We start from the raw sequence: 144179 nt of genomic DNA on the forward strand, positions 1-144179 counted from the left end.
TTTTAAAAGAAAGCTTTATTTAGAAGAACAGTGGTCTCCAACCTTAACTGGGGTGGGAGCTACTTCAGAAAAATGAGACGTCTGGAAGAGCCACATTTTATTTTTGAATACTGAAAACTGGCTAATAACCAAATTTTTCATAGAACAACAATGCATGTATTAATACAGTGATAAATATCACTGTATTAATATATGCATTGTTGTTTTTCTATTAAAAATTTGGTTATTAGCCAGTTTTCAGTATTCAAAAATAAAATGTGGAGAGCTGGCAGCGGGGAGCAGGGGGCTGCTGGATGGATTGTGCAGGCAGAACAATGGATTAACAGGCCCCACACCCCCTTTCAAAGTGCTCTGTCACTTCTATTGTGCAGCCGTGGGGGGCAGGAGCGGGCCCCCAGGCCTGTGACAACAAGGCTTTTGTAGTGTTCTCCCCAGAATTTTTTTCCAGCCGGGTGGGGGCCTTCACAATTATGCGCGTGCCGGGAAAAGGGCATCTCCCTTACCATTCCAGCCCGACAGGTCTCAGGCTGCTCCCCCACAGGCTCTCAGTCAAAAGTGCCCATTATGCAGTGCCCCCTGTAGTTATCCCCAGATGCAGTGCCCCCTGTAGTTTTCCCCTTTTTGCATTGCCCACTGTAGTTTTCCTTTGCCCCTATGCAGTGCCCCCAGGCTGAAGTAGTGCCCTGATGCAATGCCCCCAGGCTGGCCCCTTATGCAGTGCCCCCAGGCTTAAATAGTGCCCCCAGACTGGCCCTTTATGTAGTGCCCCCGGACTCGTCCTAGCCCCAGCCCACTTACCTGAACATGCTCGGTGCTCCCACTCCTGCTGCCTCGCTCTGACTGGCTCTAACTAGATCCAGCAGGCGCACAGGGCAGGCTCCTCACGTCGCGGGTGACGTTATGACATCACCCACGCAGTGAATCACTGGGAATGCTTCTTCAGCCTCTGGTCACTTCAGAGGCCAGCGTTCCACAGCAGGGGTTGGAGGCTAGGCTGACCGGGAATGCAGCAGGGGAAAGTGCCGGGCAGTAGGCTGTTTCTACAGAGCGATGCGCCCACAGAAAACAGCCTAGGGAGAACACAGGACTCGAGCCACCGCCCTTACTGCCGTGAGCTACCGGTGGCTTGCGAGAGAAGGGGTTGGCGACCGCTTGTCTAGAAGGTTACTACTGGCACTGGAAAATCATTGGGGCCCTCTCTGACACTATAAACAAAGTCAGCATGCTAGGAATTGTCCGCTAGGGGATGTAGTCAGGATGCCGGCGGTCGGAATACCGACCACCAGAATCCCGACACTGAAAGCCCGGCATGGGACTAAAGATAGGCATCTAAATACAAGCACCTATCATTAGCCCCATGCCGAAATCCCGACGCCTGGCATACCGAACGTAGTAAGTCGGGCTTCGGTAGCTGTTACCTGCGGGGCTTAGGGTTAGGTATAGGCACCCCTGGCAGACTTAAGGTTAGGCACCCCCTCGGGAGGGTTAGGCTAGGGGAAGGGGGGGTTAGGGTTAGGCACCACCAGGGGGAGGTTAGGGTTAGGTTTAGGGTGCGGGAAGGGGGGTTATGGTTAGGCACCACAGGGGAGACTTAGGGTTAGGCACCACCCCCAGAGTCTTAGGGTTAGGCACCCCCAAGGGAGGGTTAGTATTAGTGGGGGTTGAGGGGAGGGTTAACTATACTTATCAGCCGGCATCAGGATTTCCGGCTGTCGGACTTCCAGTGTCGGGATTTGAACCAGCGGCTTTTAAGCCGTCAGTATTTCATACTCAACACGTCTGCTAGATATTACTGACAAAACTGAGAGATCTGCTATTAACTAGCCACCCAACATGTGTGGACTGCTGTATATTAGTCTCCAAATTTGTAAGTCTTCTAGATGCTTTCCGCAAGATTGAAAAATCTGTATAATGGTATAACACAGGCCCCTGCTGGGTCCAAAGGACCCACACCACACCTTGCCCGTCTTTCTGTTGCCCATGTTAAAAGAGGTGTGTGCTACTGTGTAGACTTCAGTCTTCTTGTTCTCCAGGGAGGCCCCTTGCCCTGTCCCAAGATGGACAGCAGTACTGTACATGTGCAGGGACCATCTTACTTTACTGTGTAGAGCAGGGGTTCCCAGCCACGGTCCTCAAGGCACACTAACAGTCCAGGTTTTAAGGATAACCATACTTAAGCACAGGTGACTTAATTAGTACCTCAGTTATTTTGATTTAACCATCTGTGCTCAACCATGGATATCACTAAAACCAGGACTGTTAGTGTGCCTTGAGGACCGAGGTTGGGAATCACTGTTGTAGAGTGACATGGTGAAAGACAGAAGTCTTCTACTTAACACCTATAAAAAACCCGTTTACTCCTACATATGAAGTTGTTCCAGCATCTCTGCAGTGCTTCCTCTATCATACACTCACCGGCTGGTGAGCTGTATAGAACCCTGCTCCTCTCAAGCTCTGATCCATGAGCAGTATGCATGTTACAGTGAGTACGGATGTACCTATTAACATTAAATAAACCACTAGTTTAGTAACTGGGCTGTTCATAGTTTGAGTAATCTGCTGGTGTGTGCCTACATAACTCTGCAGTATTAACACCTGCACACACATCACTTCCAACAGCCCGCATATTATACTGTCAATTTTGCGCTGGTACCATATTTCCGAAGATCATGCCAGATTATTGCACATGTGCATAGTCTTTATGATGTTCTGTGCATGTGTTGCTGACATTTTTATTAGGGGGGGCCACGGACTTCTGCACAATAGCCCCCTCCAGTCTTTATGCGCCTCTGAAGACTTCTGTATAACAACCATCACATTGGGAGGGCTTCAATATACTAACAATGGACTGTGAGGGTTGATATACACTAAGGGCCTGATTCAGTGATGTATCTTCATCCGACAATAAACATACATCTCCAATTGTTATGGGTCTGCGCCTGTGCAGGACCCGTTCTGCGCACGTGCAGAACGGGTCCTGCCCGGAGCAGGGGCGTGCCTGGTCACCGATCCCAAAAACTGGTAGGCGTTTCGACCCTGTTTTCCCGGAAGGACGAGGCCAGGGTCTGCGTTGATGGACACAGATTCCTGGCCTCTTACATGGTCAGGCAGCTGATGCCAGCCCTGGGTGTCTGACACCTCTTTCTGCATTTGCATCTGAGATGGATGGATTTGCCCAGCCGCATGTGTACAGCAGTGCAAATCCGTCTAAGTCTGCTTTATGTATTAACCATTAGATTAGATGCATGCATTATATACTAGCAACCAGAATGATCTTTATGTGAATTAGCCACTATGCAAGGACCTTGCTTATCAGATTATAGGGTTCCCCAGAGCTCTTAATTTGGAGCTACTTAAAAAATATATTCAGTAGAAAATTGGAAACTTGTACAAATTACCACTTTTAAAAAAAGACTAGTAATTAATATATTCTCAGGGGTTTATTTACTAAAATTAGCATTTTTGGAAGTGGAGATGTTGCCCATAGCAACCTATCAAATTCAACTTAACATTTAACTAGCACCTTCTAGTAAATAATAGCTAGATTCTGATTGGTTGCTATGAGCAACATCTCCACTTCTAAAACTCTCACTTTAGTAAATATACCCCTTAGTCTCAACTATACTATTTTTATCATAAGCCAAAAATACTTTGCATATGGAACAGGGCCACAGCCAAGGCCTATTATGGGTGTAACTTGTAAAATGAAGTGTATTGTAAAGTATATTGAGTGCACTATTGATAAACATTTAAATCACTATGTATCAAGCCTAGTACGCAGTGGAGGCAGCCATTATCAAGGCACTGTGGATTTGATTCAGTGTTGTAGACAAACTCGATGGTTTGCATACAACACAGATTGTGAGAGACCTGCGCAGTTGCAGAATCTGTACTGCGCAAGAGTGGTTCCCCCAAGCTGTAGCCTGACTGATAGGCTGCAACTGTTTAGGAGTTGGACGGGGGCAGGTTGTCACCCTCTTTTCCAGGAGTGCCAAGGCCAGGGTCTGCGTCTTCCGAGGGGTGATCTGAGTAACCCAGTGTCAGACTGGGGCATAAAGGGCCCACCGGGGGTATGCAGTGCTAGGGGCCTGTGCTTAAGGGGTGTGGTCAGCAACCAGAGGGGGTGTGGTCAGCCACTACAGCTGCTTAGCTAACCATTAGGCAAATCTTGGTGTAGTTTCTTTAGAAGTGTATCAAGCACCCATGTTTATCCATGGTCCTGCTCCACCAGGTAACTGACCCTTTAATAGAGTAACAATGTATAATTTGAGTGCATAGTCTTGAACTCGACACCTAGTGGAGGGGGTGGGCCCCCCAGACACTGGGGCCCACCAGGGAATTCCCCTATACCCCTGTGGGCCAGTCCAACCCTGGAGTAACCTCAGGGTTACTCAGATTGCTGATGGTCTTGCAGATGATCCGATGCTGCATCTTAGGATGCAGCACTTGGATCTGCATTCCGGTCAGAAGGCGTCTATTTATACCAGGCGCCTACTGCGGCATTAGTATATTAGATGCTTCCCTGCGGCTGTGCAACACCGTATAACTCTAAATTAGGCCCGTGTACCTTGTGACTCAGCGATGTCTATAGATCCTAGTGAACTGACTGGTTCAGTCATCATCCTATTGGTCATCCTATTGGTGATAATTAGATTTTTTACGCAAACTGAAAAAGTTTTAAACTATTAACTGGAAACTTGAATGTAATTTATTTTTTTCACTGAATCATATGTTACAGATTAGAAAAAAAAAAAAAAAAAAAAGAGATCTCCAAGAATACAGCACAAATTTGGATCATCGAACGTCAGGACTGGTTGCGTACGGTTCGTAGGTATGTTTTTTGCTTGTTGTCAGTAGTGATTGGAGGTGCGTTACTGGTTTCCAGAGAGACTTTTCTCTTTTCTGTGTTGACTTGGGATGCCTGCGAACTGGAAGATTCTTTGGAGACTCTCTTAAACGTGCTTTGTAAAATTACAGGGATAGAGGTAATGGTCTGTATAGACCGGTTTGTAACATTTTTGGCATCCTCTATGTATTTTTTATACATGAAATATGCCTTCTCCAGGTCATCTCTCTCTTTCTGAGTCTCCTGCAGAAGCTGGGAGATCTGGGTGTTCTTGTTTGACAGATCCTGAAGCTTGCCTTCCATGCCCTTAAGCTGAGCCTGCAGTTCTGCTTTCTGCTTCTGTGTCTGCACAATGACTGGTACCATCTCTCGGAGCTGCACAGAGAGAATTTGGTTTTCCTCCTTTAGTTGAGAACATTGGTCCTCCTGCTCGAGCAACTCCTTGATGATATCCTTGCTCATCTTGCCTCTGAATTTGGGGTTCCCCTCCAGACCCAAGTCTATCCGGAGTTTCTTCACTGTTCTATGCAGCCCTTTGTTTTCATTGGTCACCTCTCTCAGCTTGGCTTTCAGGTCCTGGATCTGGCTGCGCGAAGAGACTTCAAGACATTTCAGTTTGTCCCTGGATGACTCCTCCCGACGGAGAGCATCTTCCCTTTCCTTCTGGCACCTCTGTACAAAGCGACTTACTTCATAAGAGGACATATAGGACCTTCCCGGAGGATATCGGGGAGTATCGAGGAGTCTCACCTCAGATGGGGTTCTACAAGAGAAATTATATCGTCATTGACCAGAGGGACTATGGAAAGTAACATACAATTTCAAAGCAGATATATACAAGTCGTTTAGCCATTTTGTCCAACCATATATCCTATGGGGGGAAGCACAGTGTGGCATATAGGTACTGACATATCCAGACATATCGAGCAGCCAATTGGTAAGTGTGTATATTTTTTCTAGAGCGGCCGCTCGGTCAATTGCGACTCTTTGCAAAGTCGCAGCATCAATAATATATATGAATGCTAGTTTCAGCCTTTCCCTTGTTTACAAGCGTACGCCAGACTGTGCAAGCCCTGGGACGCCCGCTTTCAATGTGCTTGGACGATGCAATTCCGCTGGTGGTTCTGAACACCCCATCATCGCCATACCATTGCGTGCACTATCGACCCTTGCACCAGCCTATGGCGGGCACATTGTTTTCTGCTGAAATTCATATGAACATGGCCTTTGTGGCTGGGGCTCTGCGTCTGAGAATGCAGCCAAGACAATGAAATAATACGCCGCTGAGACAGCCTTTTTTTGCACTCATTTCTAGCCACTTCCCAGCCATGCCCATGATTTTGTCTCACCATTCCTAATGCCAGCATCTCCATGCACAATACCGCATTTCTGCCTACACTCAGGGGAACGCATGCGCATGATCAGTAGCAATAACTTGCTCACATGCGCAAATAGCGACTTTTCGTCCTTTTATGAATCAGGCCCACTGTGTCAGAGTATAGCTACCACCCCTCAAACTCCAGAAAATAATGAAAATCTAATAAAAAATAATAATATTAATAATATATAACTGAGAAGCGGATGTCTAAAAACACAATAAACATTTATTAAACATTACATACATATAACATTAATTAATAATTACTCTGTAGGAGCATAATTGATGAGTCATAAAATATTTCTATGGAGATCCTTAATGGGAAATGGATGAAATATTAGTGGTATCCAGGTAGAAAGTCAATGTAAAGTAGGACATAGGTTCAAAAACAGCAGATAATTACCAATTGAAAATCCTTGGGGATAGCAGTCCAATTAGCAGATCACTGCAGAAGCAATATCGGTGGTACAGAAGACTGGAAATATTTTATGTCTCATCAATTATGCTCTTACAGAGTAGTTATTAATTAATGTTATATGTATGTAATGTTTAATAAATGTTTATTGTGTTTTTAGACATCCGCTTCTCAGTTATATATTATTAATATTATTATTTTTTATTAGATTTTCATAATTTAAAGGTAATATCAGCCATCTAACGCCAATCTTTTTACACTTTTGGTTATCTGTATAGAGGCTGACTACCTCTGACTGGCTGCTCACTGACAGTGCACCTAAACACCTCTCTATACATCCAGAAAATAATATTTAGTTTACCAGCAATATTCCCAGTCTTTACAAATAGATCACTGATGACAAATTAATTGAATTATCTATAAATGTATTTTTCAGTTCTGTCTTCAAAAGCCTTCATGATATAACCCATGATACTTGATAAATAGGCAGATAAATGAAACCCTAGTCAACTTTTTGCCCTTTGATGAATAGTTCCCATAGCCTGAAATTGGAAGATAATAGGTAACCTAATGTACGTACTTCGGGATAGATGTACTAAGTCATGGAGTGTAATAAAGTACCAACCAATCAACTCCTAACTGCCATTGTTGATCTGCAGATATGCGATACATAATATTAGGAAACACCTCTTTTGGGGTTTCAGGACAATGGCACACTGACACTTGGGGATCAATGTAGAGTGAACTCCATAGTGGGTGTTATACCTAATAAAAAAAAAGTGGGCTCCAAACATGATAATTCACAACCAATTACGACTGAAATGTGCTCATATAGCAGACCGCTTTCCTTATGTATAACAAATACATTTGTTCAGTGGCATTGATGAAATGCTAAAACCTCTCAGACAGCAGAAACACTGTCTTACATAAGCAATAAAAGGAAAACAATTCATTTCAGAAATACACTCATGAAAGCTCACAGAACACCATTCTGTGCCTGGCGGACGCAGGGAGCACCAATCAGTGTCAGCGGGGCAATCGCAAGCGTCAGTCACTAGCTAATCACTAGATTCCACAGCCAGCATCATCAACCGGTGACTGGGATTTGCACCAGCCCCTGACCACCCGCAAATGATCCATCTGTTCCAGGGATATTCCTGCAGTTTTCCAGGTCTGCATGCAAACCCCTTACTGTACATTTCCTACAACAGAACGTCCCAATCCCGCCCCAATCCGCCCATTCGGTCATTAGCGGCAGAAAGTAAAAAATTTACATGGGTATACATGGGTTCGCACACCGTTCTGAGCATGTGCAGAGCAAATTTGCGCTTCGTCAACTGTTGGAGTACTCACTCTGCATAAGCACCTTTGTGTTCTCCAAAACAATGGAGCACAACTGGCCTGTGGTGCAGTATACTCCAGTATCTGGTTTTGCTTTTTTTTTTTTTCAGGTTTTTTTTATTCTATTTCTCTTAATTTCAATCTCAGGAAAAAAGCAAGAAAAGTAAAAAAAGAAAAAAAAAAATAAGAAAATTTTTTTTTTTTTAAAAAGCAGTAATCAGTTGCCCATAGCTATGACTAAAGCTGACATTACCAAACAACATAGAATATTATGAATTTTTTTGTGGAATAACGAAAAAAATCTAGATTTGCAATAGATTAAATGTCTCTCACACTCAGAGGGTGGATTGGGCATCTCCTAAACAATTTTTTTTGTGCTATATATCAGACTGTCTCTAAAGCTGTGTACACACTTAGCGATATTTTGAACAATTTGCCCAATTCTTCTGACGGATCGGAACAAATCGTTCAAATCGTGCAGTGTGTACCCACTATGCCGGGCGGTACGCACTCCCGTGGGGTTGTTATTTAGTCACATTGTCAGGTCAGCCCTACATGCAGCTCAACCTGATGATGCGGCTGACGACCCCATGCAGAGGAATGAGTCAGGGGCCAACGTATCGTGCAGTAGGGAACCGGATCATCTAATGTGTACCAATCGCCCAATATGCCGGCCCATTGGTGGGGTGGGGGATCACCCATCAAATTGCTGGGTACACACATCGTTTAGCGTGTACCCAGCTTTAGACCTCTCTGTTTACACGTCTAATGTTATTGATAAAGCACTTTTGACCCTCTTCCCCCTAGTGCCCTCCTGCAAACTCCCAAAACCCTACTACCACCTTCTGCTCTTATAAACCCGATGTTTAAAGACACTTAACTGGCGTGGATTTCTATTAACCGCAAGTTGAAGCGTAATTGGTTATGTACTCCCTATATTCCTATCTGTGGCAATCCATCCTCTCCACCAGCTTTGGACAATAGAATATTTTCTGTGTTGGGTTCAAAAGGTCTTTTGACAATAAAATATGTTTTCAATCCAGGTAGCTCTTTTAGAACTTTAATTTTATTTATTTTTTTTAAGTAAATTTTATTGGGTAGATCACAGTAAAAGTAAGTAACACAGACCAAGACAACTGAAGAACCCAATAATGAGAAAGGAATCATAAGCAAAACAAATATCGGGTCAATACAAAAAAAAGACATTTTAGCAATCAATTTTGTATTATAATTCTAATAATAAGGAAAACTCCAATATGTACGACCAAGGGTGAGATATTATAGTCTCTCATAGAATTTTTAATGATCTTGAAAATACCTATATTACAAACAAATGTTTATATATTTATCTACAGTTTCGTCATTATATTCAATCCCTTCCTCCTGCTATGTCACTGCCTCAGGATGTTATTAGTGTCTCTTATTACCGCTACTGTACAAAAATCTTCTTATGGTGCATACACACAGTACAATATCTATGAACGATAACGATATCGTTCAACGATAAATTGTTAATATCGTTCATTTTTATCCAGTGAACGACCAACCAACAATGCGCGCTCCCGCATGGACGATAACGATATCTATGGTTGGCCATACATGCAGGCCAACTTGGACGATTTCATCAAGATTTTCCTGTTCAGAGATGTGGGAAGATGACTTCACTAAAAGATATCTATCTATCATAGATATCTTTCATTGTGTACAGCCAATATAGTTTGTCCTGCACTACAGAAAGTTCAAGGGAAATCGTTCACTGAGCGGATCGCACCATGTGTATGCAGCTTTGCTGTTGATATTTAAAAAATTTCAAATAACAGCTGCACTAGTTGGTCTAAAGCAGGGGTGAGGAACCTTTTTTATGCCAAGGGCCATTTTGATATATATTAACATTATTTGTGGGCTCAATGCAGGCCACGCCCCTCCGTGTGACGTCACATGGGCAGTGTCACAATCCCCGGTGATTACAGCAATGCCTGGAGCATTGGAGGCTCCAGGCGGCACTGTTGCATAGACTCTGGCTGCAGGGTACCATTCTAGGCACCCTGCAAGCCAGTTGAGGCTAGAAAAAAAATGCTCTGAGGGCCGAACCAAATGATTCTGCAGACCTTATACGGCCCCCGGGCCTGAGGTTCCCCAGCCTTGGTCTAAAGACATCCCATCAATCCCTCCTATTGATGAACATCTAGTTCATTTTGATTTTGATTCAAATTAAAGCAGAGGGAAGACTCTCCTTGTAAACTAATACCCCTTTTACACCAGGGTTGCATAAAATTGGATTTAAAAAAAAAAAAAAAAAATGGATTTATTTGATTTAAATCAGAGTTTTTTGGATTTAAATAGTATTTTTTCTTAAATATTTTTTTAAGTAAACGTTTTAAATTTGTAAACATTTATTTAAAAAAAATGTTTAATAGAAAGACCTATTTAAAATCAAATAAATCAATTTTTTTATATATATATATTTTTTTTAAATCCAATTTTATGCAACCCTGTTTTACACCTAATATCCCAGGTCTGACCCAGGATTTGTAACATGGTTCCAAACTGGGTCAGACCCGGGACAGAACCCTTTCACACTATGGCGCCGACCCGGGTTATTCCTGGGTGAGCACCGATCACACTGCAGTGTGCAGTAGAACTCTTCTGCCGGCGCTTGGAGATGACATCACCTCCAAGCGCCGGAAAATCCGTATCTCCCCATGCTGTAAACGTCTGACCCGGATTACCCGTTTACACTGCAGGTCGTTCCCGTGTTAAACCCTGCAAGCTACCTGGGATGGAATGCCGGGTCACTTGACCAGGAAATCCAACCCTGGCCCTTTTACACAGAGCAGCAACCAGGGTTACCCCAGTGTAAAAGGGGTATTAGTCTATTTAACTAATTTTGTTAAGAGAATATATTTGATCACTAGTGTTTATATGTAATTTTGTTTAATTCATACTTGCCGACATTCTGGCTACCCCCGGGTATAAGCAACCGCCTGCTTTTCTGGGTCGCCAGGAGTGCCTTCCCATTTTCGGGAGCCTACTAGCCGTTTCTGAGAGAGTAGGCAAGTATGGTGGTTAATTCCTTATCCCCCAACCCCGATTATATGTTAACTAGGTATATTTCATACTTTCACATACTGCAAAATGCTAATGATTGAATCCATTTTTAATTACATGATTATTAAATGTTTGGAACATTATTGGCAAAAAATGGATCAATAAGAACACTGATAATATTTAATACCAATTCTTTGAACTAAAATGTATACTATTTTAATTACATGTTAATTTACATCTATTTTAAATATCAATCATTCTTTGTTCTGTATTACGATAAACCTTTAGTAAACAGAATTTAGAAAAAAATAAGTCAAATGATTTGTAATAGAGTGGTCTATCTGCCTATTGTAGCCAGTAAAAGGAAGGTACATATTGCTATAGCTTCATCTGTAACAATAAGTCCCCTATAAACACTATAAGTCACAATGAAGGTAGAAAACCGCCTATATGGGAAAATCTGTGTTTAAGCTGGGAATATACAAGAAGCATTTAATTTAGTTGTCGAACTGTTGCTTAGAAACTAAGCAAAACAACTAAGTAAAGCGTCATAGCATCATATCTGTGCTATAGAAGAAAATGCATATATCATTATTAAAACAATTTTTATATAGCGCTAGCATCTTCTATTGCACTTTGTCTCCAGCCATTAAAAGACTGTAAATGAATGTGCAAATTGTATACAGTCATTAAAATCAGACTGTCACTGAAATATAAGCTTACATTAAACTTGTATATAGTCCTTATTGTATCCAAGACCATGGGGTCTATTTACTAAGCCTTGGATGGAGATAAAAAGTGAATGGAGATAAAGGACCAGCCAATCAGCTCCTAACTGCCATGTAACAGGCTGCGTTTGAAAAATGACAGGAGATGGTTGGTTGGTGCTTTATCTCTGTTCACTTTAGACCCCCCATGTTTGTTATCAGTAACGTCCATCGCAAGATACCAGAGCTTAAAGGGCACACACAATGATCCCCATTATAAGTCATGGTCACCTCTTACCTGCCGGACGCTGAATTCATATCATAGGAGCCCGCAGAAATAGTGCATTCAGTCTGCAGGTATTGGAGCGTGATGGCTGAATAATTACACCTGGAGCACTCTGGTAGTGAAACCTCATCCAGGCTGATAGCATCATTTACAGCTGCTGTGTAGAGTTACTGTCATTAACTAAGGAGAATCCTGCCTAGATACAGCAGACTTTATAGACATCATACTAATTTATACATGGCTACCTCCCGAGGAGACACTACAGCAGCCTGCACTCACCAGACTCTAGTTTCTTACATTCACATCCCAACATAGAGATGTCGGTGATTAATCATCCTGTGTTTACTGCTGTCATGCGGTACAGACCTATGCACTGTGTAACAGACACTAGCAGTATTCAGTTTACTAAATGTGTGATACCATACCAGTCATGTCACCGGGTATTTTATTTATTTATTAACAGTTATTTATATAGTGCATACTCTCTTTACATAGAGCATTGTGTTCTGAACACCTAATGGGGGTAACCAGGCCTTCTATATACATGTTTAAGCCTCACTAGCCGGGAATCCATTACTCCTAAGGGATCTTCTCACTCATTTCATTTGCATTAAATCTCAGACCTGTGGATTGTTGGTAATGGAGGGAGCTCCTGCGCTACGATCTGTCCTGAGGCATCAGATCCTTTACCAAGAGGGCCACTGACTGTGTTACCGCGTATGCGCAGCACAATCTTGCCTTTGTGTTTGAAGTGTAGTACTCAGCTCCGGGGGGATCCGGTGTTATGCTGCATACCACTACATGTACATGGCGGTACAGTCCGCTGTATGTTCCGCTTCACCTGCGCTACCTGTTATTGTTACGGTGTACCGCTGTACATCTGTACACTACAAAAAACCTGAAACCCTGGTTAAGTCTCACTGAGTGACCCACTTCATATGCTGATACACCACTGGTGTCTAGCAATATCCAACTTATGTATACCACTAACAGTACATCATTCCATTTACCACAATGAACTTTTATGTATTTGCTGTACTTGAATTGTATTTAATTACCTGGAGGTAATCGAAGGCAATTTACAAAGTCACAGCAAGGACGATGAGCCCCAGCAGTCTCCTCTCCATTATTAGATCAATGTATACTACATATACAAGGCGACTGGATGTCTTTACAAGCTGATCATGCTATATTGATACCTTTCAAAGATTGTTGTCATTATCATTATCTATGGCATTGAATTGAATTACCCCCCTGCATGTTTGCTAACCAAAATCCTCCTGATGAATTAACAGTGAATAATATCTGTTTGCTGTAGGTCGCCACTTATTTATTTACTATTTTTAAACTGTTATTTCTTTCTTGTGCATTTTATTATATAAGGTACTAGCTGGAGTACCCGGCGTTTTAAGAATGTTTGTTTACACATCATCCTCCAACAAACCTCTCCTTAGGCAGGCCTCACGAAAAGTGTTACAAACTTCCCCAGCCACAGTCCTATGGTCTTTGAAGGAAGTAGGACCTGTAACGGTGTAAAGCAAACTTCGGTGATAGAAGCATTCAAAATTTGTCGGATGTACAGTGTAAACATGGCCAAGAGCTTCTGTTGCTCTGATACCAGGATGACTGTGTACTTCCTGGTTGCTGGATCACACTATGAAATGCACAGCAACTGCTTCCAGTTCCTTGTGCAGCTGTTTCCGGCATTCAGGGTCTCCACGGTGAATAAGATTCATCCAATCGGTTTTACCCTTCAAGGGCTGACAAAGGAATGAACCGGAAGTAGCCTCTGTGCGTTCCATAGTGCGGTCCAGCAACCAAGGAGGTAGACAAAAAAGTTTGGTCGCCACTGTTGCATGAGCAAGTATGGATAAAAATTTGTGCTGCAGAGCTGCGTTTTTGCATCCCAGCATAGTTGCCATCTTTATGGGCCTGACTGTAAATCAGATGGATCTCTCCTCATGGATGCAGATATCAATTTTTACCATATTCAGACTCATAATAAGCCTGGCTTAATATCAATAGTGGTTCCTCAGTGCAGGTTTGCTGTGTCGGCAGTGCAGGGGTGTTCTCAATGCAGGATGCCAGCTATGTCGGCGGTGCCAGCAGTGTCCTCAGTGCAGGTTTGCTGACTGTGTTGGCAGTGCCAGGGTGTTCTCAATGCAGGGTGCCAGCGATGTCCTCAGTGCATGTGTGCCAACAATGTCGGCAGTGCAGGGGTGCTGGTGGTGTCCTCAGTGTAGGAGTGCCAGCAGTGTGGGGGTCGCTAAGGGTGTCCTGAGTATGTGGGACAGCATTGCAGGGGTGCCGGCAGTATCGGCAGTGGGGGATGCTGCCAGTGGAGGTCCCGGTGGTGTCGGTAGCGGGGGGTGCCGGCGGTGTCAGGCATCAAGGGATGGCGGGCGCCATCTTCTTTTGCTTCCTGTGTGCATATTAAATGGGCTTAACACTGATTGGCTGAGAGCCGTGACAGATAGCTCTCTCAGCAAATCAGCGTTAAGCCCGCTCAATATAAAACCTTGCGACCCGACAGCGGCATTGCAAGGTTTTGCCTTGGGTGAGTGATCCAGGGCAGGCAGGGAGATCAGAGCTTGGCTCGGATCCCCGAAAATTCGGGTGGGTTCGGGTCTCTGAGAACCGAACCCGCTCATCCCTAATAAATTCATACAGCATTTAAAAGGTACTGTAAACTCCATGCGAGAGCAATAGTAAATGATGTTCAGAGACAGATTATATGCTACAGAATAAAGGCCCTGATTCAGACCCGCTCGCAAGTGGGCGTACGCACGTTCGCCGTACGTAAAAAAATATTTAAATTCAAGCACTCGCTCGTTTTTTCCTACGCAGCTAAAAATCCGCCCCAAACTCAGGCGACCCCTCCTCTAACTAACGAGCGTGCCAAATAGCGAGCGTACATCCCCGAAATGGCTTGAAGGGAACGCACGCACAAGTACAAACCGGAAGTGGGACTGTCAGATTCCGATTACCTGCTCGTTTTTTCGGCCTACCTCCCTCAATCGTATCATGCCAATCAATGTATCAATTAGCTTAATTTATTTATTTTTTTCAACACAATGCAATAAACTTTAATCTTGTCCGTGTTTGTATTTGCTCGCAGAATACGTACGGCTGAAACCTTCGCTTTTATTGTTCAAAAGACATGTTAGCCCCAATTAAACAATTGTTCTATTTGTTTGTCTCCCCACAATTTTTCTGTGGTTCATTTCTTTATTTAAATTAGCTTACGCATGTCACTGCATCAAGCCTATCATAACTCTCAAGAGATTTCTGGCCCTGTCGAACACATGACTCATACACTAACCAATAGAATTGGTCCTGTTAATTTCCCAAATACATTAGCCAATCAAATTTTTTTAGGGTGCTTTATTAAAAATATTTTGTCAAAAAAACACCATTGCCATCATGAGATCCGCCGCATTCACCAGGCGCGAACTGCTGGTGCTGACGGAGGTGATGGACAGGAGGATCACCAGTCAGCCTCCACCCATCTCCAATAGGCGCAAGCGTTCCGCATATGCGGAGGTACGTCGACGCTTGCGCTCCTTCGGCTCACACCGACATATTGGCCAGCTGGAGCGCAGGTGGTCGGACCTGCACCGGCGGACGCCCTGCTTGCTGGCATGCTTTCGCATGCAGATTGCGGAAAGTAAGTGTTCTGGACTGTGGTTTTCAAGTTTATCTTGTGGGCCCAAACTGCGTGTGCATGTTTTCATGTCTGTCCTATTGAGTCATTGTAGTCACATCTGCATGTGCATGTTTTCATGTCTGTCCTATTGAGTCATTGTAGTCACATCTGCATGTGCATGTTTTCATGTCTGTCCTATTGAGTCATTGTAGTCACATCTGCATGTGCATGTTTTCATGTCTGTCCTATTGAGTCATTGTAGTCACATCTGCATGTGCATGTTTTCATGTCTGTCCTATTGAGTCATTGTAGTCATATCTGCATGTGCATGTTTTCATGTCTGTCATATTGAGTCATTGTAGTCATATCTGCATGTGCATGTTTTCATGTCTGTCCTATTGAGTCATTGTAGTCATATCTGCATGTGCATGTTTTCATGTCTGTCCTATTGAGTCATTGTAGTCATATCTGCATGTGCATGTTTTCATGTCTGTCCTATTGAGTCATTGTAGTCATATCTGCATGTGCATGTTTTCATGTCTGTCCTATTGAGTCATTGTAGTCATATCTGCATGTGCATGTTTTCATGTCTGTCCTATTGAGTCATTGTAGTCACATCTGCATGTGCATGTTTTCATGTCTGTCCTATTGAGTCATTGTAGTCACATCTGCATGTGCATGTTTTCATGTCTGTCCTATTGAGTCATTGTAGTCACATCTGCATGTGCATGTTTTCATGTCTGTCCTATTGAGTCATTGTAGTCACATCTGCATGTGCATGTTTTCATGTCTGTCCTATTGAGTCATTGTAGTCATATCTGCATGTGCATGTTTTCATGTCTGTCCTATTGAGTCATTGTAGTCATATCTGCATGTGCATGTTTTCATGCCTGTCCTATTGAGTCATTGTAGTCATATCTGCATGTGCATGTTTTCATGCCTGTCCTATTGAGTCATTGTAGTCATATCTGCATGTGCATGTTTTCATGTCTGTCCTATTGAGTCATTGTAGTCATATCTGCATGTGCATGTTTTCATGTCTGTCCTTTTTTTTTTTTGGTTTCCTGTTGAAACTAACAACAATTTTTTGGTCATTTTTTAGGGGCACAGCAAACACTACGGCGGCATCGCCACACAAGACGCCGGTCCCGGCCCCTCTCTCCAACCCCCAATTCCTCTATTCCCCCCTCCTCCCCAGACCCTGTGGCCGATATTTCTGGCCTACTTCCCCTCCAGCCCAATTCCCCCTCTCCTCCATCCGTCCCTCCTCCAAATACCCCCTCCCAGGATCAAGAAAACACCTTGCCCCTCGGGTTGGGGAATGTAGCCACCTCCGAGGTGGTCCAGGGAGTGGCTTCTGGCTCTCTCGTTTTGGAGAACGGTATGTTTTTAAAGTTTATTTTGGACACCACAAACTGTTTGTATGTAATCATGTGTCGTCCCCATTTTTTTTTTACTTTTTTTCGCCTTAGGGTATTTTTGGGGGTTGTCTTTACCTGTTCCTGCTGATGTCACCATACACATATCACACCTGTGTGCCTTTTTTTAGGGCCCTTGTATTTTTGGCATACGACATTTTGGGGTTCTGGGTTTTATCCGTGTAATTTTTTTTTGGCCCACAAGCTTGTAAGTTTGTGTTTGCTTGTTTTTTGTTTTTTTACAATGTTGCTTCATTATCGATTTATTAATCCCCAAACTTTTGTCACCCACAGAGGAACAGAGGCGTCGGGAAGAGATTGTGAATTGTGTGGGCCGTATGCGGGAGCAGGTCACCGGGCTAATGCAGGGCCTTGACCATCTGTTGGTCCTCCTTAGGAATTAGTTTTTTTTTTTATTTTTTTAAAAATTGTTTTTTAATAAATCTGTTTAAAATCAAGCTCTGTCTCATGCGTTTGGAGTAAATCCAAGATTCTTTACACTGACATAAGTAGACTCTTCAAGCAAGGTCTGCCCCAGAAACTCACTACAGATTGTGTGTTGTATTTTGAATGCAAACAGGCACAAGAAACACCTCCCAGTACCAATGTCATTTTCCTTTTTTGTGGTGGTCAACATGATAGTTTACACCATTTTTCAGGTTCCTATTTGGTGGCCAAACTGCTTAGGACAATCTTACGAAGGCAACTGATTGTACACGATTCCTTGTTGTGTTGGTTAGTACCCCGAAAACATATTACATTTTAGCTCCACTTGCTTCATTACTGGGTTACCCCTTAGGTAAAATTAACGTTTGGGAGTTTGTTTACACTTGCTTCTAACGTGCCCAAAAAGGAAACAAATTACACTCTCCAAATATTTATTCACAACATAAATCAAAATACAAAGTGGTCACTCACAAACAAAACACACAGTGATAATCAGAAAAACTCCACATACCAAAAAAACTAAACAAACACACAACAAATCAAGAACTGGTTGACGAAGGTCCATGCCCACATGATTTCAAAAATATGGCGTTGCAATATTGGTTTCAGAATATATTCCCGAAGTTTCCACAGAAAGGTTTTGGAAGGGTAGCAGGAAGTAATCATCGTGGGAGTGCCAAAGATTATGCAAACAAACAGAAGATGGTGCAAGAATTAATATAAAAAAAGATGAACGTTAAAAAAACGGAACACATTGGGTATACACACTGTTGTTTGATCAATAATTACCTAAAATATCGGGCCACCACATCATCGCGTATGGCCCCCCCACATACTGACCTCCGACCAACCTCGGGGGGGCCATCCTCAGGTAAGGCATCCTCTGGCTGCATTGGAACACCACTCCTTATGGCGATGTTGTGAAATATCCCACACAGGACCACAATTTTCGAAACCATATCCGGCAAATACATGAGCTCGCCACCAGAGCGGTGGAGGCATCTGAATCGGCCTTTTAAAAGGCCGATACAGCGCTCCACCACTTGCCTGGTGGCTGTAAGTGCGGTATTAAACTCACTTTGTGGACCTGGTGTGGGAGCCAAGTAAGGAGTGAGCAGCCAGGGCATGCAAGGGTATCCACTGTCTCCTGTGAAAAAGAATAGACAACATCAGGATCACGGTGTATCAAGCTTAACATTGTTATGTACTAAAGGTCTCCACTTACCCAGAAGCCACGCATCACCAGCTTGTAGGTTGGTTAATTTGTGCCATATCCCTGATTGCCGGATGACGAAGGAGTCATGTGCACTTCCTGGTAATTTTGCATTCAGGGACAGGATCTGGAGGGAGGCATCACATACCACCATTACATTCAGGGAGTGATAGTGTTTCCTGTTTCGAAATATGGCCTCCAGCCGTGCTGGAGGCTGAAGTGGTATGTGAGTACCATCCACAACCCCTATGATGTGTGGGAAGCCAGCTATTTGGTAAAAATTGGCCTTGGCCACACTAAGGGCACCCATATCCAAAGGCATTTGAATAAAATGATGGAGGTGCTTGAAAAGTGCCTCCATCACTGCCCTCAGGATCCGGGAAAAGGAGGATTGTGAGATGCCCGCCACTATTCCCACCGTTGTTTGAAACGATCCTGAGGCACAGAAATGTAACCGCCATAAATTGCGTAAGTGGTGGTATTGCTGTAGGACTGTCAATTTGCCGCTCAAGATCACTCTCTATTAATGAGAGAGTGTCTATGATGATTTTGGGAGGAAGACGGTAGCGTCTTAAAACCTCATCATCGGGCATTCCAAAAAGGGCGACACGTGTTCGAAATATCTGGGGCCTTGCACGCCTACGATGCCTACGCCTGGGACGAGATTGAGGTTGGTCGGCTTCCGGGAGCATGGCCAGAACAATCCGCCCTAGAGCAACCTGAAATGGCAAGATTGGAATGTAAGGCTTTGGACCCACCCCAAAAGAAAATTCAAAACAACTTAGCTTGATGATACCATCCATTGCTGCTTACATGCCGGGGTATTGTCATGATACGTCCAAACTGAAATTAATCACAAAAAAAATTTGACAAATTTCACTCTGTGCATTTTTGTTTCTAAATTTTGTGCTAGACCAAACTTAAAATATGCGAAACACACATTTGGCAAAAGAGCAAAACGACATTGCACACAGTACATCAAAATGGGTGGAAATGTTTGCACAAAAAGCGAAAGGGCAACCTCAAAAATATTAAAATGATTAATAAGCATTTTAAAAAGCGCAAATTAGTTCGCAAATACAAGTCACAATAGTAAGTAGTAAAAATGCGCTAATTAGTTCGCAAATACAAGTCACAATAGTAAGTAGTAAAAATGCGCTTATTAGTTTGCAAATACAAGTCACAATAGTAAGTAGTAAAAATGCGCTAATTAGTTCGCAAATACAAGTCACAATAGTAAGTAGTAAAAATGCGCTAATTAGTTCACAAATACAAGATAAAAAATGGATTTACCAAGAGCAAATATATAAGAGTCCAAATCAAAAGGTCTTTGGGTCCGAAATTAATCAAAAGCTAAAATAGATGAAATTAGGGATCAAAAATTAAAAAAAAAGAAGAAACACAATGAAACAACAATTGATCAAAAGTTAGACTTCACAAAACTTACCAAATCAAGAAACGAGGTAAAAAAAATAAAAACCAAAAAAGAGAACGGAAATTAAAAACGCAAATCTACCAAACAAAATAATCTCCAACCGCCAACTCCTTTATACGCAAACAATAAACTCCAGCCAAGGTAAACCTCCAACAATCCAAAAACGCCACCTCGACTCGAGACACACCAAGCCATAAATAGTGGTTCATTTCCCGCACAAATTAAGGAGGGATCATAGGAACACACAATCAATGATGCGGCCGCAAAATAAGGACGCATGTATAATTAAATACGTCACGAAAACACATTAAAATTCTGGTGTATTTCTTGTTTGGACCTCAGACATGGCGACAGACCAGGGAAACAATGCCCAAGAGTCAGGCGGTAAGTCTTTCATGCATTTTGTATCAATGATTAATTTGAAACATAAGAATGGGCAAGTTGTGATTTTGTGAAATCTGAATATTTACACAAATAGGTGAGGAGGATGACATGGAAGAGGCTGCTGGGCCCAGTATTCCGGCCAAAGCTGCCAAAAAAAAAGGCAGCCACATTTCACAAGAAAGGAGATGGAGGTTTTGATACAGAAGTGTGTGGATATCCTGCCACAGGCAGACAGGAATATGAGTCTAAGCCAGAAGGGGAGAATGTGGGAAGAGGTAGCCGTTGCTGTCAATAGGGTGGGTGATTATGTCCGTCTAGCCGGGATGTCAAACGGCGGTAAGTAAACACTTGCCCCCCCTAAAACAAACACCATTTTAAACAAAATGATAATGGCTTCCATTTTTTCCCACAGATGGGGCGACTTCAAATATCGCCTAAAGCAAAAACTCGCGGACAGGGCTAGGCATGCAAGGGGGACAGGTGGGGGTCCCACCTCTGTGTCATTGGAGTTGACGGATTTAGAAGAGCTGGCACAGGGGTGTGTGCAGCCTGTGGAGGTGTTTGGCATGTCCAACATGGATACGGACATGCCAGACTTTGCGGCTCCTCATGCTGTCCCAGGTAAATCTTTTGATGTCATCAACTCTGAAATGTTATTGTGCCAATATGTAGATTCTAATGTGAACCTTTTCTCCTAACAGAGACACAGGCGGATGAGTCTGCTCCAGAGGGGAGCCTTGGCCGGCGAATTTCTGCTGGCTCGGCAGGGGAGGAACCAGTACATCCGGCTGAGGACCCTGCAGAAGCCAGTCCAGGGCAATCCCCCTCGCAGGCAGTGTCCCTCCTCACAGAACTCAATTTCAAATCGGATTTCCATACGGAGATTCTGCAGAGGATGGACGCCAGTCTGGTACGGGTGGCTGAGGCCCTGGAGCAAAATGCTGCGGCCAACGTGACCATTGGTCAGGCCCTGGCAGAAAATACCAGGGCCAACATCCGCATCGCCAATGCCCTGGAGCAGCTCGTTCGCCAGCACATGGTGGAGCCGACCTCCCTTCCTGCCGGAACATCAGGATCCTCCACCTCTGGCACAACATCAGCCAATCCTCCAAATGTGCCTAGCCCTGTGCCTAGTCCAGAGGCCACAACATCTGCCTCTGGACAGGCCAGCCCGATGACATCCCGGACCCGGTCTGGCGCCCTCCCTCCCCCATCCAAACGGGTGAAAAAACGGTGACAGCAATGGTGACTTTTCCCACAATCCTTCTGTGCTTGGCTCATATTCCTTTCTGGTCAAAACTTCCCTCTCCTTTCTTGTGAAATGTTTTTAAATTTTGGATGTATGTTTATGTGAACAGTTATGTTGGGCCAATTTGTTTGATTTTGGGACATATCTTTGGCAAAAAAAGATGTCCCCAATATTTTAATTTTTTATTTTTTTGTTTGAGCAATAAATTGAAACAAAAAATCTGACATTGTATTGTGAAATTATTGTACAAATGGGTTACATTTAATCCTGGACCAAAAGGCAAAAAACAAGAAAAATTTAAAAAAAAAAAATGGGCTCTTTAACGAACGTTTAAAAAATCATATAACGAGGCAAATTCAAGAGGCAAAAATAAAATGGTGCGAAAATGAAAACATGATGACATTATTGTTACAATAGGCCCTAACCACCAAATTGAGGGCAAAATAAACCCCCACAAATGTACGCAAATTGATTGTGTCATCCTGACATTAGCAGCTCTGAGTTCCACCTGCGTACGGTTTTGTGCTATCCCAAAAAACTGATTTCAAAACACATACCAAGCCGGTTTTCAATCCAACACTAATTGCTTTTCAGCCCTCCCGCGATTAATCGCAACAACATCGTGGAGTCCCGGGACGGAGGAGAAGGCCATCGCCAATGTGGTCAAGTAATCCAGACCCTAAGCTGTGCGAGCATTTTGAAGGGAAAGAGGATCATCCAGTGACGTATGAGTCGGTCCGAACACATTTTACGCTCGCATTTGCTAATGTATGTACGCCCCAAAAACGCCTCGCCACGCCTGCGTTTTTCCATCTCCACCCCCGTCAACACCCATAAACGCCCTGTTCTGTCAATCACATTTGACATGTCACTTCCTGTACGCTATTTGACGAACGAGAGCAAAAAAACTCGCAATCTGCCGTACGCACATGCGCAGTGTTACACCGACGCATGCGCGGTTATTCAACATCGGAACGCAACGAGCGTACTGCTGTTTGCGAGTGGCTCTGAATGAGGGCCAAAATTCCATAATTCCTTAGCATGTAGCAAAATGCATGTTATAAAATCAAATTATGAAATGAAACAAAAATTTTATTTTAATATTTTTATTATTGACCTTGCAGATGGCCCAAGAAGAATGGTGTCCAAATCTGCATCTAACAATAAACCAAACAGGACAATGCTTTTATTCTTCTTTGGTGTTTTAGGTGTAGAACCATGAGAGACTTTGGCTTGTAAACTGTGGGCTAAATCCTTTTCTAATTCCGTACCTGACCTGTAGAGGGCGAATGCTATGCAATGCAAAAAAAAATTTAAAATTATTTAAAAATGAAGAGTAATTTCGATTTCAAATTTTTTTAGTTGCCTCCGCCGTGTTTTAATACGCTCGTATTTAAAATTTCACGATCTTGGCTTGTAAACTGTGGATTTGTATAAAAAGACAGAATGACAGAAGGACAAATTTTCGATTTATATAGTAGATTACCACTTTTATCGCTGATTATTTAAGAATACAGTATAAATAAAGTAGATTTATGATTTATCTGTCAGAGCTCCCAGTTTTCTTCTTTAAGATAATTTTCTAACTGTAATATTTCTAGACTTATGTGATATAGAACTCAGAGCACCATGATTTTTAATGTTCATTCCAGAATAAGGGGCCTATGTATCAAGCCGTTTATTACATAAAATGATGCAGTTTCAGCATAATTTTATGTACTGCTGAAGATTTCACAGAAATCTCAGACAAACTGCTAATTAGCACTGCAGAGCGTAGTCCCCATTTTATCACTGGAGTTTAGCACTGGTAGTTTACACCATCTTCAGATAGTGTAAACTACTGTCAGCCTATGGAGGCTCCAGGTGCAGGAGAGAGATCTTTCTATCTCTCTCTCGCAGCCTCCGGCCAGTTGTGGAAGCTGACGCTGTGTGCATGCGCAGTGTCAGATTCTCCAGGGAAGGTTTCACAAGACTTCTCCAAAATGGCGAGGATATCTCGCGGGGACAGCAGTTGCCGCAACGCTGTCCCTGCAAATTCTCCGTAGTACATAGACGGGATATTTTTATTAAAAATGAAAATATCCATGGCGAGTTAGGTACATAATAATCGCGGCTGGTCTGTGATTATTAGTACATAGACCCCTAAATGTCTGACTTTTATGATCTGAGTGGTGAGTGAATTATACAGCTAAACATTTCTTCATGCTGTTTTCCTTAATTCTGGGTCCGACTGCTCCAGATTTAATTTTACACCAAGTTCTGGCTGTGACATAAGGGACCTGGTACATTCTTGTTGATTCAGAGATTTTTTTAAGGGCCTGTCTTCTCCTACTTTGAAGAGTTTCAGGGGTATTCAATTTGGAGCGAAAATTTTCACTGGCGACGTCATTTTCGACGATTGAAATTGAATGCGGGGTTAATTGAAAAGACTTTTCGCAGGTTTGAAAAGTCTTTGAAAAAAATCCGGGGATAACTTTTCACCACTGAATAGGTGCCGAAAAAAAGTGCAGAATTGGGGTTTAGGGGTGCAGGCTTAAAAAAAATAGCCTGCACCCCTGGGAATGACATTTTAAAAATAACTGCGTCAAAAAAAGTTTTTTTTAAAAATAGGGACACCCCAAAAATTAATTTAAAAATTGGGGTGAAAAAAAAAAATGTTTAAAAATAGAGAAATAGGTTCAGGGATATTCTGCAAATATGCGGCAGGTGTTTTCTAGAATAGATTATTAGCGGCAGGTGCATTTTTGCAGAATTTAAAAAAAATTACTTTAGGGACATAAAAATATGCTAGTACCCATTTTCATGTACCCCAAATTTGATGGGACCACTTAAAAAAACGAAAAAAATAACCTAAGTGCTCTTCTGCAACACTTCTTCAATGTGGGAAAAAAAACACCTGCTGCGGCTATTTAAAACCCCGACTTTCATTTGCAGGCTAAAATGGGGGTACCCATAGTGATCCCCCATGTTTTGACAGCTTTAGGGGGGGTCCTACAATTTATTCCAGGTAAATCCCGGTTTTTTTCGCCGGCTCCCGTTTCCGTGGCTTTTTAATTGAATACGGGGATAAAGCGGGCGTGCGCCCGATACTCTATCACAGGAAAAGCTCCTATGAGGAGCGAAAAGTCCATCATGGACTTTTCGCTCCCATATTGAATACCCCTCTTTGTATTGTATGCAACGAAATGGTTCTTAATACATGTCTCACAAATCAAAATTAAATAATGGAGCAACTTCAATTTGCTTGATTAAGTAACATTTTTATTACAGGATTATTTTTGGCTAAACAGACAAACAAGTTCTGCATCTGCTAATGACCTATTACCTTAAGAAACACAATACAATGTAGTGTTGCATGGGAGGGGATGTATCGAATGCACTAAATGACATCTACCTGCAGACATGATCAGCACCCTGACTATCCAATCAGGAGTGTCCAGTCAATGCGTGTCTTGTGTACTAAGCTGCTCATAAAGTCCTAGGTCTGGGGAAGGGCCAGTTGTGCCCTGGACATCCAAACCTCACCAAACTGACCACGGAGATCTGCTCCATATCAAAATAATAGCCCATCCCCCCCAAAAAAAGACGAGAAACCCCTTTAAACAGTTATTAAACCTAAAAAAAAAAAAAAAGACAAAAAAAAAAATATTATTCAATTAAATAGATTTTGACCTATTATTAGATTGAGAAATCACAGCTGTAGCTTACAACGAGGTGGAAAGGGTTAAACACGATATCAGATCCCTTCACTCCTGCCTTATACTACCAGTCACTTTAGGCATCTCGGATTGTCCTACAAAATATTTACATGCAGGAAGTTTAATGAACCTTAGGAAAAGCAGATACCCACCTATTCTACAAGCCTTATCTAAACGCAGCTAGTACTGAGATGTTACTGCTGGTCGCATCTTGTAATTATAGGTTATATATTTTCTACAGGTAGTTGCAATATTTTTTTAATAAAGTTATTTACGTTTTTAAAGGGGTTCTTTTAATCCGCTCTGTATGTACAGCAAATGGAGAGGGGTAGAACAATGGGACCCTGTATCGGAGATGTGGCTTACTAATATTTGTGCCAGATTTCATTCCAAATCTATTGAGCAGGATCTTCAATACAGGGATTTGCTATAGCTACAAGGCAGAAATGATTAACAACGTGTTGTCTACATGATATAGCCTAAAAATATGACCAGGCATTGACTAGTATTGTACTTACTATTTCTACTTCATAGAACGGTCAGGTCACCTTTCAGAATTATATATACTGTCCCAACAACTGAATAGTGCAAATTTCATTAACCCTTAAATAAAGAATAAACCACTTTAACAAACAGTCCCTTCACAATAGACAAGAACAGGACGACTAGCGCTGGTCGCCAGTGTACAATAGAAAGCTGATTTGGATTAGTGGCCTGTAGTGCTGTATGTGGTTTTCTCCAGTCAGCCTAACAAGAGAAGCCATTCTTATATCATTCCAGATAGAGAAAAATAAAACACAACTGGAGGACCCAACACGTGAGTCCAAGCAGTCAGCGTCCCCCTCCACCAAGTCATTATAAACTTGTAACCCTGCTTCCATCGGCATAACGGAGTGAGGAAATTGCGGTGGCATCTGTAAGTAAAAGAGTCATGCATGAAAAATGATAAAAATAAAGGCACAAGATTGTTTAAAGACAACAGAACTCCAGCACCTATCTGCACTGTGGAGACTGTAAAGCTGGGTACACATTGATAGATATATCTGCCTTTCCATTGAACGGACAACACATCTTTAAGTACATTGGCCGGTATGTACACCCGATAGGTCTGTGAATTACATAATTCACAGGCATATCGGAACAGCCCTGCAGCACAGAAGATGGCTAATATATGTGAAAGATATATCAGTCATCTGCTGGTGTGTACGGGCGACTCGCCGATCGTCTGTCCACATGCTGCAAGGACCCGCCAATGAATGACAGCTCAACTGGGCGGGCACATTTAAATGCCCATCCAGCTGTGACGTCAAGCCCGGCACATCGGGCAGACGATTGGTAAGTGTGTACCAATCGTCAGATAGGTCGACGGGTCACCCTAGTGTGCACCCAGCTTATGTTCCACTGAGGCAGGTACCGTTGGCTAAATATTCTCTATAAAGTGCTGTGGAACATGTATGCGCTATATCAATAACTGTGGATAAATAATGAATAAATCTGCAAAGCAAACTGTTTTTCTATCATCATTCAATCTATCTGCAAGTCTATTGGATATGTGGGACTTGAAATTCCTAACTAGGCCTCTTAAATGTTTGGCTGAATGCTTTTGGTAGTGATAGTATGAATCAATCTACATGTGCTATGTCAGAAGAATCATCTCTATATATATTATCTGCCTCTCATCCACTTTTTGTTTTTACCCAAAGTTTTTATTTATGGGAATATCAGATATGGATATAGTATGTATAATACTCTGTTTTTTTTTGTTTTCTGTTTTTTATTAAAATGTATGAATTGGGCCCATTCTATGAGAAGTGCACTTATAAAGTATTTGCTAGATATTAGGCGATAATTATTTGGCAGTGGCGTCACTTACCTGACCGATGCGGTGGTTGGTCCGGGAACGTTCTCGCGCGGGCGAAAGGGGGCGCCCCCCTCATGTTTGACACTCTTGGGGGCATGACCACATGTCACGCCCCCTGTCCTCAGCAATCAATGGGCAGGGGACAGGCTAGGGGCTGCCCAGTAAGTGCTGTGCTGCTCCGCTGAGTAATCCAGGCTCAGCGCAGCAGCAACTGCTGGACAGCCAACAGCCTCTCACTGCAGTGTGGCTGCTCGGTGACACCAAAATAGCAGAGCAGCTCTGCTATTTTGGTGTCACCCCCTCGGATGGTGTCACCCGGTGCGGTCCGCACCCCCCTTGTGACGCCAGTGTTATTTGGTGCTTAGTCCTTGGTGCTGTTTTTCTGCATTTTTGTTTTTATCCTACACAGATTTATAGGTAAGCGTACATTTACAAGTTTTGCTTATACTGTATGCAAAAATATTTCTATACATGTAGCGATATGTGAAGTTTAAATCAAGAGTACACAGAAAAATTTGTCTGATAATCACCTTGGAAACTTGCACCTCAGGAAAGGTGAAGCCTAAAGATACATCTAAGCAGGGCCTGCAGAAGGCGCTTCCCGAGCTCCCCTACACTCATTACATTAGCAAACGTTAGGGAAAATGATTGTGTCCGAATCTTCTGACTGTAAGATTGTGGTGCTGAGCTGTCACATCACTGCCACACTCCCAATGAGTACTCACAAGGAGTAGCAGCTGCACAAGATATAAGGCCGTTGCTGACCATGGGCCTGATTCAGAGATGCACGCCAATGCGATCGCAGCTGCGTTTTTGTATGCAACGCAGCTGTGGAAATGTTGTTTGCAAAGATCACCCGAGCAAAAAGATGCCCACTGCTGCCTTCTTACCTGCGCGCAACGACGCATAGCTGGGTAATAAAATTGACGCACCATACAACCATGGACAGTACAGCCAGACAGGTCACCCGGCAGTCAGGTGCGTCAGGGTGGGCGCCCTGTGCCCTCACCCCCTATGGCGTCAAAGAAAGAGACTTAACAAGTAAGGAACATAAGTCTCCTTTTCTTCATCCCCCACTAGGGGGCACAGGAATGACACTGGGACGTCCCAATGCTATCCCCTATGGGCAGGGACGCTACTGAGCTGCAGTGAGCACATAACACCCGAAGGCAGCAAAAGTATCAAAGGCGTAAAAGCGGATGAAGGTATGAGCAGACGATCACGTGGCAGCTTTACAGAGCTGGTCTGCAGAAGCCCCACAGCATGGTGCCCAGGAATGTCCCCACTGACTGAGTGGAATTGGCTGTCACCACGGCAGGGGTAGGTAGGTTCGCCAAGAAGCCTGGTGAATGGTGAGGTGGAGCCAGCGGGCCAAGGTATGCTTTAGTAGCCAGCCAGCGAGCCCCTCATATAAGACGAACAGAGAATACGACTTGCAAAAATCTCTGGCCAGCCTGACATAAAGCTGGAGAGCCATCACCACATCCAAGGAAGCTTCCGGCTGAGAAGAATCCGAAGTCTTTAAAGCAGGTACCACAATTTCTTGATTTATGTGGAAGTGTGACAACACCTTGGGAAGATAGTCCAGGCGAGTCTGCAGCCCAGCCCCGTCCGAATGGAAGATAAGGAACAGGGACTGACACTATAGTGCACTCAAATCCAACACCCACCAGGCTGACGCGATGGTAAGAAATACCTGTTTTCCATGTGAGCTAGCACAAATCAACCGTTTGTAACGGTTCAAAGGGAGCCGACTGGAGAGCTCGGAGAACCAGCGACAGGTCCCAGGGAGCCACAGGAGACACAAATGGCGGCTGAACGTGAAGAACTCCCTGAAAAAAAGGTTTGCACGTCCGGGAGCAGTGCTGTCTGCCTTTGGAAGAGAACAGACAAGGCCCAAACCTGAACCTTCAAGGATGAGAGCCGTAGGCCCAAATCCAGACCTGCGGGAAAGGATACGGGATAGGCGAAAAGACCTGGGGTTAAAACCCTTAGTCGCACATCAAGAAAAATAGGTACACCAAACCCGCTGATAGAGACGTGCGGAACACCACCTCCTAGCCTGCAGCATGGTCCGAATGACCCTTCTGGAGAATCCCTTCGCTCTTAGAACGGATGTCTCAAGAGCCACACTGTCAAACCGAGACGGGCCAGATCTGGATGGAAGCATGGACCTTGAGACAGAAGATCCGGCTGCAGAGGAAGACGCAGTGGCGTGTCTATGGAAAGGCCCTGCAGATCTGCATACCAAACCTGCTGAGACTAGTCTGGCGCCATCAGGCTCATCATGCCTCCCTCCAGCGTGAACTTGGAGAAACCGAGGAATCACCGAGACAGGAGGGAAAATGTAAATCAGAGGGAAGCTCCAAGGAAATGCCAGGGCATCTACCAAGAGAGCTTCTGGATCCCTGGGGCAGGAGCAGTATCGCGGTAGTTGATGATTGTGATGAGACGCCATCATGTCTATGTCCGGCAGGCACCAAGGGCAGACAAGAAGTTGAAAGATGTTTGGATGCAGCGCCCATTCGCCTGCATGAACATCCTGACTGCTTAGGAAGTCCGCTTCCCAATTCTGGTGAAGACTGCGGACAGTGCTGGAAACTGATGCTCCGCCCAACGAAGAATGCGGCCGCCCTGGTGGTTTATGTAAGCCACCGCGGTTGCTTTGTCAGACTGTACCTTTACCGGACATCCCTGAAGGAGGTGCTGTGTCTGACACAGAGCCCTGTATACGGCACGAGGTTCCAAGATGTTGATGGAGAGCTGGCTCTCTATATACGTCCAATGACCCTGAAAGGTCTGATGACAGGTCACCGCCCCCCACCTACGAAGGCTTGCATCGGTGGAAAGACCCGGTCCGGTATCCAAAAGGGACGGCCCTTGTCTAGATGCGAGCGCTTGATCCAACACAGTAGAGAGAGACACACATCCCGGGGGAAAGCGGAGAAAAAAAAAAAAAGAGTCTGTGCCTTAAGGCCGGGAGTGGAACTGACAGTACTCCATCATGTCAAACATTGAGACCAGAGACCCTAGAATCTGCATGCACGAGTGAATGGACGCTGGCCTATAAAGGAGCGGATTCTTGCTTGTAAGGACAAAATATTGTCCGGAGGAAGACTCTTTGAGCTCTTGAGCCCAAGTGGAGCATTTCCTGGGACGGCAATTGATTATCCATCCGTGTGACTGTAGAAGCTCTACCGTCAGATGGATGTGATCTCTGAGAACTGTCGGAAACTGGGCCAGTAGAAGCAATTCATCCAGGTAGAGTAAGATTCTGATGCCCCTGCGCAATAGAGGTGCTGCCATTACCACCATGACCTTCATAAACACACGAGGGGCTGTGGACAGGCCAAAAGGTAATGCCTGAAACTGATAGTGGCTGGTTTGTGACGCAAATCTGCGGAAGTGCTGGTAATTAACACAAATGGGAATATGCAAATAAACATCCTGGATATCCAACAACGACATAAAGTCCCCCGGCTCCAGGGCTAGAATGATGGAATGCAGGGACTCCACGTGCAACTTGGGAACCCGGAGGAATCCGTTCAGACGCTTTAAATTGAGAATGGAGCAAAATGAGCCTTCCGGCTTCTGTAGCAGAAACGGATTGACGTAATAGTCTAATCCTTTCTGAGATGGGGGAACAGGGATAATGACCCCTGAAGTCAGTAGGGAGTGAATAAGACTCCTCTAGAGCTTCCTGCTTGTGTGGGAAGACAGGTGGAAAAGAATCAGGATAGCCCTGAGACATGACGCCTCTGACCCAAGCGTCTGTCGTGGTCTGCATCCACACTGCCGAAAAGCAAAGAAGTCGGCCTCCCACCTAGAGGTCCACTGGGAGGAGGTCCGACCAATCATGTGGCAGGATTGTCCGCTGGCTGGCAGCCGGACGTCTGGTGGACTAGGGGTTGCTTACCTCGGGGCTTGGAGCTACTGGTGACCAAACCCTGGCTTCTAAGAAATGGCTGACCTCTGGCTTTGCCCTGCGGACGAAAGGAACAAAAGACTTAGATCTGGGAGCAGCAACTGACGGTAAAAAAGCAGACTTAGATGGCGCCAAAGTAGCCACTATCTTGTCCAATTCCGGACCGAACAGAATGTCTCCGGAATAAGCAAGGCCTTCAAGCGCCTTCTTAACCATTTGCCTAGCATGTACGTAAGCTTCTGTCCACACCAGGCAGTTCTTTATCTGTACTGGACGTAAAATTTCGTCCAGACAGATAAACGTGAGGGCTGCTGCAGGAAGAGAATCTTCCCACAGCTACTGCTCCGGTCCCTCTGCTTGCCAGCACCCTCTCCCCCTCTGTCTGCTGTGCTGTCGATCACTGCTGATCGGTCAGCAAAGCAGGACCCCCTACCCAGCGCCTGCAGAAATGAGCAGCCGCTGGGGAAAAGTAAGTAAACTTCCCCCCTCACGTACCTGGTGCCTCAATCCGGTCTCAAATTGAACGTCACGATGTTTCCGATGGTTCTGATGTTCCGATGGTGGTTCTGATGTTCCAGTATTTAAAACACCGATTTAAAAAAAAAAATCTTTAAAAAAAAAGTTATTTATTTTTTTTTTTTTTTGATGAAACCATTTTAACTTATTTAAAATGGTTCACCTAATTCACAAAAAAAACCAAAAAAAAACCCGACAATTTTGAAGCGGTTTTTAGAAAAAAAAAAATTGTCAGTTAAGTGGTTAAATTCGGAGTCAGTCCTCCATGTGCGCAACCAGAGTGCTCTTCTGGCTGCAATAGTGGAAGCCGGCACTTTAGATGTTAAAGTCAATGGCTGCTTCGGAGAGATTGGAAACTGCCTCCCTAACATGCCCCACCAAAGATACCCGGTCACCCATGTGAGTGTCCGAGGTGAGGCCTTCCTCTTAAGCATCCATCCAGCAGCCAATACGTTTAGCCACCCAGGCCAATGCCAGGGCAGGATGAGCCAGAGCACCTGCATTATCATAAATGGACTTCAGAAAATGTTCTAACATCCTATCCATGGGATGCTTGAGAGATGCTGTGTTAGGGATAGGAAGCAGGGACGACCTAAAAAGACGAGTAATATGAGCGTCCACAGGGGGAGAAAACTCCCACTTAGCCCTGTCCGCTTCTGGGAGAGAGTAAAAGGTAGCAATGCGCTTGGACCTTGAAAGAGTCTATTGGGGTGGGACTGTGTCTCCGATAGAAAATCCTCTAGCTGTGCTGAAGACAGAAATTCCATTACTGTCTTCTTCTGTTTTTTTAAAGACAGGGGCTTTGTATCTAGGAGGCTGCCCGGCATCCTCAACAAGGAGAATAGCCTTTACTGCTCCAATAAGAGCCTCTACATCTACTGGAGACAAAGCCTCCTCAAGGACTGAAGACATTTCAACGTCAGAGGTAATAGAAGCACTTGCTTCCCCATCTGAGGATACTTCCGAGTCCGAGGCTTCCCCAGCTAGAGGAGGCGAGCTAGTCCCTGGACTGACTGAGAAAATATCTGCATCCACGGTGGCTCCGTGGAGACAGGAGCACATCTTCTCTCCCTGCTGAGGCAGGCTGAGGAAAATGGTCGCTCAGTGTGGAGAGGGGGGAGAATACTTCCTGGAACTTGCTATCTCTGTGAGAAGAGTGCGCCCCAGGGCTGGGGGAGGGGCTAAAAGGGAGCGCCACCCTCCCCATCTGGCCAGACCCCCAGGGGTAATGCCCGTGGCGGCTATTAAGCAGCCCCCTGCTGCACTATAATTCCCTGGTGGTCTCCACAGCGGCAATAATAAGCAGGGAGCCGCCTTACCTTGTCCCCGGGAAGTGCCGTCTATGGCTCTGGTGTTAGGAGTCCACGTCCGAAGTCACTGACCCAGTCGTCAGTGCTGCAGCCCTGGAACGGCAGTGGGGGCGTCCTATAGGGCACCCTACACTGCCCACTCAGTAAAAAAAAAAAAAAACCCACTAAGTTTACATAAAATTAATAAATAAATAAAACGTAGGGAGACCATCTAACACAGTCCCCCCGGAAAATGGTGCCCAGCTCCTGCCGACACCAAACTCAAACTGAGATCCCTGTGCCCCCTAGTGGAGGAAAAAAAAAATACAAAATTGGACCCAGATTTCTGCAAGTATATCCTGTTTACAATTTGTAATATGCACAAATACTGTATATTGGTGCTGCAAGAATCTTATGTGATTTCACTCACAGGTTTCATAAAAGTCAGATACCTGTGCCAGCAAAATGTATTATTCTATGCTACCTTGTAGTTCACTGAAATACATTGAATGATGATGGAACTATATGCTTCAGGGGATTCATTCTTATTATAAATTAAGCACAACATAATTGTTCTGTAGATCAGCTATTTCTAAGCTCTTCTTTAGTCTGGATGGTCTGAAATCTGCTGTAATCCACACTATAACAGGCTAAATGAACTTGGGTATAAAGTATTTTTTTTAATTTAAATACTTTTCTATAATGAATGTTAACTAGCAGATAGTAATGGTGTGCATCCACTAGCAGATAGTGGAACGACAGTACGATTACAACATTGTAATCGTACAGTCGTTCCTCTTCCCCTGCAGTGCCTACACTGAATGATATGTCGTTCAGTGTAGGCCCCCTCCCTCATCCCTGAACATGGTCAATATGTCATTATCAGCAGATTGACCAGCATGTTCAGGCAATTATTGATGTCGGAAACAACCACGGGCACCGCACATCGCTGGTTGTTTCCGACATTTTCATGCCCAATTTGTGCACGATTAGTGAGCAACTAAATGATAACTATATTGTTATCGTTCAATCGCTCACTTTAATCGGCAAGTGGATACCTGCCTTAAGAATTGCATCTTCATTACATTATAGTTGCTATTATTCAAAACAGGGACATTTCCAGAGAAACTTATTAACAAATATACCTGGAAATTAGGGAGAATGGGTTTACCTTGCGACTAATTGCCAGCCAAATCTACGCGGCGCGGGAAAAAGATATTCAGTAAAATAGCCTTATTCCCGTGCCGAGAAATCGTGACTCACGCGCGGAAACACACTGATTCCGCGTAAACTGCGGAATCAATGGGTTTTTCCCCCCAAGCTCGAGCCCGATTTGGTGCTTTTTACGCGGATTTTACCTCGCACCTCCATGAGCTGCGAGGTATAGTCCAACTGCGGGGGGCGCACGCGAGGAATGCCCACTAAGTGAATAGGTCAGACACGGCAATTAACCAATTCAATATGCCCCTATATGTCAGCGTTTTACCTCCTGTCAGCGGGTATGTAGTGCCTGCTTTGTTGTATTAATAATAGCCTTGGCCTGTGCTACATGCTCCTTTTCTGGTCGATCAAAGAAGTATTCCTAAAAATAAAAAGTTACAAAACATACATATTATAATATGGTACTTGTTTTTATACTGTAAAGCCAGATTTACAATTTCTGTTCCGTTGTATATAATTATGTGCATGAAGACCATTTTAAATAAAAATAGAAAGTACTGATTTTTATGACACTATTCATATGTTCACATTTGACAACATATTGCATAATATGGATACACGGCACAGTGACAATACACTGCACAGTATGGGTACATTGCACAGTGACCATACTGCATTATGGGTACACGACACAGTGACAATACACTGCATAGTATGGGTACACAGCACAGTGACAACACACTGTATAATATGGGTACACGGCACAGTGACAATACAAGGCACAATAATATGGGTACACGGCACAGTGACAATACACTGCACAGTAAGGGTACACGGCATAGTGACAATACACTGCATTATATGGGTACACGGCACAGTGACAATACACTGTATAATATGGGTACATGGCACAGTAACAATATACTGTATAATATGGGTACATGCACAGTGACAATATACTGTATAATATGGGTACATGCACAGTGACAATATACTGTATAATATGGGTACACGCACAGTGACAACACACTGTATAATATGGGTACATGGCACAGTGACAATACACTGCATACTATGGGTACACGGCACAGTGACAATATACATTATACTGCATAATATGGGTTCACGGCACAGTGACAATATACTGTATAATATGGGTACACTGCACAGTGACAATATACTGTATAATACGGGTACATGGCACAGTGACAACACACTGTATAATATGGGTACACGGCACAGTGAAAACACACTGTATAATATGGGTACACTGCACAGTGACAATATACTGTATAATATGGGTACACTGCACAGTGACAATATACTGTATAATATGGGTACACTGCACAGTGACAATATACTGTATAATATGGGTACACTGCACAGTGACAATACACTGCATAGTATGGGTACACGGCACAGTGACAATACACTGCATAGTATGGGTACATGGCACAGTGACAACACACTGTATAATATGGGTACACGGCACAGTGACAATATACTGTATAATATGGATACACGGCACAGTGACAATACACGGCATAATATGGATACACGGCACAGTGACAATACACGGCATAATATGGATACACGGCACAGTGACAATACACTGTATAATATGGGTACACGGCACAGTGACAATATACTGTATAATATGGGTACACGCACAGTGACAATACACGGCATAATATGGATACACGGCACAGTGACAATACACTGTATAATATGGGTACACGGCACAGTGACAATATACTGCATACTATGGGTTGATGGCTTATTTGCTATCACTTTGTTGAAACCACCTTGAATTGCAAATTAAGCAGTTGAATAGACTATATCTGATCTCGATCAAATTGCATAAAACGTGTCCCCAACACTAAATCCTATTGGTGCATCTGTTTTCCCACAGGTAACTTATTTCATGTTCTTTGGGATTGCCCCTCATTAAGAGAGTATGGAGAGACGTCAGTAACCTGATTTCTAAGATCTCCTCTACCCCCATTCAGCTAATCCCGACTGTGGCCCTTATACACCTGTATGTCCAGGACTTCCCTAATCATAAACGGTAAGTTTTGGGACGTATCCTAAATGCTACAAAACCCTCTATTGCGCATTTTTGAAAAACAGCTTATCCAACCCCCATCCAGAAAGTGTTTTTTAATGGAGATGACCAATACTCCTTACTCTTTCTGTGTATCCTCTCCCATGGTAAAGTAGTTCCTCTGGCATGGGTATGTGACAGTGTGATGGAGGCAAACTCAGCACCCCGAGTCCACTGATCTTACTCCTGTGTGTAGCCCTGCTGAGGTGCCACCCTCCCCCTTAGGGGATCAACCCTCTAAGCACTGTTGTCTTATGTTCTGAACCAGATTTTGGTTGTTCTCTCTAATATACAGAGACCTGTTTCTATATGTAATTGTTCACCTAATGTTCTCTCCTCTCTTTTCCTTTTCTTTTTCAAACCCTCCCTTGCTATTATTGAACATTTTAATAAATAAAACACTATCGGTAGATCATGGCCCCTGGACCGGCAAGTCATGCTTGGCTGCTGCCCATCGCTGCCCCCAAACGTCTGCATACTGTCTCTTTCCTGTTGTCTGCAGCTGTACTGCGTGCGAGGACGCAGGACCCGATCTGCACATGCACAGTGCACCCACCATTGGAGATTTACACAAACCATCGGATTTGCATACATCTCTAAATCAGGCCCTTGTTTTTTAAGGCGACCAAATACTAAATAAAAGCCCTTACCTTTCAAATATTACAAGAATTTGCAAACACATTAGGACTAATCTCAGTAACACAGGCAAATGCAGGGGGGTGTTTCCAGCTGCCTGGAAATCCCCCTCCCCAACCCACACCATGACCACAATAGAAATAGTAATATAATAGAATTTTACTAGTACTGCATGTTCTTCTCAGTATCACCAATGAAATAATTAGCACCACCTGTGGATCTTTTCACATGTGTCAGCCAGTAATAAATACACATATGCACCAACTAGGAGATCTGGAAAACATGCACTGTTAGGGGTGCACTGCTAGAGACCATCTACATGCTTAATTATTAATACTGTATAATAACAGACTATCCAGTACATAACGAGACCAATATGTACATATATGTCCAGGGCAGTGCTATGTTCTTCTGCTACTCCTCCAAATACCGGACTTGCTCCAATGCTCTGGAATGGAGCCCACATCTGAAATAAAAATATTCAGCTCAGGCAGGATGGCCCTACTGCTGCATTTAATGGCTTAGTATGATCGCTGGTCCTGTATATGCTGGAATTATGACACACAATACACTTTGTATGACGCAAAGCTGGATAAGTGCTAATTGTGCCCTCTTCATGGACTGGCCACACTCACTCAGGCATTTGGAAACCCCCAACAAGAAATCCTGCGTTTGCCACTGCAGTAATGTAAAATCTATTGACCTACCCCACAACCAACTGCTAGCAGTACATGTAAAAGCATGATGGTCACTAGGGTGGAGATGGCGACTTTCCGGTTATCTTCACGCACAGCCGGCCAAAATGTCAGCATGAGGACTGCCCCCGACACGCAAATTGCTACGGACATGAGGACCCAGCGGAGGATCTCTGAATGGAAAATCCACAAAACCTGCACAGAGGGAGCAGAGCAGATTAGAGAAAAATATCCAAAAACACAGCATAAAGGGCACAAAATAAACAAAACTATATTCCAGGAAATACAGTGACAAGTTAAGGTCAATGGAAAAGAGCAAAAGTAAGGCAAATATTATGGATGAGGTCCCTTCTTTAGGGTACAGGCCCCTATATTACTTACAAAAAGTATGGTGGTTGCTCATATCAGCTTAATGACATGGCACAGGTGCTTGTAAAGGGTGGGGTTTACACTGAACACAGAGGGCAAATTCCTTTTTTTCCCTATATTACTTATGCTGGTCATACACGCTGCAATTATCGGGACGATCCGCCCGATATCGGCGGATTGCCGCGATAATTGTAGCGTGTGTGCGGGCGACCGAGGGTTAAATATTGCTCGGTCGGGCATGCTGGATTATCCAGCATGCCTGTCCGATGCGATAGTTACCCGGGAAACTGTCGGCCGCATCGGGCAGTGTATGCCCAGCGCAGCCGACAGACAGACATTTCCTGTGTTCCTTCCTACGGAAGGAACAGGGAAATGTCTCCTCCCCCCATGGGCGGAGCGCAGATGTCGGGCTATACACTGAGATTTCTCTCACAGTGTATGCCGGCGACATCTGCGGCTGGCAGGCAGCCAGATGAAATGTCTGTCGGTCTGACAGACATTTTATCTGGCAGTGTATGCCCAGCATTAGTCATAAGCTCCAGATTTCTGCTCATGAGATCCCCATAGACTTGTGGAGTTATTTCACACATAGTGGGGGCAGCCAGAATGTAATAATAATCATATGTATGCAGTCTTTCAATTCAGGATGGGTACGGGATGCCGGGTGTCAGGAATCCTGTCGGTCAGAATCCCGATGCCGGCATCCCGATAGGTTTAGAATGCGATAGGTTTAGAATGCCGACACTTGTCGGTCAGTATTCTAACCCTCCCCTCCTAGTGTCTAAACCTAACCTCTCTGCACCCTAAACCTAACCTCTAACGCTAGCCCTCCCCCCAACCCTGCTACTTACCTTGGGGATTCTGGCGGTTGGGATGCCGGGATTCTCACAAGTGTCGGGATACCTGCACCAGCATTCTGAGCGCCAGAATCCCCGCGGTCAGGATATTGCTTGCATCCCTTTTAATTCACCAGGAACTAGTAACATCACTTTGCGGTTCACGGCTCAGCAATGGCACTAAGACGCACCACGAGACCGCACTGATTCATTTGATATCTGTATGCAACGAAGTCTAAATCTGCCATTTTTCCAAGTTCCGTTGTGCTTCATATACAGACTAAAGTGCACACAGATATACAAGTGTCACATATCACATTAATCAGCGCAGTCTGCTGGTGCATCCTAGCCGCATCACGCCTAAGACACATTTTCAGTCGAAAAAAAATGCACGCCGCAAATAGAGTCGCAAGGCAGGTGTCACGCGCCGCATGGCGTATTGAGGCTAGGTGTATGAGGACATATCTGTACAAATGGAACTTTTCGGTACAGTCATTTGCGCAGGTGCTTAGAATGGTACATATCGATTTCCAACTTTGTAAGTGTAGCTTTAAGTGTCTTTTAGTGGCATATTTATGGTCCAAAGCCAAGAGAACCTTTGTGATATTACAATACACTGTATTGCGTTTTTTATTTTCTTGTGTGGTGATGAATAACATTTTGTTTTCGCATTATATTATGCTCGAGCTGGTGATATTTCTATTACTCTATTTGATTTTGAATCTATACAGTGGCAGAAAACAAAGCAAGATATTATGTGTGCGCTGGCAACACTTTGCAGTTGGTGTTTGTGCAGGAAGTATAATAAGAATTAAATAATAGTCTCTCTGTAAGGTGAAGGTTACTGCATACGTTACTTGCTCGGCTTCTACCTGGAGCACCTTCTCCTGCATAATTAAGTGCGTGTATAGAAGAGAAGAGAGAGAACCATTTAACACTTTCAGGTGCAACACTTAAAGGTCCTGGATGACTCACGGAAGTGGGGATGTAGATGAAGAGGGAGTAGCCATAAACACACACAATCTCCAGGAAAGAATAGGACACCATACTCATTACTTTGCTGTGTCTCCATGACAAGAAGCCCCACAGAGCCAGCGGTACTAGCCAGGTATAGGCATAGATAGCAGTGGCTGCAATGGACACTACAAGAAATAAAGAGGTGACTGGTGAAAGACGTGAAACGCGTAAGCTGTGTGCCTGACATTAGCCTAAGACCTAGCTTCAACCTGATGTCAAACATTACACCAATCACAAGCTTTAATCCAATACTAGACATTATAACTAGACCAAGAAGCCCAAGCACATCAGCAGCTAAAAGTATCCTAAACAAAAAAAATAAATAAATAACTCCAGAATAAACCCATGCAAGCACGGAGAGACTATACAAACTCCACACCGTTACTAGATACCTCAGTGCAGTGAGTCAGTAATGCTAACCATTACACCAACCGGGCTGCACAGATTATGTACATTTTATGCAACTATATTGATTAACTGATTAATAAACAATGAAGACAATTAGTAATATGGAGGACTTGTTTTATGTGCAGAGTGGGGAAATTATACATGTAATGATTTATCCCTTATGTAGTTTGCATGACTGTTACGTGCCTCTCAGAATTCCCGAAAAAGTAGAAAGAATGAGGTACCCCAAAGCCCCCCCACATCATGGCACTAAAGATTGTCTCTGCAAGTTTACTAAAAAAAAATAATAATAATTGTTTAATTCATAATGGTGCTAAACTAATATTATACGGTTACATCTCATTGCGTTCTGGTGTTGTACCAAAGATGATTTGACCAATGCAGTTTTACAGTTTTTAACAATGATATATATATTTTTTTTTATAATCCTGTTCCCAACCCCTCATTACCCTCCCCCCTCTCTGCTGACCCCCCCCCATATGCTTATTGTTATTTACTATATTGAAAAAATGGCTCATGTATATTGTTCACTATATGTATGTTTTTCTCTGTTACTCCTCTGTGAGCTTTCTAAATAAAGAATAAAAAAAAATTAAAAAAAATGTAGATACATCAAAAAAAAAACAAAAGTTAAAAAAAAAAAGAATGCAAACAAACATATGGTACATACAAAATAACAACAACAACAACTAGGATGACAATAGAGCACCACAGAAAATATAAAAATATAATCATATACAAGTAAATGAAAACCACATCCTATTTATACTAGTTAATATCTGCAAAATTAGTAACTTTGATTCTCACATTTTTTTTCCAAAAGGAGCAGCACAAAAAAAAAAAAAAAAAAAAAAAAAAATACTTGTTCTATGGTACCAAGCGCACAAGGATTTCTGCTGAATCTCCCTGAGTAAGTTGTAAATAAATCACTGTATAAAACAAAATTACATTAATTCTGTATCTGGTATCACTAGCACCAAAGATATACTTAATGTTGACACTGGTTAAACCAGTAGTTACACTACTTTTGTGTTACTATATAGACTTAAAAATGCGGATAATAAAATTAATATTGCACTTAACTTTGTACTGGAGAGTCAGTATAAGACATAATTCTGGGTGTTACTGCTATGCTGTCAGTTATTGATGCATCACTCACCTTTTCTAAACTCCGGCATATAGTGATATTGTGGCTCACCCATATGTAGGAGAAAGTTAGACAGATTCCCACTGATGGTGATGGTGAAAATCAATGTGGCACAAATCCAAATAGGACCTTGCAAAAAAAACAAAAACGCAATATACAATCATAGTATAGTATTACTGGTAAAAGATCCGTAGGTCAGTTGTACATAGCAATAAAAAAAAAAAAAAATTTAATAAAACTTACTACATGAAATTCAGGCAAGCTAACTTTTGTAGGAACAGCAATATTCTAAAAACTGCATTACGACAGAGTTAACCAGTTAAGAAAGAAAAAAAAGACATTAGATACATGATACTTCCCAAGCATGTGGTGTCCATGTGACTCGTAAGGGGCACATCCACTAGCACAGGGCTGGCCAACCTGTGGCTCTCCAGCTGTTGTGAAACTACAAGTCCCAGCATGCCTTGCCACAGTTTTACCATTAGGGAATGCTAAAATTCTGTCAAGGCATGCTGGGACTTGTAGTTTCACAACAGACCAAAAAAAGACTGCACGATTACGACAATGTAATCTTGCAGTCGTTTCACAGTCTGTGCTGTGCCTACACGGAACGTTCAGTCGTTCAGTGCAGGCACATCAATCATCCCCCAACATGCTCAACCTGCCGTTATCGTCAGGTTGACCAGCATGTTCAGGCGTTGATTGATGTCGGAAACGTCCAGCGGGAGCGTGCATCACTGGTCGTTTCCGACATTAATGTGCCCGATTCATGAGCGACTGAATGATAACGATATCGTTATCGTTCAATCGCACATTGAAATCGGCAAGTGGATGTGCGCCCTTAGAATTGCACATACCACCAATCATCACTACAAGGCAGGAGTAATAGGAGTGACCCTATAGCAGGACACCAAGTATTATATGGATGGGCTCTACATTAATAGCCTGGCAGATCAGAGGCACAGTGAAATGAAGGGAACACCTCATTGAACAAGTTCTGCAGTCATACAATCAAATGTCTCACAAGATTTGTCCAACAAATGAATATCACTCAGCACTTTAAATAAACGACTCCCGAGGGGTTTAAGGTTCAAGTCTCCTGCAGGGACTGTCCTTGGTGGGTGCGTCACTTAAGAGGGTACGTCTTGCAACTGGACTTCTCCTATAACAGCTTATAACTTTGTGAGGGGTGTAGGCATTGCAGTTTACATTCAATTGTCACAGTGCGCTGATAGCATATAAATTAAAAACAAAACATAGGGGATAAATCGCCTACAATGTAAAGCAATGTATTGCAGTAGCTATAGACTGGCACTCACCATAAAGATCTGGATTGCTTCTCACATACAACCTTACAAAGTTTCTTCCTGGTATTGGTAAAACAGAGCCCTTGATCCTATCCAGAACCTGTTATAATGCATCAGATAAGGTTTGTGGATTTAGCACGTGTTCCAAGAAACACCCTACAACAACTAAGGGGGCGATTCAATTCAACACGAATTCAATTGCACCGGGAGCGAGCTCCCAGAGCTATTCAATTCGGTGCGCTGTGTGGCCGGAGAATGCCGGTTATCGCGCCTAAACAAGGGCGTTAAGGCGCGTTAACCGGCATTCTCTGACCAAAGTGTCGGGTGCGCGGCTGTCATCTAGCTTTCAGTTGCTGTTAGACTAACCCCAGAGCCCAGGGAAAATTGGCTGCTCGGAGCAGCCCCATAGGGAGCGAGCAGAACCTAAAAAGCTCTGCGTCCTTCCTAGGTATTAATGCATTTGTTACCAGGTGCTGGGCATTCCTACTCACCTGGTATGTGTCAACATCAAAGAAGGTCTGATAATACTCAAATGTCCAGAAGGGGGCAGTCTTCTTCTGTCCCGCAAGCAGCTACAAAACAGAATACATACATAAAGTACATAAAACAGTTGCCTTACAAATAGAAGCTACTAATAACATGTCCAGATATAAATTCAGATTAATTGGCAAAAACTTGAGAGATGTTTTACTCCGCATTACATTTGCCAAGTAGCTGGGTGTCTGCTAAACTATTCTATCATACATTTCAGGCTGAGCGTGGCTGAAGGCGATGGCCAACAATGGAACTGAGAGGAGATCTGCGGTGTGTAGGAAGAAATCTCCCTCCATGATGACAAATTGATCTCAGATATATTCAGTTCTTTTTAAAGCTCTCATTGGGGGAAAGGCATTATATAAGCAATAATTATTAACATCATTATTTAAATGTTCAGGGTTAAATGTAATAGTTGCGAGTTGTAGGTAGCCGTGAGATTTAGCCAATTCAGCCACTAGATTTAAAGCAGCAACAATTTAAAAGTCAGAACCAAGGGGCATATTTACTATAGTGCATATTTTTAGAAGTGGAGATGTTGCCCATAGCAACCAATCAGATTCTACTTATCATTTATCTAGTACAGACGTTCCCAAACGCAATCCTCAAGGCTCCCCAACAGTTCTGGTTTTAGAGATATCCTTAGCTGAGCACAGGTGACTTAATTATTACCTCAGTAAATTTGATTTAACCACCTCTGCTCAACCATGGATATCTCTAAAACCTGAACTGTTGGGGAGCCTTCAGGACCACGTTTGGGAACCTCTGATCTAGTACCTTCTAGAAGATATAGCTAGCATCTTCCTAGTTGCTATTGGCAACACCTTCACTCCTATAAACCCGCACTTTAGTAAATATACCCCCAAGTTTTGCCTTTAAAATTATTGCAGCTTTAAATCCAGAGGTTAAATTCGCCAACATTTCCCATTTGCCTCGAACTGGCAAGCTATTGCATTTACCCCTCAGTGGATTTTTAGGCTAATGGTGTGTTTCACTGACGGAGTGATATCTGGAAGTAAATCAAAATCTAAAATGTCTACTCAACTACTATATTACTGTATTAGATCAACATTTTGACTTTACCTCGCGACTTCATCATGAATGCTAACATATAGCAAAGTCAATCTCAGGTACATAGTGATATTCCTGGTAGATATTTATAAATATTTTGTGTAATATATTAAAATGAAATAAGATTATAGTTATAGGGTAATTGCATAAAAAAAAACAAAAAAAAACACTTAAATATCTGCAGCAAGAAAAACTTGGTTAACGATTTGGTATAACATTTACATAAATATTCCAGATTCCTGTAACTTTACATTTCAGGGGGGGAGATGTAGTATAGCGGCACGTTATGTGCTGCTAGATCGCTTCCTGCTTTGCCTCTTTACCGTGCAAAGCAGTAAGCGCTAATGATGAGATGTATGAACATCTCATTGGCCGAAGCGGGGGAGTGTTAACTCCCCCCTCCGGGGATCCCTGCCTGAGTACACAGAGTATCAGCCTAGTGCTGATGCGCTGTGTCTCAGTGCCGGCCGGCTCCAAGTATCGCGGTATCCCACGTGCAGCCCTGGAGCCGGCAGCCCCAGCAGCAGGGACAGCGCTGTCCCTGCTGTGGGGATAGGGCATCGCCAGCCGTAGCTGTCGATAGCGACGGCTGCACCGGGCGGAACGGTCAGGCGAACTGACTGTTCATACATTACCCAGGCTATCGGCGCTGCTATCTTGTAGACAGCAGCGCCGATAATGACAGGGGCGCACCTGTCATTTACCACCAAACCCCCCGATCATACATCGGGAAGAAGCGGTATCAGCGCACATAACGTGCGCGGATACCGCTTGGACGCTTCATACATCTCCCCCAATGTCTCTTCTACAAAGAAACACTTCATGTAATCACTGAGCGCATACTCATTACTGTGGTAAGGGGAGTTTACCAGCTCATCCAACAATACCTGCATAAGACCTGTTCTACAGCTCAAATCACTTTTGCAGCCTTTGACAGACACCATAATGACATCTCCCTGGCAGCAGCATAGTTCTGCAGTACAATCTAAAAGCAACGTTGTATAACAAAAACATCTATACATTTATCACACATTGTAGGGATGCTATACTTTCTTTAGGAAATATTTTTTTTACTTTCAAACATTTAAACACTTACAGGACAATATCAAATACAGCATTGGTGATGAATCAAATACAGCAGATAAAAGATTTTAAACTACCCTATCTAGAAATCAGAGAACATCAGAAACCCATCCATGGTACCAAGCAAAATTATGACACGGAGTGTTCATTCTAGCACCCTGCAGCTATCACAACCAGTGCATTTCCTCTTTCCTGCCTAGGGTGTAGCTCTGGTGCTTCTAGCACACTCTGGTCTGTATATCAGCAGTTTGATGCATCAGCTGCCTGTGCTAGAAGCACCAGAGCAGAGAGAGACACCCCCAGGCAGGAAAGAGAAACTGCACGGGTTGTGACAGGTGCAGGGTACTAGAATGAACACTAATACGTGGGACAGACTTTCATAGAAATATGAAAGCATGCAATGAACAACTGCTGGATCATTATCATATTATGCAGAGTCATGCGCAAAAGGGTAGGGAAGGTGACCTACCCAAACCCCTGGCAAGGAGCTCAAATCAAGACCACACTAGCAGTAGTACGTAGTAAGATTTTACTAGAGCTGTGGTCACAACATGCAGTATATGTAACATGATGCAGCACATGCCTTCTCGTACCAGGTCTGCTGTGTGTATGGATCGGAGAGCTCAATCAGCAACTGGTTATATGATGTACATTTTTTATGGGATGTTTAACCTTTTCCTGATCGTTTACGTGTTTTACATGAGATAAATGTTTGGTACAGAAAGTTAACTCTCTCACCTACAGTCTATGTCAGGGGTTCCCAACCACAGTCCTCAAGGCACACTAACAGTCCAGGTTTTAAGGATAGCCATACTTGAGCACAGGCAACTTAATTAGTACCTTAGTTATTTTGATTTAACCATCTGTGCTTAAGCATGGATATCACTAAAACCAGGACTGTTAGTGTGCCTTGAGGACCGCGGTTGGGAATCACTGGTCTATGTTTTAGACCATCTATAGTGTTAATTATTAATACTGGATTACATACACTATCCCGTGTATAAGTAGTTTATACATGTATGTCCTGGGCTATTGCTAGGTTCTTTTGGTGCTCTCCAAGACTCCCACACCTAGCTCCAATAAGTACGGTCCTTGGAGTATGGAATTGCACCCACAACTGGTCCTATTGCAGGATCTAACGGCTTACAGTGATCGCAGTGTCTGCACTTTGTATGAAGCAGATTATAGCTGGTTAAGTGCTAATTATGCCCCTTTCAGGACTTGGCCACACTCACTCTAAAATCAAGCATTTGGAAACTCCCCTGAGAGCAGTTATAACATTCATGTAAAAGGAGCTTTGTTGTTTATAATGTATCATTTTTAAGGAGTTATTTCTATGTAAACATAGCAGTTATTTTTTTTAAGTCTATCTACATATTAAAAAGGGCATACTACCCTAATGTATGTAAATTTTATATCAAAATATTCCAAATGGTACATTTTACATAATATGAGATATGGTAAGAACTTACCTTTGTTATCTCTATTTCTACGAAGTCCATAGGGTTCCACAGGATACCTTGGGGTATAGGTGTGAGGACAGTCATCGGGCACCATAGAGTTAAGCTTTCAGCCTCCCAGGATGCACTAGGGTCCCCCTCCTATACCCCGCCCCCGAGCCAAGGCACCTCAGTTAGTTACCAAGCCATAGGCCGGAGGAGGAGAAGGAAGAGAGAGAACAAAGATCTGGACACATACAAGAATCACATTCTCACCAGAGGGAGACGGAAAAACCGGTGACCAGAGCAAAGCCCATCTGCAGCACAGGTGCGACAGGGCAGGAGTCCTGTGGAACCCTATGGACTTCGTAGAAATAGAGATAACAAAGGTAAGTTCTTACCATATCTCATATTTTCTACTTCAGGGTCCATAGGGTATCCACAGGATACCTTGGGGATGTCCCAAAGCAGTATCCTTTAAGGGTGGGGACGCTCCTGTGCTGAAAGGAGAATCCGCCGTCCGAAGGAAGCATCCTGAGAGGCGAAGGTGTCAAACCTGTAATACCTCACGAAGGTATGGACAGAGGACCACGTAGCAGCCTTGCAGATCTGGACTGCAGAGGCACCACGTCGAGCTGCCCACGAAGGACCCACAGACCTAGTGGAATGAGCCTTCACAGAAGGAGGAACCGGCAGGCCTTCATGAAGATAAGCTTCAGAAATAGCCATACGGATCCAGGCTGCCAAAGTTTGCTTTGAAGCAGGCCAACCCTTTTTACGGAAGCCATAGAGGACAAACAAGGCGTCCGACTTCCTAAAGGAAGAAGTGCGGTCAACATAAGTCCTTAAGGCCCGCACAACATCCAAAGTGGCCTCACCCACTGAAAGACCAGGTGAGTTAAAGGCCGGAACAACTATTTCCTCGTTAACATGAAACTGGGAAACAACTTTGGGAAGAAATTCAGGCCGAGTGCGGAGCACTGCCCTGTTCCCATGAAAAATCAAGAAAGGGGGTCTACAAGAGAGAGCCCCTAAATCAGAAACACGTCTGGCCAAAGCTATGGCCAGAAGGAAAACAGTCTTAGCTGTTAGCCATTTAAGATCCACTAAGCCCAGTGGTTCAAACGGCGGTCCCTGGAGAGCCCTCAGGACCACAGCCAAATCCCAAGGTGCCACAGGTGGAACAAAGGGCGGCTGAATGCGGAGAACACCTTGCATAAAGGTGCGCACATCCGGAATTGTAGCAATCCTACGGTGAAACCAGACAGACAGGGCCGAAACCTGTACCTTCAAAGAAGCAAGGTGAAGCCCATGATCTAGTCCCGCTTGTAGGAAGGCGAGTATCCGAGACAGACGAAAATTCCCGCGGTGCATAACCTCTCGGTCGACACCACTGGAAGAACGTATGCCACACACGATGGTATATCCTTGCGGAAGACGGCTTCCGAGCTCGTAACATGGTACGCACCACAGAGCTGGAAAACCCCCTGGACCTCAGCATGGCTGTCTCAACAGCCACGCCGTCAAAGACAGCCGCGTCAGGTCCGGGTGAAGACAGGGACCCTGCGACAGAAGGTCCGGTCGTAGCGGCAACCGCAGAGGACTGTCCAGGGACAGACCTTGGAGGTCTGAGAACCAGTGCCGTCTGGGCCACGCGGGAGCTATCAACAGGAGCGTCCCTCCTTCCTGTTTGAATTTCCGGATTACCCGTGGAAGAAGGGAAATCGGAGGAAACAGGTATGCGAACCAGAACGTCCACCGGAAGGACAGAGCATCCACCAGAGACGCCCCTTCGTCTCTTGTGCGAGACCCGTACACCGGCAACTTGTTGCTGTGCCTGGACGCCATGAGGTCGATCTCTGGAAGACCCCATCTGTCCACCAGCAGTTGAAAAACGTCCGGGTGCAGGGACCATTCCCCTGGATGAACGTCCTGGCGACTTAGAAAGTCCGCCTCCCAATTTAGCACTCCCAGGATGAAGACCGCTGATATGGCCGGAAGATTGCGCTCCGCCCATACCAGGATCCGAGAGACCTCCACGAGAGCCGCCCGACTTCGGGTTCCTCCTTGCCTGTTTATGTAGGCCACGGTGGTAGCATTGTCCGACTGGACCTGTACCGGACGACCCTGGAGAACCCGATGTGCCTGCCGGAGAGCATTGAAGACCGCACGGAGTTCCAAGATATTGATTGGAAGCTCCGCTTCTGTCGGCGTCCACCTGCCCTGGAACAAGTGTGGACCCGAAACTGCTCCCCAGCCCCGAAGACTGGCGTCCGTTGTCAACAGGACCCAATTTGGAACCCAGAACGGACGTCCCTTGCTGAGATGGGTCGTCTGTAACCACCAGGCAAGGGACAGGCGAACCTCCGGGGTGAGCACAATCGTCTGGGACTTCAGAGACTGAGGCAGCCCATTCCACTTGGACAGGATCAGGTGCTGCAGAGGTCTGGAGTGAAACTGGGCATATTCCACCATGTCGAATACCGACACCATGGAGCCCAGTAACCTCATCGCCGAGTGTAGAGACACCCGGCGGCTGTGGAGACAACTGCGCACCCTCGACTGTAAAGCAGAGATCTTTTCCCCCGTCACGAAGATCCTTTGCTGTCCTGAGTCCAATAAGGCTCCGAGGTGCAGAATCCGCCGAGACGGGATTAGAGTGGACTTCTGCCAGTTGATTAACCAGCCGTGCCGTTGCAGTAGTGCAATGGTCAGGTCCAAGTGGCGTAGAAGGAGCTCGGGAGATCCTGCCACTAATAAAAGGTCGTCCAGGTACGGCAACATACGGACTCCCTGCAGCCGCAGAGAAGCCGCCATGACCGCCATCACCTTGGTGAACACACGTGGTGCTGTCGCCAGGCCAAAAGGTAACGCCCGAAACTGGAAGTGGTCGCTGCAGATTGCAAACCTGAGGAACTGTTGATGGCGCGAAAGAATAGGGACATGCAGGTAAGCGTCCTGTATGTCCAATGACACCATGTAGTCCCCAGGTTCCAGCGCCAGAATGATGGACCGTAGGGTCTCCATCCGAAAATTCGGCACCCGCAAAGACTTGTTGAGAGCTTTGAGGTTTAGAATCGGACGATACGACCCATTGGGTTTCTGCACCAAAAAAAGATTTGAATAGAAACCCTGGCCCCTCTGGGAGAATGGAACAGGCACTATAACTCCAGCCTGGAGCATAGTGTGCAAGACCTTCCGCAGCTCCGTGGCCTTGTTCCGGTCTGATGGTAGACCCGTGGTGAAGAATCGAGCCGGGGGTCTGTGCCGGAAAGAGGGCGTACCCTTGGGAGACCACCTCGAGAACCCAAGTGTCTGTCGTGGTAACCGACCAACACCGGGCGAACTGCAGCAGGCGGCCTCCCACCCTGGGATCCCCCAAAGGGAGGCCCGGACCGTCAGGCCACAGGCTTGTCATCTGGCTTAGGGGCCGGACGTCTGGTACTCCATGCCTGCTTCCGGGGCTTGGCCAATTTCTTAGGACCAGCCTGTCGAGGAAAAGACTGTGGTTTGGGCCTGCCCTGGGCCCTATAAGACCGAAAGGACGATGGTCCTGAACCAGAAGGAGCAGCGGCCGACGGGAGACATGCCGATTTGGCTGCCGCCAGCGTGGCCACAATCTTGTCCAGATCCGGACCGAAGAGAACTTCTCCGGTAAATTGCAACGCCTCCAAACCCTTTTTGGAATCAGTGTCCGCCTTCCAGGATCGCAACCACAAGGTGCGACGAGCAGCCACCGCTGCTGAAGAAATCCGAGACACCAGGGTACTAATGTCTAAGGCCGCCTCGTTGATATAAGTGGCCAAATCACGGAGATTACCAATCAACAGTCGGAATCAAAAGACGCCTCTAATGAATCTGCCCAGCGCTCCATCGCTCTGGCAACCCAGCAAATGGCCATAGCCGGCCATTCCGCAAGGGAATAAGCGGACTTCAGGCAGATCTCCACCTTGCGGTCCGTAGCATCCTTAAGGGAGGACATAGATGGCTTCGGCAATGTGGCACTACGGACAAGACGGGTCACGTGAGAATCCACCTGTGGAGGGGATTCCCACTTTGCAAAATAATTATCCGCGAACGGATAAGCCATCGCCAGGCGCCTTTGCGGCTGGTAACGTTTGCCAGGCTGTTTCCACGCCTCCTCTAAATGGTCCACTAACTGACCTGAAAGAGGAAAGACTGTGGCATCGCCCTTCACATCTTTAAAAAAGGCATACTTGGATTTAGCCGTTGGGGGAACTTCGTCCTCAATCACCAAGGCTGTGCGGACTGCACGAATAAGTCCAGGAATATATACTTTGGACTTAGCGTCAGCGTCCTTAGTATGGAGAGGTTCCTGATCGTAAGGATCCAGAATCTCCCCATCATCAGACGTCCCTTCGTCATCCTCATAAGGAACCGACAGAGACGCCACCGGCCGTTTATGTGGCCGCATCACAGACTCCCCCTGCAACACATCCGACAAGTGCTGTACAGAACTCATCAGGGAGTTAACCCACGCCGGCTCCTGAGAAACCGGGAGCGGGGAAATAGGGAGACTGTGGGGTACCACCAATTGTCGTGGGAAACCCTGCATGGGTGACGACACCACTGACTGCTGGGACAAACCCATCTGTGTAAACGCGGGCTGCGGAGCTAACTGGCCCACTAAGGTCGTAAGCGCCTGAGCGAAACAAGCCCAGGGCGGCTCCTGTACCGGTGCTGTAACCGTAATAGGCCGCGCCATTGACAAACACTGCCGGCAGAGGCCCTCCGCGCTACCCTCCCCCTCCGCTAACGGTACTTTACACGTAGTACACTGTAGCCGGAGAGGAAAATCACTTTCAGACATGATGGCACCAAGTATGTGACCCCTCTCACCAATTATATATTAAATAGGTGAGAGACCACCCTGCAGCACCGCACCGCAAGGGCTTAGCAGAAAGGACAGGGACAGTAATAAAGCTGACAGTCAGAAGAAAAGTTACAGGCAGCAGCGCTAGCACAGTCACATACAATGCAAAGAAAAATCAATTCCTGCACTAACAGCGCTGATCACTCAACTACGCAGACACAGGGCCTGGTAGGACACAGCGCTGCATACACAGACCTGCCACAGCGGAGGAGAGGTATGCGGGGGGACCCAGACCATGATGCTTCCGTCCAGTGCTTCCAGCAGCGTTCACCATGCGTTCTGGAAAGATGGCCGCCGAGGAGCAGAGAGGAGGCTGGCCTGGGGGAGGAGCGCTGCTACAGGACCAGTCGGCAGTGTGCAGAGAGGGCTGTGTGCAGCGGGGGAGGCGCCGGCTGTGAGACAGGGAAGGCGCGCTCCCCTGGCATGCATTTAACCCCCGGGACGCCGCAGCGCTACCGCTCGGCTGTGGTCCGCTGTCCCAGGGGGTAGTGGAAGCGCAGGTTCTTACCTGGCTCCACGCTGCAGCCAGTCCCCAGGGAGCCCCCTGCCTGGGGACTCTGGACCATGTAACAGCGGGGACCCACCACGGGACACCGCTGCTTACCTTGCTGTCCCCCTTGAATCCGGCCATGGTCCGGAACATCTGGGGTCACCGCTAGCTGTGACCCCAGATGCTCACCAGCATCCCCGGATCGGTACCGGCGTTCTGGTACCGGCGGGGGTGTAGGGAAGACAGCATGGACGTCAGGACTGACTGTCCATGCTGTTCATCCAGATGTGCAGCCACAGCTGCATGAAGAAAAGCTTCAGGGGCTCTTCTAGCCCCCACTCCAACAGGTGCACCTGACTCCGGCCGGGCACCAAACGAAACTGAGGTGCCTTGGCTCGGGGGCGGGGTATAGGAGGGGGACCCTAGTGCATCCTGGGAGGCTGAAAGCTAACTCTATGGTGCCCGATGACTGACGTCACACCTATGCCCCAAGATATCCTGTGGATACCCTATGGACCCTGAAGTAGAAAAATAGTTAAGAGGCCACAAGTGCACGACAGGTAATCGGATCCATAACAAGCATCCTAAATACATATACCGAAATAAAGCGGCACATATTCCTTAGCCTGTGAAACATAACTGCATAGTGCCCTTTAACAATCTTTAAGGGGTATATTTACTTAAGTGAGAGTTTTTAGAAGGGGAGATGTTTCCCATAGCAACCAATCAGATTCTACTTAACATTAACTAGCACCTTCTAGAAGATAATAGCTAGACTCTGATTGGTTGCTATGGGCAACATCTCCACTTCTAAAAACTCTCACTTTAGTAAATATACCCCTAAGACTCTGCTTTTCAGGATGTTTTCTGTTACTCACCCCTGTTTTATCAGAATCTTCATTTCCTAACAAGTCATCCTCTTCTTCTGATCTGTGCGCTCGCTGGCCGCCACCGGCATCTTCACTGTCATCAATACTCACAGTAGTGGCATCAGGGTTGGCAGCTAATAGATCAGCGGCATCATCAAATTCTGAGGAAAACACCGGCACAGTAACATTTAGACAAAAACAGCTTGTTCAAATACTTCAACTTTTTCTTGTGCAAGTGTTGGCATGCAGTCAGATTGCCGACATTGATAATATCAACAGTTATGCCGTCAACATGATTTAAACATCCACGTGGTTAAAATGTCCACTACTGGAACATGTCAACATGGACATAATGTTGACATTTAAAATGTCAATATTAGCATTAGGGTTAAGTTTAAGCTCACCTGAAAACCATATAGTCAACATGTCGACATTTCACACGTTGACAAAATAATCATGTCAACATTTTTCAAATTAATGCCTCCTAACAAGAGCTCCAAAATATTTCCATTTAATAACTAAGTAGAACAATTTTGTATCAGGAAACGTGTGTGTGTCGTGATCATTCTTTATTCATTGGAAAAACTATCATGGATTCCTGGACAATTCCAACTTACCTTGAAATTTAAGGTCATCTCTGGTCGCCATTTACTCACTTTGTTTTTGTCACTTTGGTCCTGAAAAATAATGACAAATACAGGACAAGCACAGCTGTTATTCTAATATGTGCCAAAGGTACTGGCGTTCTAGAGCACAGGCATATTTGCCCATCTGATTATATGCCATCTTGTATACACTTAGGGCTTGTTTCAAAGATGAACACAAAGCAGATACTTACGCAGATTGAGCAATTGTTGTCCATTGCGCATGCATGTAACCCACACTGCACACGTGCAGCGATTGAATTGCGGTTACGCTCACAGAGGAATAACTCGCAAAGTGAATGACAGGTAGTCAGCATTTGGGGGAGGTAACAGGGGGTGGCTAGAGAAATGCAGGCATGTTGGGAACGTTTAAACACCGTTTTCTGGGCGTCCATAAATTAGCCATTGCGTTCATGCTCGCAGTAGCAGAGCCCACTGTGTGTCTGGGGACCCGCTATGCCTGTGACAGCTTAGACTCACTCAGAAGGCTGATGGCCGTCTGATCTGCGTTCGATGTTTCCGGTTTTGTGCGTGAGTGGTGGATGTGAGATGCTTTCATTGGGCGTCTCTAAGCACTGGCCGGTGAGTCGTTTGCATATTTTCACAATTGCGATCTGTTGCGAGAGATCGCAGCTCCAATGACACTTCCGTCCATCTCTGAATCAGGCCCTTACATCACTATATATCGCATCACACCGATGCGATATATAGTGATGTTTAGTAGCCATTTATGTGCAATTACCTGTCCGGCCTCTCCGCAATCCCTGGAGGCGGTGAGAATACAGACATATTCTTACTGCGCATGCGCCGTCGTCCGAGAGCAGCAGGTCAGGTCAGACTAGACCTGCTGCAAAGGACGCTGGGCAAAAGGGGGCGGAGCCAGCAGCGGGTGCCAGGCAGAGAGCAGGGAAGGATGCTACTCTCTGGTAAGACACCCTCCTCCACGGTAACCCCCTCTATGAATCGCAGAAAGCCCCATTTTCAGCTTGTTACTGCTTTATGAATAGACCTGTATGTCTCTTGTTACAAGGATCTGTATTTTTTTCTTTATTAAAACCATAGCTGAGATTAATTAGCAAAAGTTGCTAATTACCGTAGAAATAAACCAGATCATTATTATAATAAAGTGATAATTAAAGCAAATGTCTAATATGTTGCTATAGGTTATTACAACTTAATTTGCCAGCTACCTGTGCACCAGTTTCAATAAATGTCCACTAAATACTTTGTTTTATTACACCAATATGCATAACCAAGGTCATCTCTATACTCCAATTCACTTCACACACTCTAAAATATCACACAAAGTTTTACACGATCAGAATACAGTCTACAATGTCCCGATACAGCTGCCTTGCAATACTGAGTGATGCCCAATCGATGAAAGGCATATCATGAGAATATCCCAATGGAATACATAGCAAAGTGGAACATATCGCGACCCTACCATGCTGCAATTATATCACACCAGACTATACACCGTTGCCCGCAGGGTGAGTCCCTCCCCAGCTATGTGACTATAGATATGTGTATATATATAACATACACACAAAGCAAAGCCTGCAAGTCACTTACAGCTCCAGATCACGTGACGACAGCGCTGTTGCCGGAAGTCTAACAGCAGCTAGGTCAGGTGACAGCCCTGAGCCAATCGCAGCGCTGCATATAAGAAATCTAATGCCCGGGCTGCGCCGTCTCCCGGATCTGGATCACGTGACGCCGCACGTAGTCCCTTTGGGTAGTCTTTGCCAGTACCACTCACACACTCAGACGTAGCCAGTGGGCGTGGCCACAACAGCAGCAATGCATGTGATGTCTGTCCCGTCTCCAGTTATGGTGGTGGGACTATAAGTACCAGCGTGCCGAGAACGGTGTATAAGATAACTTTATTAGCTGCCTACACAATAAGGGTGTAAAATGTAAATAATGACATGTCCCACGCTGGTCCTATATAAACATATGGGCTGGTTTCCTGGAGCCTGCACAGTGTGCCCACATCACGACTGCATTCTTTCCACCAGCTAAAGGCAGCAGGCTGAACTGCATCCAGAGTCGTAGCAAGACTTTTTGGTGCCTTGTGCCAGAGAGAGCGTTGGCGCCCCCAATTTTTAAATAGGGACATAAGATTCTGCACCTGAAAAAGGGCCATGGCCTCATGGGGAATGGCCAGGGAAGAGATAGGGGTGACCAGGAGATGCTGGGGATAAAAGAAGAAGCTACAAGTGAGAATTATAATAAACAGGAAAATTGACAGGCCCAAACAGCGCCCCCTGCATTGCGGTGCCCTGTGTCATGGCACAGGTCGCACCACCCTAATTACGGCCTTGTCTGTAATAATTCGCTGAGCAGCATAGTGCAGAGTCCGCAGGTGATCTAAACCAGAACTGCAACATTCCACCTGACCATTTAGATACTTTTATAGGACATTACATATTTTCATCTGCTGACCAGCGACCACTACATACTGCAAAATTGGGCAAATTACCCAGTTGAAATGCAGATATTTCAGTGTGTGGCCAACTTTTCACCTGCTACTTTCTGAGTTTGATACTAATAACAAATCTATCCTCTGCATTCACTCGGATTAGTTTAGGCCTACTACTGCAGATTTGACTCGGATATTTTAGAGTGGCAATAATATTAAGTGCAAAGTGCTTGCACCCGGAGAGACCCGCTATGCCTGCGACAGCTTAGACTTAAGGTGCATACACACGGGACGATCTGTACCATCAACGACATGAAAGATATCTTTCAAAGATCTCTTTAAGTGAGTCTTCCTGCCACATCTCTGAACAGGCAAAGTTGACGATATCATCCAGATTGGCCTGCATGCACGGACGATCATAGATATCGTTATCATTCATGGGGGAACGCGCATCGCTGGTCGTTCACTGAATAAAAATGAACGATATATCGTTGAACGAAATCATTATCGTTCATATCGTAACAATATATCTGCCCATGTGTACGCACATTTACGCTGAAGGCTGATGGCCGTCTGATCTGCATTCGATGTTTCCGGTTTTGTGCGTGAGCAGCAGATGTGAGATGCTTTCACTGGACGGCAATTGACTCAGCATATTTTCGTAATTGCGATCTGAGATCGCATCTGCAATGGCGTTTGCGTGCAGATCTGAATTAGAACATTTGTTAGATGTATTAAGTAGGAGAATTTTTAACTCTTAATTTATTTGGAAAATATGTTTTATTCCCACATACTTTATCGAAGAATTAACCATTAACCACTTAACTGATGATTTTTTTCCGGCAAAATCGGTCAGAAATTGCCGGGTCGCAGGAGAGTCCAGTGAGTAAAAGGAGATCCATTCTGCACATGTGTAGAACTGATTTCCTCTTCAAAAACACAGCAGGGCGGAGCGTTAGCACCTTGTCAGCAGAAGCACAGTTGGCTGCGTTCACATCCCACACGACCACGTCACTTAAGTGTTTCAAACGCCTCATATACTAACATAGACTGAATGAATGGGGGATCATCATTCCCAATATAGTATAATCCTTTTGTTTGATGGACTCTATAAACTCTTCATGGATTAATGTCCAACTCTAAAGAAAGCTTCATATATTTTTAAACTTCCCCACAATGCTATCGAGTTTGTATTTATTGAGGCAATATCTTGCATATAACCATTGGTATCTTCTGTATGGATAGACATCCAACACTTCATGTCTCCTTGGTTAATTCTGGGTGCGTATCCATTTGACGACTATTCTTATGCATCTTATGTGTATCTTTATGTATTCTAGTGTATTTTTTTTATGTGTTTATTAAGTATTATATATATTTATTTTAGATTAAATATTACTGTATACTAAAACAATTCATATAGTCATTTTAATTTATTTTATTTTGACTCCTGAGCGCCATCTTTATTTGTATTCTTTTGACGCCCCATTACTGTAGCCCCTGATTCTTGACTTGCCTTGCTGTATAAGACACAAAAAAATGCCTTGATTTCCATTATCTGCCGAACTTACCAGTGCTGCTAAACTATGGATAACTAGAGTTGCCTTTCATAACAGAGATTATAAATAAAATAACATGGCTTTCTAGAGGAACTGAGAGATTATTGGAGAGTCAATAACTTGTAAAAGTGATGGACTTTTTGACTGCATCATAAATAACTGATAGTGAGTAGTAGAAACAGACTTTCAACACACAACTTCAACATTCCGACAACCATATCAGGTCCGAATCCGGCTATCGCTTTACCTTCACTCTTGGCCAGGATAAACTCATATCGGAGCCACTGTCAAGGCTAAAGGATTTTGATAAAATTAATTTTATTGATTAATTTCTAATTGCCACAATATGCAGCAATGACAGATAAATAGGCCTCTTGGCATTATATAGATTATGCAAATAGCTCAATGTATGAATCCCACTAATGACTAGTCTGAAAGTGTGAGGATGGGGGAAGTAGATATGTCAATTAATGGAGGTGAATGAATAGAAGGCCTTGCTATACATTATTTCCACCCTCAATGGAAAGAAGAACACTGTGTTAATACTTCAGAAGATCGATCTACAGGCCATTAACCTTCAAATCTTAAAACATTTCCTGAAAACCTAAGTAGTCCTTCGACCGGGTAGGTGATTTAGAAATCCACATGAAAAGCTGTTTCAGACTTAAATGGAGTCGATTGTAAACCTAAATGTTTACCTCTACACCATGTAAAGCTTACGTGACTGGAGGGAGTGGAAGAAGCCATTTTGTAGTAGAGTGCAGCTTGTTTATTCACTAGGGTGAACACAGTGAAGGAAGCCATTTTACAAGCTTAACCAAAATTAATGAGAATGCAACTTATCAATTAACTAGGAACTAGTGATATCTCAGTGGGATGAAGCGTGTTGTCACTAGTTCCTAGTGGACCATACGCTAAATTTTGGTTCAGTCCCTAAAAATGGCTTCTCCACCAAGTGTAGGGGACAGTGGCGTAAGTTCATCCCAGACGCCCGGAGGCAAGTTATAATTTGGTGCCCCCCAAGTCACACCCTCTGACATTGTAATGTAGCAATTTGCATGCAGACAGGCTATAGATAGACCATCAGCTGTTGCCTTTGTGTGACATGGAGCTCTCCACTAGTGTATGGTGGCTTCTCAGGTGCCGGGAAGAAGTGCCATGTATTGGGCTGCTGTGATGGTATACTCTGGGTACATAGTTACAGCTCTAAGTGGGGTGAATATGTTGTAGACAATGGAGGAGGTGCCCTTTCAGAGCTGGAGGCCAGCGGCAGGTGACTCCATTGTCTCCCATAGTTCTGCCCCTGGTGAGGGGACAAGTACACTTTAACGTGGATAAATATGACACTAGCACATTGTATTTCCCTTATGATCTGCCACATATTCATATAAGCACAAAGTGTGTTTGTAGAAGGAAACACCTAGATGCTTTCGCTGCCAGCAAATAGTTCCCCCAGGGAACTACCCCCATTATGCAGGTGGAGCCTCTAATTAAATAACCTTGCAAGACTTTTGAATTCCACAGTTCCCAGTTGGGTTTACTCAGAATGGAGATGTGTGTCCAGCTAATAAAAAACACCACAAGTTATGTGCAGAAGGCTCTCATCTTCTGCTCCTTCTTTATATATGTTACTGTGGGCAGACTCCTCATGTGCTTCTTTCCACAGACCATGGAGGGTGTGCTGAAATCCCATTTTCAGAATCCAGAAATCCTTGTCCCTAATTTTAAATATGAAGACTGGGGACCCACAATCTTCTCTTTCAAATTCCTGTGGTCTTTTCTGCATATCATGTGGCTTCGCCTGGAAGATGAAGCATTCTTGGGACAAACCGCACCCAACACACCTGTGGTCGACCTAGATGGCGTACTCCATCACATTCGGGACTATTTCCGAGGTACAGTAAGAACATTTATGCACTCGTGACCTATTCTGAGACATAAACGAGTTTAATAAGTGGCAAAACCAGTCTGCAGCAAGAAGTAGATAAAAAAAACGGACTGTGTCTTTGTTTGGTTAATAATTTTGACAACATTTTAGCAGTTCCACCAATTATATGCATGCTATTCATAAATGCTGGGAATTTAAAGGGTAATTTACACCGGGATGTAGTCAGCATTCTGGCATGTGGGATGCAGACGGTCGAAATCCCGGCGCTGAAATCCTGACACGAGAATCCCGACCGTCGGGATCCTGAAGGCAGGTATCCGGGGTTAGGGGAGGGTTTAGGGTTAGGTACTAAGGGAGGCGGGCTAGGTTTAGGGTGCGAGGAGGTTAGACACTAGGGGGGAAGGTTAGGTTTAGGCATCAGGGAGGGAAGGTTAGGGAAGGGGTTAGGGTTAGTGCTATTATACTTACGTATGGGTGTCGGGATTCTGACTATCGGGTTGCCGCTGTCGGTAATCTGACCAGCGGCATCCCAACCGCTTTTAATATCTTTATATATTAATTGCCCTTGGCTAGCAGAACTGTAGATGTGCCACCTCAAGGGTCCATCATTCCATAAGCCTATAGGATGCCCTCCCATATTGATTAAGCCAACTATTTTATGTTATAGGATGGGTAAGATTTCTCAGGTATTGTTGTCACACAATTAGGCAAATATGCCAATCGGCAGATGTCATTTTGCTAATTAGGGGGAAGAGCGGATATAGCAAAACATAACATTTATTTTGTCTTCCAATTTAACAATTTTCTTACAAAATAACAAATGTTTCATATGTCCCCACCAGTTCATTCAATCTCCCTATCTGACACAGAAAGGCTCTTTTAAAAAAAATAAAAAATAAAATGCAAATGCTGTTTTGTGACCTCATACATTTACTGTTTTACAAATGGATAGCAACCTCTTTCCCGGAACAGACTCCTATCAGAGCCTCTGCCACAGAAATACATACCCATAAAACATTTATATTCGCCACTATATGCAGAGATGAACAATGTTTCTTTTATGGCCCCCACTGCCACCAATGATAAATAGACCCGCATATATTTATGAGACACATTTGCACCTTCCGATTGTACATTTGCAGAAAAGTGGATTACTAGGACCACGTCCACTAGTGTCATAAATGCAAAGGTAATAAGTGTAATAAAAACAGTTATGATGTCCCCGCACTATAATGACTATGGGTATATTTACTAAAGTGCATTTTTATAGAAGTGAAGATGTTGCCCATAGCAGCCAATCACATTCTAGCTATTATCTTCTAGAAGGTGCTAGATAAATGATAAGTAGAATCTCATTGGTTGCTATGGGCAACATCACCACTTGTAAAAACCCGCACTTTAGTAAATATACCCCCATAAATAAGAATATATTGAGGAGAAGTACGGAAGTTGAAATTAGTAAAGGGGGTGATAACAACAGACTTTGAAGTAATATTTCACTCTTTGTGCTATGCGCATGTTCTGTAGAAAATCTCTCGCTCCAGAGCTCTCTACAAAAGGGGCGGCTGTCGATGGTGATCGACAGCCCGGGGGGTGGTGGTTTCACAAACGGAGGCGTTCCTTAAGGAGTGATGTCAGTGAGAGGCGCTCCTTCAGCAAGGATGTCCTTCAGTGTCACAGCGTTCCTTCAGTGTTACAGATGTTTCACAAACGGAGGCGTCTCCTTCACTCCTTCAGCAGTGATGTCAGTGGGGAGCTTCCTGCTCGATCAGAGCAGGAAACTCCCTGGGGCTTGCGGTTGCCGAGACCCAACCTGAGGGTCTCCTCACAAGCCCCGATGGTCGCGATGGTCTTGACCATCGCGACCATCACCCTGGTCGGTTACTAAGCTGTGGGTGGTAACTCACAGCTTAGCTAGCGACCAGGAGGCCGCACTTAAAAATCAAAGCGGCCGCAATCATTCAGAACGAGCGGTCGCTTCTTGCGACCACCTCTGAATGAGGGCCAATATGCTCATTGCTCATCAATTTTATAAAGTGTAACACTAACAGGAAATATTATCTATATTTAACCTATTTCCTTGTAAAATTGTGCTTAGTATATTTTTGAAATTGGGCCGATATTAGTAGAAATGTAGTGAGAATCACAGGATGACAATTATATAATATTGTGTAATGTCAGCAGTTCCCAAGAAGTGAAAGTAGAGACAGTAATAAGTATCTGGAGATGGAAGCAGGTCTGGCAGCCCTAAACCATGCTTGCTACTGTCTATATGTACAATGTTGGGAGCATGTAAGGTTTCCAGCCGCAGGCAGCAGACTGGTTAGGTTAGACACACCCTTGCACTGGGAGTATAGAGAAGGGACAAGTACAGTGCTTGCAGCACATTATAAAAAAAATAGCTTTTTAAAGCTTCTAAGTAATTTCCTTAGCAAGGCTGTAGTGTAACCTCAAAAAATGTCCTTGCATAAGCTAGATCTAGATGCATCACTTATGTACATAGCCGTCCAGTCATCACAGATCTATGCCCACCCATGCTTGCTAATAACTGTGCATAAATATTTTTTGGTGCCCCAGATGACCCTCCTGCTCTGAATACAGATAGTCCACATTTAGTAGCCTTTCCAAGTATTACGATGCAAAGGACATTGCCAGGTTAATGGCTTCGGAAGCAGAGCTTGTTTAAACCTGGACACAAATATTATATTGAAATATATGTGAAGCATTGTCTTATCTGCAAACATAATTATTTCCTTGAAACACAGATTTGGCTTTCATGCAATAAGCAATCTTCCTCTGTTGTTCGTCTCAGGTCAGCGTCCCTTGGTCCTCTCGTTTGGAAGCTGTACATGACCTCCGTTTGTCTTCATGCTTAATGAGTTTAATAAGCTTGTCCAGGACTTCAGCTCTGTGGCAGATTTTTTGATCATCTACATTGAGGAGGCGCACGCAGAAGGTATGAAGTGATCAGATCCCAGGTAGGGGGTTTAGTTTTTTAACAATCTTGCTGGAATGTCAAACAAAATGGCGGACACTCATATAGGTCACTTATATAGATCCTTTTATATACAGTAGGTTCTTTCTGTCAGACATGATATAACAGCAGCACGCTGTCTTACTCTAACTTGGCCTTTTTGTCGGAAGTGTAACCCTGGTACCCTGAGTACCTGTAGACAGACCTTCATCTGCCTTGTGTATAGAGCTAGTAGCCATACCCCAATGGATTGCCATGGCCATGAACACTGGCTTTACACCAGCAATATGATAAATGGAAAGATCATGCAGGCCAGGATGTATCAAGTATCGCATGCATACCCGCCCCCTGTTGCATGCATACCAGCCTTTAGTAATGCCGGAATGTATGAATACTTACCTCCTGGGACAGGTCTTCCAATAAGAGCTTTCCCTTGCAATGAGAGAACTTTTGCACGTGTGCGGCTGTCTGTCTGCGTATGTGAAAACCATAGGGGCACGGATAGGGATCCTTCGGATCCCTCTCCAGGGAAGCATAGTGAAATGAAGCTCATAGGCTTCTATAGGCAACACCATCTATAGATGGAAGGGAGTGGTTACCGCGCTCAACCCCTGGATGGTGTATTTGATGCTTGTGTGTCTATAGATCAAACTGGTATGTGGGTTATAATGTAATTTATTAATACAACACGATATGGACTTTTATGTGTCAAAGAATAAAGTCACAGTGTTACACACAAATATACAAGTGAATACATTCTGAATGGTACAGTTGCAGTAGGTCAGAATAAAGTATTAACACAAGAATATAGATGCCTGACCGGCAGTAGATGGCAGAGTGCGGCGTCCCGCAGTGCTGTTATAGTTAGTTGGCATGCGTATAGAAAAATGAAGTCAGTGGTTAGTGGTGAAAAGCAAGGGATATGCACGATCCAATAAGGTGCACAGATCGGATATAGAAAAAAATTGTTAAAAGGTTGAAGAAATGTGGCCAGGAATAGTTACTGTAGATGATGGTAGTGGCTGTTAATGCACAATAATTTGGATAGCTTGGAGAGTGAGGTAGAAACAGAACAGGGGGGAGGACAGAGTGTGAATCAGTCTCGGCAGAAGTGGATCAAGTACCTTTGCAGATAGCCATCCAGTGCCCCATCCGAATAAGGCATACCGGAACTGAGGCTGTCAGCTGGGGTGGTATGCCGGCTTCCCTGCAGTGTGGGCTGCAAACGACGTGCCTGATGCGGCCGGATCGTTGGGCACACTGGGCTGCCTGGATGTCGGCTGGTTCAGTCTGGCCACGGCTTTCCTTCTGTGGGTTAGTCACGGGGGGGGTGACCGTTCCTTCCTCCTAGCTGGTGGTGCTGGGGACCGCTGGCCTGCGTTCCTCCTTCGCTTCCGGAAATCCCGGTCACGTGACGCTGGGAGCTGGGGCTGCTGGATGGTACTAGTCGTATCCTGCTCGTATGATCGGAGATTGTGGGTGTGTCCCAACGCGTTTCGGCTGGGTTGGCCTTCCTCTGGGGGTGTGGAAACCCCCCCGCAACTAACCCACAGAAGGAAAGCCGTGGCCAGACTGAACCAGCCGACATCAAGGCAGCCCAGTGTGCCCAACGACCTGGCCGCATCAGGCACGTCGTTTGCAGCCCACACTGCAGGGAAGCCGGCATACCACCCCAGCTGACAACCATCCAGCGCCCCATCCGAATAAGGCATACCGGAACTGAGGCTATCTGCAAAGGTACTTGATCCACTTCTGCCGAGACTGATTCACACTCTGTCCTCCCCCCTGTTCTGTTTCTACCTCACTCTCCAAGCTATCCAAATTATTGTGCATTAACAGCCACTACCATCATCTACAGTAACTATTCCTGGCCACATTTCTTCAACCTTTTAACAATTTTTTTCTATATCCGATCTGTGCACCTTATTGGATCGTGCATATCCCTTGCTTTTCACCACTAACCACTGACTTCATTATTCTATACGCATGCCAACTAACTATAACAGCACTGCGGGACGCCGCACTCTGCCGTCTACTGCCGGTCAGGCATCTATATTCTTGTGTTAATACTTTATTCTGACCTACTGCAACTGTACCATTCAGAATGTATTCACTTGTATGTTTGTATATTTGTTGGTAATACTGTGACTTTATTGTTTGACACATAAAAGTCCATATCGTATTGTATTAATAAATTACATTATAACCCACATACCAGTTTGATCTGTAGACACACAAGCATCAAATACACCATCCAGGGGTTGAGCGCGGTAACCACTCCCTTCTATTTGCAAACCTAAGAGGACGAGGCACCTCTGTTCTACTCGCAGCACACCCCGCAACAACTAGTGTCAGTTATCCAGTGCGCAAGGGACCCATTACTAGTTTATACATACCATCTATAGATGGCATTGTCTAGCGGGCAGAAGCTGCAGAAAGTTACACATTCCGGAGCTTGTTGCATAAGAGCACATCGCCGCCCTATAGAATTCTATATGGCTTGCATTGCTGGCTATCCACAGTGAATAACTCCAATATCTGCTGTGGGCCACTTTAATACATTAGGAGAACTATATGTATTGTAGTAAACCTCAGTTTTCTAAGGTTTTACTGCATTTTTTTATATTGATACATCCCACCCACAATGTGGTTCCTCTAATAACATGTTGTAATATGCACAAAGGTGATGTAACACATAACATCCAATCAGATTCTGACATTTGTTTAGTACATGTTGAACAATGAGTGTAATAGTCTGCATAAAATGAACTGGGCCATTATTACTGTATGGTGCATAAAATTAAGTAGAACAATATAATGGGGCATTAAATGAACTAGGACAGTACTATGGGGCATGAAATGAACTAGACACTATCACTGTATGGGGCATAAAATTAACTAGGCACTATCACTGTATGGGGCATGAAATGAACTAGGACAATATTATGCAGCATAAAAAGAACAACCACTGTGGAGACAGGTGTCTCTCTAGACACATTGGAGAGGGGCCCCTTCAAAATGTTGCTATGGGGCCCACATAATTATGGCTATGCCCCTGTGGTGATGGTATATATTTATCTAATCTTAAATAATGTATAATATATATATTATAAAATCTTCATTCAACAGTGCTTAACACAGAACTAAGAAATGCAGAGGTCAGCAGGAGCTAAGTTTGGAGCTATCCAATTCCTCTAGAGCAGGGTATCCGAAACTTTGCCCCAGTGGTGGTTCTCAGATGGGGGGAGGATTTGGGGAGGTCAATCAGGTAAATAGCTCCCTGTAACACAGACACCTCCAGATTAGCACTTTCGGCAGCCTCCCTCCCCGGGGCTGAGCTCTCAGTGACAGTGCTGTAACTAGCAGGCCACACCCCCTCCATGTGACATCACACGGAGGGGAAGGGGCCACAGACACTGGGACTTACAGAAATGCCCGGAGCATCCTTAGGATGCTCCGAAGGGCTGAAATGGCAGCGGGTACACATCTGAAGCGTACTAAGGACGCTTCAGGCGGCACTGCTGCGAAGATTCAGCTAGCCAGTTGCAGGGGCTGTGGGTGAGCAGTGGAGCTCTGTGCAGTGGCAGCGCTCACACACCCCTTGTTACGGCCCTGCTCAGTGATGATCAGTGAGTGAGGAGGCAGAGCTGGCTGAGAGCACAGCCCCAGTGAGGATATGAGGCTCTGGGGAGGAGAGGGAGACTGTCCAAAGTGCTAATCTGGAGAAGATAATCTGATTGCCCCTCCCCCCTGTATCTACCACTGCTTGGTCCTCAAGACACCCTAACAGGGTGGAGCGTACACACGGTCAGACTTGTCAGATTTGTCAGATGAACGATTTGAACGATTTTACCAAAGTTTTGAACGATTTGAACGATTGAACGATTTTTGACTGCATTAAAATGAATGGAATCGTCCAAGTCTGACTGCAAACACATCAGATGTCAGAAATCGTTATCTGACCATCGGGAACGCGCATCGTTGATCGTCCATCGTTCAGGCATGTCAGATATGAACGATTTTCCTTCAGATATGAACGACTGAACGATTTTTAAATCGTTATCGTTCATATCTGAAGGAAAAATCTGATCGTGTGTATGCACCATAACAGTTCAGGGGGTAAATGTAATAGCCTATGGACTGCAGAGACTGCCCGATGTTATAAAGTAGGAGTAATTTAAAAGGCAAAATTAACCTGGTTTTGCCTTTTTTTAAAACTGCTACTGATCATCCACAATGAGGGCAACAATACTAGATGTACAGTCAACATGTTCATTTTAACTACTGGAAGTGCCATCTAGTTTATCAGGTCTTGTGTTAACAGTTCAGGGGGTAAATGTAATAGCCTATGGACTGCAGAGACTGCCCGATGTTATAAAGTAGCAGTAATTTAAAAGGCAAAATTAACCTGGTTTTGCCTTTTTTAAAAACTGCTACTGATCATCCACAATGAGGGCAACAATACTAGATGTACAGTCAACATGTTCATTTTAACTACTGGAAGTGCCATCTAGTTTATCAGGTCTTGTGTGTTTCTCCCAGAGGAGACTATGGAGCCTTTCCATATGTTGTATCAGAGCCAACGTTCTACTCCCTGGTATCCTCTAATGACCCTTTGTGCACATACTACGCACTTCGTATCCCTGTCACTCAGCTTGCAGTGGCGTCTGGACTAGCACATAATATATACCTTTTATTTCTTCTAGTAGGAACATTATTTTTTAGAATTGTGGTGATATTCTTGTTAAGAATAAGATATTAGGCTACTGGCAGCTGTTTGTTGCGCCCTTAAAATAGCATCCTCTTTCTTCCATTATATATTGTCTAGAGTTTATTTGTAAGGTTTTAATGAATGGAGAACTAGCGGCTATATAATGTCCTGTAATAATCTGAATAGTCTAATAGTAGTAGTGGTAGTAGTAATAATCTCAATAATTGCCTGAATTCACTTGGTCTATGATAAAGTACATTTCCTTTTGCACTACCTGCTTCTCATTGTACAATGGAAGCAAAACCAGCACAAATTTGGAGGACTCCGGTGAATTGTGAGTTACTGTAGGCAGAACTTTGTAGGATGTAACTGTAACATGTTTGCATAGAATAGAAGTTAATATAAAGATGAGGATAGTCAGAGGCCCCATATGAGTCTCCACACGAATTACAAACACTAATAGCAGCACTCACATTTCCCTGGCTATATGCTTCTTTTATAAAGCTATAGAGAAGTGACATTTGCTGAGTGTCCTCTTTACATTGTATACACTATAATTACCCTGATCCTCCAGAGTAGCGTAGCTATTCCGAGAATTTTGGCTTGCAAATTGGTGCAATCTGGATCAGATTCGGTTGGATGGATGTGCACGTCTCTAGTCATAAGGCAGTCAGGCTCGGTTACAGCAGTTATGTATTCTGTGTGTATTGTACGAATGTCTTTTTTCTTCTTTACTGTTTGTAGATGGATGGGCTTTCAAAAACAATATATCTATAAAGCAGCATCAGAGCATCCAGGACCGGCTTGCGGCCGCCAAACGCCTGCTGGAGGAGCTGCCTTCTTGCCCCGTGGTGTTAGACACTATGCAGAACCTGTGCAGTGCTAAGTATGCGGCCCTGCCTGAGCGGCTTTATATCCTGCAAGAAGGCAAGGTCATTTACAAGGTAACTGTCAGCACATAAATCAGACATAGGGGTCTATGTACTAAGCAGTGATAAGAGACAGAGTGAAAAGTGATAAGTCTGTGATAAGTGCCAGCCAATCAGCTCCCAACTGTCATTTTTCAAACACAGCCTGTGAGATGACAGTTGGGAGCTGATTGGCTGGTACCTTATCACAGACTTATCACTTTTCACTGCTTAGTACATAGACCCCATAATCTGCCAATGATCAGGAACATCCTGATCGTACATACAAGAGTCTAATGCAGATGCAGGGTGGTCTGTACACCTGACAGCATCTCAGCACAGTAGGCCACTTCAGTTGTCTGTACTCTGCAATGGGTTTCCAGTCAGCATGTGCAACATTAAAGGGTCATTCATGTGAAAATATCAACATATACTTATTTTTCACAACAATAATACGATTTAGTAAGTAAACGATTTTCGTTAATTTTTTCATTTTACTAAATGTAGTGAATGATTTTTTTTGAACTACAAAGATTTTTGCATATTCCCTTACTGAAAATCGTTGAGTTGGTCAGTCTGACTGAACTACAAACGTGAACGCGCATGAACGATAATTGTTTATCGTTTTAACTCAGAAAGTGAACGATTTTTTTCAACGATTGAACGATAAACAATATCGTTAACGCTAATCGTTCAAAAAATTGTTGTGTGTGTGTATGCACCTTAAGGGGCATTTCTGTCAAAAAATATTTGCAGGATATCCAGACATTTTCAGGGGCTACCTGCAAATAGTAATCATCATGTATGTATGTATGTATGTATGTATGCATGAGGGAACGGAGATATTGCTGTGGTCCCCCATTATCCATCGCAAAATCATTCTACGGGGGCTGCTAAAACGTTAAATGTACCACCCACCAGAATGTGAAGCTTCAGATGGTGCTAGCCATTGTGACCTATGGTCTACGTTCCACAAAACTTTCCAGGAGAGGGATCCAGAGGATCCCTTCCCGGTACTCTCTGCTCGCACATGCGTGGCCTGATGACCGCTCATGTGCAGTAGTGCGATCGGGCCGTGTCACGACACCGTGCCCAGCTTGCGCTCAGATACGCCAACCTGACATAGCTGGGTGGTTGTGACGTGGGTTTTACTTAAGCTGCCACCACGAAGAGTATTAAAATAGCGCTCTTACGTTCGCCAGACACTTAAACGCACAGTGATTACACAAATATAGCATGGGCCTCTCCAGGCACGTGAATTCATTAGAGCACAGAGATAACGCTGATAAAGTTTTTGTATTTATTGAGGGTTAAATTACAAGAAAAATAGGTAAATAAACAAGACATATATACATTTCCACAGGATGATTTAAAGTAAAAGAAAACGTTTAAAGTATCAGAATCCTAAGGTATCTTACGCTGAGATCTTAGAGAATCTGGACCTTACTCAGAGTCGGTCGAGAGCGCCGATGCGCTCGTAACCGACTCGATGGTTAGTCCTGCGCAGGCTGGACTAACTCTGACGCTCCGGAGCTCACTACCAAAGGGGCGGCTGTCGATGTTGATCGACAGCTGCCCCCGTTTGGTAGGCGAGCCGGGGGGGTGGTTTCCAAAACGGAGGCGTTCCTTTACGAACGCCTACCGTTTTGTGGGCGGCCGCACTGACATCATCAGTGATGTCAGTGGGGAGCTTCCTGCTCCATCAGAGCAGAAAGCTCCCTGGGGCTTACGAGTGCCCAGACCCAACCTTAGGGTCTGGTCGTAAGCCCCGATGGTCACGATGGTGATCACCATCGCGAGCATCAACCTAGTCGGTCATTAAGCTGTGGGTGGTAACCCACAGCTTGACTAACAACCAGGAGGCGGTCGTTCAGGATGCAAGTGGCCGCCCTGATTCAGTGCCACCACTTGCAACTAACGACCGCCTCTGAATGAGGTCCTCTGTGTGGAGGGAGACCACCATAGACCGACATGGGGGGGCACTCCTTAGCTCTCAGCTACTCCCTGGAAGAGTGAACCTGGACAGGTAGGAGAATCTGATTCTTATGGTTCCACATCCCCCCTCTCCCTCAGCAGCCCCCACCCTTCCCAGGCTCATAAGTACATCCTTTGTTCTCCCAGGGTCTGTGTAAATGCAAATTAGCACAACTACAAGACCTGACACTAATATACCTCCCTGGAGCCTTTAGGTATTTTATGATAGGAAGACTGCTAGCATGAGGTGTTACAAATGACCCTTCTAGCAGCCAGTGTGACTGCTTACTGGACTGGCATCACCTGGCCCCCTAGTGTGGGAGCAAACGTTGCATTCAGGAAGCTTTGGCTTCAAAGACCAGGTGTCACTTGACCATCTGCCGTGATTAGTTTATGCAATCCAGTTTACGCAAACAGCCATTTCTGAAATATATACTTTAGGGAATTATGATAATACACACTCTTTATACCGAGCACACAAAATATGTACAGTCATGACAATGGGCTTTGATGAATTGCCGTAACCCATGGCGATGGTCACAGGCCGCGATCGCTCTACTTCTAACACTTCACAGGGGTGGTCACTTATCGGAGACCCTGACCATGCATGTGATGTATGGTGCATTCAGGGGATCCGTCATTTTTTTTAATGTAATATGTTTTATTGAGATGTTGCAATCATCACAAAGGGATCGGTATGAAATACCGCCGGCCCTCTGGTCTTCACTTTGAATCCCAGCAGTGGCAGGCCGACAGAAGCAGAGATCCCGGCAGCAGAAGCCCGACAGCGCTGGAAATAACGATCGTCCGTAGGTAAGTAAAAACTAACCTAACCCCCTAACCCTCCTTAGGGGTGTCTAACTCTACTCTCCCCCCCAAGTGCTTAAACCTAAACCCCCCTGAAAGTGCCTAACCTTAACCCCCCCCTTCCCCGCTGCCTAAACCTAAGTACCCCGGGGGGTGCCTAACCCTAAGTCCCCCCCGGGGGTGCCTAACCCTCCCTCCTTCCCCCTAGCCTAACCCTAACCCTCCCAGGGGGGTGCCTAACCCTAAGCCTCCCCCGGGTGCCCTAAACCTAACCCTCCCCCCCAGCGTCTGTATGCTAGCGGCGCACGGCATCCCTTCGATCGGGATGCCGGGCGCCGGTCTCCTGGCGTCGGGAAAATGACAGGTGTCTAGAAATAGACGCCTGTCATTTAACCCTCGCCGGGATAAAGCAGTCAGGAAGCCGGCTGTCGGGATTAAGACAGCCGGTTTCCCGATTGCATCCCATCACAAATGACAACAGATAATTTTAACAGAAGCAATTCAGCAGCTGTGCTGAAATACGGAGCCACAAATACACAAAAAAAGAGATTAAGGCCCTCATTCAGAGCCGTACGCTCTGAGCAGAGCGCACGCTCTGAATGAGGGCCGGGCTCCATTTTCATGGAGCGTCCTCCTGGACGCTCGTATAGCTGTGGGTCACCACCCACAGGCTATACGAGCGTGCTTTGTGATGGCCGCGATGGTCGAGACCATCGCGACCATCGAAATTGCGAGCCGGAGCCTGCGGTTGAGGTTTTCAACCGCAAGCTCCGGAGTGATTTTGGCTCTATCAGAGCCAAAATCACTCCCACTGACATCACTAGTGATGTCAGTGGGCCGGCTTCTGACGGGAGGCGTTCCCGTGGGAACGCCCCCGTCAGGGAGGCACGCCCCCGGCACGCCCACTAAAGGGGGCGTGCTGTCAATCAACATTGACAGCACGCCCCCTTTGATCGGACACAACGAGCGAAGGACTTTCCTTCGCTCGTCGCGTCTGGCGCATGCGCACGACGGAGCTCCCTCCGTCGTGCGCATGCTCAGTCCATAACATCGACCCACTTGCGAGCGGACAGCCGCTCGCGAGTGGGTCTGAATCAGGCCCTAAGTTACAAAACAAAAATATATCAATAAATATCAGTACGCGAACACACGCATACAACGGCAGAAGGACAACAGTTAAGAGAACAGTTATGTATGAAAAGGTATGCCATTGGTTAATAATTACAAGTTATACCATGAAGTTAAATGAACAGCTAATCTAACGTTGGGTATACACTACACGATGGTGTACCCAGCGACAACACAATACATTGTGCCCTCCGTACTCACTGCGCGATGCAGTGGACGACGGCGCGATGTGTAGTTCCATGCTGCATTTAGCGGCACAGCTTCGTTCGTTGCCTCGTCCCATCTGCTGTGCTGCACATCAGATAGTACGATGCGATGAATGACCCAGGATCGGATGTACACACTATGCGATCAGCATGATATATTGTTCTGATCCACTTAGGAATGATATATATGGTGCAATGGATGGCGTAGTGTTTATCCGCTTAAGGGAAGCTTTTATCTGAGCCAAGGCTTGTATATAAGGAAGCCAAATAGAAAATAACTTGTCAGCTTTACTCTCCTTATAAGCAATAAGAAATTAAGTGGCAGATGTATCAAAGATTGGAGAGAGATAAAGTACCAACCAATCAGCTCCTAAATGTAATTTTTCAAACAGACTGTAAAATGACAGAAGCTGATGGGTTGGTACTTTATCTCTCTCCAGTTTCTCTCTCTACAAGCTTTAATAAATCTCACCCTAAGGATCTGTGGCGATAAGTAATTCTAAATATCAAAAACAATTCCCAGTAATTAATAAATGTGCCCCAAAGAATGTTTGTGTATTGTATACAACAAAAATGTTATTTTAATTTTATTTTAGACAACGGCACATCTAAAACTGTCCATGTAAGGATTGAGTATAGTAACTGCTCTCCATGTGATACACATGGGTAGTATATGTGACAGAGGGCCTGATTCAGACCCGGTCGCAAGTGCTGAGCGCTCGCAACCGGGTCGATGGTGGCCCAGAGCGCACGCACACGACGGAGCCAGCTCCGTCGTGCGCATGCGCAAGACCCGGATAGCGACTGGCATTCCGTCGCTCCGGGTCTCGCAACAAAGGGGGCGAGCTGTCGATGTTGAGTGACAGCTCGCCCCCTTTGATGGGCGGGCCGGGGGAGTGGCCGGCCAAACAGAGGTGTAACCATGTGAACGCCTGCCGTTTGGGGGCGGCCCCACTGACATCACGAGTGATATCAGTGGAGAGATTCCAGCTCTGTTAGAGCCGAAATCTCTCTGGGGCTTGCGGCCACAAGACCCTACCACAAGGGTCATGTCGCAAGCCCGATGGTCTTGACCATTGCGACCATCAACCTTGCTATAGCTGTGGGTGGTCTGAATCAGGGCCTGACTCAATTACTTTGAGCACAGATAGAACACATGGGGCCCAGATGACACAGACAGATATTCATGGGCTGCAGGATCTGTTCCAGGGGCATATCTATAATGGGGGCAGGGTGTGCGGTACCCACAGGTCCAGGGGGGCCACGCACCGCACACCCTGCACCCATTTATTCAATACTTACCTCTCCGGAGTCCTGCATTGGCGGTAGCAGTGCTGTACTAATCATCAAGAAAATGACTAATGCGGCCATTTTCCTGGCATTTTTCGTATGCGCAGTAGGTATATCGCCAGGAAAATGGCTTCCGTGTCATTACCCCGTTGACCTGCGCATGCACAGTAGACTCTGGCACAGACTAGTGCCTAGAGTCTAATGCTGCTCTCAGTGAGCTGCCGGCCGCTGGGTAGAGAGGAGGGGGCCCTGGACGGAGACTGCACATGGGCCCCTTCCTCTCTTAATACGCCCCTGATCGCTTTCCATATTCCCATGAACACAGCCAAATTGCTCTTATCTTCTAACAGCAGATAGCCTGCTAGTTTTAGGGTTGCACGTGCTGCCATATTGTGCCAGATGTCTGATAACACCATATTGTAGCAGATATGGTCAGCATTAATCTCACACTAGTCGCGTGATTAATGCTAACCATATCTGTGTAAGAGAAGAGAAAGGGGCAGATTTACCAAAACCTCAAAAGAGGGCAACTGGAGGTGTTGCTTATAGTGACCAATCAGATTATAGCTATAATTTGTCTAGTACACTATGTACAATGATAGCTAGAATCTGATTGCTACGGCCAACACTTCCACTTGTCTTCTTTACAAGATTTGATAAATCTCCCCCAAAGTCTATAAGTGCTGTTTATAAAGCAAATACTAGCACTGGTGCTGACTGCGTTCATATAACGGTATGCAGTCGGGTAACCGGCTGCCTTAATACCGACAGCCGGCTTCCCGGCTGCTTTATCCCGGCGTGGGATAAATGACCGGCGTCTATATCTAGACGCCTGTCATTTACCCGACGCCAGGAGACCGGCGCTCAGCATCCCGATCGAAGGGATGCTGGGCGCCGCGGGGGGGGAGGGTTAGGTTTAGGGCACCCGGGGGCGACTTAGGGTTAGGCACCCCCCTGGGAGGGTTAGGGTTAGGCTAGGGGAAGGGGGGGTTAGGGTTAGGCACCCCCCCGGGGGATTCAGGTTTAGGCAGCAGGGAAGGGGGGATTAGGGTTAAGCACTTGGGGGGGAGGTTAGGGTTAGGCACCCCTACTAGGGTTAGGGGGTTAGGTTAGTTTATACTTACCTTAGGGACGATCAGGATTTCCAGCGCTGTCGGGCTTCCGCTGCCGGGCTCTGCTGATCTGTCGGGCTGCCGCTGCCGGGAATCGAACTGCCGGCCATGCGGCAGCCGGGATTCCGTACCGATTCCCATATAACATACCAATGTTTTTTGTGTGGTGGTACTGAGGGGTATGCAGTACTGGCACCTTTTTTCTTTCTAATTTTTTATTCATTTAATTAGCTCCAGAAACAGGAAGAGCTCAGTGAAATAATGTCAGAAATGAGTAACGTGGGGTACACACCTAGCCTGCCGACTGTGCGACCGATTTGGTAATCATACACACTTACCAATCGGCCACTCGATAGGTCTGGTCAGACATTACAACTGGGCGCCCAGTTGTGATGTTATTGTCGGCGGGTCCTGCGGCCAGCATAATAGGTCACTCGGGCGGTCTCCTGTACACACTAGTACGTTGTTCACAGACATGTCATGTGTACACACAAACTGATGCACTGAACGATATATCGTTTGCCGGCTATATGAATAATATATCGTACAGTGTGTACCGATCATAAAATAAGCATCTGCATAGTGCACACTTATCCAGAGAGTGGAAGCTACTTAAATCCTCAATCAATAAATAAATCAGGTATCCCACCCTAGCACCAATATAATAAATAGGTACTTATCTTAAATATAACAGTACTGTATTTTTCTTGATCTTTTAGTCCTTACAGATAGGTGTAGGAGAATAAGTCACGATCATGTAAAGAAAAAGGAGACAAAAATCTAGTGCAGATTTTCTTAAAAATGTGCAAATAATATATTCAAAGGCAAATTCCATAGGGTATACCCTAAAGGGTAATTAACTTCTGTGCAACAAGTGCTAATAAAATACATTTATTACACATAACACACACAATAGAAACACAAGCTATATTGTCAAAAAGTAAGGAACAAGGTTCTGCCGTTGATCACAAATCAGGCTTCCTTAAGCATTCAATAGGTACAACATCACAGATAGAGTTGGCCTCCTACCAGAAACAGGTCAAATAGATGCATAATATAGCTGAGATGTTGGTAACCCGGGTATAAGCCTCAGTAATCCATATTCATCAATCTCACACCGGTTCTGGAAAGGTCTGTGGCATCCCTCCGCCGCCAACGCGTTTCAACCAGTTCAAGGTCTTTATCAAGGCGATGAGGGTCTACATGGTTTGGGCTCCCTAAATACCCCTTCCAATTAAAACTTGTTCCTGGGAGGAGCCATCTCCATTACAGTCTAAATCAAACATTTTGATACATAAAATACATTATTTATTCCCCAATCTGGAATAAATCTCCTGTCCAATAACAATCGCATTGATCTTAATTCATAAAAAATAATAAAACAGAGATATTAAAAATATTATAAGGTCTGCGGTAACCCGCGATCCCGGAAGTTCCCCCTTATGTTACTTCCGCTCCCAGATGTAAACAAATACACGTGTAGATCTGCTGGGGCCAATTAATCTCTCCTGCCCAGGTTCTCACATCAGGAAGTCCGGCTGTAAACACACCATCAATACACTCCTCTCCTCCGGAAGTTACATCCCATCTTTTCCTCCGTGGTCGCCAGAAGTCAATACACGTTCCTTGAGGATTGTGGGATTTGTAGTTTTATCTCAGTTTTGGTACTACATTTTAGGTGCACTTCCAGGTACTGGACCATATCCTTCAAAAGGATTATGGGACTTGTAGTTTAACATCCCGTTCTTATTAAAACATATATTTAGAATCAAATGTGCAGAAGACTGTCGAAGATAAAACAATAAAAATTAGAATATGAATAAATAACATGTTAAAATATATAATTAAAAACAATCTCATAAACATATTACTAATCTAAAAACCATCTTAATTCAAAATCTTTATGTATGCCACTAGGCTGTAACGTTTTTAGAGAATATATGAGGCTCATCTCTGTTTTGGCAAGTTCTTTATTGAGATTATTATTTCTCCAATTAGCTCTAACTTGTCTTAGCACCCCAAATTCTTTAATTTCCCTGGCATCCATGTTGTGTACATTTTTAAAATGGGACGTCAGGGCATGGGTGTCTAGGCCCTTTTTAATATTGCGGAGATGCTCTGCTAACCTAACTCTAAAAGGTCTTGTAGTCCTACCTATATAGTATTTGTCACATTTGCAACTTAAAAAATACACAACGTTTTTGGAATTACATGTTGTGAAATCCTCAATTTTCTTATCAATCCCATTAATTGTCACCTCATCACACTTCCTATTCCCCTCTATTAATTTGCACATTGTACACGACCCACATCTGTGGAAACCTTTAGTAAGGGTTCTACCATTCATTTTAGGTGGAGAGAGGGCGCTTTTAGTGATCTTATCCTTAATATTTTTCGCCCTCCTATAAATAAATTTTGGTCTTTACGGAAGGAGAGGTTTCAAAAGTTGATCCGCTTTTAATATGGGCCAGTGTGCTTTTATAATACATTCAATAGATTTATATTGAGAATTGTAATCTGTGATGAAGGCTAAATTAAAATTTCCTTCATCTTTAAATCAACTAGTGACTATAGGTGAGTACTGGCATAGTTTTTCTCAGCACAAAAAAGACACTCTAATATAGTAATAAGGTTGCGTAATCTGCTTAATTCGATACATTTGATTCTTTAATTATAGGGCGAAATCGGTCCCTGGGGCTACAAGCCAGAAGAAGTACGCTCAGTTCTGGAACAAAAGAAATAGTCTGTTTGGGTGTTGCCTCCAAAGTTCTCTTAACAGAAGAAAAACCTTGATCTGATGAACTGATAGGGGTATATTTACTAAAGTGAGAGTTTTTAGAAGTGGAGATGTTGCCCATAGCAACCAATCAGATTCTTCTTCACATTTTGCAAGCACCTTCTAGAAGATAATAGCTAGAATCTGATTGGTTGCTATGGGCAACATTTCCACTTCTACAAACTTGCACTTTATTAAATATACCCCATAATCTCAGAGACTTGTCTGACAGTGAAAGCCTATGGCCAGATACAGCATCCTAATCACCACCATTGGTTCTGGGGACCACATCCTGCATTAGCCAAAGTGAACTGATCTTAATGATTTCTAATCACATATAGATATATCATCCATCACTATATCATAAGATACATTCTCACCAAAACGGACGATGCTAATGAAGATACAGGCATGTTTTCTAATATCTGCCACACATGTACTCTCAGAACAGGACGCTACAATTTATTTGTTTGTGAAGGTTGCAGCTTAAAGCACTGTGGGCCTCAGCCTGATGTTGCAAATAGTTTGAAGTGTTCTGTGTTATTCAAAAATAAATAAAAAAATTTGTTCTTGTTAATTTAAATGTGAAAGTCCATTATTATTATTATTATTATTATTATTATTATTATTATTTTTATTATTATTATATGGTCAGATTAATGACACAGATACTAATAACACTGATATCCATAATTGTGTGAAAAAATGAAATAACTAACAAAAATATATAATCTATAACAAATATAGTAGTTATACATCAATGTTATAATATATCAAATACCGTATATTGTACAGTATTGTAAGATAGAGACTACAGGTGTTGGACCGACAAATAAAAATAAATAAAATCAGGGTAAATGGGAAACACCAAGCATATTGAAATCCAACATCTCCTTTACTTCACTAGTAGTGGTAAATGTCTGTTTTGGGGAAGACCAGTAAGCAGACTATTGCAATAATCAATGTGGGAGGTAATGAATTAGAGTTTTTGCAGTGTCTTGTGTAAGATATGAGAGGTTTAGACTGTAAGCTCTCACCAGAAGGGCCCTTCAACCTCATGGCTCTCACCCTGCACTATCCAGTGTTTTCCAACTCACAGTTATTGATTTGGATCCCTTCTGTCTGCTCTTCCCTGGGGACTGGGCCACAGAGTATTACTGTTACTATCTCATTTTCTTGTATAACTATTTCACTGTACAGTACCTCTGTACCTCTGTACTGTAGGTTTGATACCATTTATAATGTATTGTAATTCACCATGTACAGTGCTATGGATAATAAATACGGGTACAAGATGAGGGCTCAGAGATTTTGCAAAAGGGTGATTGTTGGGGTGGACTTTAAAGGAGCATAAGTGACCAATAAAGCTGGTTTGGATGCATTTATTCCCTTAGAAGACAAAGTCAATGCTTATCTCTATAGTTACCCAATATTGAAGAATTTCCATCCTGACAGGGGATTATCTCCAGGAAGGAAATTCTCTCGTACATGTGCTTGCTTTATGGTTTGATGAGCAGGACACTGATGTTATCCATATGTTACGGCTTTCTCAGTCACCAGAACCAAACCCTATCAAGCATTTATGGGGTATTCTGGAATGACACCTGAGACTGCATCTTCCAAAACTAACCAGGACTCAGTTGAGTGACTGTCTTGTGGAAGAATGGTGCTGCATCCCTTCAGCCCAATTCCAGGCATCAGTAGACTCAATGCCACATACATAATAGACAAACATGATGTTTAGGTCCCAATTTTATTTTGGCATTACCATGTTTTGTCCGCTATCTGTATATAAAAAAAAAAAAAGTTTTCTCAGTTTGGAGAAAGTAATGTTCATAGATTCCTATTCCAACTTACACCCCTATCACTCATGACAGCATTTATTATTAATTTCATAAGGTAACGTCATTACACAAGCTGCAAACCCAGAATTCAGATTAATGCTTGTCTAATATATTGTTATACTAAATTACTATTTATTAAAAAAAAAAAAAATTCATTCACCCCTCCACGGATTTACATGGGTGTTGTTAGTCACCATCTTTAATAAAGTATACATTATTTTGGCTATATATGTTTTAGTGTGCTAGAGTTTATTCTATACATTGATTATCTCTTGATTGTACTTTCTATGGTGATCATAGTGATTTAGCCTGAACTTTGGAGGATGCTGCACTTACAAGGACTGATGGAGAACTTGGCTTCCAGCTTCCACGGATTATGGGTCTGATGCTGCGTACAGTAGTACGCTACGCCGATGTATTTGCAGTCGAGCGATAATCGGAAAAGAAACTAAAATAAATTAGATAAAACAGCACAAGATTATATCATTACACTGTGTTAAAATAAAAACTCTGCGAGCAACCTTTAGACAATAAAAAACAATTAATAGGTACAATGTGCAATCCTAAAATATATTCAACAAACATATATAATTCAATCATAAAAATAATAATATACCTAGAAGACGTGCATTGGGTATACTCTAAAACACCAGAGGTAAGGACCAGTCCCATAATGCTAAATCACTGTGCATTTGCTAAGTGTGGGATCCATATAGTGTATATAGTTACCGGGTTCCACTCAGTCCTTTAGGGTGAAGGTAGTAATGTCCAGCAGGGTTATAATATCCTGCAGCCTGTGCAGTCCCTTGGCTGTAATGCACTCCCAATAAAAGTAGGTTCCATAGTGGCTTGTCTTTAAATTATCCGGTTCTTGGTTGGAATAAAGTATTTTTCCAAAGATGGTGTGCAGTGGATGGTCCAGCAAATATAAGGCAATCATCTGGTGGTGAGCTGACGCGTTTTCCTGTCACAGGCAGCTTTCTCAAAAGCAGTGTAGATTATGATCCACATTAGCATGTATAAATACCCCCTCTCGTTAAGAGATAAAAGGATGCACCTGCACCCATGTTTAATTAAGACGAATACTAGTACACATAGTAAATCACATAAGATCATATAAAAAAAAGGAGGCTAACTCCGATAATCGGAAAACTGCCAGATGTGTCTGAGTCACACAGCACATGCATCAAGGTACATTACCGTAGTCACTTGCAGCAACCTTTTGCTTGCAGTGTAATTGACTGTCAAAGGAACATTTGGGGGGAGGTAACGGAGTGGCGGCAAAGAGCACAAGCATATCGCAACTGTTTTGGGGACGTGTCACACCCTGCATCTGCAATCCTGTATGCAAGAAATATGGCTCCGGTGTCTCAATTCCCACGGCCATTCTGCTGGACCATAGACATTGATAGTTGTCTCAATGTGAAAAACTCCTTAAGGACATCAGTTCTTGAATATGGGATGTAGATGATATACCGAAGACCGGGAAGCCGTCTGTCTAAATCCTGGCATCCAAATCCCGACACAAGACTAAAGACAGGCATTGAAATACTGATGCCCGTCCAGATCCCGACACCGGAATCTCGACAGACTGCTTCCCGAATGAAGGTAAGCCGCCCTTCTTAGCTTTTAGCCAAGGGGAATGAGTGGTTAGGCACCTCCTGAGGGTGGGTTAAGCAGCCCCCATGGGAAGGTTAGGGTTAGGCACCACTAAGGGAGGGTTAAGGTTGGGAGGACGGGGGGAGAGAGGTAGGGTTAGTGTACTTACCTGCCCTTGTATGGATATCTTCGCATCGGGACTCTGGCATTGGCATTTCACCCGGCGGCTACTCAGCGGTCGGAATATCTTACCCAACCCCTTGAATACGGGTGGATGAGCATTAAAAAAGGAGAGTTATTGTAAAACTTACCTTTTGTTAACTCTTTTTCTTCGAAGTCCATAGGGTCCACAGGGAGACATTGAGATGTAGGTGGGACCTGGGGGACAGGACACCAACAGAAAAGCTTTTCAATCCCAGGATGCTTCGGTCCTTCTCCCTGTACCATGGGCCTGATTCAGAGGCGCTCGCAAAAAGCGAGCGCTCGCTCTGAATCAGGGCGGCCGCTTTTTTTTTTTAGCCGGCCTCCTGGTCACCCACAACTTTTGCGACCGGCCAGGTGATGGTCGCGATCATCGCGCTTGTGACAAGACCCTTGTGAAGGGTCTCGTTCCCGCAAGCCCCAGTGAGCTTCCTGCTCTAATAGAGCAGGAAGCACACTACTGACATCACAAGTGATGTCAGTAGGGCCGCCCACAAACGGCAGGTGTTCCTTAAGGAACGCCTCCGTTTGTCCAGCCACCCCCCCTCCCCGCCTACAAAACGGGGTGAGCTGTCGATTGACAGTCGCCCCATTTGTAGCAAGCCCCGGAGCAAGTGAATTTCTCAATTGCTCCAGGGTTCGCGCATATGCAGTGCCCCACCATCGACCCGCTTGCGAGCGGGTCTGAATCAGGACCCCTGCCCACAGCCTGAGGGCACTTCAGTTTTGTTAACAAGCCCAAGGCAGGAGCAGGATAGGAGAGAAGGAAGACTGGTACACTGAGGAATCACACTCTCACACAGGGAAGGATCAAGTAACCAGGAGAAGAAACCCATAGAAGCTAGGAGTGTCAGGGCGAGTGCCCTGTGGACCCTATGGACTTCGAAGAAAGAGAGTTAATAAAGGTAAGTTTTACCATAACTCTCCTTTTCATAGGGCACCACAGGGAGACATTAGGGATGTCCCAAAGCAGTTGTTCAAGGACGGGAATGCTCCTGAGCTGATAGGAGAACCCTACACCCGAAGGAAGCTTCCTGAGAGGCAAGTGTATCAAATGCATAAAACCTAGGAAAGGTGGGGACAGAAGACCAGGTGGCTGCCTTGCATAGCTGTTTAGCTGAGGCGCCACCACAGGCTGCCCACGAGGGACCCACAGAGCAAGTAGACTGAGCAGATACTGGTGCCGGCACAGAAAGGCCAGTCTGCATGTAAGCCTGTGAGATAGTCATGCAAATCCATCTGGCCAGAGTCTGTTAGCTGGCCATCTTTTCTTGTGGAATCCATATAGGACAAAGAGGGAGTACGATTTCCTTATGGAAGTAGTACGGTCCACATAGATCTTCAGAGCACGGTTCATGGTCCACATCCAAAGAGGCCTCACCTGCCGAGAGGTCTGGCGATTTAAAGGCCATAACCATGATTTCCTCATTCAGGTGGAAGCGAGAAACCACCTTGGGAAGGAAGCCTGGGCATGTTCAAAGAGCATCCATTTCCTGATTAAATATTAAAAAGGGGGAGCGACATGAAAGCGCCCCTAAATCCGATACCCTACGGGCAGACACCATGGCCAGAAGAAATAGAGTCTTTGCAGTAAGCCACTTGACATCCATTGATTCCAGGGGTTCCAATGGAGGTTCCTGAAGTGCTTGGAGCACCACTGACAACTCCCATGGAGCCATGGGAGGGACAAATGGAGGTTGTATACATAGAACACCTTGCATGAAGGTGTGAACATCTGGTATAGTAGCAATTCAGCGCTGAAACCAGATAGACAAAGCGAAGACCTGCACTTTCAGAGATGCTAGGCAGAGGCCTAGATCCATCCAGCCTGAAGAAAGGCAAGAATTTGAGAAACTTTAAAAACTTGCGGGTCATAGTTTCTTGGCGCACACCACTGGAAATATGTATGCTAAATTTTGTGGTAAATCCTGGCAGAGCCCAGTTTACGTGCTCTGAGCATGGTCAGGACCACAGAGCTGGAGAAACCCTTAGCCATTAGGAGGGATGTCTCAAGAGCTAAGCTGTTAACAGACCGGCTAGTTCCAGATGTAGACATGGACCCTGAGACAGCAGGCCTACTCATAGAGGAAGTTGAAGAGGAACGGCTATGGAGACCCTTTGAAGATCGGAGTACCAATGACGTCTGGCCAAATCCGGAGCTTCTGTCGGAGCTTTCGAAGCACTTGAGGAAGCAGGTATATTGGAGGGAAGAGATATGCCAAATGGAAGTCCCATTTCACTGACAATGCGTCTATGAAGGGCGCATCAGGGTCCTTTGTTCTGGCTCCATAAATTGGAAGCTTGTTGTTGTGTCTTGAGGCCATGAGATCCACCTCCGGAAGACCCCATTTGTCGACTAGAAGCTGAAAAACTTCTGGATGTAGATACCATTCTCCTGCATGCACGTCGTGACGGCTGAGGAAATCCGCTTCCCAATTGAGAATCCCCGGGATGAACACTGCGTAGATGGCAGGGAGATTGCATTCAGCCCATGTGAGAATGCAGGACACTTCTGTCATTGCAGACTGACTTCAAGTTCCCCCTTGGAGATTGAGGAAGGCCACACCCATGGCGTTGTCGGACTGTACTTGTACTGTCCTGTTTTTCAGAATATTCTGAGCCAGAGTGAGAGCTTTGTAGATGGCTCGAAGTTCAAGGATGTTGATTGGTAACACTGCCCCGACTGGGGACCATCGGCCTTGGAAGGAGTGCTGGCCGGTTACTGCGCCCCACTGGGATCCAAAAGGGTCCAGTCCGGGATCCAAAAGGGATGACCCGTGTTGAAATGGGAAGTCTGTAGCCACCAGGCTATTGACAGGTGAACCTCTTGGGAGAGGCCCATCATCTGAGATTTGAGCAGATGGGGTAGCCTGTTCTACCTGGAGAGTAGCAGGCGTTGGAGGGGCCTGGAGTGAAACTGGGCAATCTCCATGTCGAAGGTGGAAACCATTGATCCCAAGGCCTGTATTGCAGAGTGAATTGACACTCGGCGATTGTGAAGCAGTCTGCGTAGTTTGAACTGGATTGCTAAAATCTTGTCTGCCGTTAGGAAGATTATCTGAACTCGAGAGTCCATGAGGGGCACCAAATGTACCATCCTTTGAGAGGGTGTTAGGGAAGTTTTTTCCAGTTGATCAGCCAACCGTGCATTTGAAGAAAGGCAATGGTTACCTGCAGATGGCGGTGAAGAGTCTCTGGGGAGCTGGCCAACAGCTAGAGATCATCCAATTATGCGAGCAGTCTGATCCCTTGACGATGAAGAGAGGCCGCCATAACTGCTATGACCTTGGTAAAGACCGGGGGGGGGGGCCTTTGAATATCCGAACGGCAGAGCCTGAAATTGGTAATGTCGCTGTAGTATACAAACCGGAGCTATTGTTGAAGGCTCTATAGTTACATGTAGGTAAGCGTCCTGAATGTTTAGAAATACCATAAAATCCCCAGGCTCCATAGCTAGGATAATGGAATGGAGGGTTTCCATATGACACCTGGCACTCCTGAATTTGGTAAAGACTGAATGGCTTTTTGGAGCAGCAGGGCCTGGTTGGGTCCGATGGAGGTCTTGTGCAAAAGAACTGCTGGGGGGGTCGCCTCAGGAATGAGAGGGCGTATCTGTGGGAGACCACTTCCCTTACCCAGGCATCCGACGTGGTTTGATGCCAAACCTGGGCGAAATGAAGAAGTCAGCCTCCCACCCTGGGAGCCCCCAGTGAGAGGCCTGCCCCGTCAGGCTGTAGGCTTGTCCTCAGACTTGGCAGGTGGATATCAGTAGCCCAGGCCTGTTTGGCCCTAGGCTAGAGGCCTTGGCTGATGACTGCTGTCATGGAAAGGACTGACCCTTGGCTTTTCCTTGAGGGTGAAGGACTGAAAGGATGGCATCCTCAGCTTTGTATTATATGCAGAGGGCAGGAACGCCGTCGTGGAAGCTGCCAAGGTAGTCACAATTTTATCCAATTCTGGACCAAATAGGATGTCACCAGAATAAAGGCAGAGACTCCAGAGGCTGTTTTGATTCTGAATCTGCTTTCCAGGAACGTAGCCAAACAATACGGCAGGCCACTACCGAAGTGCCAGATATCCTAGAGGCCAGGAGAGCCGTATCCATAGCTGCTTCACCTAAGTAGGAGGCTGCATCTCTAATGTGAGATATGTAGAACAGCTGTTCCCTTGAAGCATCAGGGGTAAATGTCTCTTCTAGGGCCTCTGCCCAACTCTCAATGGCTTTTGCCACCCTGGCCGTAGCCCTAGCAGGACGAGCAATAGCTCCTGTAATAGAATATATGCATTTATGACAAGCTTCTCTACCTCTATTTGTAGTATCCTTCAAGGAGGTTGCAATATGAATGGGTAATGTGGCATTTTTAACCAGTCGGGTTACATGAGCATCCACTGTTGGGGGAACTTCCTATTTACTACAATTAGTAGCTGGAAGAGGGTAAAAGGAACTAAACTGTTTTGGAATTTGAAACCTTTTACCGGGCATATTCCAAGCTTCACTCATGTGATCAGATAGTTAGTCAGAGTGAGGAAACTTCTTTTTGTCGTTTAAAAAGTGTGTTTTTTCTTAGGAGCGGGTTCATCCTGTTCTGTTTGTAATATAGTTTTTACAGCTCTCACAAGAGCAGGTATATTTATTTTAGAGGGTGGCTCCGCTTCTCCTGAGATGGAGTCAGAGTGAGAGAGGTCTGCGTCTTCTGCCTCCCCAGATGATATCTCAGAATCAGATAACTGTGTGGACTGGGAAGATAACACAGCACGTTTAGTAGGCTTAGTAGGTAACGGCTTTTTATTTTGCAGCATTAGCTGAAAAACCGTAGAGGTATTAGCCAAAGTTTGTGTGGAGGTAGACAGTATGTCTACCCATGGGAGAGGCAAAGGATTTGCAGGGAGTACCTGCTGTGGCCATCTCACAGGGGGAGCTACCACAGGGACTGTTATATGGTCCGCAAGTTTTGCCAGCATCTGTGAAAAGGCAGGCCATAGTGGGTCCTGAGGGAGAGACACGGGGTTGTGGAGCCTGTGTAACAATTTGCACAAAGACCATCCTGAATGAGGTCCTCTGGGGCTAAGCCCGCTGAGCAGGACTTACAAGACACCAGAGTAGGAGCAGCAGCATCAGGCGCTTGTCATTCTTTCCTCTGCCATAGCTACAAGAATAAAATACAGTGCAGTGAACACCCTGCAGTATGTGTAATATGGCACAGTATAGTGTGCAACCGCGCTATATAGTATGTGATAGTCCTCACAATTATATAGGAGATGTGAGGTACAATGAACCCCCTATACCTTAGTATGTCAGGGTATAGTAGAATAATGGGAAAGGTATAAGCTGACAGTATGGAAAGTAAAGCTTAGAGCTATCACAAGTCACATACAAACGCAGAAAAACATGACATGTCTGCAGTGTGCACTAAAATCAATTACACAGACCGCAGTGGCTGGTAGGATATAGTGCTGTATGACCTGGCCCGTGGGCGAGGTATACAGGTAGACTGGACCCAGCGTTCCCAGAGACTTGCTTGCATAAAATGGCTGCCGCGCGTCTCTGAGGGGGCGGAGGGAGAGGGAGGAGCAGCCCAGGGAACACCAGGACCGCAGTGGAACGGCACCCTGGACTGTGGGAGGGGCTGCAGGGAGAGCGCCTTATCTCCTGGCTGACATTAACCACCGGGTCCCCTGGCCTCTACATATGCCCTGCACCAGTGAATTATATGCCCTGGTGGTCTAGTGGAGTCGTGGATGCACCAGTGTCCACATCAGCGCCTCCGGCCTGTCTCCTAAGACCAGAGGAAAGATGCGGGTCCCCGTGAACCTTGGTTCTACCTTACCTGTCCCCTGAATTCCGGGCTGCAGTCTGGGGTCAGGGTAGCCTGCTCGCTAGCCCCCGTTGGAGCCCCACCGGGAGTACCTAGCACAGGATTGGTGTCTCAGCACCGCGGAAGGGTGATGGGGCGCCAGCACAGACCTCCAGAGGACAGTCTGGTGCTGCTTGCCCATCATAGTTAAAGTAGAAAATAAAATAAATCATAAAATAAAAGCTCGGGCTGCTTAATGCAGTCCTCTGTTATAGTGGTGATCCAGCTCCTGCCGGACACCAACGAAGCTGAAGTGCCCTCAGGCTGTGGGTGGGGTATAGGGGGATTGAAAAGCTTTGCTGTTGGTGTCCGGTCCTCCAGGTCCCACCTACACCCCAATGTCTCGCTGTGGAGCCCTATGGACCTTGAAGAAGAAAAATTATTATAATATATTTATAAAGTGCTTACTACTGAGTAAGCTTGGTGATAGATTACTAGACTATTGTCTATTATGGTGGCTGGGTATGGTAAAGTGCCTTCATGGGAACTAAGGACCTGATTCAGATATGGACGCACGCAATGCAGCTGTGAAAATATGCTTATGTCTGCAAGGAATACCCGAGCATAAATACGCCCACTGCTGACTTCTAGCCGGCGTGCGACGCATACCTGCGTAGCTATCAGTAACATCAATGCACATCTGCGGCCATCTTTCCTTTGCCTCGAGGTGAAATAGTCGTCTGCTTCTATACGGCTACTATGTATATTATGAACAAAATCTGTGCATAATAATACTGTCTTATTGTATCCAATATGCCTAGAACCAATATGGAATGAGTAAACGCTGACCACAATAAGAACTGCTCTTATAATATTGACCTACACATTCCAGAATAGAGAGTGACACCATAGCGGGGTGAGATTAGCAGAAGTCTCCCAGTTACCGCGATAGGTAGCAGACACAGCTGCGGCCCGGAGATAGTACCCAGCGTGACCGCGCTAGGAAGATATTGCCTTTGTACAAAGAGATAGTAGAACATTCATGTATTTTTGGGCAAGGCACACTGGCAACGCATGTGTAATAAGAAACCGTATCAATGATTGAACACGGAGCGCTGCATGTAAAATTAGTTGCAGCATACAATAACCTATTATCATAGGAATGCATACCATAGTGTATATAAAATACCTGACATAGACCTATAACATTAGGCATGTCAGGGTATAATTTTCAATAAGTACCAAATATGGGATGTGCAGAGTAATACACCAGGATTTATAAGAATTGTCCTTCCACATAGCGAGAACACTGTGGAAGTGAAAATTATTATTTTTTTTTATAACATCCGGGTTTATTGTATTAAAATTAAATGTGTGAAGTCATTTGGGCACGCCATAAAATATGATATATAAAACACAAATACTTTCAGCTGAAACGTAAACTATAGGAGTAGCAAACTCCATTGATAATACATAACCACACCAGAAACATATTACTGATACATTTGTAATATCGGACAAGAAACAAAATTACTACCTGGTTAAATTTCACTGTTTGAGGATAGAAATGTAGCATTAAGTAGCACAGTTCTCATGGAATATAAGCAACATAGCTTTTCTATAATATGAGATAAAAAGGTTTCTAATAATAAGAGAGTAGCCGGAAGAATCTTTTTCTATTTATTTTAAAACACTGTTCCTTCGTCCGCACACTATATATTTTAATATTTCACCAATTCTCTGAAATTAAACGTTATTTTTAACGATATATCAATAAAAATATAATTTTTTTTATGTACTATTTGGTTCAGATTGGTCTATGACTTATAGCATCAGGTAGCACCTTATTGAAATCTTGCATATAAATGGTGGAATATTAATCTTTATGACAGCAAGCATACAGATATGGAACCAATGGTTATTGGCCGATTTGTATTATAGGTTCTTTGGATACTGGTGCGGGACTGATCTAGTACAATTGCAAAAATATGCTTATGTCTGCAAAGTTTACCCGCGCATAGACGCCCACTGCTGCCTTCTTGCCTGCCTGCGATACATACCTGCGTAAGTCATGGTGGTGCCAACAAATGTACTCATTAAGTATGATAGCTTGTGATATTCTTCTTAGATGAAACTAGTCATAAATATACCTGTACACAGGACTGAGATTTTTTTATATAAAATAAATAGATTAAAGAAATGGATTTACAGTTAATATAGTTCTGGTAGTTGTAGACTTCTTTCCTTCTTGCGTTTTATTTATTTCAGTTGACTCTTCCTTTGAAGACTTAGACATGAGCCCCATACAATGATCCTCGATGGTACAATTTACATCACACCTTCAACGAACACACTGCGCACTGTCACAAAATGATCAAATGCAGACTGGATCACAAAGCGCACATGAACCGCTTGAACTCCAGGGAGCTGGGGGATAATAAATAATAATGGAGAAAAATGGTTTTAAAGATATATAAATACAATATCACATTTTATATGTCCCACATCTTTACATAACAGTATAAAGATAGTATTGGGTGGAATGATTTCAGTTTGTGGTTTATTAAAGCATTGTCTTGTCGTTGAACTTCTTTTTACATGCAGTAAGTCTCTAAAAGTAAATTGGAGGGCAGGGCGGTAACTAGGGTTGTGCGAGCAGTGCCATAGCCCAGTGCGAGTGGTGCCACTGCCCAGGGCCCCAGGGGTGCACTATCGCTGCCCCACGGCCGCTGCATCTGACTAGCAGGGTGTCTAACGCCATCCTGCAGCCAGGATCACACTCAGCCCGTACAGAGGACGCTCTAGGCAGTGCCGCACTTCTCGGTGATGGCGGCCTCATACCCTCGGTGCAATATCATAGAGTTAACGGTGAAGGGGCGGGGATGGCACAGGGCACATTGCCATCCTGTTACAGCACTGTTGGAGAGTAATGTACTACTTATCCTATAAAATACCACTTTCCATACTAACAGAAGGTGGAGCATAGTAACCACCAATTCTATGGAGGAGAGATACTTTTGCAGAACTTTAGGGATCAGCCCATAGGTTATGTCCCAAGGACAAATGCTGCACTATACTAAGTTGCACACTTACAGTTATCTCCTCATTCTGGAACTGTCCTTCCACATGCTCCAGATCTGGGAACAACAGAGATCACATTACATATTGTTTGTAGTCACAATTTTGTGAACTATGTAATAATTAATGCAAACACAAGATTACAAGCAAATTACACAGTATAAGGACAAATCTCCAGAAAATGTGTTCAAGTATATACACAGAAAGTGGATTGGCAGTATTGTTATTATATTTTATTTGTTAGGCGCCACAAGGTATACGCAGCGTGATACAAGAGATATACATAAGGACAAGGCATAAATACAATACCAACAACGAGTACAGAGCATAGGCACAAGCATTAGAGTAAAACCATAACCAGGGAGTGACAGTTACAGGGGAAAGGGTAGAGCAATACGCTGCAACTAGAGTCAAGCAGACAGTGATAAGTCGCAGGGGAGACAACAGTTTTCAATGATCCTGTACTCGTGGAATGGGCGAGCAGACAGTGTGGCTGAAGGTGAGAGTATGGGAGAGGTCCCAATCCGAAGGCTTACATTCTGCAAGGATGGGGTAGTGAGTTGGATGGAGAACTGGGAAGGAGACAAGGGGGGATGGAGACGGGAGTGGGAGATGGAGTGGTAGGCTTTAGTGAAAAGCACTTACCTCTTTCCACGCAATGCTCAAAGCCAACTGGATCTTTGGATGTGCTTGTCTCAATTCGTAAGCTTCTTACTAGAAAGTGGGAAGAATAAGAGACAACAAATTAGATAACAGTTGTGGTGAACTTAATAAGACTAAATGTAGAAGTCTTAACTGTATTATCTGTGTGTATTCAACCATTATATCAAAGAGAAGATGTCACCAACTGGTTGCTTATACAAAGATTGCCAGAACAATCTGAGACTTGTAGTTGCAATACACCTGGAGAACACCAGGTGGCCTAAATCTCTGTAACACAAGGCAGGATGGAACTTGACCAAGTCTGTCATACTGTATCATAGGTGATAATTGTTATTACAATAGAAGTGCAATTCATGGCAAATGATCTATGTAGAGCTCTAAATATATTACTATATAATAGCTGTAAATGCTGGTGCTGCCTTAATTGTTATACAGTGAAAAATTATAATAGTGCAATCAGAAGATGTTGTATAGTTCTAGATCAATGAAGTCGCCACACTGTAGGACTTAATATCACTAACTATACATTTGTGTACAGTCGGACACTGCAGCAGCACATGCAATTGAAAGAGAGTGTGATATTGGGAAGACAGCCGTGTCATTTACTTAAGGAGCTCTCCACGGTGATTTTGCCAATCTTTTGTAAGCTGCTTAAGCTGATGATGAATTCCTGTGGGAACATCCCTGTCGTTGTCCAGAAAGTCTCCGGATTTCTAGAGAGAAATGTAGAATGTCAGGAAGCCTCATCATGACATGTCTAAGTACTATACTGCAAAGCTATTAATAGCATTTTTCTTTATATGAAATCATTATTTATTTATTACAGATGCACATTTACTGGACACCCACCACTATGCTAAGATGCTTTGCTAATAAAACCATTGTTACTGTGTAGAAGGTGATATAACACTTTCCAACATTTAATGCTATTTCTAGGGACACTTTGCCGTCGGGCAGGTGTATCGGTGCACCACGATCTGTGCATTGCATCCTATACAGTCATAGGAAACTGCACCTACTCATAATGAGAATCCATTGCACATGGTCCTAAAACAAATCTGCTACACTCTGTATAGCTATAAGCAGTAACAGTGTGATATTAAAGCAGCAATCCCACAGGTTTATTTTATTTCTTCTCTAAATAGCCAGTAAAGAACCTATTATTAAGCATTCATCCATGCGATAGTCAATGTTCTTAGCTGCCCTACAAACATTACCTCACCTACTTTGAAAATCTCACTGACCGTTGCAAAATATAACAAGGCACTGAGCATAGGGCAAATTGGCGAACGGTTGGGACACTCCACATTGCATTGCTCAGGCAGATGGGGCACTCCACTTCGTTTAACCATTTAACTGATGATTATTTCCAAATACATCAAATATTTTTTAATTTATTTAAATCAATAATATTTTAAAACTTAATATGTAAATATGTTTGTGAATAAAAATATGTTTAAGGGTGTTTAGAGCCCCCCCCCATTTCCATATTACCATAGGTTCCCCGTGATTTACCCCCTCCTTCACACCCTGTGGCAATAGACTCCCTGTGTCAATAGATTTCTCCCACCTCCACCAGTGGCAATAAACCCCTTTGTGACATTAATCTGTTGCCCCCCCCCCCCAGCATACGTAAGTTCCCCCCAGTGCCAGGGTGTGGCCGCCCGCTGGGGATGCAGTCAGGAAGCCGACGGTCGAAATGCCCACCACGGGCTTCCCAACTGTCAAATCCCAGCAGGGGACTAATGATGGTGGGTGTTAGGTTAAGGGCTTCCGGGGGGGAATTAGGGTTAGGCACCCCCCGGGAGGGTTAGGATCAGGCTAGGGGAAGGGGGGGGTTAGGGTTAGGCACCCCCGGGGGGAGTTTAGAGTTAGGCATCCCCCCAGGGAGGCTTAGGTTTAGGGTGCGGGAACGGGGGGGGGGGGGTTAGGTTTAGGCACTTATGAGGGGTTTTAGGGTTAGGTACTAGGGGGGAGGTTAGGCACCCCTAAGGGAGGGTTAGGGGGGCATCGGGTTAGTGATACTTACCTTAATCCCCTGATCCGGGATCTGCTGCCGATCTCCTGGCGTCGTGATATAGGTCCGGCGGTATTTCATACCAATCCACGCCTCTGCCACCCCCTTATGCAGAGTACAGCGGACAGGTTCACAGAGATTGGGGAATAGTCGTCAGAAGGGAACATCTGTTTCCATATTTATTCTTGATTTTTATCTTACTACAGGGCAAATGTCACTTGCACAGCATTCTGGGGCACAAAATCAGCAGTAATGTCGGGAATGTCACAGACAGCTCCATTACTGCCGGGGGAGGGAGCAGCAGCAAGTAATCAGTTGTGCACTTTTGCAGAACAATTTTTCATTGAAAACACAGGGCCACGGGGAGAAAGCCCATCTAGCCACGGTCGCATCCCAGGTGTCAGTTAAGTGGGAAAGAGGCATCAGCTATAATCTTGCCCAAAACGCCAAATTTGTCAGTACTGTCTCTGCTAGTCATACACACACACACACACACACACACACACACACACACGCCTCCAGCTTGTCATGTGAAGGTAGAGGTTAGGGTTGAATTTTAACAGTAGACAGAGCAAACCGGTCTCAGACTGGCAATCAAAAGCCTCTCTGCTCACTATGGGCTTGATTCAGAGTTGTACACTAATGCCGCCACCGCCGCCTCTTTGTACGCAGCTGCTATGCAGAATATGCAAATGCTGCAGCCGCCAGGAGTTGTATTCAGACGCCCAACTGCGGCTTAGCAAGTCCAAGCATCTGCGTACAAAGACGCAGCGTTGTCGGTCACAGATCATTCGATTATTGCAGTCCTGTGAGTCTATGGTCCAGCAGAATGGACGTGGGGAACTGAGATACGGGAGCCATATTTCTCGTGTACGGAATCGCAGTCGCAGGCTCTGACACTCCCCTGAAACAGTCAGGACACGCCTTTGTTCCCTGCGGCCACTCCCTGTTACCTCCCCGACTGTCAATCACACTGCGAGTAAATTGTCGCTGTGAGCTAATACGGTCGTGTCCCTGACGCCTACACTGTGCGACTTAGACGCATGTGCGGCTTCTTACTGACATGCGCTCCTCCGCACCGTGACATGCTGCCTATTAGCATATGATACCTGGAGAACCAGGAGCTGGGCCTCGCAAACAGCGGTTGCTGGTAACTATACCCCACTTCCAGTCTGGGAAAAGGAATGACCGGGGTCTGCCTGCTGCTTACCCGTCAATGATGTGCTCTGCCCGATGCTTCTCATCGCTGGAGGTCGCCAGTGCCACCACCGCCCCCCCAGAGCTCAGGCACAGGTTACCCGCCCGGGTCATGTCACAGGAGGCCCTGTATAGCGAACCGATCTGCTTCCAAGATCTCCAGCGTCCCCGTTATTATTAGCTGTTGCTGGGAAACCAGCAGGAAGTGCACAATAGTAGCCCGGAAGTACGTCAATTTAGTACGCGCCTGTGTGCGTGACAATAAAGGTTCCGAGTAAGAAAAGTTCCGGCAGGCGGACAAGAGGAAGGTCTAACCGGGGAGCGAGGTGAATGTGCAGCTGAGCTGGTGGATAATAACCTTAGTAATGTGGGGAAGGGGCACACAGATATTTACTAGTAAGGGTCAGGGGAGTCATATAAGGGGAGGAACTAATATTACTTTGCAGTGCCAAGCCCTGTGTTACCTATGTACATACAGAGGTGGGAGCAGACAGGAGATATAGTACACTACACATTTATTGTAGGGGATGCTGAGCCAGCTGGCACTATTTATGGGAGACAGGACAGGTTTCTATATGCAGCAAAGTATGCAAAATATACCCCATTATAAATTATAATAAGGATCCAGATGTATTTTCAGTGTTTGGGTACTGACTGACACATTAGATCACTGTGTGTGCAGCAAAAGCCACACAGCAAGCCCATTGTGTAATGCGGTATGTCTGATACATCCTTGCAGAATATACATTTAAAATAGCGTGAAAATCACCAAATATCTGGGCAATAATGCACATACTGCAACACAAACACCATGTTTAACACTGAAGAAGAGTCGTATCAAAACTTGGAGAGAGAGAAAGTGGAGACGTTGCCCATAGCAACCAATCAGCTCCTAGAAATCATTTGTCTAGCCTCTAACGCAGTCTATAACAGGGGTAGGCAACCTGTGGTACTCCAGATGCTGTGGAACCATAAGGTGGCAAAGCATGATGGGAAATGTAGTTCTACAGCAGCTGGAGTGCCACACGTTGTCTACCCCTGCTCTATAAAATTACAGCAGCTGATTGGTTGCTATAGACAACTTAACTTTCTCTTTAAGGTTTGATACATCTCCCACTGAAACACACACATCCATATCTATATGTGTGTCTTTCATTTATTGTAGGGATTACTTTCTTGATACATTTGATTTGGGGCTATGGGAAATACCCTAGCCCCTAGAAGTAAAACTATAGCTGCTCCGGTTTGATGGATTTGTATATGTAATATTGCAAAGTGTGCACGGAACGCAAGCAACCAAAATCATTGTTGCTGTAAAGTGATTTGTGTGCTATAACTTGGGTGTTTATGTTTTATCTCTTTCATTTTAAGAATGTCACAGTCCTCCGAACTAGAGAGTAAAGAGGACGCAGGGCCTGTCTACGTGCGGGAGAAAGGTCAGCTGTTCCTCGCAGGATCGCAGAGCTCACGGAGAAGGTCTTGTCCTGTCCGAACTTTCTCCAGAGGTTTTTCAGTGGAACTGTGTGTGAAACAGGAGGATACATGTAAACCCAAGGAGAAGCCGTTTATTTTTACATACACTGAACAGGGCAGCCTGCGTTATTCTGCCAAGTCCCTGTTCACCTTGGCTCTCAATCTCATTGCTGATAACATTCAGCATGTGGACTCACTACTTGGGTTTCCTGAGCAGATTGCAGAGAAATTGTTCACTGCTGCGGAAGCCAGACAGCAATTCTGTAAACCCAACAGTGGCCTTGTGGCCCTTCGGAAATTCACAGAGGCTTATGGAGATTTGATGCTGTCATCACTGTGTCTGAGGGGCAAGTATGTGTAGCACACAAGCAGTTCAGTGATCATGGAAAGTTAAAGGGATTGTCCTTTTTTGGGGGGTTAGAATCTGTAGTCAATCCAGGTAGCTGCCATATACAATACACATGCAATCTTAGCTGTTTGGATAGCTTGGACATGTTCAGCCAGCCGCATGTAACAGCAGTCCCCTCTTCCTGATATCAGGGGCTGTATACAACTGTCTATGAGGGTTTAGAGGGTGGGGAGTGCTACTGCTGTGTGGGAGAGACATGGTTATATTGCGGGTATTGTCTAAAAAATGTTGATCCTATTCCCACAAATTGTAATTTTCATACTACAGCATTAAATGCAGTATATATTGCAGAATATGTGATTGGACTTTGATAAATAAAATATATTTTAAAAGTCCTCTCCCAAACAGTTGTGAACAGGGGTGTGCCAAATGATTTTGTTACTGAAGATCGCAAATAAAATGGCACCTGTCTTCTGACATAGACCAACATAACAATAATAAGTACAAAAGACACATTATTCTGTATGTACATTTTATTCAATTATTGGGCCAATTTGCCAATAATTGGGTGATCGGCCTGGTTTTATTGTATAGTGTGTATGAACGATTGTTTCTGCGTTTCCCCGATAAAACGGTTTAATAACGTCCAAAACCACATGCCTTTGATTATCCGATCGGTCGTCAAAGACAAGATCTTGGCCTGAATCTCCCGATATCGAGCAGTGTGTGCATTCTCGATAATCTGCACATATTTCCCACTTTTACCTGCGACTACCTCATCCTCCTTGTGAGTGGACATATGCAAAAACAGTGTGGTGTGGCCGAAAGTCGGTAACTTCTAATAAAGAGAACAAACCGCATAATTGTAGTACAGATATTGGGGCTTTCGATTTGCCGAAGAATTGCCCCATTTTCCGGCCCAATCAAAAAATGTGCACAGTGTGTACCTAGCTTTGGGCCTATACTGATGATTTATTCACCTTATAAGTGTAATACAGAGAGAGAGGAGGGGCATTTCTGCCAGTGTTGGCAAATAATGAGATATATGCTGTGTTTTCTGTGCAGGTATTTGTTAGTCTCTGAGAAGCTGGAGGCCATTACATCATTTCACGGTCTGCACAGATTAGACTTGTCCTGCTGTAAACTGGGAGATGAACACGAGTTGCTTGGTCACCTTACCTCGGAGGCTCTGAACAGGTACATTGATGTATGGCGCCCTCTGCCTGTGGCAAGTATAGTAGTCGGGTGTTATGAGTCGCATGCTGCCCCCTTAAGCTGCATTCACACACAACGATTTTGTTACCAACGATTTTATGAACGATTTTCTGTCAGATTTTTTATGGAGCATACACACGGTCAGATTTGTCAGAACTGTCAGATGAACGATTTTACCAGAGATTTGAACGATTTTTGACTGCATTAAAATGAATGGAATCGTCCCAGTCTGACTGCAAACACATCAGATATCGTTATCTGACCATCGGGAACGTGCATCGTTCAAATCTTTCATCTGACAGATATGTCAGATTTTCCTTCAGATATGAACGATTGAACATTTTTTTAATTCGTTATCGTTCAGATCTGAAGAAAAATCTGACCGTGTGTGTGCACCATTACAGTGTAATGAACGATTTTTTTGAACTACAAACGATTTTTGCATATTCCCTTAATGAAAATCATTGAGTTGACAAGTCTGACTGAACTACAAACATGAACGCGCATGAACGATAATCGTTCATCGTTTGACTCAGAACGATTTTTTTAAAACTATTATCGTTAAACAATGTCGTTCAAAAAATCGTTGTGTGTGTGTATGCAGATTTACTCATCATTTTGGGCATTCAGTGGCTGTGGCAGAGTCTCGCTCAAGTACGGATCTTACAATTTTCAGCACTGCCCTTTCTTCTTAGTACTGAACAATGAGCAACTACAGCGCATTCAGAGACGTGCTCAACTCAGTAGCATCTCCATTGCAGCTGAAGAGGCGTAAGCTGCAGCGGTGCAGTCACACACAGGCTAGGTTTAGTGAGGGCGTGCTGAGTTGTGAGTGTCCGTCCAATTGTAGATGGATCTGTTACATCTGTTATAGGGCTGTGGTACAGGAGTGCATGGATAAGATGACGCTGCTTCCTTCTGCATGCGGGCGGGCAGAGAGGAACTCTGACCCCTGCCAGTGTAATTGCAGCTGACCTGTGGGTAACTCTAACTCAACCCTGAGTTTTTATTTTTCCTTCTACTGTTTTGTAACAACTTCCCTTTAAAAATAAATCCCACCTGTGCTATTTCTGGTATTAAAAAAAATATTACCTAATGGCAAAACTTCAAATATCAAAAATAGATTTAGCAGCTCTAATGTAAAACAAAAAACAACAGTGACCATCACCAAACGTGGTACATGTGATTACACCAATATTATACCATTATTAAAATGATAAACCTCATCTGTTCTATATAAGAATATAATAGACATGCTGTAAATCATGAGGACTTAATAAATGATATAATATAAAGCAAAACACTATGGACTATTAAAATAGTATAAAACTATCAAATATTCTGTTTGCATCCAATTAATTAACAAGTTGAAATCCGTGGTTATTTGCAGTATGGGGTAATGACAATTCTCACCACTGCGCAACATTTCGGCTGTATAGATGAATGTCCATCTCTGTTCATGCTCTTCCCAGTTCCAACATCAATATGTATACAGACAGTGAAAAATAGGTATTGGCGGGTCAGTGTGAGCAGTAATAAGTTGCTATAACAAGGATCTCGCAAATTAATCTTGTTTCTCTGTCCACTTTGTGCTAACGCGTTTCATTGCTATAACCTGCTACTTCATCAGAGGTATGATAGGCCTTTATGTACTCCATACACAAATAAAGCATGACATTTCCAAAGGAAAATATGTAGAGTAATTAAAATAATTTAATATTTTCTATACACAGCAATTTTCAATTCATTATATTGAATGATGATTTTATGATAGATTTAATTAATCCTATCTCAGCCTTTCCTTATAGGTGTTAATTTTTTTTTTTTGTTTCCAGTGAATCATGTCTTATATTGTTGAATTACTATATCACATGTTATATTGTTACTTGTTAATGTAATGTGTGCTGCTGTCTCTACAGCCTGAGGGAGCTATACTTGAAGGATAATTGTCTGTCTGATATTGGGATCAGGAAAATGACCGCTCCACTGCGTGTCCTGAACAGAGGACTTGGATGCTTGACCCTGCTAGACCTGTCATGTAAGTCTGTAGTACAGTGGTTTTACAAGATCTTTGGGTGAAATGCAATCAACGTGATGCAGTCATAATCGAGACCGCGGGGATTCCGGTGTTCAGAATGCATACGCCAGAATTCAGACACCGCCGGGATCCCGAAGGTAAGTAGTGGGGTTAGGCACTAAGGGAGGAGGGTTAGGTTTAGGGGGGTAGGGGGGGTTAGGTTTAGGCATCGGGGAGGGTTATGGGTAGGGAGAGGGGGAGGGTTAGTATACCGACCGACAAGTGTCGGTATCCTAACCCTGTCGGGATGCAGGCGCTCTGGATCCTGGCAATCAGAATCCTGGTGCCGGCATCCCGTACCCAACCCCAATGAACATGTGCTGCAGTCTACAAACTGTCCGTGTGCGCTAAAAAATAGGGCCTGTCAAAAGTGTGGAACATACTTTTATTTCCAGGGATTCCTTACTTACCCCTAGTGGCAGTGATAGAATCTTTTTTTTTTTTCTAATATTATGCTTTGGTACTTCTATGTCTACTAGTTTTTTTTTTTATGTATACATATTACACTATGATGTTATGTTTATGTCTCATGCTGGGCATACACGGCCAGATAAAATGCCTGTCAGACCGACAGACATTTTATCTGGCCGGCTGCCAGCCGCAGATGTCGCCAGCATACACTGTGAGATTTTTCTCACAGTGTATTCGGCAGACATCTGCGCTCCGCCCCCGAAGGAGGAGACATTTCCCTGTTCCTTCCATAGGAATGAACACAGGAAATGTTTGTCTGTCGGCCGCGGCTGGGCATACGCTGCCCAATGCGGCCGACAGTTTACCGGGAAATATCGCATTGGACTGGCACGCTGGACAATCCGGCATGCCCGACCGAGCAATATTTAACCCTCGGTCGCCCCCCCACACGCTACAATTATCGGCGGATTGCCCCGATAATTGTAGCGTGTATGGCCAACATCAGTGATGTCTTGCGATGTTGTCAAATCTCTGTAGTCTGTGCTGTTTTTCTTTCTGCTCAATTGTATTACCCTGATGTTTGAGTTTTGTTTTTATTTTATTTTATTATTTATAATAATAGGTGTATTATGTTATGTTTGTTTTTTTGAAAATTAATAAACAACACTAAAAAAATAAATAGGGTCTGTCCACTTTTGTCTAATGCAGATTTTAAGTGTTCTAAAAAGGAATGTTCATCATTCACTAATACAAAACACACCTACATATGAGGACTGTGTGTTAGCAACTGGTTGGTATTGTGACTTATGTAGGGTACTCATCTAAGTGACCCAGCGGCTGACCAGCCCGCAGCAAGCGACCGTTATGGTAAGCATACACACTTACCAATCGGCCACTCAATATGTCTGGCCACACATCATGACTAGAGGGGCATTTAAATTTGCCCGCCCAGTTGTGATGTAAGTGTTGGCAGTTTCTGCAGGCCAGCGTGACGTGTTGGTCGGCGGGGCTTTTACACACCGCCAGATACTCACGATATATCTACAGTATATATCGCAACTGCCGTGCTGCACATCTGATACAACATATCTGTGAACGATGTCATTCACAGATCTATCGTGTGTACACACAAGCAACGCACTTAACCATATGTTGGTTGTCAGCTCCACGAACGGTATATCGCATAGTGTATTCATGTTTTTCATAATACATCAAAGTTAAATGTTCGATAATAGATTAAGGGGGGTATTTATCGAAGACTGGAGAGAGAGAAAAATGTGAGAGATAAAGCACTAACCAATCAGCTACTACCTTACATTTTACAAGCTGTGTTTGAAAAATGACAGTTGGGAGCTGATTGGTTAATACTTTTTCTCTCACAATTTTATCTTTCATCAAGCTTTAGTACATAGATCTCTAAATGAAGAATACATTGATTTAAAGCTGCATGTTGTGCTGCAGACTGCCCTGGACGTATATACTGTATATCAGGGCTACCACACACTCTGCAGTTTTCTTATTGTAACCTAGTATAAAAGAAACCTATTTAAGACAGATTGCTTGCAAACATACACAGTTCAGGAATCAAACAACATGAATACAATACAGTTTTTCAAGCTGGGCTGAAACTTTGCAGGTTGGCTGAGAACCATATAGCTCGGTGCTGAACACACAGACTTTGAAGAGCGTGGCAGTTTATGTTTAACGTTGACTATTTCTCTTCTAGGCAATCAGGGAATAACTGAGCTGGCCGTCACGTTCCTGCTTGTATTTAAACAACTTATATATTTGGACCTTTCTGATACAGGTGTGCAGGTAAAGTATTACTACGCAGCTCTAAAAATATTCCAGTCACCCCCTGTCCCATCCTCTTAGAGCATAGAACTCGTCCTCCTCTCCCCAGCTCTACCTTAATAATGTGTTTTTATATAGCACTTTTCGCTTAAAGGACTCTAAGCGCTTTACATTTAATAAACTATATTACAAAGGAGGTAGCCATCTTGAGCGCATAACAATGGTTACAGCGGGTGAATGCAACATATGAAATTCAACATGCAAGGTACCTTGGCCGGACGAGTCCCAGAACTGCTTGCCTTTAGCAAGCCTGGACTAAATATAGTTAACATACTTCTGTACATGCGTTTTAAAGTGGGACAAATTGCCCAAAAATTTAAAAAAATTTGGCCCAAAGAATTTTGAAAAAAAAAATATATATAATTTATATTCTTTATTTATTAACAGTTACTAATACAGCTACAGCATATTCTGTTGTGCATTACAATTGGGATTTATATGCTGTGAGCAAATTCTGTGTCGGGACAAGTTTTTCTTCTAGCCTCCAAACTTTAAAGCGTCTCCTGAAAACTCACCTCTCAGATACAGTGCCTTGCAAAAGTATTCACCCCACTTTGCATTTTTCATGTTTTGTTGCCTCATAACCTGGAATTAAAATGGATTGTTTGAAGGTGTGCATCATTACATTCACAGAACATGCCTATAACTGTGAAGTTGTGTTTTTTTTTTTTTTTATATTGTGAATTAAACAACATTTAGGACAACATAACAGAAAACTTCAGCGTGCATAACTATTCACCCCCCTAAAGTCAGTACTTTGTTGAGCCACCTTTTGCGGCAATTACAGCTGCAAGTCGCTTTGGATAAGTCTCTATGAGCTTGCCACATCTTGCCCCTGGGATTTTTGCCCATTCCTCAAGGCAAAATTGCTCCAGCTCCTTCATGTTGGATGGTTTCCGCTTGAGAACAGCAATCTTCAAGTCTGACCACAGATTCTCATTTGGATTGAGATCTGGGCTTTGGACTAGGCCATTCCAACACATCTAAATGTTTCACCTTAAACCACTCAAGTGTTGCTTTAGCAGTATGCTTCGGGTCATTGTCCTGCTGGAAGGTGAACCTCCGTCCCACGCTCAAATCACAGGCAAACTGAACCAGGTTTTGCTCAAGAAAATCCCTGTATTTGGCACCATCCATCTTTCCCTTGACTCGAATCAGTTTCCCAGTCCCTGCTGCTGAAAAAACATCCCCACAGTATGATGCTGCTACCACTATGTTTCACTGAGGGGATGGTGTTCTTGGGGTGATGGGATGTGTTGACAGTGTTTTCCTTGGTGGCCGAAAAGTTACATTTTAGTCTCATTTGACCAGAGCACCTTCCTCCATACATTTGGGGGGTCGCCCACATGACTTTTGGCAAACTCAAATCAGTAATGGCTTTTTTCTGGCCACTCTTCCATAAAGCCCAGCTCTATGGAGTGTACGCCTTACTGTGGTCACATGCACAGATACACCAGTCTCTGCTGTGGATCTCTGCAGTTCCTTCAGGGTTACCTTTGGTCTCTATGCTGCCTCTCTGATTAATGCCCTCCTTGCCCGGTCTGTGAGTTTTGGCCCTCTCTTGGCAGGTTTGTTGTGGTACCTTGTTCTTTCCATTTGATGATGGATTTGATGGTGCTTCGGGGGATCATCAAAGATTTTGATATTTTTTTATATATCCCAACCCAGAATTGTACTTCTCAACAACTTTGTCCCTGACTTGTTTGGAGAGCTCCTTGGTCTTCATGGTGTGATGCCTCTTGCTTAGTGGTGGTGCAGCCTCTGGGGCCTGTCAGAAAAGGTGTGTTTATACTGACAGATCATGTGACACTTAGATTTCACACAGGTGGACTTCATTTCACTAATTATGTGACTTCTGAAAGTAATTGGTTGCACCAGAACTTTTGAGGGGCTTCATAGCAAAGGGGGTGATTACATACGCACATGCCAATTTTCAGAATTTTATTTATAAAGATTATTTTTTATATATATTTTTCTCATTTCACTTCACCAAATTAGACTATTTTGTGCAGATCCATCACATAAAATTCAGATGAAAATAAAATTACAGGTTATTATGTAACAAAAAAGGTAAAAAGCCCATGGGGGGTGAATACTTTTGCAAGGCACTGTAGCTTATCAAATTTCACAACCACCCAAATAACCTCCATAAGCTATTCTACTCTATTATCTACCCTCTATACAATTCACACAAAACTTACATTTGTACTCTTTCTACAGTCACACAAACCATTAACCCCAGTTCAACATTGCTATGTGTGGCTGGATCCTATAACCCACCACTTTTAGCTTTATAATGTGGCTAGATCAATTGGCAATATCATCTTGTATCAAACTTCCATTTACCTACAGATTGTAAGATTGCAAGCAGGGCCCTCCTACTTCTTTGTCTGTCTGTTATATGCCAAATCTTGTTTTATTACTGTGTTGTTCAAAATTGTACAGTGAAACAGATGATGCTGACACTATATGCAGACGATGCTGGCGCTATATGCAGACGATGCTGGCGCTATATGCAGACGATGCTGGCGCTATATGCAGACGATGCTGGTGCTATATGCAGACGATGCTGGCACTATATGCAGATGATGATGGCACTATACAAATAAATTGGAATAAATAAGCTAAACATGTTTTTCTAATGTAATGCCTCGCATGAATAAAGAACTCAATGGGGCTGATTCTGATTTGGGAGTAAACCAAAAAAGCAAGTCACTTTGTGTCTGTAACAAATCATGTTGCAATGCAAGGGGTGCAAAACATTTTTTTTGCAGCCCCAATGACATTAGTTTGGAAAAGACCAACCCACAGAAATCTGTCATAGAGTACATAGATTGATCTGCAGAATTAAGTGACATGTTTCTTAACGAAAGAATAATTCTTTCCTGCAGACAGACAAATAAGAAGCTGATGATTTCCTTTGTGGCTGGAATGTTTTTAGGGCCACTGAACGTATGAAGTACACATTGCACCAGTATGAAGAGCATCTTGTAACCTTTAAAAATACGATAAATCTAAAAGCACTTAAATATGTTTCCGTAATCTCATTTGTTAGAGGTTCTGCCTAATTTATATGTCTGTATTTTGTTTTTTGTTTTTTTATAGGATCACTTTGCGACATGTCAGAGAATACAGACAAGGACAGGTTTACATCCTGCTAAGAATCCATTAACCCAGTTTGATCACGTGGACTGCAGGACTCAGGGCTGGGCTGAGCAGGTATCTGTGTGTGAACCCGTATTGTCCTCTTGTAGAGGCCTTGCCAAATGTAGTCATTACTGCTTGCTTGTTCCTTTATTAGCATAGCTCCTGATTTGTACTTACTCAAATAAACAGAGTCAGAATTAAATTACAATAAAAAGTCAAAGCTAGTCAGCCTTTCATACAGGCTGGCAGTGCAGCGGGCGTGACATGTTTATACAGGTGCCAGAGATTAGATCTAGATAGCAAGTTTGGCATTAAAGTACACCTGCCACCTACACACAATGGGCCTCATTCAGACCCACTCGCAAGCGGCTGTCCGCTCGCAAGTGGGTCGATGGTGTGCACTGCGCATGCGCACGATGGAGGCAGCTCCGTCATGCGCATGCGCCAGACGCGACGAGCGAAAGACTTTCCTTCGCTCGTTGTGTCTGATCAAAGGGGGCGTGCTGTCGATGTTGATTGACAGCACGTCCCCTTTGGTGGGCGTGCCGGGGGCATGCCTCCCAGACGGGGGCGTTCCCAAGGGAACGCCTACCGTCAGAAGCCGGCCCCACTGACATCACTAGTGATGTCAGTGGGAGTGATTTTGGCTCTGATAGAGCCAAAATCACTCCAGGGCTTGTGGTCGAAAACCCCGACCACAGGCTTCTGGTCACACTGGCGATGGTCGCGATGGTCAAGACCATCGCGACCATCATCCTGCACGCTCATATGTGCTGTGGGTGGTGACCCACAGCTATATGAGCGTCCAGGAGGACGCTCCATTTTTATGGAGGACGGCCCTCATTCAGAGCGAGCGCTCTGCTCAGAGCGTCCGGCTCTGAATGAGGGCCAATGATTCATCTCACAGGAGTGTATCCATTCATTAGGATGTAGTGTCTTAATATTCATTAATTCATACATTTTTATTTTTTTTATTGCCAGTTATTTACAGATGTGTCCTCGGTCATTTTTGCTGCAGTCGCGTCAAACAGCCCCTCTAGTCGCGCCTAGTCCCCTGCGAGTTTACTCATGCCGAGCGTCTTTTTTTGGTGCAAATGCATCTTATTCACAATGTGATGTGAATAAGACGCACAAGCAGACTTTGCTGATTGAAATGATATGCGGTGATTGCTAACCTTTACACCATGTACTGGGCATTAGAGCGATCTGCAATTGTATTCCTTGCCAAAGACGGATGGTGTGTTTCATCTTGTTTTTGGATCCAAAGGCCCTTTATAGAACTGTATTCCTTTATGAGTGATTCAAGATTGGGATCTGCTGGTGTCTGTTAAGGACAGTGGGTATATGTTTATAAGAAAGTCCCGCAACCGCCTTGAGGGCTGGTACATCTTGGCTAGATGTGGCCGTGTAGCAGCTTAACAGCTGATAGGATAGAGTGGCTGAAGCCTGTGAGCTCGTAGGATGTGATCCGGCCTTTGGGCCAGTAGCAGCCTTGAGGGCTGGAAGTGCCTTGGCTGGCTGTGGCCTGGGGGCCTGAAGATGAGATGCGACCTTTAGGCCGGTAGCAGCCTTGAGGGCAGGAAGGGCCTTGACTGGCTGTAGTAACAGAAGACTGTAGGAAATACGCTGGATTGCGACCCGTGCCGCCAAGTTGACACAAGCCACTGGTGCTGGAGTGTGGCCTGTGCCGCCGGGTTGACACATGCGCGAGTACGCGTACTGAGGACGCTGGAGTGCGGCCTGTGCTGCCGGGTTGACACAAGCAGCTGACGCTGCAGTGCGGACCGTGCCGCTTGGGTGACACCAACGGCAGGTAGATGGAATGTGAACCGTGCCATCTAGATGACACAAACAGCAGATGTACAAGACCAGCAGGATGGCTGGATACTCGACTGGATATAGGAGACAATGCCAGAACCGGAAACACGTGAAACGCTATCGCTGGCATCGGAGCAGTGTTCACAGCCGAATGACATGGACGCAGGAGCCAATCTGGATCGATCCCAGATTGATGGACAGGAGGTAGGCGGAGTTTTTAGCGAACGCTGGCCCGGCGCTCCCTTTGCACAGCATTAGCAGTGCAGCGGCTTGTGACAATGTCATAGCTCGGTCATGGACTCGCCACAGAGCAAGGTGGTTCCTAGGCCATTCAGTTTAATTTACCTCTTGCACCTGACTCCTCTAATCCCCTAAACTCTTTGGAAGGTTAGATTGGAAGGGGCCCAGGCTTTAATGATCACCCCACATTGGCCAAGTTGATCATGGTACGCCAGTTTTCTTTTTACTTCTCTGTCACCACTGATGGTATCTCCCACAATCAGATCTTTGCTGGCTTTAATGTGTCTCTTGAAGCCACTGAAGAAATCTTGTGACTGGCTCTTGACACCCAGCTCTCCTTGCACGTATTTCTACAATATTTATTGTCGATAAATAAATGGGATAACAGTCCAGCTAATTAGTAGAGTCAGAGTCCAGTTATCTCTTTGTACTGTATTTTCCTCTGTATATATTTTGTTCTTTCTCTCATTTTCTTAAAATATTTGTCATAGTCGCTGATTCAGAGGTCTGCAGGAGGCCAAGGTATTATTGACCTGCTATCAGCAGTCAGATCTTAGAACTGACAGTGAATATATTCAGATTTCTTGTTACTATTGTCAGAGTTAATAAGAGAACCATGGTTAAGACCAGATACAATGTTTACTATACCACGGTGGTTTCCAATAGTATTCCCTATTACACCAGAGGACATGACAAATTGGGTAGACGTGCTAGAATAGCCAAAACCACTACTCTTCTAGTTTCTGATGGAGCTTCTTTAAAGCATGCTACTGACCCCAAATGTGATGGCTTTCTAAAATCAATATACGCATCAGCAGGGACAGCACTTAGACTGGACCTGACAGCAGCTTGGCTTTTCAAGGCCATTGAAAAATGGTCGGGACATCCTACGAGAAGGCTTTCAGACATAACTGATCAGTATAGAGTAGCATCTGAGTACCTGGGTGAGACAACTCTCATTGCTACTTTTATTGATTCAAAAATTTCAGCCTTGTCTGTCATCTGTATTATGGCTTAGGCCTCGGTTGCCTGATTCGGAGACCAGCATATCGTTAGAGGCATTATCTTTTAGAGGGGCTTTTCTTTTTGGTGCAGAGCTGGACAGAAGAAATACGGAAGCTATAGGGGTGTAATGGCACTTTCCTCTCAGCAGGTAGCTCCACATCTAGAGAGGTTTCCTTCCATTCTAGAAGCATTTCGGCAACTGGCCACAAAGGAAGGTAGTGAGGAGATCTGCAATTTCTTTTCTTTCTTTTCTTTCTCCTTCATCCACTAGGGGACACTGGAGTTCAAGACAGTGGGGTATAGACGGTGGTAGAGCAGAGCCTGGCACTTTAAATAATTCTGAAGTGTGACTGGCTCCTCCCCCTCTATGCCCCATCAGCCCCAGTTTTTAGAATGTGCCCGAGAGAGCCGGTCACATAGGGCTGAGCTCCAGCCCACACTTAGTATTTTTTCTTTTATTTCAACTTTATTTTAATTTCTAGCTTTCACAAAGCATTGAGGACAGGCTGACAGAGTACTGCGTCTGTCAGCCTGCTACATGGAGGCATCAGGAGACCCGCCACCACTAAAAAGAGTGTGTGTCGGAGTCCCAGGCACCCTGGCAGTAGCTCAGGGAGGACACGCCACAGCTTAATATAGAGGCTGTGTCCGTGCTTCCGAATGCCTAGCCGCAGCCCTGATGCCAGCAGTGGTAAGTATAGCTCTGTTCCCCTTATGGGGAACGGAGTTTAATCTGCGGCCCCTCTGCCCCCTCCCAGGCTCAGGTGGTATATACTGTAGTATAACCCCTCCTGGAATCCTGTTATAACGCCGCTAGCGTTATTACAAGGGGCGGAGGTACCGCGCATAGAGCGCGGATACATGTACAGGGAGACTGTTCAGACAGTCTGTAATGTTGCTGCCTAGCAGCATGCCTGATCCCTGCACGATGAGCGCTGTCTTACTTTATAGAGCCTGACAGCGCTCTGTTTGCTGCTCTCACGAGAGCCGAATCCTCCCTCTGCTATATCCCCACGGGGAGGGAGCCTGCCGCGACCCGCTACTCCCATAAGGGAGTCTACATTGCGCAGCAGCGCGGCTGTTCCCTGCCGCGCTGGTGCTTGTAGAAGCGCTGGCTTCTGCACACAGCCGCCGGAGAGCGAGGCTGTTATTCACAGCGCTCTCGGCTGCTCTACCACCGTCTATACCCCACTGTCTTGAACTCCAGTGTCCCCTGTGGAATCGGAGAAAGGGATTTATCGGTAAGTACCAAAATCCTGTTTTTAGCTATTGCCTCAGCTAGAAGTGTTTCAGCATTAGGGGGTCTGTACAGCAGATCTCTCTTTCTAATTATTCATGATGACAGAGCTGTGCACTATTAAGGTTCCAACCCAAGGTAGTATCTAGTTTCCATCTTAGGCCCGTATTCAATTAGAGGCAAAAAGTGCTGTTTGGCGAAAAGTTTCCGCGGATTCGGACTTTCTGCCTGTTTTTCAAAGTGTCTCCTTATTCAATTCCAGGACGATTTTGCGTAAGCGGAAAGTCAATGCAATGTAATAGGCGGAAAAGTATCTCCTATGAATAGCAGGTGAAAATAAAATTACCTCAGAACACCCCAAAAATGTACTTTCGTTTTGGGGGTGAAAAAGCACAAAGTGGGGGGACAACTATAAAAACTAGCAAAATAGAATTCTTGGGGTGCAGTAAGGTGGGGCCAAGTGTTTTTTGAGATTGCAGGTGCATGGTACAGTATGAGGGTGGTTTTTCACGTTTTTAAAAAGATCACTTTAGAGACATAAAAATATGCTAGCACCCATTGTCAAGTACCCCATATTTGACTGGACTACTTATTTTCACCAAATAATACTGCTTTATGCCATTCTTCACCACTTGTGCAGAGACACTAATCAGAAGCAATTTAAAGTAGTTAAGTAACCCAAACACTTTTATTAGGGCTATTAGTACACATATACATTGATTCCCTATCTTAGTGCATCTTTTTTTGAGGTACAGACTGATTTCCCAATTCTGACAGTACTTTCCACCTATTCTGCATTCGCCGCTTTCCGTTTTCGCGTGTTTGGGAATTCGCTTGGGCGAAAAGCGGGGACGGGCACGAAAAGTTTTCGCCTCTGAAACAGCGGATAGTCAGACAGGCGAAACTTCTCCGACTTTTCGCCTCTAATTGAATACGGGCCTTAATCAGGAATTTGTAATATGCGTTTTAAAGGTCTCAGGTTCTTCATCGGAGCAGGCAGCTTGTTTTTTTGGCTGTTGTTAGAACTATCAAAGTATACCTAGATATGACATTCAATCTATGTAAGATGGGCAGGTGTTCATCCTGTGTGATGCTCAGACAAAGGATTGGCCAGCATCTAAGCATACTACAGCAAAATGGATCAAGGACCTGATTCAGACCCGGTCGCTAAGGTGCGATTGCTCGCTGCCGGGCGATTGTTGCACAGTGCGCATTGCGTCTAATTCGCAGTGTGCGTGTGCAAGCCAGTCTTAGCGATGGGGAATCGTGCGCTCGTAGCACACAGACTGACCGCTACTTTGAGTGACAGATAGTGCCGTTTGTGGGTGGTAACAGGGGAAGGTGCTTGTGAATGGGGGAGTGGATGTGCGAATGCAGGCGTGTCAGGCCGCCAAAACGCTGTTTAAAGGGCGTGCATAATTAGCAAAGTAGTGTCATTGTACACGTCACCTGCATGTATTACATCCAGCACTGATCGCAGTGCTTGTGGCGGGGAAAGGCAACCCCAAGGGCTGCGAGCAGCTTCGATGGCTCTCGATGTTACCGATTAATCAAACAATTCCAGGAGATGACGAGTGTTGCGAGGGGAAAGGAGGCGTCTTTACACACTTGCGAGCGCTCGGTGCCGTAGCTCGCTAAGACATAGATGGCGTCCTTACGCCATGCAGTGCGAGCATTTAATTTAAATATCCGGCCCCTTTTTTCCAGCGAGCGGCCGCATCTTGCGAGCGGGTCTGAATGAGCTCCCAAATCCACAATTCAGCAGGCGTACTCTGGGGCTGGGCAGCCCATTCCAGACCAAATTTCACCTCATTCTACCAGCTTAGTTCTTCCACTGAACTTCCACCGAGCAGCTGTATCAGACAGCTACTTGGTCTTCTGTCCACACACCTACTCGATGTTATTGTCGTTTGTCTCCAGGGATTTCTAGCTTTGCTCGCAAGGATTTGTGTTCAGCCAAATCTGCATGTACCTTCCCTAGGAATAGCTCTGTAACGTCCCCATGGGGATATAGGACCTCATTCAGGGGCGGTCGTTAATCAGGGTGGCCCCTTGCATCCTGAATGGCCGCCTCCTTGTCGATCGGTAAGCTGTGGGTTACCACCCACAGCTTAACAAACGACCAGGTTGATGGTCGTAATGGTGATCACCATCGCAACCACCGGGCTTACGACCAGACCCTAGGGTAGGGTCTGGGCACTCGTAAGCCCCAGGGAGCTTTCTGCTCTGATGGAGCAGGAAGCTCCCCACTGACATCACTGATGATGTCAGTGCGGCCGCCCACAAAACGGTAGGCGTTCGCAAAGGAATGCCTCCGTTTTGGAAACCAACCCCCCGGCCCGCCTACCAAACGGGGGCAGCTGTTGATCAACATCGACAGCCGCCCCTTTGGTAACGAGCTCCGGAGCTACAGAGTTTCTCTGTCGCTCCGGGGCTTGCGCACACGCAGTGCGGCCGCTGCATGTGCGCAGGCCAAACCATCGAGTCGGTTACGAGCGCGTCAGCGCTCGCTCGCGACTCTGAATGAGGTCCATAATGTAGTGTCCCCCAGACGGACACTGTATTCCCACCCTTATAAATGATGTTCCCCTTTTGAGTATTATTCTCTCTTTTTTGCAACCTTTCCTTTTAGGGTTTAAGTTAAAAACTGAGGAGGGATTGAAAGGGGATGAGCTTTATGCTTTTTATTTAACCGATTAAGTGCCAGCTCCTGCATCTCTTAACAAAACCGCATGGTGGTAGTGTCCCTCAGATACACTTGGCGAAATACATTTAATAGTACTAAAAATCCTTATTTTTTTTTTCTCCTGTGTTGGATGAGAAGGTAATTAATAATAAAAAATTAAAAAAATGCTGTTTAAATCAACTTTTTTCCCCCCGTGTGTTTGGTTTCTTTATAAACCATCCACACTGCACGCCAGGGAGAAAATTACTTGCTGATCTTGGGCCAGGGCTGTTTTTGAGGACAAGACTTCTCTGTGAACCACTTTTCGTGGTTTGTTAATTTACCTTCGCATTCTGACCGCCATAGGTGTAAAATTTACATCAGCGCTGCTCTAATTCTAACTGGCCACAAGTGTAAATTCTATGTCTCCGTCGGGGCAATTCAAATGTTTTTTTTGGGCGTGATAATTAATGAGCGCCCAGTTTGATATTCAATTGTTCTGTGCGCTCATTAATTATCGCCCTCTTCGCCACCTAAAAGACGAGGTTTAAACGGCTAAACCCATCTTAATTTCTGGTTAGTGCGCGCTATCTGCAGTTCGCGCGCCCTAACCAGGGTGTTTCAGACACATTTCTGCTCGCACCCTCCTGAGTGCGTGCAGAAATGCCGGCGCCGGCAGCTATTGAGCCCTGACAGAGCAACAATTGAATTGCTCTGTTGGGCGTCGTAAAAAAAAAAAGCTGCCGACAGAACAATTGAATCGCCCCCATTGACTCTTAATCCCAGTTAGTTATTATACTTTAGTGCGGTGATAAGTTGGGAGGAACATATTGTGTGGAGAAAAAGAAGAGTTATTCCTGGCAAAACTTGTGCAGAACTAAATCTCAACCTCTATTTCAGCTTTTCAGACAGTGGGATCAATTTGTAGCCTCCGCCGTTAAGCCAAAGGAAATTCTGAAATCCTGGACCGCAGCGCAACAATTCTGTAAGTGTTTCAAATAAACATGTACCCATTAAAATTGAGCACATATTTGTAAGCGCATACAGTATTCTAGCTTACACTAAACATAGAGCTTTCTTATATGGATATTCTATATGAAAAGATACAAGATGTAGAAATTACTATTATTATTATTATTTATTTATATACCTTTACTATTTATGCAGCTACTGACAAAAAGAGTTTGTCATTTACATTAGTGTCTGTCCCAATGGAGCTTACAGTCTAATTCCCTAATAAATGAGCACACATACACACGTACATTTTTAGCCAGCTGCTAATTGACCTACCAGTACATTTTTGGATTGTGGGAGGAAACCAGAAATACGGGGAGAACAGGAAAACCCCACACAGATTATGGCCTGGTCAGGAATTACATTTATAACCTCAGTGCGGTGAACCAGCAATGCCAACCACTGTGACTACAGTAGACCTCAGACATAAAGTTCTTTGGGCTCGATTCTATTCTGCGCGAAGTGAATAGCCCCGGGAATCAGCTCCTGGAGCTATTCAATATACTGCGCAGCTAAGCCTGACTAAGGATTTCTTATCGCACCCCTTCAGGGATGTGAGCAGAAATCCGACAGAAGTCCCGGCGCGAGGCTGTTTTCTGCCCTTAGTGCCAGGAAAACAGCATCTCGCCGGGAAGTTAGGTCGGGGAATGCCCGTTCTCGCGCCTAAACACCCTGTTTAAGGCGCGAGAACGAGCCTTCCCCGACCTAACATCACGATGGATTGAATAGTTCCGGGAGCTATCTCCCGGCGCTATTTACATCACGGTCAATTGAATTGACCCCTTTAACTTCATCAACCAGATGTTTGTGTATGTGCTTCAACTAATGTGTATGGCCTGGACAGCAACGTTCTATGATGTGCTTTGATGTTACGATGGTAGTAACTGCAGTGATTTAATTTAAGTTTTTTGTTATACAATAAAAAATTATTTAAAATAAGATTCAGAAGTGTAGCATAGAACATGTTATAAAATGTATTCCATCGTTCCACTTAATAATGGCTAATATCTAATTCCTCTGGGCTGGGAAGTTTCTGGGCCGTTGACAGCAGCTGATTCTGATTCTTTTGCAAAGCAAAAAAAAATTGCTGCACAGTGTTACTTTTATACTGCAGCTTCGATTTGAGCTAGAACACACCCCTCCCAAATCTAAATCTGGGTACACACTAGGACGATGGATCGGCCAGCAGATATATCTGCATTGGCTGTGCTGCAGGGCCAACCTATGTCTGTGAATGACGTCGAGGACCGACATATCGGGGCAGATGTACTAAGCCTTGAAAAGTAGTACATTTGAGAGTGATAAATTACTAGCCAATCAGCTCCTAACAATATGACAGTTAGGAGCTGATTGGTTGACAGTTTATCACTTTCCAGAGCTTAGTACATCAATAAATGTGCTAGTATTCAATGGTGTCACTTACACAGTAGACTCAAAAATAGCCGACATCGCTGTGATAAATGATATTTTTATTCATGTAGATGGAAAAGAAAAAGCGAATCACCAAACTATGGAGAAATGCATCTTACAAGTCACACCGGCATCGCCGCGCACCACACATCTGCAGTTCCATAGACCGGTGGCAGGAGAGCAGGATCTCATCCCCTCCGCATCTGAACATTTTCCTGTAATAAGAGCTCACAAAGGCAAAACCCCAGACGTTCCGTCCTCTGCTCCGTCTGCAAAGAGGTCACGTGTGGCTCTCACTGCAGAGGACTGGGACCTGCTGAACTCTTACTGAGCTACCTCTCATCTAACTCTCTCCACAGATCAGGACTGTGGAAACCTCAGGCATCAGGTTTTACATTGCTTCCTAGGGGGAACCTCTAACACGACTGGCAATAATAATGCAGCCATAGATTATATTCCAGTCATTGCCTGTTTGCACCTGTAGTTGCACCGTTGCTGTAGAGCCACCATTTGCCTATCTGTGTCTTAGCTGTTTAATAACTGCTACCTGAATGAATTGTTTACAAGTGGCCCCAATCTCCCTAATGTTACTCTCCCCTAAGGTGCTTATTACATTGAGTGGAGTATGGAATGGAACTAGACAATCACTGATAAAAGTGCCTAGATGTCTGTCTGTATGCTTGTGGCCCCGCAGAATAGTTTTGTTACTTTTAATTGTATTTTTATGTTTTCAGCAAATAAATAAATTCTATTTTGCTACAAACTTATTTCCTTTTTAAATCCAGTTTACAATGAGCAAAACAACAATTATTTTAAAGACTTTTAAATGTACGAGACCCAGTATGTCCATCTTCTTAATATTATCTCCCCTGTCTATTTTGTATTTGTTTGTTAGGTGCATTTCATAATGAAGTGTATCTAGCAGGTGCCTGCAGCTCTGCAGCCAGTTCTCTCCCTGGTAGCTCTCTATGAAGACGTAACCGACACAGGGCCCGTCGATGCCGCACGCAGCTGGTTCATGTTTTAAGTCTGCGTATGCGTCCGAGTCGCACAGCAGAAGGGTCTCGATAAGCAGCGCTCAGAGATGTAGTATAGAATAGTGAATTTTAGGGAGCCTTCCTGGTAGGTAAAGTGGATGGCGAAGCCGACGCGGGTATGCCACCGAAAGCAGCTGCGTACGAAGATGCGGCACCCGCTCGAACAAGAGCCCATACTTGGATGGAGAAACCGCCCCTTGGTGTAAATTCCATGGTGCGTCTAAAGACACACACAGACGGAAATGCGCGGTCTCAAGGCTCTGCAAGTGGGCCTATCCGTTTTCTGAAAATCATCAGCACCTTTAGCATAAGGCACAGCTGCGTCAAAAGACGCCGTAGTCTCTGGGTCCGGCTTAGAGCCGTATTCAATTTGAGCGGACCAGCAATACTTTTCCGCCTCCCGGACTTTTCGCCTACATCGTGTGTTTTGCAGGCGGAAAAGTATCGCGCGCGTATCCCCGTATTCAGTTTGAAAGTACGCAAAAACGGGGACCTGGCAAAACTTAAACAAGCGGAAAGTACTGTCAGATTTGGTGATATCAGCCTGACACCCCCCAAAAGATGCTCTGACATGGGGGTTAGCTATGGTACCCCCCGATTTGTCTTGCTGAAGGTATTTTGTGTTTTTAAACAGGCTCAATAGCTGCTAATAGCGTTTTTGTATAAGTGGTGAAGAATAGTATTCAGGAGGTTTTTTTGCAGAAAATAACTTATCCCAGCAAATTTGGGGTACTTGAAAATGGGGGCCAGCATATTTTAAAGTTGCTAAAGTTAAGTTTAAAAAAATCGTGAAAAATCCACCTGCCGCAAGCACCTGCAATGAAAAAACACCTGGGGCATACTTGGGGACCCCCTAGAGTCTAGTTCGCTAGTTTTTCACTTTGTCCCCCAACATTTTTTTTTTTATTTTTTTTCGCCCCCAATTTAAAAGAGGCTTTTTTGGGGGGTGTTAAGTGTTTTTAAAAAAAATTGACACAGTTTACCTTTGGGGGACCGTTTGAAGGCTGCACGGGAGTTCCCGCAACGTTGCACCCCAAAACCCCAATTCTGCACTTTTTTCCGCCTGCTATTCATAGGCGAAACTTTTCCGCCTATTACATTGCATTGACTTTCCGCCTAGGTGGAAAATCTTTCAAATTGAATACGGCGATACTTTTCCGCCTGGCGAAATGACGTCATCGGCGAAACTTTTCCGCAGATTCCGGCTTTTCACCTCAAATTGAATATGGGCCTTAGAATCTGGTCCACAGTGTCAATAGTTTTAAAATGGACGCAATAAAAGAGATTTCAGTAAAGTGATGCACAGTGACTGTTTTATTTCTCCCTCAGCCGAAGGTGAATAACGCAAATGTATTGTATGTAAGAGAGAGAAATTGTTAAATTGCAGCCTGTGGTAAAGCCAAAGAAAAATTAGTCCAAAATCATAATACACCTTATATATTTATTTAAAAAGCATCATACCAACAAATCAGCTGATGCACACCCTGCAGAGCATTCATTTTACTATACAAATATATGGAAATATTCAAGTTTAAATGACTATTTAAGAAGTCTGTATCACCCAAATGCATTATTGTTTTATTTACCATGTACATCAATAATGAAGTTTGCGTGAAGCTGTAGGGCATAGGCTGATGTCAATAATCTACCATGACTAATTTATACATTACAAATATATGGAAATATTCCAGTGGTGTACTAGAGGTAGGTATCTTATATCCCCTAGATGTACAGAGTTTTCTGGGGGATCTGCACAGGTGACCGGTCTCCCCAGAGCAGTAACACGGAAGCCTAATCTGCAGCTGTGAGCTAAATATACCCACAGGTGACCTGTGCAGTGAGCGGGCAGTGTCCCAGAGCTCCTGATCAGTCTGTGCTGTCATTTTCTTCCTCTATGGATTTCCTCTCCACCATATGACATAGAACCGGTGTAGAATAATAGAAAGAATGGGAAGACCCAGATACAGTGGGTGCAGCGACAGACAGTACATGGACTTAAAGTACAATAACCCTTTAGATTGAAAGCTCCCTTGTGATTTCCTTCACTCATTTTATACCATAATTTCTTCTTCAGGGTCCATAGGCTCCACAGGGAGACCTTTGGGTGTAGGTGGTGGATCTGGAATCTGGGCACCATGCAGTTAAAAGCTTTCAGCTCCCAGGATGCATCGGTCCACTCTCCCTATACCCCGCCCCCAAGCCAGAGGCACCTCAGTTTCGTTGGTGCCCAGCCGGAGTCGGTGATCATTATACGGGGGGCTGCTTAGGCAGCTCTAAAGCTTTTTATTTTATGATTTCATTATTTTATTTTTTTGCTAACTTAGAGCGCGCAGCAGCAGACTGTCCGTGGGTCTTCTGCGCTGCCGCTCCGTAACCCCTTCTGTGCCGCGACGCTGGGGATCTCGGCGGGCATCTCTGGGTCCCTGCTAGCCGGCCCCGTGGATGGACCCAGACTGCAAGCCGGACGCCAGTGGACAGGTAAGAGCGGGTCATCGCTTGCGGTGACCCGCGCTGCAGCAGTCATACCTCCGGTCTCGGGACAGACCGGAGGTGCTGAGTTTGGACGCAGGCTCCAGCCACCGTGATCCACTAGACCACCAGGGTACACATGGTGCGGGAACCAGCGTCCCGGTGAGTAAAAAAATCAGCAAGGGGAGTTCATCATTCCCGTTAAAGTGCCCCTCAGCTCAGGGTGCCATTCCACAGAGGTCTCGCTTCCCTGAGCTACTCTTCTCCTCTGACCACGCCCCCTCTGAGGTCTCCGTTGGCCATTTTCTCTAAGGCACAGCCACAGCACTCAGGGATATGCAGGGTCCGGTCCCCCTACATACCTCTCCCTGGTGTCTTCGTATGTAGCGCTATAGCCTACCAGACACTGAGTCTGTGTAGTTGATTGTAGTGCCAGTTTGCAGTTATATGTTATATCTGCATTGTATGTGACTGCAGGGGTGTATCTAGGGATCCGAGCACCCCTGGCAAAGTAACGAGCTGGCAAACCCCCCCCCCAACACACACACACACAAGCACACACACATTTTCCAATAAACAAAAAAAATTATAAAGATGCTTCCTTTCCCACTACATATGAAACTAGATAGATTCATTCATATTCATTCTCTCTCTTTCTCTTTCCTATTTGATGACAACATGCCGAACATTTCACATTTTAACACATATTAAGTTATCAATTACATAAATAAATAACATAGATCTAAAATAAATAAAAAGGTTAAATGTGTGGTACAAACACACCAACAACATAGCTAAATATAGGTACAGAAAGCACCTGAATAAATTTGGCAGTGCTGACCCAGAATGGAGACACATGCAGCGATTGCACACAACATGAGGACTAAGCCAGCATACCTAGGATACCATAAAGAATACAGAGAAAAAGGTAGGCCTGTATCAGTTCAGTACTGGGCTCAGAGCCGTATACTGTATACATCACTCACAGGCACCCTGCTACATACATACACACCCCAGTCAACATGGCTTAGGCTCCTGCTTACATGCAGCCTAAACTAGTGACTGCCAGAAGCAATCTGCTGATTGGACGGGAGTCCTGCAGTGAGAGCTGCCATTGATTAGTACATGCTGTCACTCAAAATTAAGCTCTCGCCCTCTACCTGCTGTGAGCTGACACAATTTCAGAGTGGGGAAGACGGGAGACTCCCGGCTTAACACCCCATCTGCCCCTAGTCTTAACACGTCGGCCCAGGGACAGGAGCTGCTGGAGCAGGTGGGGGGTTATGTAAAACACAAGGGCGTATCTACTCTGTGGCTGTGGGTGGCACCGCCAGGCAGCGCCCCCCCTTCGGCCGGCGCCCCTGGCGAGTGCCATCCTGGCCAATGGATAGATACGCCCCTGTGTGACTGATGCTAGCGCTGTCTGTCTGTTTTCTATTCTACTGTCAACATATATCTTTCCCTTTTTTTCTGACTTTGCGCTAACATACAGGTGTATTCAGGGGGTTTCCTGTACCTCACATATATAGAACTAAGTGTTTGTGAGGTTTGTCACATACAGTTGGTTGTTACACTGTGCCATATTTGGGCTGCGTGCTCCTGCAGCTTACCCAAGCATAAGACAGGACCAGTATATTGCATTCCTACTAGTATCCTACATACACAGTGGTTGCATTATACCCAGTGCTATATTGTGTGCCACATTACTCTGCAGGCATACCACGATCATGCAAATTATGTGCTGCAGGCTTAAGTGAGGAGGATTTGATACTAGGTGGGTTATGTAGTAAATGTTATACTCCACAGGCCCATCAGACAACCCAGCGCCTGTACAATAGAACCTCCCTGGGCTTCATTTTATCAGGTTCTGGACACTATTGCAGACCGCCTTGCGGTTCCGGCTGTCATTCCCCCTATGGGGTTATCACAGCAGGCCGTAATGCCCCCTTTGTTGTTGCCATAACAGGTTCAGGCGATACAGGTACCTCCTGTGCCCCCACCATGGGTAGACTTACTCTCTAACTCTGTGCAGTCTAATGCCTTTCAAACCATGTTGCAAGCCCTTACCCAGTGAGTCCTCTAAGCGTCCTGTGTTATTGTCACAGTCCACGCAACTCTCAGATTCTGAATTATCATCTGAGGAGGCAGTAGATGCTGATCTCTCTCTCATCCTCCTCCAGTGGGGAGTCCGGGTTAGAGTCGGTCAAAAATTTAATATTCCTGCCTTAGTCAGATCCATCTTATTAAAAGAAGATGAAGAGCCAGCCGCTAAATCCAAGCACCCTCTGTTTAAATGACAAAGTGGCTTCAGCAGAATTCCGTCTATCGGCTCAACTAGCTGAACACATGGCTGCAGCCTGGCAATCGCCTGGTAAGAGGTTTCAACCACAAAAACATCTGACCTCATGTTACCCTTTTTCTGTGGCTCATTGTGCAAAATGGGAAACACCCCCTGCGGTGGATTCACATGTTATGCGTTTAAAAGCGATACGTTGCCTATTTACGGGACAGGCCTCCCTCTGGGATATCCCAGAGTGCAAGGCCGACTTCTTCAGTTCACCCAGTGCTGGTGTCAAACCACCACGGATGCTTGGGTAAGAGAAGTGGTCTCTCACAGGTACTCCCTCTCATTTCTCAGATGGCCTCCCCACCAGTTTTTCTACACAGGCCCTCCTTCAGACCTGATCAAGGCCTTACAATATAGTCCTTGCTGCAAGCAGGGGGAATTGTGCCAGTCCCACTATCTCAACGAGGGACTGGTTATTATTCTACTCTCTTTCTAGTTCAGAAGCCTGATAACGCAATTTGTTCTATATTTATTTATAAACCTTACTTGTTATAAGAAGAAATTAAATAATTCACACCAATACAGATTCTAAAATAAATGACAATGCTTTTACTTAAAGACAGCGTAATTATACATGTATTTTTCCAATGTAGAGTTACAACAAAAGACATAGATTATATTAGCAGCAGTAGGGAATATTTGTAAAATAAATTTGTGACACCCAGTGCAGCATACCAGTCAGCCAATTTCATACATACGTACAGCAACGGCACCAGCACCCTCATTGTGTGCTCCCTCCTCCCTCTGAATGTTCCCCGACTGCTCTCTCCCCCTGTCTCTCGTCAATACTTTATACTATTATCTGTCCATGCCCTCAATACATTCAAAATGGCGAATATTAATTCAATTAATATTCATACGTGCTAGACACTAATTGGTTATATGTCCTAACCATAATATAATGTTATCTTCTTGTTCTGTTCCCCTGTAGCTTCTAGTTTCTGCTTCTTGCAGGCCAAGGCTATTTTGATTAGCCCTCTTTATTTATGAAATCTGAGACTGGCTGTCTGTTAGTTTGCTCACGTTAAAACTGACACAGATTTAAACCTACAAGTCTTTATTTGCTGAACCATTAAAATAAATGGCTGCTTCATCAGTTCTAACTTATCCATATCTCTGCAGTTAATCACACCTGCATAGAAATAAACACTAATCTCTATATACTTATTAATACATAATTTAAGATACCCTTGGATAAAATATTAAACAAAATGACTAATGCAACAGGGACTCATCTATTTACTTTAGAGAGGGAAGGGTAGGCCTTAATCCTCTCCAGGGTTGAGACCATTCAACAAATGCGACCCAGCTGCATCTCACACAAATATACTAATACTGAATATCATCTTAAACATTTTTATATATTCTACATTGCAATATAGGGAAAAATAAACGAACATAAACATGCATATATTTGTGAATTGCCGAAGGAACATGTACATCCACATAATTCTGTGTTATCAAGCCGAATGGGTCTCATCGGCCTATCCTCAACCTCAAATCTATGAACAAATTCCCCCGGGTACCCAGGTTCAGGATGGTAACCCTACGCTCTATCATCCTAGCTATGGAGCCTGGGGACTTCATGGTATCTCTGGATATTCAGTACATGTACCTATAGCGCCCTCACATCAGCGATATCTCCGGTTTGCTATACAGCAACACTTCCAATTTCAGCCTCTGCCCTTTGGACTATCCACAGCTCCATGGGTGTTTACCAAAATATGGCTATCATGGCGGCAGACCTACGTGGTTAGAGTGTCCGACTGTTACCATATCTGGACGACCTTCTGCTCCTAGCAGGATCCTCAGAAGTGCTTTACCACAGTCTGTAGTTAACCATTGCTTTCCTGCACAAGCACGGATGGTTAATCAACTGAAAAAGTCCTCCCTGAATCCCTCACAGAGAATGATTCATCTGGGAGCCCTGCTGGATTCTCAGGATCAGAGAATCTTTCTGACATCAGACAAGGGGCCTAATTCAGAGCCGCTTGCGCATGCGCGAGCCCCGATGGGCGACTGAGCTTCATTCGCTGCGGGGCTCGCAACAAGACGGGGCGGCTGTCGATGGTGAGTGACAGCTCGCCCGGTTTTGTAGGCTGGTAGGGGGGGTGGCTGCACAAACGCAGGCGTTCCCTTAGGAACGCCTGGCATTTGTGGGAGGACCTACTGACATCACTAGTGATGTCAGTAGTGGACTACCTGCTCTATTAGAGCAGGGAGTCCATTCCGGCTTGCGGCAGCCGAGACCGTACCCCAGAGTCTCATCACAAGCCTGATGGTCGCAACACCCACAGCTTTGCGAGCGGCCTAGAGAAAAAAAAATGCCCACAGACCCTGCGAGCTGCCTGCAGCAGCGAGCGGGTCTGAACCAGGGCCAAGATCTCCACACTTCAACTACAAGTGCGCAGATGTCTCCACAGTCGCTGAGTGTCGATCCACTCAGTAATGCAGGTTCTGATATTCATGGTGTCCGCCTTCGATATAGTGGAATATGCTCAGCTTCATTCCAGGCCTTTGCAAAGGCTGATCCTCTCCAGATGGAACGGGTTACCACCATCGGATCAAAGCTCAGACGATGGTGCTCTCTCCAGAGGTGCATCTGTCTCTATCTTGGTGGCTGCAGACATCTCATCTAACCAAGGGTTGCCCCTTTTGGATCCCGGACTGGGTAATCCTAACAACGGACGCCAGTCTCCCGGGCTGGGGTGCAGTGACTTGTCCGCATTCCTTTCAGGACCATTGGACATCGGTCGAATCAACCCTGCCAATCAACATATTGGAACTTCGAGCTGTTTATAAGGCCCTCAGCCTGGCCCAGCACATACTTCACGGAAAACTTGTACAGGTTCAGTCTGACAATGCCACAAAAGTGGCTTACATCAACCATCAACAAGTCACTCGAAGTCGGGCAGCAATGACAGAAGTGTCACGCATTCTGACATGGGCCGAGGGTCACCTCCCGGCCATCTCTGCAGTGTTCATTCCGGGAGTTCTCAATTGGGAAGCAGACTTCCTCAGGCGTCACGATGTGCATTCCAGGGAGTGGTCACTTAAACAAGAGGTGTTTCAACTCCTAGTGAACAGATGGGGCCTCTCAGAGGTGGACCTCATGGCCTCCCGACACAATCACAACCTACCAGTGTACGGGTCCAGAACATGAGATGCCGAGGCAACCTTTGTAGACGTACCAATGAAGTGGACCTTCCAGTTTGCATCCCTATTCCCTCCGGTCCCCCTTCTTCCTCGAGTTCTTCGGAAGTTCAAACAAGATGGAGGCACTGTCCTGCTGGTGACTCCAGCTTGGCCCAGATGTCATTGGTACTCAGATCTTTGAAGTCTCTCTATCGACACTCCATTCCTTTTGCCTCAATGACTGGACCTGTTGTCTCAAGGTCCTTGTCTTTACCCAGACCTGGGTCGTCTGTCTTTGATGGCGTAGCTCTTGAGACATCCCTCCTGAGGTCCAAAAGTTTCTCTAGTGCTGTAGTTAAAACTATGCTCAGAGCGCGTAAGCCAGCCTCTGCTCGGATCTGCCACAGAGTGTGGCATACATATTTCCAATAGTGTCGTATCAAAAGCTACGCCCCCAGGTGTTTAGGATTTCCAGAGTCCTGGCCTTCCTTCAAGCTGGATTGGACCTAGGACTCCGCCTGGCCTCACTGAAAGTGCATGGCTCTGCTCTGTCCATTTTGTTCCAGCGTAGACTTGCTCCACTACTGGATATCCACACCTTCCTCCAGGGTGCCCTCTGGATTCAACCTCCCTTTGTCCCTCCAGTGGCTCCTTGGGATTTGTCAGTGTTTCTTCGGGCCCTCCAGGGTCCTCTATTTCAACCACTGGATTCTGTGATACTTAAGTGGTTAACAGCTAAGACTCTTTTTCTTGTGACTATAGCGTCAGCCAGAAGAGTGTCTTATTTAGGGGCGCTCTCCTGTCGCTCCCCATTTCTAATTTTCCACCAGGACAGGGCAGTACTTCACACTCGCCCTGGGTTCCTTCCAAAAGTTGTTACTAGTTTCCACATTAATGAGGAAATTGTAGCCCCAGCCTTTCAATCACCAGACCTCTCGGCAGGTGAGACCTCCTTGGATGTGGTCCGTGCCCTCAAGATATATGTGGACCGTACCAGTTCCCTGCGGAAATCAGACTCCTTATTTGTACTATATGGATTTCACAAGAAGGGATGGCCAGCCAACAAACAAACATTGGCTAGATGGCTTCGCAGACTATCTCACAGGCTTACACGCAGGCAGGCCTTCCTGTACCGGCTACTGTTACTGCTCATTTTACTCGGTCTGTGGGCAGCCTGCCGTGGTGCCTCGGCTGTTCAGCCTTGTAAGGCAGCCACGTGGTCTTCTGTCCAGACCTTTCTGAGGTTCTGTGCCTTTGATATCTTTGCCTCTCAGGATGCTTCCTTTGGGTGCTGGATTCTCCTCTCAGCACAGGAGCGTCTTCACCCTTAAAAGGTCTGCTTTGGGACATCCCCAAGGTGTCCCAGTGGAGCCTATGGACCCTGAAGAAGAAAATGAGAGTTATGGTAAGAACTTACCTTTGTTAATTCTCTTTCTTCGAAGTCCATAGGGTCCACAGGGCAACCTCCCTGACGCAACTGGCTTCATATGGGCTATGTTTCTGGTCACTGGTTTCCCGTCTCCTTCTCTGTGAGAATGTGATTCTTGTGTCTACCAGTCTTTCTATCTCTCTCTTATCCTCTCTTATCTGGCCTTTGGCTTATTACGAACTGAGGTGCCTCTGGCTTGGCGGCGGGGTATAGGGAGAGTGGACTGGTGCATCCTGGGAGCTGAAAGCTTTTAACTGTGTGGTGCCCGGATTCCAGATCCACCACCTACACCCCAAGGTCTCCCTGTGGACCCTATGGACTTTGAAGAAAGCGAGTTAACAAAGGTAAGTTCTTACCATAACTCTCATTATCCTCCCCCTTGGCAAGAACGGCACCAAACCATCGTGTATCAGTAGTTATATAGCTTCTATTAGCTTGTATCTCATTTGATGCAATGTTTCATATTGTAAGTCTTTTGGGGGGGCTTATGTTTTGTTTGTACTGCTTCTGTTTATGCACTATGTAAGGTGCTGCAGATCCCTTATGGCGCCATCTAAATATAGGATAATGATAACAAGTAGAACAATGAAATCTAAAGAATGACAGGCATTGGACTGTGGAATAGAGGTACAGTTATGGGCACAGGGACAGTGGCCCTGATCCAGAGCCGGACGCTCTTTCAGAGCGCTCGCGCTGAATCAGGGCGTTTTTTTTTTGGAAGCTGTGGGTGATGGTCGCTACCATCGGGCTTGCGGTGAGACCCTTCTGGTAGGGTCACGTTCCCGCAAGCCCCAGTGAGCTTCCTTGCTCTAATAGAGCAGGAAGCTCACTACTGACATCACTCATGATGTCAGTACGGCCGACCCCCAAACAGCAGGCGTTCCTTCTGGAACGCCTCCGTTTGGCCAGCCACCCCCCCTCTCCGCCTACAAAACGGGGCGAGCTGTCGATCAACATCGACAGCCGCCCCGTCATGCAGTGAGTCCCGCAGCGAGTGATTTCTCGCTCGCTGCGGGGCTCGCGTACTGCCCGTACATCGACTTGCGAGCGGGTCTGAATCAGGCCCAGTGTCAGACACACAAGATGGGCACAGCGGTACATAGTGGGCAGACATAAGATCATACACAGGAAGGGATCAGGTGTGTAATACATGCTCTGAAAGCTTCTTTGCAATGTAATTCAGGAGAGTTAAAGACAACAAAAAATATTTCCCTACATATTAATTATCTTATTTATGTGGAAGCTCTTTTAACTCATTTCTCAAATCACTGGCAGATAACGTGTGGGTCTGACTGTCACCAACCCTTATCCTCCTGTGCCCTATACAGTGGTCAGAATCCTGCCATCCTCTCATGCCTCACACTGGATCAATGCAGTGCTGAATAAAAGTAATGTCCTCATGTTGTCCAGTACTATATTTGTATATATACACAGACAGTTTTTGGGTCGCTGTCCTTGTTACTTCCTGCACGTGTACTCATCAGACCAGTTTACACAATCTTGGGCTCCGTTCTGGCACAGAGTGGTGGGGATGCAGTAGCAGTACTGGTAGAGGATGGGGCTGCAAGTCCACCAGGATGCCGAGCTACAGTAGTTACAGGATGCCACTAAGAGAAGAGATAAGAGTCAGGATGATAAAGTACAGTCCAGATCAATATAATTTATTTAGTGGTACCATACAAACTCCAGCAGAGGGCTCTTACTGTGACATAATTGTGAAGCATATCTTAGGCTTTCTGGCAGTGAATGGTTATAGTAATCCACTGACCTAACTGCATTCTATGATTGCCATCTCGCCAGGACACTGGTACTTATTCTCCTCCTACACACTCGCGTGCTCAGTAGCATGGCATAACTAAGACAAACAGAATAGGCTACATCTCTCCACTGAGAATCTACTGTTCAGTACAACCCTGCCCATCAGATTTTTATTTTCTACAATTTTCAGTATTTAACATGAACTTTTCCAAATCTCCCCACCGACAGGTAAAGGTACAGCCATGGCCAAAAGTTTTGAGAATGGCACAAGTATTGCTTTTCACAAAGTTTGCTGCTTCAGTGTTTTTAGACCTTTTTGTCAGACGTTACTATGGTATACTGAAGTAAAATTACAAGCATTTCATAAGTGCCAAAGGCTTTTATTGACAGTTACATGAAGTTTATGCAAAGAGTCAATATTTGCAGTGATAACCTTTCTTTTTCAAGACCTCTGCAATTCGCCCTGGCATGCTGTCAATCAACTTTTTGGCCACATACTGACTGATGGCCGCCCATTCTTGCCTAATCAATGCTTGGAGTTTGTCAGAATTTGTGAGTTTTTGTTTGTCCACCCACCTCTTGAGTATTGACCAAATGTTCTCCATGGGATTAAGGTTTGGGGAGTTTCCTGGCCATGGAATAAAAATTTCAATGTTTTGTTCCCTGAGCCACTTAGTTATCACTTTTGCCCTATGGCAAGGTGATCCATTATGATGGAAAAGGCATATTGACTCTTTGCATAAATTTAATGTAATTGTCAATAAAAGCCTTTGACACTTATGAAATGCTTGTAATGTTACTTCAGTATACCATAGTAACATCTGACAAAAAGGTCTAAAAACACTGAAGCAGCAAACTTTGTGAAAACCAATACTCGTGTCAAAACTTTTTGGCCATGGCTGTACAGGTGACCACACTAACATCCTGCCCCTTCGCCCAGCTCACAGAGCTGCTTCTGTCTCTCTTTGTTGCTCTCATACTTACGTCATACTTGCCTACTTTTGAAAAAGCATTTCAGGGAGATTGTGAAAGCAACACCTATGAGTGCGGCGGTAAAGTGGGCGTGTACTGCTACATCTGAGAGGCGTGTCATAAAATGTATTTACACCCAAATGTAAATGAGCCCCAAAGCAGTTAGTAAGATCTATTTATTGATGAAAATACACTGATACTTTTCAGAAAATGCATGTAGCCATAGGGATCATTGGGCCTTATAACCAATACATGGAAATTACACTAAAAATCTCATTTGAATGTACATATCTCTGTTTTTACTTTTATATAGCAGCTATATAATGGGGGTAAGGTGCAATCAGGGAGATTGCTACACTCTTCAGGGAGTCGGGGATATTGCTTCATTTTCAGGGAGTCTCCCTGACAATCAGGGAGAGTTGGCAAGTATGACTTACGTGTTTCCGACTCATCGGAACAATCTCCGCAGTTATTGATTCCGTTGCACTTCAGGTTGCTGTAGATCCAGAATTGAGGATTTCCACAGCGGAATATCAAATTTCCAGGTAAGTTATTAGGGAGATTACCTGGGGAGACGGCACAATACAAAGGTCGTTAGAAAAGATCTATCAAATCATACAATCTATTTTTTTATCATAAATGCCCCTTAACGTTCTGGATTTTGCCCCCCATCCCAATTTCTTGTGTGCCACTTTCCAACACAAGGGTGTTCCCTGGCACCATGTTGTAGCACTTACTATGCACAATGTTTATAAAGTACATCATGTATTGTATCTGTAATTAAGAGTTGCTGGTGGATATGTAAAAACAAAATGAGGCAGGATGATGAAAACAAAGCATAGTTGCTGACATGCTGACTGTCCCCGCTGGCGGATGGCAGCATGTGGGAGGTACGGCGGGAGGGAGGGGGCATGGTGCTGCAATCATGTCATTTTGGACTGGCCTCCAACTCTACAAAAACGAGATTCCTGGCTTAATAAAGTGGGGGTGGGACCACGATAATGTGGTTCAGTACAGATTGCGTCATCAAGCAGCCTGGACTGCCCACTACACTAAAAAAGTGGGCCTCAGCAAGGGGTTTGTGGGATACTTGCCTACTCTTCCATGAATCTGAGAAAGCCACCCGAGAATTGCGGGCCTCCTGGACTTTTTTGGAGAGCAGGTAAGTATCAGGGACGTGCAGTTAGGGTAGGCAGATCTTCTGAGATTTGATATAAAAATTAAATGAATAATACAAATGTTTATTGTAATAAATTTTATAATTAACACTCACCAGCTTTGTGGAGCTCCCTGGGACGGCAGGAAGACGAGATATGAGGCAGCAAAATCACAGCCTCACTTCTGTATAGTCAGACACAACTTGCAGAGCTGGGGGGCGGGGCTACACCACGAGCAGTAAGCTGCACAGTAAGTGAGCTAATAGAGGCATGCCTCTGAGTATGGGGGGCATGCCTTGAGCACTGATGGACACCTTGGATGTGTCATGTGACCAGGAAGCGCACTGCAGTGTTTAGAGATTGGAGCTCAGTCAGAAGCAGCAAGAGAAGATACAGTGATGCAGGTAGGAGAATAAATGGACACTGAAGCTTAGTGAGAGGAAAGTAACAGTGAGTAGGGGGTGAGACAGGCTCCCAGCACTCAGCCATTGACCTCACCGCACGTCACTGGTAAGTATAAATCAAAGATTTTTTGCCATCCCTGCATTTGTGCTAGGCTTAAGGTACATGCAGCTTTTCCACATCTGGGCTTGTCCACTGCCACTCAACCTGACACGGTCCTGCCTAGTTCCAGCAGTGACCAGTGGTCATATGTTCCATGTGTTCCAAACCTACACAGCAAAATGTAACTAAATATTGGCCCAGATTTATCAACGAGTTATATTCTTGTTATGACTCGTAACTAAACTTAAATGGTGATCCAACCAATCAGCTCCTTACTGCCATGTGTTTGAAAAATTACAGTTAGCAGCTGATTGGTTGGAGTACCATTTAAGATTAGTAACGAGTGATAACAAGAATATCACTCGTTGTTAAATTTGGGCCACCGTATGCCTACAAATTTGCATCATTGTACATCCAAGCAAATAACAGCAATCAGTGCTTTAAAGCAATGGGCCAACACTACAAGAATATGTCATTGGGCCATTTCATGTGTTCATAGCACAGGAGTCTTACTTACTGCATAGCGAGGAGCTTTCATCCTCCCCATTGCCGCAGTCACTAGCAGAGTTACAGACCTGCGATGGCAGCAGACAGGTGGTTCTGTCATCACACAGAAATCCAGTGTAGTTACCTGGTGTGAGGCAGTAGCGGCTCTCTGAGGGCAAAGATAGGGACACGTTATTACTCATCCCTGACTCCCTGTACCTGGCCATTAGCATTCATTATTCGCGTGCAGGCTGCAGGCACAGGGCCTTATTCAGACGGTATGTAGTTATGTGACCCGCAGCCGCAAAGGCCGCCGGTCAGAATCCCGACGGCAGAATGCTAGCTAGGGATTCATGATTGGCGTCAAGATACTGACACCTATCATAATCCCGACACCGGAATCCAGGACAAAATGAGGTAAGTCCGGGGTGCCCAACCTCTAAGGCGCGAGCGGGGGGGTTAGGTTTAGGGCACCCCTGGGGGACTTAGGGTTAGGCACCCCCTCCGGGGAGGGTTAGAGTTAGGATAGGGGAAGGAGGGGTTAGGGTGCGGGAAGGGGGGGGTTAGGTTTAATCACCCCTGGGGGAGGTTAGGGTTAGGCAACCCTAATGGAGGGTTAGGGAGGAGAGAGGGGAGGGTTAGGTTACTTACGTGCCGCTGTCGAGATTTCCTCCCTTTGGGCAGCCAATGTCAGGATTCAAACCGGCGTATAAACAGCCGCCGGCATTTCAATCCCATTCCATTCAGACATGTACGCTATGCCGATGTATTCACAGTTGAGCGATTATCGGACATCTGCGCATGTGTCGGAGTCGCACTGTGCATGCATCTAGGTGCATTACCATAGTCGGTCACAGTGAGTACTTATTTGCAGTGTATTTGCCAGTCACGGAGCATTTGGCTTGGTAACACTGAGTGTCGGCTAAAAATGGCACAGCGCGTCCGAGGGCAAGTCACATGACACGTGTGCATCCCCGTACGCAGTAAACATGGCTCCAGCGTCTCTGTTCTCGAGGCCATTTTGCATGACCTAACCCTAAAGGTCACGCAGAATGGCTCCCCATGCGGCCGGTGGTAAATCATACTGAATCCAATATAAGGAAACTGTGATGTACTGTACATGAGTGTCACTGCAATATAAGGTAACTGTATTATGTACATGAGTGTCACTGCAATATAAGGTAACTGTATTATGTACATGAGTGTCACTGCAATATAAGGTAACTGTATTATGTACATGAGTGTCACTGCAATATAAGGTGACTGTTTATGTACATGAGTGTCACTGCAATATAAGGAAACTGTATTATGTACATGAGTGTCACTGCAATATAAGGTAACTGTGTGATGTACATGAGTGTCACTGCAATATAAGGTGACTGTATTATGTACATGAGTGTCACTGCAATATAAGGAAACTGTGATGTACTGTACATGAGTGTCACTTCAATATAAGGTAACTGTGATGTACATGAGTGTCACTGCAATATAAGGTAACTGTGTGATGTACATGAGTGTCACTGCAATATAAGGTAACTGTGTGATGTACATGAGTGTCACTGCAATATAAGGTAACTTTGTGATGTACATGAGTGTCACTGCAACATAAGGTAACTGTGTGATGTACAGTGTCACTGCAATATAAAGTAACTGTGTGATGTACATGAGTGTCACTGCAATATAAGATAACTGTGTGATGTACATGAGTGTCACTGCAATATAAGGTAACTTTGTGATGTACATGAGTGTCACTGCAATATAAGGAAACTGTATTATGTACATGAGTGTCACTGCAATATAAGGTAACTTTGTGATGTACATGAGTGTCACTGCAATATAAGGAAACTGTATTATGTACATGAGTGTCACTGCAATATAAGGTGACTGTTTATGTACATGAGTGTCACTGCAATATAAGGTAACTGTGTGATGTACATGAGTGTCACTGCAATATAAGGTAACTTTGTGATGTACATGAGTGTCACTGCAATATAAGGTAACTGTGTGATGTACATGAGTGTCACTGCAATATAAGGTAACTTTGTGATGTACATGAGTGTCACTGCAATATAAGGTAACTGTGTGATGTACATGAGTGTCACTGCAATATAAGGTAACTGTGTGATGTACATGAGTGTCACTGCAATATAAGGTAACTGTGTGATGTACATGAGTGTCACTGCAATATAAGGTAACTGTGTGATGTACATGAGTGTCACTGCAATATAAGGTAACTGTGTGATGTACATGAGTGTCACTGCAATATAAGGAAACTGTGTGATGTACATGAGTGTCACTGCAATATAAGGAAACTGTGTGATGTACATGAGTGTCACTGCAATATAAGGTAACTGTGTGATGTACATGAGTGTCACTGCAATATAAGGTAACTGTGTGATGTACATGAGTGTCACTGCAATATAAGGTAACTGTGTGATGTACAGTGTCACTGCAATATAAGGTAACTGTGTGATGTACATGAGTGTCACTGCAATATAAGGTAACTGTGTGATGTACATGAGTGTCACTGCAATATAAGGAAACTGTGTGATGTACATGAGTGTCACTGCAATATAAGGAAACAGTGTGATGTACATGTGTCACTGCAATATAAGGTAACTGTGTGATGTACATGAGTGTCACTGCAATATAAGGTAACTGTGTGATGTACATGTGATTATCTTGTCTGAATGGGGTAAACAACCCACCACCCTCAGCTCCATGGACTGTCTATCCTCACTGCTCCAGCTGACCCAGGGAAAGCATTTGTTTGATTCCTAAGCAGTGCTGCTGCCATTTAGCAGAGCTTCTCTCAGGCACTGCAATTGTTGGCTGAGCTGCTACATATCTTATGCACCACTGAACTCCAACAGCAGGGTTTTATTGAGGGACAGAGGGCCTGATTCATAGCCGGACGCTCTTGACAAGAGCGCTCGCTCTGAATCAGGGCCGTCCTGCCTATTATTGGAGCGGCCTCCCGGCCGCTCGCATAGCTGTGGGTTACCACCCACAGCTTATGCGAGCAGCCAAAAAGTTGGTCGCGATGGTCAAGACCATCACGACCATCGGGCTTGCGACAAGACCCTGCGGTAGGGTCTCGCTGCCGCAAGCCCAGGAGTGCTTTTGGCTCTATCAGAGCCAAAAGCACTCCCACTGACATCACTAGTGATGTCAGTGGGGCCGGACCCAGACGGTAGGCGTTCCCATAGGAACACCTCCGTCTGGGCAGCCACGCCCCCGGCACGCCCTCCAAAGGGGGCGTGCTGTCACTCACCATCGACAGCACGCCCCCTTTGGTGCGAGACCCATAGCGACGGCCTGGCCGTCGCTATTCGGGTCTCGCGCATGCACACGACGGAGCTCCCTACGTCGTGCGCATGCGCACTAGGGCAACATCAACCCGCTTGCGAGCGGGTCTGAATCAGGCCCAGAAAACGGGATACTATCAGCTGATAGTACACCTAAGATCCGTATGGCCCCACTCCCACTGTATACTATCTGTATAATCAGCCCTAACTGAGAACATAAATACATGTTTATAACATGGAAATATATCATAAGTATGCAAAATTGAAAAAGTGTGTGTGGCCTTCCCACAAATGTAGACCTGGTTATAGAGAGCAAACTGACATTCAGTAACTACATGCCTACTCTCCCGGGATTAATGGGAGTCTCCCGAATATCGAGTTGCGCTCCCGACCCCCCGGAAAAGTAGGCAAATCTCCCGACCGCCATCACCCCTCTGCAAGCACCCTGCACCAACCTCCCCCCTCTGCAGCTGTGCTGGGTGGTGCACGATTCACGTTGAATCGTGTCATCGCGGCTCCACCCCCTGCTTCGCAATGCCATTAAGCATGGCATTGTGAAGAGGGGCGGGGCCACAATGACGCAATCACACCCATGGTCCCGCCCCCAATACGTCATCATTGCCCAGCTATGCCCCCGCTGTATACAGAGACATTCAGCTCCCTCCCGGAAGGAGGGAGCTGAATGTTGGCAAGTAACTAATGATATGACAAATGTAAAGTTATATAATTGGCTACTGATGTATACAGTGTGTACTTGCCAACTATCCCTTAATTTCAGGGGGACTCCCTGAAATAGCAGCAATCTCCATGTCTCCCTGAAGAGTTCAGCAATCTCCCTGGTTGCACCTTGACCCAATTATGAAGCTGTTGTATTAATAAAAACTCAGAGATATATACATTCAAATGGGATCATTTCCCTGCATTGGTTATAAGGCACAATGATTATGCATTTTCTGAGAAGTATCAGTGTGTTTTCATCAACAAGTAGATCTTACTAACGGCTTTGGGGCTCATTTATATTTGGATTGATATGACACGCCTCTCAGATGTAACAGTACACCTCCATTTTACCGCTGCACTCATAGGTTTTGCTTTCACAATCTCCCCTGAAATGCTTTTTCAAAAGTACAGTAGGCAAGTATGATACAGTGTTACCTCAGAAGTGTATGAGACAAAGAAGTGGCTTCAAATATTCCAATATTGTTATGCATATGAAAATGAAATCTAAGGGCTCTATTTACTAAGCAGTGTTATGAGACAGAGTGAAAAGTGATAAGAAAGTGATAAGGTACCAATCAGCTCCCAACTGTCATCTCACAGGCTGTGTTTGAAAAATGACAGTTGGGAGCTGTTTGGCTGGCACTTTCTTATCACTTTTCACTCTGTCTCCTAACACTGCTTAGTAAATAGACCACTCAGGCTCTAAGCTCAAAAAATGGCTGCCTCTACTTAAAATAATTTGTGAAGTGCAACCCATGATTGCACTGGCGGAGAGAGAACATACGCTGGAGTGAACTATATGGACTATGAGGAGGGGGTTGCAGGAACATTTCTATTGCAAAAAAAAAATATATATATTTCAGTTGATCCCATTCTTTTAATTGGGCCCAGGCCCAGTTTGAAGGTAGGTGTGCATGTAAAAAAGACACTGCAAAGTCCAACCAAACCCAAGCCAAACTTCTGTACCTCATAAATGATCTCCACTGTGGGTAAGTGACAGAAATGTACATCTTTACAGACAGAGGAAGTGCTGATAATAACTATACACATCTTGTTACCTGGAGTGCGTGCAGGGAGGCCGAAAACAACAGCACAGGTAATTGTACCTGCGACAATCATCAAGATGATTAGTAGCACTGCTGTGATGCACGCACATCTTCTAGTGCAACCGCAACACAAATCTGATAAAGACACAGCATGTTAATCAGTAAAAATAAATGTAAGTTGGATGAAGACCGATCAGAAATGGTGGATCAAAATCTGTACCTACCTTTCTCATCCTTTGAGATCAATGTCACTGTAGATCCAAATGAGGCAGAATCCAGACTTCTCCGCTATAAAATAAATGATAAAGGGATTTCTTTGTAGTACAGGGAGTTAATTTTTAGCGCAGTCTGCTGTCAGTGGAGTCGTGAATAGTGACCTGACTTTTACTTTGTCCTTTGAAGCAGACCGGTCACATTGATATAATTTTGCATTAATGGAGTATAATATAAATAATTGGATTTATGTATTTTCTTTGAAGATATTTGAGATGCTATTACTGTACTAGAGCAGCATAATCAGATGGGAGATCAATAAAAACGCTCGCCGCCAAAATCTTACAGGGGCAGATGAGAGCCCTGTAACCATAATTGCCAAGTCTACCTGCATGTCAGGGCGACTCCCTGAAATAGTACCGAAGCAACCTCCCTGAAGAGTCTAACAATTAGGGATGGCCATCGAGTCTGACCATCGATGATTAGAAATACCGCGTCAGAAGTTGAAAGCTGCCCGGCCGCTGCACATACTAGCTTTACAGGCAGTTTCTTTTGCGCAGGCGCAAATCTCTGATGGTTTAAACCAGAGGTCTTCAACCTTGAAGACAGTGTGGGCCACATTAAAAGATTCAATAAAGCCAAAGGGCCGTTAAGCCATACTCCGGTAATTAGACTCTGCCCCCTCCTCACACAATTATGTCCCATAACTGCCCCCTCCTACAATTTTCATTAGGTCTCAGAACGGCCCCCCTCCTCCCACAATTAAAATTATGCCCCAAACTGTCTCTCCTCATCCATTTTTTTTTTAAATATCTTTATTAAAGCAATACATACATAAGTATTTCAAGTATAAAATTGTAAGAAAAAGTGTCTCTGTACATATTAGAGCAATACAGATTCGTACATCAAATCACACACTTTGTATCTTACGACATTGAAATGTACATATACTGAAATACATAAAAAATTCAAACAGTATATAAATTGCCAATAAAATTAGCAAAGAAAATACTATTGAACAGAATATCTCTATTGTACTCGTCTCCCTCCTAAACACCAATCAAAATAGGTGGGTTACCGTCCACCGTACGCATTAGATACCACGATGTGTTACATAGTGATTTATGGACCTATAGTTGTATAGTTGGTGACAATGTTAGAGTAAAGCTCTCCCACATCTCAAAGAACCTTTCGGTTTTAATTTCCTTTTCCAATTGCCACCCATTCCATACGGAAAAGGTACAACAACTTTATTTTGAAAAGAGACAAGGTAGGAGGTTCTTGATGAATCCATACCTGCAAAATTGATTTGTGAGCTGCCGCACTAATTCCCATTAACAAACGTCTGCCTCCTTTTGAAAATCGTAAAGTGTTCGGAAGGATATCAAACATTGCCCATTCTGGAGTCAGATGTAAATAGTTTATTAAATGTTCCTGCGCACGAACCTGTAACCAGAATTTTCGAAGCAACGGGCAGGACCAAAGGCAGTGAAATAAATCTGCATCTGGTATACCACATTTAAAGCAGTTACTATTATCTGAAAGGCCTATAAGATGTCTTATATGTGGATACAGGTATGCTCTATGTAGTACATTGAGAGACATTTCTGTATACATAGAGGATAGCAAAACCCTGTTGATTCTATTATGCGCCTTCAAACGATCATCTACCTGTAGGTCAGGGAATTGTGATGTCCAAGTATTCATACTCCCCTGAATTTTTGAGTGGTCTAAAAGGAGTCGGAAATGTCTTTAAGCTATAGAAACTGCTCCTTTGCCCTATGGTGGGGCTTGGAGTAAGTTATCAACAGAGTATTGCCAGTCTGCTGAAGAAAAATGCCTCATCACCGAGCTCACATAGTGTTGGGCCAATACAAATGCTACCAGACAAGATGAAACCACAGGAAATTTCTCAGTAGCCTCTCTAAATGTAAGAGGTCTTTTTTTCTGAAACAGTAACTAGACAGCCAACCCTGTCTAGTTACTGTTACCAGCAGTGGTCCCCAGTATGCAGTGCCCCCAGTAATAGTCCCCACTATGCAGTGTCCCCAGTAGTAGTCCCCCCTATGCATTGCCCCCAGTAGTGGTTCCTCCTATGCAGTTCCCCCAGTAGTAGTCCCCCCTATGCAGTGCCCCCAGTAGTAGTCCCCCCTATGCAGTGCTCCCAGTAATGCCCCTTATATAGTGCCCCCAGTAGTAGTCCCCCCTATGCAGTGCCCCCAACCCTATGCAGTGCTCCTTACATATATAGGACAAAGACACAAAAAAACACTTGAATCCCCGCACCTGCCACTGTCCGCTCCTCCATCCTCCCGGCCCGCTCAGCACTATGGAAGAGACGTCATGACGTTTCTCCCATCACCCACTGCAGGAGCCGGAAGGTGGAGCTCACGAGTGAGCTCCGGCTCCAATGAGAGTCTGTCTGACTCTCCATTGGCTGCCAAAACAAGCACACAGACGCCGGGTAGTACGAGTGCCCCTTACATATATAGGACAAAGACACAAAAAAACACTTGGCCATCCCTACTAAGAATCTCCCTGATTGCACCTTCCCCCCATTATGTAGCTGCTATGCATTGCCGTAGCTAGCGCTTTAGGCGCAGGCCACGCCCCTCCGTATGATGTCATGTGGAGGGGCATGGCCTGCACCCGGCGCCGGGAACGGGTGATTACAGCAGTGCTGTAAGGGCAGCATTGTGACCGCCTGGAGCTTCCTAAGGACTCTCCAGGCGGCATTGCTGCAGAGATTCTGGCAGCAGGGCGTAGCACCGCTCGCACACCCCTAGTTACGGCCCTGCTGTTATGTACATGGAAAATAAATAAATCAGAGATATATACATTCAAATGGTATGATCTGTGCCATTTCCCTGCATTGGTTATAAGGCACAATCATCCCTATGGCTACATGCATTTTCATAGAAGGTTTCTCGTGGCCACTTGTATGGAACTCCTTTTAAAACACAATACATGAGCAAACCCTGAAAAGTATCACAAGTAGATCTTACACACCGCTCATAGGTGCTGCTTTCACAATCTCCCCAAAATGCTTTTTCAAAAGTAGGCAAGTACTGTATGCCTGTAACTTCACTAGAACCTTAATATAATAGAGAAATAAGCGCTTCAACACAGCAGTGCAGCACCCCCACACCTAGATGGTCACACACCTCAGAAAGTCAAATAAAGTAAAGTACTTGCGGTAGTGCGCACCCTCCGGGGTATATTGATCTATTACTGAAATTCAATGAAGTGTAATATTCCTGGATCACATTAAACGTCCGGATTTCATAGAGTTAATATCCACCTTCACTTTGTGTATTCACGCTTAAAGATTATTTCATGGGGTTATCCTCTTCAGAATGGGATTGAAATGCCGGCGGTTTAGCCGGTTCAAATTCCGACAGCGGCTGCCCGACAGGATCAAGATCCCGACAGAGGCAGGTAAGTACCCAAACCTCCCCTGACCCCCCCTAACCCTAACCTCCCTCCCCAGTGCCTAACCCTAACCTACCCCCGGGGTTGGCTAACCCTAACCCCCCCTTACCGCGCCCCGGACTTACCTTCGTTCAGGATGTCGTCCTCGGTGTTCTGGTGTCGGGATTTCTACGCCTATCATAACTTCCTAGCCGGCATTCCCCTGTCAGGATTGTGACATGACTACATCCCATCCTCTTCTTCTTCTCCGTAAGACATAAAGCAAGGAGATAATGTATATAGTGTGAGCATAGGAGGGCAGCTATCCATGTGGATACAGTGAAGGGTTGTAGAATATACACAGTGACAGGACCAGGAGAGTTCAAGCACCTATACCTGGGAGGTGGCTGGGAAAGTTCCACTGTCCTCCACACATGTGAGATCGGGTGCATTATGATAGCACCCCACTAAGGGTCTCATTCAGACCCGGTCGCAAGCGCTGAGCGCTCGCAACCGGGTCGATGGTTAGGCCCTGCGCATGCGCAGCGGCCGCACTGCTCGTGCGCAAGCCCTGGAGTGAGAGAGAAACTCTCTCGCTCCGGAGCTCACTACAAAAGGGCCGGCTGTCGATGTTGATTGACAGCTCGGCACGTTTTGTAGGCGGGGGGGTGGTTTCACAAACGGAGGCGTACCTTAAGGAACGCCTACCGTTTTGTGGGCGGCCGCACTGACATCAGCAGTGATGTCAGTGGGGAGCTTCCTGCTCGATCAGAGCAGGAAGCTCCATGGGGCTTGTGGCTGCCGAGACCCAACCTTAGGGTTTCGTCGCAAGCCCCGATGGTCGCGATGGTCTTGACCATCGCGACCATCACCCTGGTCGGTCGATAAGCTGTGGGTGGTAACCCACAGCTTAGCTAGTGACCAGGAGGCCGCACTTAAAAATAGAAGCGGCCGCCCTCATTCAGAACGAGCGCTCGCTTCTTGCGAGCGCCTCTGAATGAGGGCCTAAATCTGGTACGCTGCTTTGTCTATCAATTTTTGGTGGTAATTCTATGGATATGATTTAAAGAATTTATGTGAAATAAGCGGTATTACTATCACAAGCGGCTCATGCGAAAGCCGTGGGACCGTTCGCTGAACTCCTATCAACTGTCCATCATCCCTGCTCTGTTCTGGATTGGTTCCTGTGGCTATTTCCTTCTGGTGCAAACGCTGCTCCGATGCCGGTGATAGCGTTTCACGTGTTTCCGGTTTTGGCATTGTCTCCTGTTAGCCAGTCGAGTACCCAGTCCTCCTGTCAGTTTTTGTTACTTGCCGTTTGTGGCATCAAGGCGGCACAGTCCGCATATGCATGCTCTGCCGTTTATGTCATCCAAGCGGCACAGACAGTGTTCAGAGTGCGCAGTCCAGCTTCCACCAGCTTGTGTCAACTCGGCGGCACAGGCCACAATCCAGCATCCAGGGTACGCAATCCAGCGTACCATCGCTTGTGTCAACTCGGCGGCACAGGCCTCAATCCAGCGTCCAGGGTACGTAATACAGCATACCACCACTTGTGTCATCCCGGCGGCACAGGTTACATTCCAGCGTCCACGGTACGCAATCCAGCGTACCATCGCTTGTGTCAACCAGGCGGCACAGGCCGCAATCCAGCGTCCATGGTACGCAATCCAGCGTACCATCGCTTGTGTCAACCTGGCGGCACAGGCCTTTCACCAGACCACCGCTACCAATTCTGCTGCACGGCCCAAAGGTTGCATCTTGTTCTATGGCCCACAGGCTACAGCTTGCCAAGGTTTACCAGCCCTAAGGCTGCTGTACAGCTCAAAGGCCACATCTTATCTCACTGCTCTTAGGCCACGACTTGTCAAAAACTTATCAGCCCTCAAGGCTGCTGCATAGCCCAGAGGCTACATCAACTTCTTCAGCCCACGGGCCACAACTAGTCAAAGTCTACCAGCCCTCAAGGCTGCTCCACGGCTGCAGCTAGCCAAGTGTTCCAGCCCTCAAGGCTGTTGCTGGACTCATTCTCTCTAAGATATAACCGAATCCTAACATTATCACCGGCCACAAAAACAGAGAGTTGTTCAGCCAAATTAAGGGTATTCTTCTTTTGATTCATCATGGAGCCCTCACAAAATCCTTCGCAAATTCTGGCCGTACAGATTCAGGTACTGACCCAGGAAGTGCAGGAGCTTTCCCTTCGAGTTGAGGAGACTCGAAGTGCTTCAGCCCCTGCGGTGATTGAACCAAAGCTTAATCTGCCTGGTCAGTTTTCAGGGAACCATAAGGATTTCTTGAATTTCAAGGAGAGTTGCACAACCACCAGCGTTCCACCGCTTGTGTCAACCCAGCGGCACAGACCGCAATTCAGCATCCAGGGTATGCAATCCAGCGTACCACCGCTTGTGTCAACTCGGCAGCACAGGCCGCAATCCAGCGTCCTAAATACGCAATCCTGTGTACCATTGCTTGTGTCAACTCAGCGGCAGAGGCAGCAATCCTGTGTCCTAAGAGCGCAATCCTGTGTACCACCGCCTGTGAAAGGCACAGGCCTTTCACCAGAACACCGCTACCAAGCAGGCTTGCCTACCCTCCCGATTTGGCCGGGAGCCTCCCGATTTTCGGGTGCCGCTCCCGGCCCCCCGGAAAGGCAGGCAAGCCTCCCGGAAGCCTCCGACCCTCCCGTCCTCCCCCCTGAAAAGATTAGAAACCCCTGCAGCGGGGGAGCCGGTGACTCGATTCGCGCTGAATCGCGTCATCGCGGCCCCGCCCCCTGCTTCACACTGCCGAAAATAACGGCATTGTGAAGAGGGGCGGAGCCACGATGATGCGATCGTGCGGCTCCGCCCCCGGCTCCATCCCCAATGTACCACCTTCTGGCTGGCCCACCCCCAGCTCCGCCCCCAATGACTGCCCCGCCCCCCGCTGTTAGCCGACAATCAGCTCCCTCCCGGAAGGCTGGAGCTGATTGTCGGCTAGTATGCTACCAAGGCTGCTGCATGGCCCTAAGGCCGCATCTTGTTCTACGGCCCACAGGCCACAGCTTGCCAAGGCTTACCAGGCCTCAAGGCTGCTGCACGGCCCAAAGGTTACATTAACTTCTTCAGCCCTCGGGCCACAAATAGTCAAAGACTACCAGCCCTCAAGGCTGCTCCACGGCCGCAGCTAGCCAAATGTTCCAGCCCCTGCTTATTTCGGAGGCTTGTCCAAATTTCCCATCTGTATCAAGCTCCGGAAAGAGAAACTTTTCGGAGCTTGCACCCGATAGGCAACGCCATCAATAGATGGTGTTGCTTAATAGAAGCCTATGGGCTTTTTTGGGGGCTAATTCCCTGGGAGGGATCCAATACCCAGTGCATACTTGCCTACCCTCCCGATTTGGTCGGGAGCCTCCCGAAAATCGGGCAAGATTCCCGGCTGCCGGCGACCTCTCCTATCCCCCCGCAATTACATGTAAATCCCCCGCAGCGGGGGACGGCGGTGACGCGATTCACGTGGAATCGCGCCGTTTTGACCCCGCCCCAGGCTTCACACTGCCTGTAATATCAGCAATGTGTAGCGGGGCGGGGCCAAAATGACGTGATTGTGTGGCTCCCCCCCCCCCGCGCACTCGTTGTCTGGCCGGCCCCACCCCATTTGCTGGCCAGGCCCCCCAGTCATGCCGATCTGGCTGATCCCTCCTGGAAGGGGCAGCCAGATATGCAGCAAGTATGACCCAGTGTCCCCTGTGACTCACGCAAGAGCAGGCCGGCAGCCGCGCATACATTGAAGGACTCCCGAGTGTTAAACCCGAACATCCTCACACCGCAAAGGACAGAACTTATGCATTCAAAATGCCATGCTAGTTACATGATTACTTCCTGCCCTGTACTTCTAAAATGAAAGACATACCCCATTTATTTAAAAAAAATGTATACAGTATTTCTCTACAGTTGTTCTTTACAATGTTTCATGTACTGTACATAACGTAAGTGGTGGCTCAACAGCTGTTCATTAGCTTAATAAAATCTGCTCCCATACTAAGAAGGATTATTGGCAGCAATGTATGGGCAATGTATGCTACAGGTGACTTTTCTTATATCTCCCCTATGTTTGTGACAAATAAATGTGTGTTAACTCATCACAGAAGCGTCCACACTCTCAGACTGCACTCTCTAACTTTTAAAACATTGGGGTCTATTTACTAAGCAGTGTTAGGAGACAGAGTGAAAAGTGATAAGGTGCCAGCCAATCAGCTCCCAACTGTCATCTCACAGGCTGTGTTTTAAAAATGACAATTGGGAGCTGATTGGCTGGCACCTTATCACTTTCTTATCACTTTTCACTCTGTCTGCTAACTCTGCTTAGTAAATAGACCCCATTGTCTGTTGTTTATCTAGAGCTGACGAGACAGTGCACAAATACATTGCAAACAGGGGGTGTGTATTTATTTGTGTTATGTAACAGTAACACTATCCACTGACCAATATGCAAGACACAACATCTATGTACGAGATACTCAGAAAATGATGGCAAAACGCTTGCAGAATATCCAACTTACCGAGAAATGGCTCACAGGAGTATAAATGGTAAAGCGATGGTAAAGTGAAACAACTTTGCTTATATAGCCATAAAACTGAATACTTAAGCTGGGTACACAGCTTTGCGATCACTCGGCTGATTGGGTTAAACGTTCCCTATCAGCCGAGTAGTGTGTACCCATCTTGACCCCCTGTGACCCCTACACACTGTGCTAGAAATAGCTCAGTGTGTACGTTCCTCTGTGGGATCGAGAGGTCGGCATGTAAACTATTAACCTCCATATAAATGGAACCATACACCTGATCCGCGATTCCCTATTCTGCCAACGCCAACCCGAATCACGGATTTGGCTACCAAAACCGCTGATCCGCGAACATTGATGGTCGGCGATTCGTCTGAGGAACAAGGAAATAAAAAACATGTTAAAAATCCGTGAGTCACCGATTCCGATCATTTTCGGGTCAGGATTGGGGAAAGGAGAATTTTTAAACATGGTGAATATACCAGATCCCCCAGCCCCAACATTGGCAGAATGAAACATTGCGGCAATCTGTCACAGATGTATGGGAGCCTCAAGATGCGACCTCCCGATCAGATAGCTGCAGAAGTATTTTAAGCTGTTTATCTGCTAATGCTCCTGTATCTCTCCTGCATACACACCTATACAATCGTCAGGCCGATCAGCCGATACCGGGTGATCAGACCAACTATTGGTGTTGGGTATGGGATCCCGGAGGTCAGGATAGCGGCGGTCGGGATGCTGAGAGTCAAAATACCGTCATCGGCATCTGGACAGAATACCAATACCATTAGGAAAGTATCTTAATGCTAACCCATTACCCTCCCTCCCTGGTGCCTGAACTTAATCTCCCTTCTAGTGCCTAAACCTAGCCTCCCCCTCCCCGCACCCTAAACCTAACCCATCCCCCTTGGTGCCTAACCCTACCCCTAAACCTAACCCTCCCCTCAACCCATGATACTTACCTTCGGGATGCCGGAGCTCGGGATTCTGGAGCCGGGATCCCGACTACTGTAAGTATTCCGGTATCGGTATTTTGATCGTCGGCATCCCGTCTGCTGGGATGCTGACTAGCTCCCCAACGATTGCATAGGTGTTTACCCAGATTTAGGCCCGTATTCAATTGCCGGCAAAAAGTCTGGACTTTCCGCCTACATCGCGTGTTTTTGGAGAAAACACTTTCTGTACGAGTGATCGCTTTTCGCCCTATTCAATTCCAAAGGACGTGAAAACGCCTCCCAGCGAAACACAAACAGGCGAAAAGTGCTGTCAGATTTGGGGAAATCAGCCTGATACCCCCCAAAAGATGCACTGACATGGGGGATCACTATGGATACCCCCGAATAGCCCTGCTGAAGGTATTTGGGGTGCTTAAATGCTCCCAATTGCTGCTATTTAGCGTCTTTGTGGTGAAGAATAGCATTTAGCAGTTTTTTTTGGCAAAATAAGTAGTCTCAGCAAATTTGGGGTACATGAAAGCATGGTTAAAAATCGGTAAAGTGAGGTTTTAAAAAACGCACCTTCAGCAAACACCTGTAATAAAAAAAACAGCTTGGGCATACTTGGAGGACCCCCTGGAGTCCATTTCGCAAGTTTTTTAACTTTGTCCCCCAACTTTGTTTTTTCCCGGCCCAAAAACGAAAACAAGAGATATGGGGCCAAATGTAATAGGTAGTCTGTTTTGGTAAATTGTGAGTTTGGTGCTAAACTCGCAATTTTTCACCACTCTCCAATGAAATAGGGTGTCTGTTCACTAAAACTCGCATTTTTC

General features: G+C 45.0%; 6 protein-coding genes across 11 annotated transcripts in view; 2 read left to right on the top strand and 4 right to left on the bottom strand.

Annotated features, from left to right (window-relative positions):
- Positions 1-4685: 4685 nt before the first annotated feature.
- On the bottom strand, positions 4686-12295 carry LOC148516955 (uncharacterized). Its single transcript, XM_088479357.1, has 2 exons — positions 12034-12295; positions 4686-5609 (listed from the first exon to the last, which is right to left on the bottom strand). Exons 1-2 carry the CDS (start codon positions 12051-12053, stop codon positions 4805-4807), a joined length of 825 nt encoding a protein of 274 aa, XP_088335483.1. The 5' UTR covers positions 12054-12295; the 3' UTR covers positions 4686-4804.
- A 12763-nt stretch (positions 12296-25058) lies between these two features.
- On the bottom strand, positions 25059-55461 carry YIPF1 (Yip1 domain family member 1). 2 transcript variants are annotated; one of them, XM_088479309.1, is made up of 10 exons: positions 55382-55461; positions 53780-53839; positions 53172-53323; positions 43274-43354; positions 42795-42882; positions 41488-41604; positions 39879-40045; positions 37711-37893; positions 34589-34684; positions 25059-26425 (listed from the first exon to the last, which is right to left on the bottom strand). In XM_088479309.1, exons 2-9 carry the CDS (start codon positions 53808-53810, stop codon positions 34595-34597), a joined length of 909 nt encoding a protein of 302 aa, XP_088335435.1. In that variant the 5' UTR covers positions 53811-53839; positions 55382-55461; the 3' UTR covers positions 25059-26425; positions 34589-34594. The 2 variants fall into 2 exon arrangements, with proteins under 2 accessions (XP_088335435.1, XP_088335436.1); XM_088479310.1 differs by lacking the exon at positions 55382-55461 and adding an exon at positions 55254-55277.
- Positions 55462-55669: 208 nt separating this feature from the next.
- Positions 55670-77549, top strand: DIO1 (iodothyronine deiodinase 1). 4 transcript variants are annotated; one of them, XM_088479314.1, is made up of 5 exons: positions 55670-55725; positions 59457-59685; positions 62491-62634; positions 68108-68307; positions 77466-77549. In XM_088479314.1, the coding sequence occupies exons 2-5, from the start codon at positions 59460-59462 to the stop codon at positions 77529-77531; spliced, it is 636 nt and encodes a 211-aa protein (XP_088335440.1). In that variant the 5' UTR covers positions 55670-55725; positions 59457-59459; the 3' UTR covers positions 77532-77549. The 4 variants fall into 4 exon arrangements, with proteins under 4 accessions (XP_088335440.1, XP_088335441.1, XP_088335439.1 ...); XM_088479315.1 differs by lacking the exon at positions 55670-55725 and adding an exon at positions 55944-56028; XM_088479313.1 differs by lacking the exon at positions 55670-55725 and having other exon boundaries at positions 59337-59690; positions 62496-62634.
- IFT25 (intraflagellar transport 25) lies at positions 75699-94188 on the bottom strand. Of its 2 annotated transcripts, XR_015879336.1 has the most exons (7): positions 93972-94188; positions 91351-91457; positions 90727-90795; positions 90097-90140; positions 89213-89430; positions 79745-79856; positions 75699-76572 (listed from the first exon to the last, which is right to left on the bottom strand). XR_015879336.1 is itself a non-coding variant. In XM_088479316.1 (5 exons), the coding sequence occupies exons 1-5, from the start codon at positions 94070-94072 to the stop codon at positions 89332-89334; spliced, it is 420 nt and encodes a 139-aa protein (XP_088335442.1). In that variant the 5' UTR covers positions 94073-94188; the 3' UTR covers positions 88670-89331. The 2 variants fall into 2 exon arrangements, 1 of the variants encoding a protein (XP_088335442.1); XM_088479316.1 differs by lacking the exons at positions 75699-76572; positions 79745-79856 and having other exon boundaries at positions 88670-89430.
- Positions 94189-94215: 27 nt separating this feature from the next.
- Positions 94216-114625, top strand: LRRC42 (leucine rich repeat containing 42). Its single transcript, XM_088479311.1, has 8 exons — positions 94216-94284; positions 95330-95782; positions 96846-96977; positions 98915-99033; positions 101210-101298; positions 104443-104556; positions 112350-112434; positions 113945-114625. Exons 2-8 carry the CDS (start codon positions 95331-95333, stop codon positions 114202-114204), a joined length of 1251 nt encoding a protein of 416 aa, XP_088335437.1. The 5' UTR covers positions 94216-94284; position 95330; the 3' UTR covers positions 114205-114625.
- Positions 114626-125471: 10846 nt separating this feature from the next.
- Positions 125472-144179, bottom strand: part of LDLRAD1 (low density lipoprotein receptor class A domain containing 1) — a 23573-nt gene continuing 4865 nt past the window's right edge. The window contains exons 2-6 of the mRNA XM_088479358.1: positions 134466-134529; positions 134254-134376; positions 129199-129336; positions 127458-127586; positions 125472-125897 (exon numbers count right to left, since the gene is read on the bottom strand). Of these exons, the coding sequence (XP_088335484.1) occupies positions 125749-125897; positions 127458-127586; positions 129199-129336; positions 134254-134376; positions 134466-134529 (603 nt within the window). The 3' untranslated portion in view covers positions 125472-125748. The remainder of the gene's footprint in view (positions 125898-127457; positions 127587-129198; positions 129337-134253; positions 134377-134465; positions 134530-144179) is intronic.

The sequence above is a fragment of the Taudactylus pleione genome, unplaced genomic scaffold, assembly GCF_031769625.1.
Source record: "Taudactylus pleione unplaced genomic scaffold, aTauple2 ptg000230l, whole genome shotgun sequence".
In the NCBI taxonomy this organism is placed as follows: domain Eukaryota; kingdom Metazoa; phylum Chordata; class Amphibia; order Anura; family Myobatrachidae; genus Taudactylus; species Taudactylus pleione.

What these genes read in the sequence shown, in the direction of transcription:
- YIPF1 (XM_088479309.1), bottom strand. Translation starts at nt 53,810, where the DNA reads ATGGCGACCAGAGATGACCTTAAATTTCAAG. An exon ending in AGATGACCTTAAATTTCAAG is followed by an intron (nt 53,324 to 53,779) that starts GTAAGTTGGAAT and finishes TGTTTTCCTCAG; the next exon opens with AATTTGATGATGCCGCTGAT. An exon ending in AAGATTCTGATAAAACAGGG is followed by an intron (nt 43,355 to 53,171) that starts GTGAGTAACAGA and finishes TCTGTTTTGTAG; the next exon opens with CTGCTTGCGGGACAGAAGAA.
- LOC148516955 (XM_088479357.1), bottom strand. Translation starts at nt 12,053, where the DNA reads ATGAATTCAGCGTCCGGCAG. An exon ending in ATGAATTCAGCGTCCGGCAG is followed by an intron (nt 5,610 to 12,033) that starts GTAAGAGGTGAC and finishes TTTCTCTTGTAG; the next exon opens with AACCCCATCTGAGGTGAGAC.
- IFT25 (XM_088479316.1), bottom strand. Translation starts at nt 94,072, where the DNA reads ATGACCCGGGCGGGTAACCTGTGCCTGAGCTCTGGGGGGGCGGTGGTG. An exon ending in TGAGCATTGCGTGGAAAGAG is followed by an intron (nt 90,141 to 90,726) that starts GTAAGTGCTTTT and finishes TGTTGTTCCCAG; the next exon opens with ATCTGGAGCATGTGGAAGGA. An exon ending in TCCAGAATGAGGAGATAACT is followed by an intron (nt 89,431 to 90,096) that starts GTAAGTGTGCAA and finishes ATTATCCCCCAG; the next exon opens with CTCCCTGGAGTTCAAGCGGT.
- LRRC42 (XM_088479311.1), top strand. Translation starts at nt 95,331, where the DNA reads ATGTCACAGTCCTCCGAACTAGAGAGTAAAGAGGACGCAGGGCCTGTC. An exon ending in TTTCTGATACAGGTGTGCAG is followed by an intron (nt 101,299 to 104,442) that starts GTAAAGTATTAC and finishes GTTTTTTTATAG; the next exon opens with GATCACTTTGCGACATGTCA. An exon ending in GACCGCAGCGCAACAATTCT is followed by an intron (nt 112,435 to 113,944) that starts GTAAGTGTTTCA and finishes TTATTCATGTAG; the next exon opens with ATGGAAAAGAAAAAGCGAAT.